At 50.3% G+C, this 144179-nt stretch overlaps 1 long non-coding RNA gene across 1 annotated transcript; it reads left to right on the top strand.

Annotated features, from left to right (window-relative positions):
- The first annotated feature begins 63604 nt into the window (after positions 1–63604).
- On the top strand, positions 63605–111511 carry LOC140407922 (uncharacterized). Its single transcript, XR_011939895.1, has 4 exons — positions 63605–63719; positions 96787–97006; positions 100649–100877; positions 111304–111511. It is a non-coding gene; the product is annotated as an uncharacterized lncRNA (long non-coding RNA).
- The last annotated feature ends 32668 nt before the right edge of the window (positions 111512–144179 follow it).

Genomic DNA, 144179 nt, shown 5'->3' with positions numbered 1-144179 from the left:
CTTTTGCACAGAGGGTGGTGGTGGCCTGGAATGCACTGCCAAGTGAGGTGGTGGGGGCAGATATGTTAGTGACCTTTAAGACTTATCTGGATAGATACATGAACAGACGGGGTGTAGAAGGATACAGGTGATTGGTCTAGATAGGACACGTGGTCGGTGCAGACTTGGAGGGCAGAAGGGCCTGTTCCTGTGCTGTATTATTCTTTGTTCTTTGTCTGAAGGACAGCATCGTTGACAGTGCAGCTCTGTGCAGAAGCTGCCAGCCTAGATTTTGTGCACAAAAAGTGACTTGAAAGCACAGCCTTCTCTCACAGGGGTGAGGGTATCACCAACTGAGGTGCGCTCGAGGCAATGTGTAAGGTGGAGGGGGACTTGGAGGTGATGATACCCCCATCAAATTTTTGCTCAGTCATTCGTGCTTCAAAGGTGGAACCTGAGAGCCACAATGCGGGAGTCAAAAGGTTAGCACTTTCTGGTGGTTGAACAAATAAATAAATAAAGGAACAGACAGGGAATTACTTGATAATCACACTCCAATACAAACCACCATAGGAAAACACTAGAGTTTGAAAAACAAGATTTATTTATTTAAACTAAAATTCAACCGGAATGTAACAGGACTCGGGAGCTTGTCTAGAAATATTCTGAGTTCTTTTGAAAAGTAATTTTCTTATCCTTGTTTATAAAATTATGTAGTTGAAATGAAAAGACTGACCACCAGATAGAACAAGCATATTAATAGAAACTTAACTTTACTTAAATAAATTCGTCCCCTCATTTGTGATTTTGATTCAATCCCTAAGGTTATTTTTGTGCTATTCTGAATTTGAAGACTGCATCAGATTTTGGCTATCGAGGGCGGAGCTTGAGTGGGCATTTTCCTGATTTGCTGGACTCACCTTGGTAAAAGTGCTCTGACGCACACAATGTTTTCTTGGGGGGAATGGGCGGGGCACGGTGAGGGTGGGCATAGAGTTGGGTGTGCTGTACCTGGAAACAGAGTATCAACAGCCAGGGGACAGGTGGGTTCCAAGACCTGCTGATAAGAAGGCCTACTTCAATTCTCTGGGACTTCATCCCATTTGGGCTAGAAGATGTTCGGTCCTCTAGCCTTCATCGCCCCCCTCAACCCACGCTCACCCCCCTCAATGGGCCCTTACTCTCTCCTTGCCGACTCATGGCTTTTTAATGCCCAATCACCTAGTGCGCAAATGTACATAACTAATGAGTCCTATAAACACAATGGCAACTATGGAACAGCTGAGAGAAAGAAAAAACGCCCATTTAAAACTTCTTCTGAAAAAAAACGCTGTTCGTACAACCCAAAAAAGTGTTGAACAGGCAGACCATTAAAGTTTCATAATGGGCAGCACGGTTGCGCAGTGGTTTTCACTGCAGTCTCACGGCACCGAGGTCCTAGGTTCGATCCCGGATCTGGGTCACTGTCCGTGTGGAGTTTGCACATTCTCCCCGTGTTTGCGTGGGTTCACCCCCACAACGCAAAGATGTGCAAGGTAGGTAAGCAATTATTATTATTATTATTAGGTGGATTGAACATGCTAAATTGCTCCTTCATTGGAAAAAATGAATTGGGTACTCTAAATTTTTTTAAAATGTTTTATAACAGAGGCCCCAGGCGCTTCACACCTTTCAATCTTTTCAAATAAACAGTTCAAGTAAACATTGACAAAAGAGATCGCAGAAAGAACAACTTATAACCACTTGAAGGTGTCAGTCAAATTCAACAATTTGCTTCAGTTGTCAAAACAGAACCTCCTTCTCAGCTAGCGCTTTTACTGGTGTGGGCTCATAGTAAACACGCATAATGAGGCTTGCTGTGTCTCATCCAGCTCCAGGAGGTTCCACCCGCAGTGAGCTCAGCACCCATTAAAGCTGAATGCAGGACAATATTGGGACTTATCCTGATCAATTAGGATTCTCAGGCGAAAAAGGCAATTTAAACCTGGTAAATGACTTTTGCAACCTTAGGACCCTGTTTGATCCTGAGCTGAGCTTCCAGCCCTTTGTCGTTTCTTACACCAATGGAATATCACATTCCTCTAAACTTTTGTCAACTGTGCCTGGGTGAACTGTTTTGGGGCATTTTTCTGTAAATTTTGACTTTGGGTAATAATATAAAATTGGTGGTGACTTCCCGCAAACCTGAAAAATAGGCACTTTTCGCCCGAAAAATGCCAGCAAACGATATAAATCATCCCCACACTATTAACAAAACAAACAAAGAAGTAAGGATGCCAAACAACAGCCAGTCAGAGGATGAGTGGAGAGCAGGAGTGGAAAAAGCAAACAACTGAACTGATTGGCGCACAGGCAGCGAAAGTCAGACTTTGCCAGAGTGAGAGAGACCGACCCGCCGCACGACAAGCCCCTCCCACTCAGCAGGGGATGGATGGAGGAAACAAAATCGGACATGCAAGCTGAGGCTCTGACGACCATGCAGGTGGCCCTGGACAAAGCACAAAAACGACTGGAGGCGCAGGAGGCAACAATTAAACATCTGGAGAGGGCTGCAACGGACCAGAGCGACCGGATCGTCGCCCTGGAAAAGGAGGTGGCAAGGCTGGTCGCGACACAAGGCAACCTGAGAGGAAAGATTGAGGACCAGGTGAACCGGTCGATGCGGCAAAACCTACGGATCGAGGGCCTACCAGAGGGGATCAAAGGTAGGAACCCCACAGACTAAATGGCCCAAATGCTGGATAATCTGGTGGGAAAGGTCAGCTTCCCCAACCCACCAGAAATTGACAGAGCGCACTGGTCGCTCCGACCAAAGCCCAAAACCGGGGAACAGCCGAGGGCGATAATTGCAAAGATGCACCGGTACCAGGACCGGGAGAGAATCCTGCATTGGGCCAGGCAGTCCAAAAACTACAGCTGGGAAGTATAATGATATATATAATCTTACGAGAGTTAAGGGTTAACAAGATGATGTTCATGTATTTCAACACTAGATGGCAGTCGTCTTATAAAAGGCAGTGTCCCTAAGCATTCTGGGAGAAGCTGTTAGAGAAGTTGATGAAGAAGGATAGTGTGAGGTTAAGTTAGAGTGTAGGTTGTATTGGAGAGAGATAATGAGTTACTGTAACATAGATTCAATACTATTATTTTGTTAGCTGTTACTCAGTAGAGTGTGCGAACCATTTCAAGGAGTGTAAAGTATGATTCAAACATATAGCTTTATGTTCTTTGTAAACATTATGGGGGCGATTCTCCGATATGGAGGCCAAGTGTTCGCGCCGTCGTGAATACCGGCGCGTTTCACAACGGCATGAACAGGGCCTGGGCACGACCTATTCTGGACCCCACAGGGGGCCAGCACGGCGCTGGAGCGATTCATGCCGCTCCAGCCAAATGGGCGCCACGCCAACCCGCGCATGTGCAGTTGGGGGCAGCCCAATCCTGCGCGTGCGCAGTTGGACCGCGCCATCCTGCGCATGCGCGGGGAACGTTTTACGCACGCCGGCCCCTCACCAACATGGGGCCGGTGTTCTGGGGCCGCGCACGGAAGGAGGTAGGCCCGGGGGGGGTGTGGGGGGGGAGAGGCCGGCCCGCCGATCGGTGGGCCCTGATCGCGGGCCATACCCCATCGGAGGCAACCCCAGTGAAGGAGCCCCCCTCCCTCCCCCACAGGCCACCCCCCCCAGCATTCCCGCAGACTTCCCGCCGGCAGCGACCAGGGGTGGACGGCACCAGCGGGAACCTGTCGTATCGTAGCGGCCGCTCGGCCCATCCGGCCGGAGAATCGCCGCTCGCCGGTTCTCCGAGCGGCCCGGTGCGAATCGCGCGCCGCTGGTTTCCGGGGGGTGGGAGAAACACGTGCGAATTGCGCCACGCCGCCCCGGCGATTCTCCTACCCGGCGTGGGGGGGGGGGGGGGAGAGAATAGCACCCTACGACTTTGGCTATCTTGCAGAACAAAACATGGAACTAGCAGGAAGGTTACAAGATCCGGATCTATCAGGTCATTGGGGCTGACCTGACTAAGCGCCAAGCTGAATTTAACAAAGTGAAGGCCGCGCTGTACAGAAATGGCGTGAGATTCGGAATGCTGTACCCAGCCAAGCTCTGGGTCACATATCAAGGCAGGGAGCACATTTTCACGGTCCCTACAGACGCTGACAAGTTTGTCTCAGAGAACGGACTGGAGAAGCGGCAGCAGGGGCAACGATGAAGAGTCCGCAGAATGAGATTCTTATCACACAATGTTTTAACGAAAAACAGTCTGTACAGCCAACAGTAGACCATCGCCACAGCGACCACTTTACGCAAGGTAACACTGCCTCGTTTTGGAGATGAGAGCGGCAAATGAGGGAAGGATGAGCGAGTGCAGCAAAGCACAGGGGAAGGTGAGGGGAATGGCAGACAGGGAGCTGAGATCAGGCAATGTGAGGAAGTGCAACAACCCCCAGGAGGGTGACCACTACACTAGCGAGGTATCTAGCACCGGGTTTCATGTAGGAGAGAGAGGCTGCGGAGCGTTCCCTGCAAGGGGGAAGGCACCTGGCGGGGGTAGGAGTAGACAACAGGCACGGAGGGATTACTAGAGAAAGGGGAAGGGGAAGTTTAACGGCGGGATGGGGGGGAAGAAGAGGGAGGAGAGAGGATATCAGAAGGGAGAGACAGGTGAAGAAAGATGGAGGGCATTAGGCTGGATACAACAGGCCACACTTGGCGACTTGGGACAAAATGGTGCTGCAAGCAACCACATTGGAGGGTCCCTGGACAAAGGGGACCCTCGGAGTGCAGGGGCCTTATGGGAGAACAGTGATCACGGCTATCTTGGACACCCCTCTGAACAAAGGGAAGCCCAGGAGTGCAGGGGCATGTCCAACAGGTAAGTATGGTTGATCCCGCAAGAATGGGAGGGGACAACAAAAAACCATCAGGGGGCTTAACGACCCAGTGAAAAGATCCAGAGTCTTCGACCACCTGAAAAGCATGAAAGCCGACATAGTCTTCCTCCAAGATTCACACCTGAGGGAGAAGGACCGACTGCAGGTAAGAAAGGGCTCGGTGGGACAGACCTACCTGCTATGGGAAGAGGGCCAGGAGGGTAGCCATTTTATTAACTAAGAGGACAACGTTCATGGTGACAAAGACGGTTACGGACCCAGGGAGACGGTACATTATGGTCAGTGGTGTCCTGGACGGAGCACCAGTAGTCCTGGTGAATATGTTCACTCCCAACTGGGTTGACACAGAGTTTAGAAAGAAGACCATGACAGAAATCCCCAACATAGATACACACTGACTGATCATGGGGGGAGGACTTTCACTGTGTACAGGACCCACGGACGGATAGGTCCTTGTGGTGCACTTGACAAGGGAAGGTTCAGACGTGGAGATAACTTCAACACGTTTATTAAACTATTTACACTTCTATTTCTCGTGTTCGACACTACTGCTAATCTACTATATCTACCCAGATTGACTAACCAGTTGCTGCAATCCACGTGGTGGGTGTAATATTGAATCAACCCTGTGTCTGTTCTCACTGACTGTCTCCACTGGAAAGAGGCAGATCATGTGTGTGGTGTCCTTTATATACGAGTTGGTGTAATGCCCCCCCTATGGTCGTGACACCTCCGTGAGTATCGTGACTGTCCATTGGTCGTCTCCTATCTAACTGATCTATTGGCTGAGTGTGCGTGTGTGTGATGTCTTTGGTGCTTCCTCTAGTGTCTAGCTAGCCTACATGTATTTACATTGATGCACATCACCACATCCCCCCTTTTTTATATGTTCATATTTTCTGTACACTTTCAGAAAATTAAACAAAGAACAGATAGATAAGGTAAGGTATATACAAGTCATGGGAACAGTGATTAAACAATAAGTCTAAATCATTTGTGTGAGTCCATAAACCATCAATCACCATGGTCAAATGTCTCTCTTGGTTATGAACGCCATCAACGTCCCTGTGCCACAGGAACTAAGGAGTGGTCAAATCACTTCGCTGTCTGATTTGGAGTCCCTTTCTTTTTTCGATGTTTGTGATGATGCTGTCGGATGGCATCTTGTAGCTGATAAGGTGTTGACGTTGAAGAGGTACCATCAACAGTATCATTCGAGGTCATGGATGTGCCATATGTTGAAGTTGGATAAGACTGTACATACTGGTTCTGACCACGTGCTGTGCAGGGAGGGTGATTCTGCTGAGAACCGTTGAAGCTTATCGAATTGGAAACAGAATTGCTGCTCGCATAAATACCTGGCGATGGTGTGAAACTAGAACCTTGCATCTGATAGGAATATGCCGTCTGGCCAGGCTGGGGTGTAGCAAATCCTGGGCTGTAACTAAGGCATCCAGTCTGTAGTGCAGATTGCGCTTGCCGTAGTCCTCCTTCGGTCTTGATTCCATTAGTGGGCAATCCGTAGTGCTGGCCTGTTTGAGAATATGCTGCATTGACTGCTGGCTGCTGCATGCCTGAATACTGGGTTTGTCCAGCATGAGCTGTCATTGGCTGCACTGCTGGTGTGGAAAAAATGTGTGGATATAGCTGTGGTGAATATTGGTGTATTCTTCTTGGACTGTAGCCACTGCCTGTTATTACTGACCCAGTGTAATTGTTAAGTGATCCATCACCTGTTGTTGTGGCATCTGCTGTCACCCTGAGCGTGCCATCACTGAGGTTGCGGCACTCCCTGTCTGGAGTAAAGTCCGGCTTACGTGAATCAGAGTCAGAGTTTGGTTGCTCCCCATCTGGAGTCTGGTCTGTTTTAACTGAGTCAGTGTTGGTTTGTTGATGCTCCCCGTCCGGAGTCTTAGCAAGTTCACTGGAGTCAGCTGAGATTTCTTGAGGCTGCATGTCTGGAGTCGGAACATGCAGGAATGCACTGACTTGTGGAAAGGTTTGAGCGAATGAGGGTGGAAGTATCGTGGTGTCACCGGAGTCACCAGTGGTCTCACAGTGATCGTCGAGTGCCTCTGTACACACTAGCTGAAGTCTGTCACTTTGCACATCTTGCATGGGAAATGGGATGCTGTCATCACTCGTCTCACATACCGTGGGTAGAGCCTCAGTAGCTGCTTGTTGTTCACTTGGGTTGGGTAAATTGTCAGAGTCTTCATCTGGTGGTGCAATCAATGTGGGTGGACTGTCATTGTCTTGCTGTTATCCTTCATTTGGGCTTGGACTGTCATCGTCGCTTTGTTCTTCACTGTAGTATGGTCGTCCTGCTGTGCACCGGAGCCTGGTAGACTGTCATAGTCTTTCTGCTGTTTGCTTGAGCATGGCAGAATCGCATCGTCTGCCGCTAGTTGGTCAGAGCAGGTTGCTAGACCCTCATGGTCTTGTTCCTGCAAGGACTGAGTGTCGGAGTCTTGCGTTGCTTCCATCGTGGAGGCTGTCCACGAGCTTGCTGCGGAGGCTTGTGACACTGGAGTCACGTCTTGTGTGTGCAAGTACGTCGCTCTGGAGTCTTGCGTGTCTTCTCTTGTAGAGTCGAGAACCATCAGCGGTGCGTGGACCATGCTCTGTGTGGCAGCAGGCCGCTCTCTGTGGGCTTGTACCGCTTTCTGTCTCTTGGTTTCAGGCTGCAGCATCATCCTGCACTCATGAGTTGGGATGTTAGATCTGCTGGGCTGAAGATCCTCAAATCTGAAGAATGAATCCACGTCTGCGTCAGATTCAACACGGGGGTCGCCAATGTGCAACACATCTTGTTGCGGTTCAGATTTGGTACTGGGTAGCCTCCCAAGGTGAAAGTTTTGTCCCAGTGGTAGTCTTCTAGGACCATATCATCACTGTTTGCGTCGGAGCTGGCTTGGGCTCGCGAGGTCCAGGGAAAATGTACAGGTCGGTATCGAAGTATTCAAGGTCGGAATCATCGGTTTGCGCATAGGTAACTGCTTGTTGCAGGGTTCTTCGGAGGTTAATTTCATTCCCTGGTTCAATTTGAGGCATTGTGCTGTCATTCCAGGTGAAGGAAGGTTGTTTTACAGCTTTAAAAGATTTTTTCTTTGATTTGGGACGTTTCCCCTTCAAGTGGGCGTGGTCCGGGCCCTCTGATGTCATGACGCATGTGACGTAGCACGTAGGAAGTGATTGCGCATGCGCAGATCGCTGTTCCTGTACTTTGGGCCGTTTTCGTGATTGCGCAAGTGCGATTTCTCGCGCATGTGCACACGGACCTTCCCGTTCTGCGCGCTTCTCCCGCAACTGCGCAATTGCAGTGCCTTTAGAAAGATGGCCGCCGATCAAAATTGTTCTCTGCTCCGGGATTTCAGCCTTGAGGTGAGTACTGGCGCTTCTCTTACCTTTTCTTGCTGGTTGGAGTGTGTTTTCCTCACAGTATTTGCCAAATTTGTCCAGGACTGCCTGGAAGTTGCTCCTGTTTTGCCCCGTGGAGAACTTGAATTTAAAAAAAAAAATTCTTCTGCTCTGGCACCGGCGATGGTGAAGAGAAGCTCTGTTTATTCAGGATCGGCCAGATCTTCTCGTTCGGCTGCCACCAGGAAGATTTCAAACTTTTGCCAGAATGCCCGCCAGTTTTCGCGGAGATCGCCGTGGCACTGGAGCTACTGCGGAACCCAGATCTCGAACATCTTGCCTGGGTATCGTTGCTGGTTGTCACTGTACGCTGAGGTATGGCTATCTGGATTGAAACAGTTCACTTCTGGTACCATGATTTGTTAGGTTGTAGGTGTAACAGAAGCAGCTTCCTTGTGGTGCACTTGACAAAGGAAGGTTCAGACGTGGAGATAACTTCAACACGTTTATTAAATTATTTACACTTCTATTTCTCGGTTTCGACACTACTGCTATTCCTACTATAGCTACCCAGATTGACTAACCAGTTGCTGCAATCCACATGGTGGGTGTAATATTGAATCAACCCTGTGTCTGTTCTCACTGACTTTCTCCACTGGAAAGAGGCAGATCATGTGTGTGGTGTCCTTTATATATGGGTTGGTGTAATGCCCCCCTGTGGTCGTGTCACCTCCATGTGTATCGTGAATGTCCATTGGTCGTCTCCTATCTAACTGATCTATGGGCTGAGTGCGTGGGTGTGTGATGTCTTTGGTGCACCCTCTAGTGTCTAGCTAGCTTACATGTATTTACATTGATGCACATCACCGCAGGTCGAACCCCAAAATGGGAAAGATCTCCAATATGGCGAAGGAACTCAGTCTATTCATGGAGCAGATGGAGGCGGTGGACCCATGGAAATTCACCCACCCAGATGAGAAGGAGTTCTCCTTCTTCTCCCCAGTACATGACATCTATTCACGGATCGGCTTCGTGGTAGTGGGGAAATTGGTGCTTCCAGGGATAGTAAGGGCGATACTCCGAGGCCCCGACGATAGAGTTCCTGGTGGAGAGGAAAAAGCTACAGATGGACTTTGACTTGCTCTTCACAAGGAAAGCAGTGCAGCAACTCAGCCAAGCACAGGGGACCCAGTACGATCACAGAGACAAGGCTAGGTCAGCAGCTGAGAAAACAGGCAGCCACAAGGGATATAGCACAAATCAGGGATAGGAGAGGCAAATTAGTAACGGAGCCGTACACAGTCAACAAAGCGTTTGAGACCTTCCTTCTACCAAGGGCTGTACATCTTGGAGCCCCCAGCAGGGGACTTGGGGATTAAGCAGTTCCTTGACGGACTGCACATGCCAGCCGTGTGGGAGGATAGGAAACGGGGCCTGGAAGCACCATTAGGACTGGGACAGGTCATGGAGAGTATTAGCTCCAATCGGGCGGGGAAGGCACCAGGACCAGACGGTTTCCCGGCAGACATCTACAAACGATTTGCGACAGCACTGGCTCCGCAGCTATGGGAGATGTTCACAAACCCACTGGCGAGGGGCACCCTGCTGCCTACGCTAACACAAGCCTCAATCTCGCTTACACCTAAAAAAGACAACAACCCAACAGAATGCAGTTCCTACAGACCCACCTAGCTGCTAAACGTGGATGCGAAAATACTGGCCATGATTCTAGCCAAAAGACTGGGGGACTGCAAACCAAAGGTGGTAGCAGAAGACTAGACAGGCTTTTCAAGGGTAGAGAGCGAACAGCGAACATCAGGCGCCTGCTGAACGTGATCATGGCACCATCTGGGGAGAGAACACCTGAGGTCATCGTCTCCCTGGATGCTAAAAAGACCTTCAACAGAATCGAATGGATGTACCTCATAGAGGTTCTGGAGTGGTACAGACTAGGAACAAGGTTCACCGCCTGGGTGAAACTCCTGTACAACACTCCCACAACGAACATACGGACAAATGCCACCAGGGCTAACTACTTCCCGCTGCATAGAGGTGCAAGGCAGGGATACCCCTTACCATTAGCGATCGTGCTTAGGGCGGCAAGAATTGGAAAGGGATTGGGATAGAAGACAGAGCGCATAGAGACTCACTCAGTGCGGATGATCTGATTCTCTACATATTGGACCCGTGAAGCATCAAGGAAGGAATAATGACGCTCTTGAAAGTGTTTGGAGCCTTCTCAGGCTATACATTTAACCTGAGCAAAAGCGAGATCTTCCTGGTGAACTCGCAAGGCGGAGGGGCAGAGCTGTTTAAATAGGCTGAACACAAATTCCACTACCTGAGGATCCAAATAGCTCACGACTGGACATGGATCCACAAGTGGAACCTGACCAGCCTGACAGAGGAAGTAAAAATGGACCTGCAGAGATGGGACACACTCCCACTTTCCCTGGCGGGGAGGGTGCAAATGATCAAAATATACGTACTGCCCAGGTTCCTCTTCCTGTTTAGACCCATCCCAATCTACATCCCCAAGGCCTTTTTCAACTCACTGGACAAACTGATTATGACATTTGTGTGTGTGTGTGTGTGTTGGGCGGGGGGGGTGGCAGAATGCAAGGATCCCAAGAGCGTACTGCAGAGAATGAGATCCATGGGTGGCCTCGCCCTCCCAAACCTGCAATATTGGGCCACTGTGCCACCATGCTGCCCTTCCCAATTGTTTCTTCGATGTTGCTGGCATTTTAACTGTTGCATGTAAGGTGTGAGGGTGCGGTGCTAGTCCATGTCCATTATTGCCGCAACACCCATGTTTATAGACTACTCGACATCTACCCGATAGACACGTGTCTTCACTGTTGAAACAACAACTTACATTTGCACAAAATGTTTAATGTAGCAAATCATCCCAAGCACTTTGCAATATTTAACACGGGTTCACATAAGGGGATAAAAGGGCAGATGACCAAACGTTTGGACAAAGAAGAAGGGTTTAAGGAGAAGAGAAAGAGAGTGGGGAGGTGGAGGGAGGGAATATCAGAATATAGGGCCCAAGCAGCTCAAAGCATAGCCAAAGGAGGGTGGGTAAATTAAAATCAACAACTGGTAAGAGGCCAGGAATGAAAGAGTCATGAGATTAGGGAGGACTGCTGTAGGCGGACTCATAACTGTATCTGCAACGGGGCTGTACCATCTAACCTGCAGCCAACATGTGGAAGATAGTGGTCTCTTCCCACAGGTTAGCGGCTTACCACAGAATGAGGCATTCCTGATGCTTCACATCCCCCAAAGTGACATATTTTCCAGCGTGAGGCTCTGCAGTGCATACCTGTGACCAACAACTGACAACGTTGAATTGACAAGATGGCAACAGCTTTGTTCGGCTAGACAGGACACACAGCGTTTGACAGGTGGAAAGGTTCCTTTCAATAGAGGTTATTGCTGAGGACCTGGGTTCAAATTCCGGCCCTGGGTCACTGTCCAAGTGGAGTTTGCATATTCTCCCCGTGTCTGTGTGGGTTTCACCCCCACAACCCAAAAATGTGTAGGGTAGGTGGATTGGCCACGCTAAATTTATTTTAAATTGGGTATTTGGGTATCAAATCATATTGGGCCTGTATGAACAGAAAGGGTTTGTGTTCCACTACTTTTCAAGTGGCTCTTGGCCACAGAAAATATTGACATACGTTATAATGACGAGTATCCATGGTGCATTCGTTGTGCGACGTATTTGGAGGAAGAGAAACACTGGCTTTTAAAAGGTCTCCATGGTTGCTGATGTCAATAGAGAAACCTATTAACTGCAGAAGACCACCTTGGCCTGGAGACGTCACTGCCTCTTCGCGGTTCCTTAGTTGTGCAACATGCAGCTTTGACACAATGGAAGAGTGTGGGGACAGGGAGAAAGGTTGTATATAGTATTTGAAATATCCTCGAGGGTGGGTGTTCCTAATTAGGTTTGTGCCGTGTTTAATGAACAACACTGCAGTCTCACGGCGCTGAGGTCCCAGGTTCGATCCCGGCTCTGGGTCACTGTCCGTGTGGAGTTTGCACATTCTCCCCCTGTGTTTGCGTGGGTTTCGCCCCCACAACCCAAAGATGTGCAGGGAAGGTGGATTGGCCACGCCAAATTGCCCCTTAATTGGAAAAATGAATTGGGTACTCTAAATTTGAAAAAAAAATTTAAACAAAAATGTTTCATGAACAAAACAGAGGAGTACAAACATTTTCCCTCCCAATAAGGGGCCATGAATATAAGATGCTCTCCAGTCAATACAAAAGGGCATTCAGGAAAAAATATTTATCCAGAGATTGGTAGGTTGTGAAACTCACTACCACAGGGAACAGTTAAGGTGACTAGGGGAAGCTAGATGTACACATGAGGAGAAAGAAATAAAGGGATATACTTTTAGGGTTAGGGACAGAGTGGTGCAGGATGGTGGCACAGTGGTTAGCACTGCTACCTCACAGCGCCAGGGGCCCACGTTCAATTCCGGCCTTGGGTGACTGCCTGTGTGGAGTTTGCACTTTCTCCCCGTGTCTGTGTGGGTTTCCTGGGTGTGCTCCGGTTTCCTCCCACAGTCCAAAGATGTGCAGGTGAGGTAGATTGGCCATGATAAATTGCCCCTTAGTGTCCAAAAGGTTTGGTGGGGTTACTGGGTTACGGGAATAGGGTGGGGGCATGAGCCAAGGTAGGGTGCACTTTCCAAGGGCCTGTGCAGACTCGATGGGCCAAATGGCCTCCTTCTGCACTGTAGGGATTCTATAATTCTATGAAGAGTGGTGGGAGGAGGTTTTTGTGGAACCCCAACATGGATTTGGTGAGCTGATTGGCCTGTTTCTATGCTGTAAATACTTTGGATTACCATCTGTTTCCTTCTATAAGGTATGTCAGTGATTACACTCAGTCTGTTGGTCTCCATGGAGCAGGCATCTGGGTATTTACCAGAACTTTTCGTCAATACTTGCCAAAATATGGGGCAGGATCCTCTGTTCCTGAGACTAAGTGTTGATGCCGGGTCAGGATTCATGGGCTTGCACAACAGCAAAACTGGCACCTGGGCTGATTCAGCGACCGTACAGGAGCCAGCACCGGCGCCAACGTGTAACACAGTCAATTCCAAGGAGAAATTCGCCGGATTCACGATCGAGACTCGGAGGCCGCATATACACATTTCGTTCCCCATATACCCTCTTCCCAGCCGACAAGATGGACTGGTTATGCTGGAACGTGTCCATCCTGCTGATGCGTCGGCTGGGGCCAGAGGGCAACTAGGGGGGTGGTCTGGGGGTCACCCATATGACGTATGGCATTAGGTTCACAGCGGGCAGTCAGCGACGTGCACCGCTGCATGGCTGCCTTGCAGGCTGCGACAATGGTGTTCCATGCCCATCCATTCTGACCCCACAACCTATCTCCTGGCCACCCCACTACTCCCCCCTGCGCTAGCAGAAGACCCCCGGCCAGTGGCACAACTGTCAGCAAACTATGGCGATGTGGGGCACTTTCCGCACCCCCTCGCTCTCCCTCAGCAGCCACAGCACCTATTTCACGGTTTTTAAAAGCACAAGTGAATCTTGCTGCCGGGAATTCCCCCCAGTGGAGGTGAAGAATCGCGGAGCCGCCGGAGAATACCGGATCAGGCCTGCTGATGAAATGCCAATGACATTTACTGTACGTGTGGAGTGGAACGCATTGACGCCACTGTCGAGGCTCCGGAGAATTGCGATCTGGTGTGAAAATGGCACCCGCCACAATTTTGGAGTCAGAACCGATTCTCCGCCGAAGGAGAATCCCTCCCATGACCTCTGGCATTCTGAGCTCTCAAACCTCCATCAGTGTCCTTAACCTTGTGGTGAACGTATTGCTACTGCAATTCACCACTGTATTGTACTGTACTATGTTGATGCCCCTGTGGGCTCCGCCTGTGGCTCCGCCCCCTCAGGGGTGGTATATAAACCTGCAGCCTGTAGGCGGCACTCAGTACAGAGCAGTCGCAGGCAGGCACAGTTCTAGCTTATTAAAACCACTGTTCACTTCTACTAACCGTCTCATGAGAATTGATGGTCGCATCAATTTAATAAGCTAAGATATCGCAATGGAAGCCGCCCTCAAACCTGATCGACTGGAACACGACCCACAGGCAGCTGAAGCCAAAGGAATCATCTCACATTGGCTCCGCTGCTTTGAGGCCTACCTCACCTCCTCCTCCTCGGCCGCCGTCACCGAAGCACACATACTGAATCTCCTCAACGCCCGGGTGAGCCACAGAATCTTTTTACTAATCGAGGACGCGACCACGTACGCAGATGCGGTCGCGATCCTGAAAAGACATTACGTGAGGCCGGTGAACGAAGTGTTCGCGTGGCATCTCCTCACCACACATCATCAACGCCCCAGGGAATGGCTGGAGGAATATCTATGCGACTTGAGGGTACTCGCTCGGAACTGTAACTACAAGGACGTCACGGCTTCGCAGCACATGGAACTTGCCATGCGGGACACCTATGTGGCTGGAGTCCAGTCCAGCTATGTCAGACAGCGCCTTTTCGAAAAGGGCGCCTTCGACCTAGAAGAGACGTTAAAACTATCCACCTCATTAGAGGTAGCCTTCCAGAGCCTAAATGCTTTCCCCTCCACCCACGCGATTTCCTCGTGGGCGCCGGAGGCGCGGCCATCATCCGACCCGAGGGTGTCCCAGGCCTGTGCCGCACGGCTGCCCACCCAACCCGGGAGGCTGTCTTGCTATTTCTGTGGTCAGAAGCAGCAGCCCAGGCAGCGTTGCCCAGCTCGGAACGCGACCTGCAGCGACTGACGCAAGAAAGGACATTTTGCCAAAGTCTGCTTGGCCCGACCCAAAGTTCCAAAATCGCAGGCCCGACTCACAGGCCCGCAGACCCTGCAGTGTGGCCCCCTTCTCACGCGTCATCCACCTCGTGCTATCCATGGGGGCCGCCATCTTTAACTCCGTCCGACATGTGCGACTCATGGGGGCCACCATCTTGGCCGCCATCTTCAACCCAGACCGCCATGTGCGACTCATGGAGGCTGCCATCTTGGCCGCCATCTTTAACTTCGCCCGACATGTGCGACCGACGAGGGCCGCCATCTTGACTGCCATCTTGGGACCCCCTTGCTACCACCGACCACGCCGGCTACCCACAGGTCGGCGCGGTCACTCTCAACCAGTCACGGCCCAAGCACCTCAAGAACTCCATGATGAACGTCCGGGTCGATGGGCACGAAACGCCCTGTCTGTTTGACTCTGGGAGCACGGAGAGCTTCATCCATCCGGACACAGTAAGGCGCTGCTCCCTCCAGATTTCCCCCATGTTTCAAACAATCTCCCTTGCTTCCGGATCACATTCAGTGCAGATCCGGAGGTACTGTGTCACGAACCTCGCGATACAGGGCGCTGAGTAGGCCAATTTTAAACTCTATGTCCTTACCCATCTCTGCGCTCCTCTCTTGTTAGGACTGGATTTCCAGTGCAACCTCAGAAGCCTGACCCTGAAGTTCGGTAGACCCCCTACCCCCCTCTCACAGTATGTAGCCTCGCAACCCTTAAGGTCGCCCCTCTCTCGCTCTTCACGAACCTCACCTCCGACTGTAAACCCGTCGCAACCAGGAGCAGGTGGTACAGTGCCCAAGTTGGAGGTCCAGCGGCTCTTGAGGGAGGGGATCATCGAGGCCAGTAACAGCCCTGGGAGAGCCCAAGTGGTGGTCGTCAGGACCGGGAAAAGAACTGGATGGTTGTAGACTACAGCTAGATCATAAATCAGTACATGCAACTTGATGTGTACCCCCTTCCCCGCATAGCGGATATGGTTAATCGGATTGCACACTACCGGGTTTTCTCCACTTTAGATCTGAAGTCCAGATACCACCAGCTTCCGATCCGCCCGGAAGACCGCCACTACACGGCCTTTGAGGCAGACGGCCGCCTCTTCCACTTCCTCAGGGTCCCCTTCGGCATCACAAATGGGGTCTCGGTCTTCCAAAGAACAATGGACCGAATGGTTGACCAGCACGGGCCGCGGGCCACGTTCCCGTACTTGGATAATGTCACCATCTGCGGCCATGATCAGCAGGACCATGACGCTAACCTTCAAAAGTTCCTCCAATCCGCTCAATCCCTTAATCTCACCTACAACAAAGAGAAATGCGTTTTCCGCACAACCCGACTCGCCATCCTCGGCTATGTCGTGGAAAACGGAGTCCTAGGGCCCGACCCCGACCGCATGCGCCCCCTCCTGCAACTCCCCCTTCTCCACTGCCCCAAGGCCCTGAAGAGATGCCTGGGGTTCTTCTCATATTATGCCCAGTGGGTCCCCAACTATGCGGACAAAGCCCGCCCACTTATCAAAGCCACCATCTTTCCCCTGACGACTGAGGCCCGCCTGGCCTTCAGCCACATCAAGGCAGACATTACCAAGGCCGCGATGCACTCGGTGGATGAGTCCATCCCCTTCCAGGTGGAGAGCGATGCGTCAGACGTCGCCCTGGCCGCTACCCTTAACCAGGCAGGCAGGCCCGTGGCCTTCTTTTCCCGTTCCCTCAATGCTGTCATAATATCCACTTATGTATATAATGAAGTGCAGACAGGCAGTGATTGACACACAGGATGACCAGTAAGCACACAGCACAGTGCAGCCAATCACCAGACAGGACACTACCACTATAAAACCAGAGGGCACTAGGTTTCCCGCTCTCTCTGGACCCAGCCACTGAGACAGAGTCCACGAGCTAGCACAGTGCAAACACCATGCGGTAGCTAGTAAGTCTGGTCAGGCTAGTACAAGGTCTCCAGTCAGTTCAGTCTAGTGTCGACACACAGTTAAATATGTATGTTAGTTCTGTCATTCAATAAAACCGTGTTGGATCTTCTACAGTGTTAGAGGTCTGTTTCTCGCATCGCTGCATCAAGTGCAGTCCACATCGAACCGATCTGCCTAACGCATCAAACGCCTCCGAGATTCAACACTCCTCTGTCGAAAAGGAAGCTCAAGCCATTGTGGAAGCTGTGCGACATTGGAGGCACTACCTGACCTGTAAGAGGTTCACACTCGTCACCGACCAACGGTCGGTAGTCTTTATGTTCAACAACACACAGCGGGGCAAGATCAAGAATGATAAGATCTTGAGGTGGAGAATCAAACTCTCCACCTATAATTACGATATCGTGTATCGTCCTGGGAAGCTCTATGAGCCCCCAGATGCCCTGTCCCGCGGCACATGCACCAGCGCGTAAGATGACCGACTTCGGGCCATCCACAATTACCTCTGTCACCGGGGGTCACCCGGCTTCTCCACTTCATCAAGGCCCGCAAACTGCCCTACTCCACCGAGGAGGTCAGGGCCATGACCAGGGACTGCCAAGTCTGCTTGGAGTGCAAGCCGCACTTCTATCAGCCAGACAAGGCCCACCTGGTGAAGGCCTCCCACCCCTTTGAGCGCATCAGCATCGATTTCAAAGGGCCCCTTCCCTCCACTGACTGCAACGTGTACTTCCTCAACGCCATTGACGAGTACTCCCGTTTCCCCTTCGCCGTCCCATGTCCCGACCTGACCGCCGCCGCTGTCATTAAGGCCCTACACAGCATCCTCACCCTGTTCGGTTTCCCCACTTACATCCACAGTGACCGGGGGCTCCTCTTTTATGAGTGACGAGCTGCGTCAGTACCGGCTCGGTAAGGGCATTGCCTCAAGCAGGACTACCAGCACCCTCGAGTAAACGGACAGGTGGAGAGGGAGAACGCAACGGTATGGAAGGCCGTCCTTCTGGCCCAATGGTCTAGAAGTAGCAGTCTCCCGGTTTCCCGCTGGCAGGAGGTCCTCCCCGACATGCTCCACTCCATTTGGGCGCTCCTCTGCACAGCCACGAACGAGACCCCTCATGACTGTCTATTTGTCTTCCCCGTGAAGTCCATCTCTGGGGTCTCGCTTCCGTCCTGGCTGACAACACCGGGGCCTGTCCTCCTCCGGAAGCACGTGAGGAGCCATAAGTCCGACCCCCTGGTCGAGAGGGTCCAGCTCCTACATGCCAACCCTCAGTATGGGAAGCTGGCTGCTCAGCAAGTTGTCCGTGAGAGTTTATTCACATGTAAATCAGCTACTGAAATTGAAGATTAGAGGAAGGTGGATAAAGCTGCACGTACCTCAACTAGAGCTTTGCCATTACCTGAAAACCAAGGTGTAAACGTTCTTTTAATGGGGGTTATTTTTTCAATATATGCAAGCATTGACTTGACAAATGTAGAAAAAAAGCTTTGTCCAAATGTTCTGTTCCGGTATATTATGAACATTTACGCAAATCATATGATCTTTGGCGTTCTGAGTTCTGTGTTTCAGGCAAATACCTATTTAAATGTGGACATTGACAGCCAGCTGGGAAATTTACACATCCTTCTGGTTAAGAATGGACTGTCAACAAAATAACCATCGCAATCCAGCCATTCTGTTTCACCTTGGACAAAAGAAACATGGTGACTCAATGTGTGTTCGATGAATCTGTAATCAACACTTTTTGGAAAAAAAGACTTTGAACTTGTACACGTCACATGGTAAGGAACTCATTTTGTGATTTGCTTTTAAAGATACCAGCAATAAATTGATCTTCAGACAGAATTCCGACAGGAGGCCATCAAACCAGCTGTAAGTCAATTAGGAAGCCAAGGTAATAAACAGTAATACTCGGAAAGTGGAAAAAGTACTCTCCCTAACCTGTTCCAACTTCAAGTTTGCTCGAGAACCAACCTTTTGGTCATTCGACTACAAGAAGCCTCGCAGCGTACTGAGAAATTCAGGTGATAACTGTAGCCGTGGCTTAATCTAGCTTCCTGAAATCTGAGGTGGTACTATTGCATTTGGCTCCCTCTTAACTACTTCTATTTTTCATGTTGCTTGCAATTCTGATGTATACACTTGGGGCTGCATTCATCTTCCCGCCACACCGGATTTCTGGTTCAGCACGCCGGCGGGATGCTCCGTTTCGCCGGCTGGTCAACGGGGTTTCCCATTGTGAGGCAGCCCCACGCCATCGGGAAACCACTGGGCTGTCGGCAAAATGGAGCACCCCGACGGCAGAGAATCCAGCCCGTTGAGTTTGCAAATTCTTTGTCAGACATGGGCCCTGACCCAAGGATATTGGAGTAAAATTCAGAAAGAACTTCCATTGACACTCTAGATTCAGACTCCAAATCTAGATTTAAGGCACCAATTTTAGCAAGCATTGCATTTTGGATGGGAAAGTAGTGCAGAGCAGAAGGGAAAGGTCCACAGATTCTGACCTGGCATGGATTATGTCCATTCCTCTGCACTGCCTACCTAGGAACCTAAACAAGAAAGAAACAAGATCCAGATAACACTACCATCCTGGTATTTGCAAAATACAATGATAATGGAGATCCTGACTAACAGTCTTTTGGAGCCATAAGCTGTTCACTATTTTGCTTCCAGGCACTTACCACATGTCACCTCACAAATGACCGATCGACTGTATTCCAAAAAGTTATTTTCTGAAAATCTATTTAATTTGTATTTCACTGATTCAATAGTGACTGCACCGAATTGTCTCCCTGAGCAGCTTTTCCAGAGATTGCTCACTGAAATTTGGGGGGGAAATTTTAACAGCCTTGGATGGGGGGGGGGGGTGGGATTAACATTTCAAAACTGAAACTTGAGCCTTGTATGAAGGCATACCCCACTGATTGCGACAGAAGTGAGTTCGTGAGTTTGGATGGTGGCAGACGAATAACCTGCTCTTGAGTGGCAATTGAATCATTTCGACATTTTAAGAATGATGTATGCCGCAAATTTTACCAGCGTTTTGGATTTCATGGTTCTGGGCTGGATTTCCCAACATCTGCACACTCTGGCAGCCAATGGGAGGTGGGACAGCTGGACCCAACCGCTAGGTGGCTTTTCCAGCACTGCTTGTGGTTCAGAAGGAGCAAACCTGCTTCCCTCGCCGAAAATAAAAATCTGGAATGAAAGGTCTAATGACGACCATTGTCGATTATTGTAAAAACCCACCTGGTTCAGTAATGTCCTTTTGGGAAGGAAATTGTCACCCTTCGCTGCTCTGGCCCACATGTGACTCCAGACCCACAGCAATGCGGTTGACTCTCAATTGCCCTCAGGGATGGGCAGCAAAAGCGGGCCCAGCCAGCGACACCCACATCCCATGAACGAATAAAGAAAAAAAACACGCCACCATGCCTCTGATCTTAATCCCCCTCGACCCCCATTCTGAAGCTGTTCCTACTCATGATATCTCTGGCCCGCCCCTCCCTCCCCGCCCGCTCACCTCCTCTCCACCCCCTGGTTGTAGCTTTGTGTTGCTGGGGTTCTCATCTGCCAGCCAGCCTTACATATTCACTGGTTGCCTGTCAGCCAGCAAACAGTGACAAAACAATGCAACGGTGCCCTGCTACTAAGTTCAGCAAGACCTCTGCACTACCTGAATTCCAAAGTTCCTGGCCACTACAACTACCACCTGAGTCCTCTCCTCCACTTTCCTATAATAGTGAGGCCTTTGTTTTCAGAAATTAACTGTGACTAAACACACACGACCTCCACCCCCCACCCCGCCCTACCCCACAATCATCCTCTAATTCTGGACAAGGAAACATTGTCTGTCATGTTCTGTACTATCCAGTCCATTTATAATCCGAAACACCACAATTACAGCACCTATTATCCATCCATGTAGAGTGAGAACATTGTCAAGTCTGCTTGAAGCTGGCAGACGGTGTGGGTATGGGTAATCAAATAGGAGGTCTGACGTTGCCATGGTACCAAAGGAGACAGTCCTTAGTGAAGTAAGTGAGGAGTACGAGGGGGTCCAGACAGGTTGCCTTCTGGAATAGAGGAAGGAAAACTCAGGCGGAAGAGGCCCAAAGTTTCTTTGTTGAGACAAGAGGTGTGCACTTGCTTGAACAAGTTTATGAAACATTTGTTAAAAACACTCACTAGGGCCTCTTCCGACCCTATCGTGATTATATGTCCAACACCATACGAGACCCCTGATCCTAGGAGTTAAAATTGTGTGGCTGACCCTGGGCTGTCCCCAGGATGCAATTGCACTATTTAAAATAGGCCCCCTGTCCCCTGGCCATGGCTGGCTTCCGCAGGCCTGATTTGTGGGTTTTAAAATATTAATTCTATGGCTCTGGGAGTCATTGACAAGACATTTATTGCCCATCCCTAGCTCCCCTGAGAGGGTGATGTTGGGCCTTCTTTCTTGAAACACCGGAAGTGGCTTTATGCAATTCGGTGAGTTGCTGGACCACTTCAGAAGGCCCCCGCTTACCTCTCCCAATCTCTATTTATGCTGCAGTCAACGGTGGAACAGGGCCTGAAATAGGCTTTTGATCACAGATTTTCATAGGCGATAAGAATAATGCCTGTTACAGGTGGGCACACTGGTGTACTATGTTATGTGAAGCGCGTAATGAGCATCAGCACGCAATATGGAATGTTGGACACTTCATGCTTGGCGCCTGAAAAACAGAGTTTGCACCTTCCGGATTTTAGGCTTAGCTGCTAACTGTAACATCACTCTCTGCAACACATTCCCAGTGGAATGGCATATTGAACCCTCAATCCACCTTGCCACAAAATCGCAGTACAGAGCTCCAGCAAAGCACTCACCAAATATCCTTGAACGCAGTTTCTCCCTCATCCTTTTGCTTACAGTCACAGCCATAGCTTTTCAGGGCAAGACGGAAACAGGAGTGAAAGGGTTAAAGGAACTGGGTTCCTCACTGTCTGTTAGACCATGCACCTGCTGCAAAAGAAAAGGAGCTGAGATAAGAATCTTGATCCTCTGCTCACCCCACGTTCAAACTTTTAAGAAGCATTTGCAAATTGTGCAGAAAATGACACGACTGGCTGCCAATTGGGGAGCGCAAGCCTTCTTATTTCAGCTGATGTACAATCTCCGGGGACTCCAGTCCAGCTGAGGGCAAGTAAATGGGAGACCTTTCCAGATAGGGTGAACTTACCCATGCCTACGAATTCCCTTTCCTTTACATTAATTGTGGGCTGGTTTTAATTATCTAATTCTTTCCAGAAATGCAAGCACTGGTGGGATTTCAATGGGGCTGTTGGGGGGAGGGGGGGGGGGGTGCATCGGGGGGGGGGGGGGGGGGGGGGGGGGGGGGGGGGGGATGCATCGGGGGGGGGGCAGGGCTTGATAGCACACACTTTGGATCCAAGAAAGACAAATCACCAGGGAGCACAATCTCAAAAACAATCACAAAACACCTTTTTGACATTCTAGGTACTGGAAATCAAGAATTCACTCCCCCACAATTCTGTGGATGTTGGAAAATTGAAATATTTAAGACAAAGAGTGATGTCTTATTTTAGTTAGGAAAATATATCAAGGGCTATGGATCAAAAGCAGATAAATAGAGCTGAAGTGGAGAGAGGTAATGATATAAATGAATGGCAGGATAGTTTCGAGGGACTGAATGGCACACTCTTGTCCTTTTGGGGTTGACGTTAGACCATAAGACATAGTGGCAGAAGTAAGCCATTTGGCCCATTAAGTCTGCCACACCATTCAATAAGATCATGACAGTCCAAAGATGTGCAGGTTAGGTGGATTGGCCATGCTAAATTGCCCTTAGTGTCCAAAAAGGTTGGGTGGGGTTACTGGGTACGGGGATAGAGTGATGGTATGGGCTTGGATAGGGTGCTCTGACAAGGGCCGATGCAGACCTGATGGGCCGAATGGCCTACTTCTGCACTGTAAATTCTATGATTCTATGATATAATAATCCTCAAATCCACTTTCCCCGCGTTATCCCCTTGATTTCCTTACTGATTAAAACTCTGTCTATCTCAGCTTTGAACATACCTAACGACCAGCCTTTGCAGCCCTCAGTGGTAAAGAATTCCACAGATTCCCTAACTCTGAAAGAAGAATTCCTCCTCATCTCTGTCTTAAATGGGCGACCTTTCACTCTTTGATTGTGCCCTCTGGTCTAGACTCCCCCACAAAGGGAAACATCCTCTCAGCATCGACACTGTCAACCCGCTTTCGACTCAATATGTCTCACTAAGGTCACCTCTCCTTCTTCTAAACTCCAATGAGTACAGATCCTATATACTCAACCTCTCCTCATAAGAAAATCCCTTCATACGGGGATCAACCTAGTGCACCTTCTCTGGGCTGCTTCCAATGCCAGTATATCTTTCCTTAGATAAGGGGACCAAAACTGTTCACACTATTCGAGGTGAGGTCTAACTAGTGCCTTGAAATGTTTTAGCAGGAATTCCCTATTTTTATGCTCAATTCCCTTTGAACTAAAGGGGCGGGATTCTCCCCTACCCGGCGGGGCGGGGTTCCCGGCGGGACGGAGTGGCGTGAACCATTCCGCCGTCGGGCCGCCCCAAAGGTGTGGAATCCTCCGCACCTTTAGGAGCTAGGCTCGCACCTTTAGGGGCTAGGCCCGCCCCGGAATGGTTGGCACCCCCGCAGGCTGGTGAGGAAGGGCTTTGGTGCCATGCCAGCCAGGGCCGAAGGGACTCCACCGGCTGGCGCCTTTGCGCAGGAGCATCAGCGGCTGCTGACATCATCCCCACGTATGCGCGGGGGGGGGGGGGGGGGTTCACCTACGCGGCAGCCATGGCGGAGGCTGATGGTCGGCGTGTAGGAAAAGAGTGCCCCCACGGCACAGGCCCGCCTGCGGATCGGTGGGCCCCGATTGTAGGCCAGGCCACCGTGGGGGCACCCCCCAGGGGCCAGATCGCCCCACGCCCCCCCAGGACCCCAAAGCCCGCCCGCGCTGCCAGGTCCCGCTAGTAAGGGACCTGGTTCAATTAACGCCTGCGGGACCGGCATAGAAGCAGCGGGGACTTCGGCCCATCGCAGGCCGGAGAATCGCCGGGGGGGGTGGGGGCCTGTCGACCGGCGCGGCGCAATTCCTGCCCATGCCGAATCTCTGGTGCCGGAGAATCCGGCGGCAGGCGGGGGCGGGATTCACGCTTATCCCGGCAATTTTCCGACCCGGCGGCCGGTCGGAGATTCCCGCCAAATATCTACATTCCATTTGCCGCCCCAATTACTTGCTGAACTTGCATGCTAGTTTTTTGTGCACGAGGACCCCAGAATCTCTCTGTGCTCCAGCCTTCTGCAGTCTTTGTCCATTTAAATAATATTCAGCTCTTTTACCAAATTGCATAACTTCACATTTTCCTACGTGATATTCCATCTGCCATGTTCTTTTTCCACTCACCTAACCTGTCCACATCCCTCTGTAGATTCTTTGGGAGCGATTTAACAGGGAAAAAAAAACAGAGCCCCATTTTGGCCGCAAATAACACCAAGAATGATCCTGCAACCACACGGACTTGGGTTTCTTTGGACCTGAGCGAAGAACGCCAGCCGAGGCCGCTTTATATTTGTTACCTGCACTGATGAGCTCAGGTCCCTACCACGGGGAACCTGGCACCCAGGCACCTTGGCACTGCCAGCCTGGCACTTTTGGCAGTGCAATGTCAGCCTGGCACTGCCACCTGGGCACTGCCCTACAGTATAAATACTGTTAGGGGCCTATAGACTACTCTCTCCAGGTGGCACTGCCAGGATGCCAGGTTGGCAATGCCAAGGTTACCATGTGGCATTGGGATGCCAGGAACCACCCTGCCCAGAGCCTGACCACCCAGGGCCTCCAATCGTTTGGGAGACCCCCCTCCCCCCAAAGTGCTGTGACGCCTGCTCCACGTTTGTGAAAAACAGTGCGAAACGCGGCATGGCGAGGTCACCCAGGCGCAGGAGTTCAATCCTGGGTCGTCGGAGACTTCGGCGTAAACATGTTTAACTGCAATCAGTGCTCATTTAAATATGCAAATCTGGACCACGCCCAGTGAGGGTGAGATCCAGTTCGCAACGTCTTGCGACATCCCGTTAGATTTCACAAGACGTCCTGAGCGTCGTAAATCCGGCCTCGTCGCATCACCGAGTCGGGCGCAACATGGCTGTACGATCGCGCCCTGTATGTCATCCTCACCACTTGCCATCCCACTTATCTTTGTGTCATCCATAAACTTGTCAATTGTACATTCACTTTCCTCATCCAAGTCATTGATATATATTGTAAATAATTGTGGCTCCAGCACTTAACTCTTTTGTACTCCACTAGTTACAGGTTGCTATCCTGAAAATGCCCCCCCTTATCCCAACTCTCTATCTGCTATCAGTTCCCCAATCCTGTACCCATGCTAAGATACCATTCCCAACACCATGGGCCCATTTCTTATTAAGTCGCTTTGTGTGCTACTAATTGCCCTTGAGAAGGTGGTAGTGAGCTGCCTTCTTGAACTGCTGCAGCCCATCTGATGTTGGTGCATCTAGAGTGCATGTCATCAACTGAGCGTGAAGTTTGATCACGGTGAGTTAATTCAAATATATCTGCTCTGAAGTGTTCAAAAAAGTAAAGTCTGCATTCTCTCCTGCGAGATTTTCTTCAAATCCAGTGGTGTTGAGTCTTGAAGCAATTCAGACCAACATTTTAAATTTAGCTCCATATCATTGTTGGCCCCTAACTGTGGTAATCGCCTCTTTGTCCTGGCGATTTTAGACTCGATGTTTAGATCATAGGGCGGGAGGGGTCTGGAAAGGTTTGGGGACTTGTTTCTGGAGGGTTGATTTGCCCCTTTTGAGGAGCTGTCAGTAAATTTTCAACTCCTTGGGACTAATTTGTTTCATTGGGTGTGATTTAACGGAAATTAAACAGAGTCTTGTGTCGGGCGCATTTAGCCGGGTGTTTCAGAGTGCTTGCAGCGCCGAGAATGACCTCGCTATTAAATGGGATCCTTTTTCATTTCTGGGCCTCGGCGAGGAACGCCCAATCTCTGAACGCCCCCTCCACAGCCTTATTGAAGGGGATTTTGTCTTTGACCAGGTCTGGTGGGGGAATATTTGGGTATCTATGGCTAGATCCTATCAGCAGAATCGGTTCTGTTGGATGAGGTGAAGGCAAAGTGGGAGGGTGAATTGGGTGATATTCTGGATGAGGAGATATGGAATGGGGCTCTTCGCAGGTCAAACTCCACGTCCTCCTGTGCGCCTCTTTGTTTCCTTCAGTTCAAGGTGGTGCACAGGGCTCATCTGACCAAGTGGATTTTTTTCGGGGGTGGAGGACAGTTGTGAGCGGTGTTCTTGGGGGTCGGCTAATCATACTTATATGTTTTGGCTGTGTCCCAAGTTGTTACGCTTTTGGGTCTCCTTCAGGCGATTTTCACAATAACTTCATTGCAGTGTTAATATAAGCCTACTTGTGACATTAATAAAGATTATTATTATAACACCTTTTCAGAGATTCTTAAAGTTGAACCGGAACCTTGTCCGTTGGTGTCCATTTTCAGGGTATCGGACTCGCCGGTGCTGCAGACGGGGGTGAAGGCAGATGTCCGCTCCTTTGCCTCATTAATAGCCCAGAGGCGAGTCTGCTTGGGTGGAGATCTCCTACTCTGCCCAGCGCCTCAGCCTGGCTGGGAGACCTCATGGATGTTTTACATTCAGAGAAGGTTAAGTGCATCATTAGGGGTTCAGTAGAGGGGTTCTACCTGAGATGGAAGCCATTCATTTCCATTTTGAAAGAGTTAATCACCGTCAGTTGTTAAGGGGGGTTTTAGTTGATTGTTATGGGGTTAGGTTTGGATGTGTTCTCAACTGTTGATGGTCTTCCTTTTACATTGTAACTTGAAGCATCCATTTTATATTATATTGTTATAAATGAAAAAGTTTTCAATAAAATTATTTTAAGGAAACTATGGTCAGCATTAGAATGTGCAAAATGTACTGGAGGAGAGTTTATCAATGAAAAACACTTTGATTTAAATTTTGTTTGGTTTAGCTTGCCTTTAAAGACTTCTGTTCTGGTAAGAAATAAAGTCTTGCATTCATATAGCACCTTTCATGACTTCAGGATTCCCCAAAGCACTTTACAGCCAATTAAGTATTTTTTGTAATGTGATCGCCATTCACAGCAAACCGAAAACAGGCGCCGCCCCCGATTTCGGTGTCAAAAGGGATTCTCTGCCCAATCGCCGATTATGATATCTAGATGTTGGCAATGTTTTTTTTGATCTGAACTTCTTTTGCTGTTATTTCTAAAGGAACAGTAACAAAAGTGGCCAACTTAATCATGTAACCAGGTATAAGTCCCAAGTTGCTTCTTCCAGCGAAGGCGCTGGGTTGGGTTATACACATTCTGTCTTGTAGCTTTTCACATCTTGAGAGCCTTTGACATAATTTGTACTCAAAATGCCCATTCAATTTAAGTTAACCTTTTGAGTATCTTTTGGGGGGAAAAGAGTCAACAGCAATCTGGACACATCCTTTTGTCCTCTGGAGACAGGGGAGTGCTTCACTCCACAAGAGGCGTCAACTGGTCCTCAACAGCCATCATTCTGCAGCATAATTCTTATGGTTAGTTTATTTTTTACCATATAACTTTAACATTTCCATGGATATATTGGACATGACAGGGCAGCACGGTAGCACAGGTGGATAGCACTGTGGCTTCACAGCGCCAGGGTCCCAGGTTTGATTCCCCACTAGGCCACTGTCTATGCAGAGTCTGCATGTTCTCCCTGTGTCGGCGTGGGTTTCCTCAGGGTGCTCCGGTTTCCTCCCACAGTCCAAAGGTTAGGTGGATTGGCCATGCTAAAATTGCCCTTAGTGTCCAAAAAGGTTAGGAGGGGCTATTGGGTTACGGGGATAGGGTGGAGGTGAGGGCTTAAGTGGGTGGTGCAGACTTGATGGGCCGAATGGCTTCCTTCTGCACTGTATGTTCTATGTTCTATGACAGTAGTCTGGACGTCAAAGGTGCATTGGCGACTGAATGTCAGCGGACACAACCCGGTGAATATTGATGAGGCTCTCATCTGCCTGCAGTCGGCTCCGAGCACAGTTCCTGAAGCCCAGAAGTTAAAATGGCTGCCTGCATTGCTCCATTTTAGACACCCTCACACCTGGTTTTCATTGGATGAGGCAGGTGGGTGGGAGGGGCAGGCTGGTGGGAGTCAAAATTGATGCTGATGCATTGAAAAGCCTCCGGTGCAGTCTTCCCGCTAGCTCAATGGTTCAAAATGCAGCTGTTATGACCCCCTTGGGGACCAAGGACTGTGCTCCATTTGATTTCCCCCTGAGCAGAACTCCCCTGTAATTGGGGGTGATGTTTTCCCCTTAACAAGGGGATACTCAGTATAAAAACTGTGATCTGGGTGCTGTCCAGAGAGGTGGCCCTCTGGGGAGAGGAGTAGTAGTTTCATTATTTTGTGTACACCATCATAAACCATTCGTTCATTTATACCCTACCGCGAGCTCCTGTTGTCTCTCCCATTCAGGTTCTACACTGGCGATGAGGGTGAAGTGGAGCAGCCCCAGCCGCAGTGCCTAATACCGTCGACCCATTTCATTCAGGCGCACAGAAGGCTCCACTCCAAATGATGAGATGCCACACATCAGGAAACTAAACAAATTTCATGCGGGTACTGATCACTGGACCCGATACATAGAGCGGGTGCAATATATTTTTTGGTCATACGGAATCGATTATCCTGCTGGCGGTAGTCGGGGGACCCACTTATGTGCTCAGCAAGAGCCTCACACACCCGAACAGACCGGACTCCAACCCTTTTACCACGTTGGTGGCCCTGGTCGAGGCACATCTTAACCCGCAGTCTCCGATAATGGTCCGCCGGTTCCATTCTCACACGGACTCGCAGGCCCAAGGAGAATCAAATAGCAACTTTTTGGCGTGCTGAAGGATGCTTGCCACCTCATGTGGGCCCGGGTCTGCACTGTCCGAATATTTATGGGACCGTTTCATTTGTCGGCTCCAAGACGCCGATACCCAAAAAAGACTTCTTACAGAGGCCAACTTAACACTCCAGAGGGCGGTGGACATCGCCATTTCCTGGGAGAGTGCGGAGTGCAGGGTCCAAGAGATGGAGGCCTTGCAGGTCCTGAACCTCGGTCGCCAGAGTGATCGCTGACTGACTGCTCCCAGGCCCAAACAACGTGAGCTTCTCCGAGGCTGGACTGACCGGAGGACCAAAGGCCGTTGCTATGGCGCACGTGGGCCCAACCGGCAAAATTCCCCCGAAATGGAACACCAAGATGGCATCCACAGGCTGTGGGCTGGATGCTGCGAACAGGACCAGGAAGCTGGATAAGCCCGGGAGGATAAGCCCATTCCGTGCCGAGACCCTAGACGTTACCGCCCCCCTTGAGGCGGAGCATTCTATGTAGAGGACCAGGAGGAAGAATACCAGCAGTTGCATTGCGTAACAGTGAATGGACACCCCATTGAAATGGAGTTTGATACTGGAGCAGCAGTCTCAGTGATCAACCACCAGACATTCACCATGGCCAAGTTCGGTCTCCAGACCTTGGACATTTGGGACACAGATGCCCTATTGATGATGTACACTGGAGAGCCTTTGGACATTGAGGGAACCACCCACGTGACTGTAGCAAACGGGCCACTTGGCATGGTTACCCTTGGTGGTCGTCCACGGAGGAGGACCCAGCCTACTAGGCCACGATTGGCTTCGCCACGTAAAATTGGACTGGCAACATATCTGCCACAAGTACCCCCATGGCCCTGAAGGGGTGTTGGCAAACTTTCCAGGCTTACACGCAGAAAGCCTAGGGGCGATAAAAGGCGCAGTGGCCGAAATCAGTGTGGGCGAGGATGCGCAACCCCGTTATTTCCTCGCCAACCCAGTGCTGCACACGCTGCGGCCCAAGGTTAATGCAGAGCTGGATCATTTGGAAAGCTTCGGCATCAACTGCCCCATCTATTTTGCCAATTGGGCTGCGCCAGTGGTCCCGGTGCTAAAACCCGACGGGTCCACACGTCTGTGCGGGGACTACAAGATGATGGTGAACCGGGTCTCTCACCTTGAATGTTACCCAGTCCAGCGCATTGGGGACCTGTACCCAAAGGGTAGCAGTGGAACAACATTTACGAAGGTCGACATGACCCACACGTACCTGAAATTTAGATCTGGATTCTCACGAGTAAGTAACAGTAAACACCTACAGAGGGCTGTCTGAATACACCCGACTGCCTTTCGGGGTTTATCTGCCCGTGCGATTTTCTAACGTGTATACCTGGGCGACGTACTCATCACTGGGGCCTCGGGAAAAGGGCCTTGGAGCAGCTGGATAAAGTCCTCCGGAGTTTTGAACAGGCCGGCGTCCTCCCCGCAGGGAGAAGTGTGTTTTTAACAACCCCGAAGTCACCTGTTTAGGGTAGCGGGTCGACAGGAGGGGGCTTCACCCGGTGGAAGACAAGGTGCGGGCCATCCCGCAGGCTCCAATCCCTAAAGACCCAACCAAACTTAGTTACTTTTTAGGACTTCTCAACTTCCACGGGAAATTCATCCCCAACTTAGCCATGCTGTTGAGTCCACTCCACCAATTATTTTTAAAAGGGCGCCAGTCCCCCCCCCCCCCCCCCCCCCCCCCCCCACACCAGAAAGCATTCCAAGAGGTAAAAAGGCAGTTGTCATCTGGGAAGCTGTTGATGCACCCAGAGAAACCACTTCTCCTGACATGTGACAACTAATAGCTTTCAAGTCGTGCACACTGGCTGATACCGAACAGAACCATGCCCAATTTGAGAAGGAGGACTTGGCAGTTGTCTTTGGTGTCTGGAAATGTCACCAGTATGTCTATGGCTGCGCATTTACAGTCAATACGACAAACCTTTACTATTCAAGGAGGATTGAGTGATTCCCCCAATCACATCTGCCAGGGTCCACCAGTGTTACTCCGAGCATTGTACGAGCGGTTCACTGCCCGGGCACATGGATCCAATCTGTCAACGCATTGAGCCGCCTGCCCCTCTCCACAAGACCACCAGCTTCCGCCTCGTCCACAGAGGTAGTAGCGGCCCCTCCACTTCATGGATTCCTTACTGATCACGGCGGCTCGCGTAAAAGAATGGATCCAGACCGACTCACAGCCATCGGGGGTCCGACACATGGTCCAGTATGGGGGCCAGCACAGAGCTTTGCCCAACGATCTGCGGGCCTAAGCCCCCTGAACTGAACGTAGAGGACAGAGTCTTATTGTGGGACATGATGGTTGGCCAGAACGCGGTTGGGTGCTCTTGTTACAAGACCTCTACAATGGACACCCGGGGGTATCCACGATGAAGATACTTGCCCGCAGCTTTGTCTGGTGGCCTGGGATAGACTCGGACATCGAGAAGGTGGCCCAGTGCTGCGGCCCGTGCCAGGAGAACCAGAAGGCCCCACCAGCTGTGCCAATGCACCCTTGGGAATGGCCGGGGAAACCGTGGTCCTGTGTCCACATAGACTTCGCCGGCCCATTTAGGGGATTGACATTCCTTGTGATGGTAGACACTGAGTCGAAGTTGCTCGAAGTCCACAAGGTGCAAACCGTGACCACGAAGACGACAGTAGGTAGGCTGAGGCTCACATTCAGCACCCAAAGTGTTGGTGTCGCACAACGGCGCCGCATTCACCAGCTAGGAGTTTGAAGGTTCATGACCTTGAACGGAATTCGGCATGTACGGACCGCACCGTATCACCCAGCCTCGCCAGTTTGGCCGAGGGGGTAGTCCAAACTTTCAAAAGGGCAATGAAGAAACTGACCACAGCGTCTTGGAAGATGTAATGGCCCGTTTTCTATTCAGTTAACATACCACCCCTCATGCCACCACGGGTGTGGCACCAGCAGAGTTGCTGATGGGACGTCGGCTCCGGACCCTCCTCAGCCTGGTCATCCCGGACATTGGTGTTCGGATCCGTCAGCGACAGGATTGCTCCGAGACGGACACAGGTTGGCACTCGCAGCAGCACGAGTTCAAACTGGGGCACAACGTATACGTGCTCAATTTTGGCACGGGCGTCAAATGGATCCTCTTTGTGGTACTCCAGGTCACTGGTCCACTTTTCTATTCGGTCCGGACACAGGGACATGAAGCTAGCTGGCATCTGGACCACATTCACCGCCACACGGGAGTCTCCAGAACAGACTCGGGATACACTAGTCCAGGTCCGCCCATAGTTCCTGTCGGACACAGGTTGGCACTCGCAGCAGCGCGAGTTCAAACTGGGGCACAACGTATACGTGCTCAATTTTGGCATGGGCGTCAAATGGATCCTAGGTTGCCACACCAGTCACTGTCACCTCCACCCATCGAAGCCCAGGGTGCTGAGATGCCAGACACCTCATCAGAAAGCTCCAAGACCGATTCGGACATGGACACAGGCCCGAGGTCCACCAACCACCTTCAACACTGGCACCATTGCCGACCGCACCGCTGCTTCGTCTGAATACGTTGGTCACTGGTATGTTACACACCTCCTGGACCCGCTCTGTCAATGCCAGACCACCGTCCACATGAACAAGTGGGCCAACGATTGTGCTCCATTCGATTTCCCCTTTACACAGCTGAGTTTAACTCCCCCAGTAATTGGAGGCAGGGTTTCCCTTACAAGGGGAAACTACTCAGTATAAAAACCCTGACCTGGCTGCAGGCCAGGGAGGGTGATCCTTCGGGGGAGAAGAGTAGTAGTTTTGTTATCTTCTGTATACCAATCATAAACCAGTCGTTCATTTCTTTCTTTTTAATTTAGTGTACCCACTTCATTTTTTCCAATTAAGGGGCAATTTAGCGTGGCCAATCCACCAACCTTGCACATCTTTTTGGGTTGTGGGGGTGAAACCCACGCAAACATGGGGAGAATGTGCAAACTCCACACAACAGTGACCCAGAGCCGGGGTCGAACCTGGGACCGTGAGGCAACCGTGCTAACCATTTGCGACACCGTGCTGCCCTCAGTTGTTCATTTCTACCCGACCATGTGTTCCTGTTGTCTCTCCCGTTCGGGCTCTACAGCAGCAGGCCAAGGTAATGGATGCTGAAGTAAATGGCAAAGGAGAGTCCGAAGAGTTCATAACAAAGATGTTTATTCAAAAACAACCATGGTGGAGAGGTCAAATAAAAAAAATTGAGGAGAACAAAGAGGGCAAAAAAAAGGTACAACAAAACCGCAAAGGCCAGACGATAACAACAACAACAAAAAGCCTTTTGGGCCCAAAAGGGTGCCACAAAAACGGGGGAACAGGACAGACCTACTCATTAACTCACAACCCAATCAACACGAGGGAACAATCATCGGCAGCTGGAATAGTCCCATGCAGTTATAACAGACATCAATCCATCTAATACCCACCATTAAACTTGTATCCTCTGAGCTACACCCTCTTGGTCCCAAACGTTAGGGCAGGACAGGAGTAGGCCTCAAGCCTATCCCATCACTCAGTCATGATTGATGCATATTAGCTCTATAGCTAATATGGGGAGCTCAAGGGCACAATGCCCTACCCCTGCTCCTCATTTCTATTTACCCACTTTGGTTCCATATCTGTTGACAGCTCTGCCTAACAAAAATCGAGTTAACTCAGTTTTGAACGAATTGACCCAGCCTCATCAGCAATTTTGCAAGGGAGAGAGTTCCAGATTACCGCTGCGGTTTGAGTGACAAAGTGCTTCCTGACGACACCTCTGAATGGCTGAGTTGTAATTTCAAGCTTAAGTCCCCGTGTTCTGGTTTCTCCCCCCAGAGGAAATAGTTTCTCCCTATCCATGCCTATGGGCTGCTTTTGTCATCTTGCACGCCTCACACCTAAATTAGATCATCTCTTATAATCGGGGCTACTCGTGGGAATGCAATCCTAGTCCACAAGGGGGCGGTCTGGGGCAGCACGGTGGTGCAGTGGTTAGCACTGCCATCTCACGGCGCTGAGGTCCCAGGTTCGATCTCGGCCCTGGGTCACTGTCCGTGTGGAGTTTGCACATGCACCCCGTGTTTGCGTGGGTTTCGCCCCCACAACCCAAAGAGGTGCAGGGTAGGTGGATTGGCCACGCTAAATTGCTCCTTAATTGGAAAAAAATGAGTTGGGTACTCTAAAATTTAAAAAAAAACAAGGGGGAGTTCTGGCAAAAGAAAATGGCGCTTGATAATTAGATTCCCCCGCCCTATGATGAATAGGAGAAAATAATTTCCAGCTGGACAGTGAGAGAAGGTTAATTTGATTCTGAAAAAGAAAACAACCTACGATTATAGAAATGACCGGTGTGCACAAATGAGACTGAAATCTGGGGACGGGAAAGGTTTCACTGCAGAGTGTAAGTAACATTCCGCCTGCCTTAATTCTTGCCAACCTGCACCCTCCTGTGGCTCCAATGCATAAGTTGCCCAGCATCTACACCACAAGGGATGAGAGCAAGTATCTCTTATGACCTGCGCAATAGGGTTGAATCAATTTCTCGGGGCTTTTTGAGAGTTCAAACCCCTTGCGGGGGTATGATACTGACAGTGGCTGTAATTTACTCATAATCTTTGTGACGTTTATAATCTGGCATTAAAGATTAATTTCACAGAGGAATTTGCAGAAATATTTATACAGCTGAAACCCATTGGTCGGGAGAGGATTTCCTAGACGTGAACCTGTTCCATATGAGGTTGTTTATCAATTCAGTACATCGAGCACACTGAGGAAATCTTACTCCACAGTTAATAGGGGACAAGTACAGTTTAACAGAGACACACACGCTGGCACACACAAACATATAAACACACATATACACTGGCACACATACATACACACACAAGCATACAGGCACACACAAACACAAACAGAGGCAGACACACATATACAAACGCATATACACACTCACTTTCACACACAGGTACACACACATATGCATACAGACACACACGCACATATACACACACAAATACACATACATACACAGATACTCACACAGATACATACAAACACACTTACACACACACGTTCGCGCACATACATTCACACACACACACGTACATATACAGAAACAAACAAAGACACACACAGTTACACACATTCAAACACAGGTATACACACACACGCACAGTCACAGACATACACTCACACATACATACAGACATATTCACACATGCAGACACTTACACAGACACACGCACAAACATTCAACACACTTACACACAGATATACATAAACATATATACACACACACATGTGCATACACACATTCCCATATACAAACACACAGACATTCACACAGACACAGACAGACACACACAAACATTCATGCACACACACACACTCATACATATGCATACCCACACATTCACACATACAAGCACACACACATTCACACAGACACACACAAACACACATTCACAGACAGACGCAAACATTCACACCCTATATACACACACTCATGCTCACACATACATACACGCAGGCAGACACGCACTCACATGCAGAGACAAACATACACACACACAGTGAGCAAAATGTTCCATGCCCCCCCCCCCCCCGGCAATGTGTCTCGTGGCGTTGTGGTGGCAGAGGGGATTGGATGGCAGGGGGATCTACTGGTGCCTCTGCTGTCAGCGGGATTTTCCAATTTTCACCCCCTCCTCTGCCAGGGGACACACGTTGTGTGTGTGTGTGTGTGGGGGGGGGGGGGGGCGCGTCGGCAGGGCATCCCGTCAGCGGGAACAGCCGAAAAATCCTGCCCAACAACTGTCCTACATATTCACTATGGGGGGGCTGGTGTAGCTCACAGCTAGACAGCTGATCCGTGACAAAGAACGAGGCCAGCAGCGCGGGTTCAATTCCCATTCCTACTGAGGTTATACATGAGGGCCCTGTCTTCTCAACCTTGCCCCTCGCCTGAGGTGTGGTGACTCTCAGGTTAAATCACCACCAGTCAGCTCTCCCCCTCAAAGGGGAAAGCAGCCTCTGGTCATTTGTGATTATAGCGACTTTACCTTATATAAAAATCTGAGTGGAGATCCAGTCGGATTTTTGCTAAGGTACTGAAGACTTTTATTATTGACTGTGTTAACTTTTTAATGCTATTAGCCTTTACTGTAAAGCTGTGCCAAGCATGAATGCAAATTTAGTCAAAGAATTGAGTCAGTCCAAGTATCCTCATCACTCCTCAAAGACTTGAAACACAATTATCCAACCAGAACTTGTAAACTGAATGAGCCATTATTTTTGTGAGCATATTAAATACATCAGTGGCACAATTTAGTTTGTTGCCATCATCTTCCTTCAGTAATAACATAGTAATAATAAGAGCCTTACATAGATGGCAGTGGAATTTATTTCCTTTATAAATACTCTGGAACATATAAGTAACTTGCATTTTAACACATCGGACCATACTGCGGATTAATGTCAATTAATGTAATGTCTCACTTTTCTGACGAGACTTTCTGTGTGTCGTGCATTGGGATTTTAAGCTCGTGGTGTAACTTGCATGGAGTAAACTACCCCATTGGTGCACACTGTGAAAGATTGCTGGAAGGTTAGCTGCAGTATGTTTGATAGTAATACAAGAAGAAATATACAGAATATAATCATATTTCGATTGTGACGGTCACAAAGAGAAACAAACTAAAGCACATGTTACACCCAGATATCTTTAAATCAGAAATTGCAGGTCTGAAGCTCTCCACAATGGCAGGCCAGGTTGGGATTTAACCTGGAATTGAAAACAAGCTAATCCCACAGGATTGCACAATGGCTGACTGTCGTGTTGGGTGTTCCGATACACAAACAAACCAACACGGTTGTAGATGGTACAACTCTGTTTTATTATTCTGTACAATAACAACTGTTAACTTCTGGCTGTGGTTCGTACTTCACCAGTTAACCTGTGGACCCAGCCCTAGCACTAACTTAGAGAGGCACTCAGCACATGGTCTATGTCTGAGTGGCACGCTGAGAGCTCTGTGCTCTGAGCTCTCTCCTAGTGGAATGAATGGGAACTGTGGTGTTCCCTGTTTTATAGTGCGTGTGCTCTCACTGGTGATTGGCTGTGATGTTGTGTGTGTATTGGTTGATCCATCTACCTATCCATCACTGTGTGTGTGTGATTGCACCATGATATGTTAATGTGGATATCATGACATCCCCCCCTTTTCACAAAGATATGTGCCTACATGGTAATAAATATTGGTGTGTACTGAGTGCAGCTGAGTATGTGCGTGCAATATTTACAACATGTACATAAGGCTAAACTATATACATAGGAAGGTGTCAGGTGCAACAGAGCAACGGGGTTGTACCATGAACAAAACAAATGCAATCATCAAATATCGAAAGAGAACTCCTGGAACAACAAGAAAGAAACACGTTAACAGTATTGCACAACATTGCAGTGAGTCCAGTGTGCAAACAGGTTCATAAGTCCAGTCTATTAGGTGGGCAACGAATACAGGTTGACCGTTAGGGTGGCACACCATTCATCGCCCGGATTAATGCTGTGCATTGGCATCGGCTGGTGGGTCCTACTTGGGGACATCCGGTTCCTGTCTATTACCGCAAGGCGGAATGGTTCCCGGTCGTCGGTATCACCGGTCTGCACGTCGTCAGGGTATGACTCGGTGTATGGGGGCTGAATGACCCGCACGTCCCTGCGAGGCTGGCGGAATTGCGGAGAGTTGGCAGGTTGAGCTGCTCGACAGCAGGCAGCGTAGTGGCCCATCCTGCCACAGCGGAGGCATTGTCGCATTTTGGCTGGATATTGCCGCTTTATGTGTGCAGGTCCACAGTTGCCGCATGTCGTGACGTCATGGCGTTCGTTGCGCCACCGCGCATGCACGGTGTGGTCCTGCGTAGAGCGTGCCTGCGCATCACGTTCCTCTGCGTCGATGTCCCCTCTTCTGGCGCGTACAAGCGCGGGAGGCCTCGGAAAGCGCGTGAAATGGCCGCACTCGTCCGGCCCACGGGCCGGGAGGAACTCGATCGACTGGATCCGCTCGGGCTCGTAGGACCCCTGCCATGCCGATTCGGCCAGCTGGAATTGGGAGTACCGGCTGGTCGCGTTTTCGTGGAGGACACAGGTTTCGATGGCGGTGGCTAGGGTGAGGCACTTTATTTTGAGTAGCTGCTGGCGTAGGGTGTCCAAGGTGACCCCAAAAACTATCTGATCTCGAATCATTGAGTTGGAGATGGCCTAATAGCCGCAGGACTGTGCGAGGATACGGAGGTGTGTTAGATAAGATTGGAAAGGCTCATCCTTACCCTGCAGGCGCTGCTGGAAGAGGTACCTCTTGAAGCTCTCATTAACTTCCACGCCGAAGTATTCCTCAAATTTTAGAAGGACCGTCTTGTACTTCGTCTTGTCCTCGCCTTCCGCGAATGTCAGGGAGTTGTAGATGTGGATGGCGTGCTGCCCCGCCGAGGAGAGGAGGAGGGCGATCTTCCTGGTGTATGATGCATTCTCCCTGTCTGTGGCTTCTAGGAAGAGCTGGAAGGGCTGTTTAAACAGGTTTCCAGCGATTTGGAGCACCTGTGGCGGGCTGATGGTGTCCGTGGCGCAGGATGGCGGATCTCTGAAGAGGTGCAGGTAAGTCTCACAGTCGCTGGCGAGTTTCCAGTCCTGGTATCATGTCGTGTTGGGTGTTGCGATACACAAACGAACCAACACGGTTGTAGATGGTACAACTCTGTTTTATTATTCTGTACAATAACAACTGTTAACTTCTGGCTGTGGTTCGTACTTCACCAGTTAACCTGTTAAAAGTTCATCTATTCCCCTCATTTCTCCCCTTCAGGGACTGACCCAAAGAGTCTAGTTGTTCCATGGGTGCCAGCCACTTTTCCCCCGAGGGCTCATTGACATCTACGTGTCCTTGGGAAGGGCTCCTCAATCCTGGTGAGCATTACCATAGAGCTTATTCCGATCCTAAGGTGCACTCATATCCAGTTTCCAGTAAGTTGCATTGGACCATGAGCATGAACTTTCACTCACTAAATTGCTTCTTAGTGTTGAAAATGGTTAGGTGGGGTTACTGGGTTACGGGGATAGGGTGGGATTGTGGGCTTGATAGGGTGCTCTTTCAGATGGTCGGTGCAGATGAATGGCCTCCTTCTGCACTGCAGTGATTCTTTTTGTTTAATAAATTTAGAGTACCTAATTTTCTTTTTCCAATTCAGGGGCAATTTAGCGTGGCCAATCCACCTACTCTGCACATCTTTGGTTTGTGGGGGTGAGATCCACGGAGACACGGGGTGAACGTGCAAACTGCACCCGGGCAGTGACCCAGAGCCGGGAACGAACCCGGGTCTTCAGTGCCGTGAGGCAGCAAAGCTAACCCCTGCAGCACCGTGTCGCCCCACTGCAGTGATTCTATGATTATCCTCTTTCCAAGGAGAACGTTTTATTTAATTTCATTCTTGGGTTATGGGCTTCTCCGCCGGCATTGGCATCTATTGCCCAGTCCGATAATGCCCTGACAGGTTGGTACAACCGAGTGGCTTGCCAGGTTGTCAAGAGTCAAGCAAATTGGTATGGGACTGGAGTCACATATAGAACAGGCAATGCTGAGTGCAACATAGTTTCTTCCGAAAACACCATCAGTGAAATTATGTGGGTTTTTTTTAGGACAATCCAACAGTTTCATAGTCATGCCAAGTTTTTTATTCATTTTTTAAAAACATTTTCAAATTCTCAAATTGCTGAGGTGGCATTTGTACTCATTTTTCGGCTATCAGCTGCAGTCTCTCGGTTACTAATCCAGTAACATTATCACTACAGTGTGTTACTGTGGTAGGCTATATTAGGGGTATCGTGGTACCTATGTGGGATATACCATATACTGTAGTATGAATGGTGCAACCTGCCTGCTGGTTCCGCCCAGCAGGTGGAGCATAAGAGTCTGTGTTTCACCCACAGCAGTCATTCTGTGCCGGAGCTGCTGGGGTAACTACTTGTTCATTAAAGCCTTCAATTGGACTGCAATCGTGCTTCAATAATGATTGATCGTGCATCAGTTACCTATTAAACTGATTGATCAGCATCAGGCTTAATCTGGTACATGTGGTTAGTCGATTTGGATACTCTGGGACAAGTGTATTCATGATGCAAATGAGAAAATAACCATGACAAGCAACAGAAACTTGCTGATTGTCCATAATGCCCGAATAAATAACATTCTAAATTAGGCACCTTCAATTTGTGACTGTTGAACTCCCCAGTGCTTTTTATGAAAGCCCAAATTAGAAATCAGCAAGTTAGAAATTTAGTAAAATAGCAAGAGGGGTTGTCAGAAGGTTAGGTTATAGTCGTGGTTAGTTATTTAGGTGGAGTTTCAGTAGGGTCATTCAAAAATTCTGTGTTCTCAGTCAGAAGCCGTGTTCCCAGCGAGTCAGAAACATCCGGGTAAAAATGTTGTCCATCTTCAGCCCATGCCTGTTGCTGAGATTGTGGAGTTACAGTACATTTCTTTTGAGCATGTGCAGATTAGCACAGTTGGTTGGACGGCTGGATTGTGATTCTGACTGTGAGCAGCATGGGTTCAATTCCTGTACCAGCTGAGGTGATTCCTGAAGGCCCCGCCTTCTCAAACTTGACCCTTTATGGAGATCCTCAGGTTAAATCACCACCCATCAGCTCTCTCCCCTCAAAGGGCAAAGCTGCCTATGGGTCATCTGGGACTTTGGCGACTTCACTTTTACTTTGATCAGCAAACCAGGCGGTAACTTTCAGTGGTTAAATGGAGCTCCCTGAGCCCTGCGCTGAATTTTATCAGGGGATAATTTTCAATGATGTATCATTGATTCGGGGGCACCGCAGCTGCAGTCCAGGTTTCCAGTGAGGCCCCACTTGTGCCAATTTGCTGCACAAAAGCCTTGACCTGTGAGGAAACAGTTGAGGAGTGCCCATTGTTGGGGTTGTAGGTGAAAGCTAGGTGGGTGAGCTGTGCATGATGACAGTACATGATTCTGGTAAACAACTGAACCTATAAGCCTTGCACATTTAAAACACATCGCATAAAATGTGATAATTGACTTGCATGGCCTACTCTGCTGCAGAGACGTGAATATAAAGTTTATTTATTGTGTCATCTGCCCCTCCGCAATTGGGTGATGTGCAGGATATAGAATCATCAAATCGTAGAATCCCTATAGTGCAGAGGAGACTATTTGGCCCATCGAGTCTGCACCGACCCTCCAAAAGAGCACCCGACCTAGGTCCAATCCCCCGCCCTATCCCCATAAACCTAACTAACCTTTGGACACTAAAGGGCAAATTAGCGTGGTCAATCCACCTAACCTGCACATCTTTGAACTGTGAGAGGAAACCGGAGCACCCGGAGGAAACCCACGCGGACACAGGGAGAAAGTGCAAACTCCACACTGCCAGTCACCCGAGGTCGGAATCAAACCCGAGTCCCTTGCGCTGTGAGGCAGCAGTGCTCACCACCGTGTCACCTTGCCGCCCACAATGATATCATTCATTATCTAAAATATCCCAGTAAACACATCACAGGCAGCTACATAATTTGAGTCTCCACTTCATAAAAATATATAATCTATGAACTACTATATCATAGTTCCTGAAATTATCTGCCATCAATGTTATTATGACAATTGAAAATGCAGCTAACTCTTGTTTATGACATACATTGAAATATAAAACCTACTTTCCATGAAAATTTCTCCATATAATAAATAATATCAGGTAGCAGTCAGTTAATACAAGACAATAATACATTGTGACATTGTGGAACATGAATGTTACAGCAAGGACATTGTGTTGGGGGCAGTTTATCAAATTATCTGTACCCCTTGATTGGAGTGATGTCTTACAATTCATTGAGTGGCACCCAGTAACCTTTTTGTAATTGCTCGCAGGTATGCATTGTCTCCTATACAATACTCCTGTCTATATTACAGTGACACTGGGAGATAAATAATTAGAGAGGGCGGGGGATGGGAATTTAGACGGGGCAGAAAATATTGCAATAAAATGTGGCCGTAAAATAAATTAGAGATTTCAAACTCCATTGAAACCGAAGTTGTTTTCGAAACGGCACAAAAAAAAATGGCAGCAAACTGCAGACCCATGCGTGGAGGGAAGGAATAGAAATCAGGACTGAGCAGATTTAGGTGCCTACTTGTAAATAAAAGTAATGTAGAACGTTTGCTGATGAATCATTCAAGACCTTCTGTATTTACTGAGCTGTAATAGCATTCATCATTCTTGCTAGAGTCAAGCACGTTGAGTAGCCTTTCATCTCCCTTTGAACGAACACTAATACCCTCTCCTTCCACCAGCTTCTCCATCGAACAGATTTCCACTTAATCAATCTAACGGCACCATTGTCCGACACAAACGAGCGCGAAAAATAAACCCAAGCCTTTTTTCTCTCTCTCTTCCCCGCCCCCCGAAACTCTTTTTTCCCCCCCTCTTCATCTCCCCTTAATTGTTTTCACCTCTGAGGGATTAGTTTGGCCAGAGAGAGAGAGAGATGTCTCCAGCTCTGGGCCTTTTTGACATGTATTGCGAGGCTGCAAGTGAGCAAGCAGGGGCTGAGATCTGACAAATTTGCATCTCTTTGAATGTGACGCTTGAGAAGCCGAGCCGTTAGATTAAATTTTGCCTGCTGGAAAATGAGCAAGCCACTATCGTAGGTCTACTGGGAAGATCTTTATTCAGATTCTTGTTAGACTTGTTTATCAAGCTGACAGACTAGTCTTCTATGAGATAAAGGGCTTCTCCATCACTGGCCCTGACAGTGGTAAGACATGCAGGGAAATGAAAGAAGCAGGGAAAATATTATTAATAGATGCTGAGTTGATTTTCTTCTATTGCACGTCAAGAAGGAGCTGAGGCTTGATTGCAGCCTATGAAGTTCTGTCCAAAAAGAAGCTATTTTTCATTAAGTGATAGAAGGTCTTTCATGTTCTTGCTGAGTAGCTGAGATAAGTAATGCAGTCCTTTTTTTTAAAAGCCACTGATTTGCTATCAGTAAAGTACTGAAAGGGGGGGGGGAAGGAGAGGTGTGGAGAGAGACACACATCTTTCCTTCTCCAAGCTGCAGCAACCCCTTTTCCCATAATTTATTTGCCCATTCCAGGCCAGTCCTGTATATTCACAAACAAAAAAAAATATTTTGCTCCTCTTGGTGTGTGTGTGTACGCAGGCTGATTTCAAAGTCAAAGTGTCTGTAAATATATTACTGAGGTAAAATGTTGATAGCAAGTATAAGAGAAATGATTTAATACATTTCGGAGAGAAATATCAACGGCGGACTATATTCCTTTACTAATCTCACTCAGAGAAAGGAAGGCTTGAATACTCACTGAGGATTAATGCATCGTTATTGACTATGTACCAGAACTGTTTGTAATTTTAATCAAGATGTGCTGGGGTTATAATATCGTCTCTGTTCTGCCGTTAGTCTTAAGTCTGAATTACAGGACTTTTAAGAGTGCAGAAAAATGGGCATGACTGTTACTCAGTCCAATCTGTTCTAAAGTAATACAGATATGAACTACAGGCTATAAATTAGTACAGAAACAATGCACGCATATTACCATCTTAAATGCATGTACTCTGTCTAATATACTACCAAGTACCCAGCGATACAGATACTAAATGCAATATTACTCGGTATGAAGCTGGGTTAGGACTGCGTGTAATGTTAGAATCATAAAATGACACAGCACGGAATTGAGCCATTCGGCCCATCGTGCCTGAGTTAGCCTTTCAGCTATCCAATTAGTTTCACTCCTCTGCCTTGTAAATTTTTCCTCTGCCAGTGTTTACCCAATTTGTTTTTGAAATTCATCATTGCATCAGCATCCATTACTCTTTCAGGCAGTGACTTCCAAATCATAATATCTCGCTGTGTAAAAATATATGATTCTTCGTGTTGTCTCTGGTTCGTCCGTCAATTATCTTAAATCGGTGTCCTCTGGTCGCCACCCCTTCTGCCACTGGGAACAGGTTGTCCTTATTTATTCTATCGAAGTACCTCAAGTTTTGGACACCCCATCAAACTCCCCTTTCATCTTCTTCACCCAAAGAGGACTAACCCCATCAAACTCCCCTTTCATCTTCTTCACCTGAAGAGGATTAACCAGTTTCTCCAGACTTGGATGATCAGAGTTTATGGGGAGTTGAGAGCGCTTGAATGATTCTGGAGTTGACAAAAGGCATGAACAAGCCTATTTGCAGCAATTGGGTTGAGGCAAAAGGTGGAGGTGGGCTCTGTTCCAGAGGTGAAAGTAGTCCTCCTGGTGGTAGAGCAGATGTGATATCAGGAGCTCCCTTCAGGGCCAAAGAGGAGAACAACCAGGTTAGAAGAAAATCTGGCTCAAACTGAGGCAATAAATCAAAGGTGTTGGAGGAAGATGGTGTGACTGACTGTACTGTAAGTTGCTGAAAGGTTAAGGAAGGTGAGGAACGATAGCTTGCCACAATCACACCACCACTCTCTGGAATTCCTTTCCTAAACGTCTCTGCCTTGTTACTTCTCCGCCTTCAAAAGCCACCTCAAACATGCCTTCAGTTACCTCTCCTACCCCATTTCCCGCGCTGCCTGATGCCCTTGGCGGATACTTCAGGACATCCTGCTACATTTGCAGGCACTGTGTGAGCGCAAGTTGCTTTTGTCAAGTTGCTGTCAGGGCAAAATGAATGTTAATCTTCCAGAGATACTTTAAAGTAACACTGCTGTCACAAAAATAGTATTCCTTCTACTTCTGAGAAAAACCTGTCAGAGCGATAAAAAGCCACCATTAAACAACTCGCTCCTTAAAGGGACAAATTAATCCTGATCAGTCCACTCATTGTTGTTAAATTTGCTGGGACAATTTTTGGAGATGTTCCCTTAAACGTCATGCAGAAGATGAAAAGCAGAATTCCTTTGGGACCGGCATTTTTTTTCATCATTATAGGAAATGTTAGAACCATAAAATGCTCCATTTACTGATAATGCACCATTTTTACCTATTTTGCATAAATGCACTTTTAACAAATTGTCCAAACTGCAAAGAGGAATGTGAGTCACACTTTCTCTACAATTGTTTTGTCTAGGGAATTCAACCTGCCATGATGTGAATGCAAAGCTTTAACTGAAAAGTTACTTTGTGAAGGCGAGTTCCACCCTAATTATAGTCAACCTATTCTCAGTGCCATTGACTAACTGATTGATTAGTCACACCTGCTTGAACACAGTGGGGTTGATTTTAACCCTGGACAGACTGGGGCAGGCAGGAGTACAGCAAGTGTGAAATGCTTTTGTTGCAGAAAATATTGGGCCTGGGGAATTTTACCAGCGAGTCGTCACGGAAAGAGAAACATGCGCACTTTATCAGCGCATTGTTCAATGGGTCTCAAAGGCCGACCTAAAGCCTGAAGTGAGGCAGCACTGCCTTCTGCCTGACAACCTACAAATGATCTGAATGCCTGTAGCCGAGGGCCGCTTTACCTGGAGCTGCCAGCCAAATCAAGTCAGCTTGTGAAGGCAATCCTGCATGGTTTTACTCAGCAGGTTGGCCTCAGTTTGGATGTGGCTTCTGTTCTGCCCAGTTAAAATCATGTCAAAGTGTTTAGTACACCACACGACCCATTTGTATTGTGTGCAGTTTTGGTGGCCTTAGCTGAGGAAGGATGTTCTTGCTATGAAGGGAATGCAGCGAAGGTTTGCCAGGCTCATTCCTGGGATGACGGGACTGTCATATGAGGAGAGACTAAGTCGGTTTGAATTACATTCATTGGAGTTTAGAAGAGTGAGAGGGGATCTCATAGAAACTTGTAAAATTCTAACAGGATTAGACAGGGTAGATTCAGAAAGAATGTTCCCGATGGTGGGGGGAGTCCAGAACTAGGGGTCATAATTTGAGGATAAGGGGTAAACCTTTTAGGACTGAGGTGAGGAGAAATTTCTTCACCCAACGAGTGCTGAATCTGGAATTCGCTACCACAAAATGTAATTGTGACCAAAACGTGTGATTTCAAGAAGGAATTGGATATAGCTCTTGGGGCTAATGCAATCAAGGGATATGTGGGGTGTCATGATATCCAGATCAGCATATCATGGTGCAATCACACACACACTGATGGACAGGCATTTGGACCAACCAGCACACACACAACATCGCAGCCAATCACCAGTAAGAGCACACGCACTATCAAAGGGGGAACACAAGAGTTCCCTCTCATTCTGGTAGGAGACAGCTCGGGACACAGAGATTGCAGTGTGACACTCAGACATAGACCATGTGCTGAGTGCCTCACCAACATTAGTGATAGGGCTAGGTCCATAGGTTAGCTGGTAGCGAACGTACCCAAGTCTATAGTTAGTTGCATCTGTTAGTTAACATAATAAAATCAAGTTGTACCATCTACAGCCGTGTTGGCTCATTTGTGTATCAGGACACCCAACACGACATGATACCACGAGTGGACACAGACCAGCGACTGTGAGACCTACCTGCACCATTTCAGCCATCCGCCATCCTGATCCATGGAAAGCATCAGCCCGCCGCAGCCGCTCCGGATTGCTGGCAATCTAGGTGTAAACTGGAAGGTTTTCAAACAGCGCTTCCAGCTGTTCCTCGAGGCCACAGACAGGGAAAATGCATCGGACACCAGGAAGGTAGCCCTTCTCCTCTCCACGGCAGGGCAACACGCCATCCACGTCTTTAACTCCCTGGAATTCACGGAAGGCGAGGACAAAAAAAAATACAAAACGGTGCTGCTCAAGTTCGAAGAACACTTCAGCGTGGAAGTAAATGAGAGCTTCGAACGGTACCTATTTCAGCAGCGCCTGCAGGGTAAGGACGAACCTTTCCAATCATACCTAACACACCTCCGCATCCTTGCGCAATCCTGCGGCTACGGGGCACCTCCGACTCCATAATAAGGGATCAGATAGTTTTTGGGGTTGTGTCAGACACCCTACGCCAGCAGCTCCTTAAAGTGAAACAACGCACCCGGCCCGGACGAGGGCGGCCATTTTGCGCACTTTCCAAGGCCTCCCGTGCTTGTACGTGCCAAAAGAGGGGACGCTGAGGCAGAGGAACACGATGCGCAGAACCACACCACGCATGCGCGGTGGCACAACGAACGTTACGAACGTAATGACGTCACGACGTGCAGCAACTGTGGATCTGCACATTTAAAGCGGCAATGTCCTGCTAGAACCCAACAGTGCCTACGCTGTGGCAGGTTAGGCCACTATGCTGCCTGTTGTCGAGCACCTCAACCTGCCAACTCGCAACAATTCCGCCAGTCTCGCAGGACCGTGCGGGCCATTCAGCCTACATTCACTGGCTCACCTCCAGACACCTTGCAGACTGGCGACACTGACGACAGCAAGCCCTTCCACATTGCGGTCATCCATAAGAACAGGCTGTCCCCAAGTAGTCACCACCAGCAGCTGCCAGTCCACATCATTGATCCGGACGAGGAGTGGTGTGCCACCCTGACGGTCAACCGATCCCAAGTCACATTTCGCCTGGACACTGGTGCCTCTGCTAATCTGCTCGCATGGCCAGCTTTCCAGGCATTATAGGTCAAACCATCCATTCTACCTTCCCACTGTCAATTGGTGGATTACAATGGGAACGTCATCCCAGCCACGGGGTCCTGCCAGCTGGATGTCACCCACAACTCGCGCACGGCCAAGCTGTCATTTGAGATCGTAGGATACTCAAAGGACTCTTTGTTAGGCGCACAGGCGTGCAAGATTCTTCACCTCGTTCGGCGAGTCCACACTTTGTCTACTGACGGCACATCGGACTTTCCAGATATAGACTTTAGGGCGCAGCTCCACTCACTCCTTGCGCACAATCAAGAGGTTTTCGGGGGCATGGGCACACTGCCCTACACGTACAAAATACGGCTCAAACCGGATGCCACCCCAGTCATTCACGTCCCTCGTAGGGTCCCAGCACCCCTCAAGGACCACCTCAAGCAACAGCTGCAGGACTTCCAGAACCAAGGAGTGCTTTCCCGGGTCACGGAACCAACGCCATGGGTCAGCTCCATGGTGTGTGTGAAGAAGCCATCCGGCGAGCTCGGGATCTGTATTGACCCGAAAGACTTGAATTCCAACATCATGAGGGAGCTTACTACCCTATACCTAAGCGGGAAGAGATCATGAGCGAAATGGCTCGGGCAAAAATATTTACCAAGCTTGATGCCTCAAAGGGCTTTTGGCAGATTCAACTGGATCCGCCCAGCCGGAAGCTCTGCACTTTCAACACTCCATTTGGCAGGTTCTGCTATAACAGAATGCCATTCAGCATCATTTCTGCTTTTGAAGTGTTCCATCGCATCGTGGAACAGATGATGGAGGGCATCGAAGGGGTACACGTCTACGTAGATGATATTATCATCTGGTCAATAACACCACAGGAGCACATCAGTCGTCTCCAGCGTGTCTTTGCACGTATCCGAGATCAGGGCCTGCGCCTTAACCGAGGTAAATGCTCTTTTGGCCAGACTGAACTGAAGTTTTTGGGGGACCACATCTCCCGGTTGGGTGTCCGGCCGGATGCCGACAAGGTGGCAGCCATCACGGCCATGCAGCGGCCGTCAGACAAGAAGGCAGTGCTACGCTTTCTCGGGATGGTCAACTTCCTGGGGAAGTTCATTCCCAACCTTGCTTCACACACGACTGCTCTTCGCCACCTGGTCAAGAAGACCATGGAGTTCCAGTGGCTGCCTGCACACCAGTGTGAATGGGAGGAGCTCAAGGTCAAGCTCACCACCGCCCCGGTATTGGCGTTTTTCGACACCACACGGGAGACAAAGATCTGCACGGATGCCAGCCAATCGGGTATTGGTGCGGTCCTCCTGCAACGGGACGACACCTCATCATGGGCTCTGGTCTATGCCTCGCGGGCCATGACCCCCACAGAACAGCGCTATGCGCCGATCGAGAAGGAGTGCCTAGGATTGTTGACGGGCATTGACAGGTTTCATGACTATGTCTATGGTCTTCCGCAGTTCACTGTAAAGACCGACCATCGCCCACTGGTCGGCATTATCCAGAAGGATCTAAACGACATGACCCCTCGCCTCCAGCGCATTCTGCTCAAGCTCCGGAGGTATGACTTTCAGCTTGTCTACACCCCGGGGAAGGAGCTTATCATCGCAGATCCTCTGTCTAGGGCGGTCAACACACAGTCCGACCCCAAGGAGCTCGTGTGCCAGGTCGAGGCACAGATAGCCTTCACATTGGCCAATCTGCCGGCCACTGATGCATGTCTGGCCCACGTTCGACGTGAGACTGCGGCTGACCCCCTGCTACAACGTGTGATGTGCCACATGTCAGAAGGGTGGCTAAAGGGGCGGTGCCCACAATTTTACAATGACCGGGACGACCTGGCCATCGTTGATGGCATCCTCTTAAAATTGGATCGGATTGCGATACCACACAGTATGCACCAGCTTGTCCTCGAGCAACTGCATGAAGGCCATCTCGGAGTCGAGAAGTGCAGACGGATGGCCCGAGAGGCTGTGTACTGGCCGGGCATCAGCGACGACATCATCAACATGGTGCTCAACTGCCCTACCTGCCAGAGGTTTCAGCCAGCGCAACCCCCTGAGACACTTCAGTCCCACGAGTTGGTCACTTCCCCCTGGTCGAAGGTCGGTGTCGACATCTTTCACGCACTCGGCAGGGACTACGTTATTATCATTGACTATTTCTCGAGTTACCCGGAGGTCATACGCCTGCACGACACTTCATCATCTGCTGTCATCCGGGCATGCAAGGAGACCTTCGCTCGCCATGGCATTCCGCTCACCGTCATGTCTGACAACGGACCTTGCTTTGCGAGTCAGGAATGGTCTTCCTTTGCCACTGCCTACAACTTCACGCATGTGACGTCCAGTCCGTTGTATCCTCAATTGAATGGCAAGGCAGAGAAGGGCGTCCATATTGTTAAGAGGCTTCTCTGCAAGGCTGCTGATGCCAGGTCTGACTTCTGTCTAGCCTTGCTGGCTTATCGCTCGGCCCCACTGTCCACGGGCCTGTCGCCGGCTCAGCTCTTGATGGGTCGCACCATCAGGACAACTGTTCCGTCCATTCATGTCCCTGACCTCGATCATGCCCCGGTCTGGCGGAAGATGCAGCAACAGCGCGATCAGCAGAAGGTGGCACATGATGCTCGGGCGACTGATCTTCCTGCCCTGGAGCCTGGCGACAATGTCAGCATACACCTTCCGGATAGTGGCTGGTCAGCAACGGCCGAGGTTCTCCGCCAGGTGGCTCCCCGATCATTCGTTGTTCGCATGCCTGATGACTCTGTTCGCCGCCACATTTGGCGGGCCCTTCGTTTGACTCCGTGCTCGCTACGACACTCTGCACCGGTGCCATGCCCTCCTGTTGCCTCTGATGTCGACTTTGTTGAGCTTCCTGCCATGATGCATTTTCCTCTCTCGCCCGTCGATAGGCCCATTCCTCAGTCGGTGGCTCCTGACCCACCCTTGTGGTGGTCAACCCGAATTCGTCGCCCACCTGAGAGATTGAACTTATGAGTCTGTTTCGGTTTCTTTTGTTCCATTGGACTTACTGAACTGGTTTACAGTACTGTTGACATGTTTCTATTATCGTTCTGTGTTTGAGAGTTTGCATTTGTTCCGTTCTTGGTACACTTTTGTTCTTATGTTGCACCTGACATCTTCCTATGTATATAGTTAGCCTCATGTACATTTTGTAGTTAATCTCTCACACACATAATTTAGTTGCACCCAGTACACAATCTTATTTATTTATCATGCAGGCACATATTTCTTGTGAAAAGGGGGGATGTCATGATATCCAGATCAGCATATCATGGTGCAATCACACACACACTGATGGACAAGCATTTGGACCAACCAGCACACACACAACATCGCAGCCAATCACTAGTAAGAGCACACGCACTATAACAGGGGGAACACGAGAGTTCCCGCTCATTCTGGTAGGAGACAGCTCAGGACACAGAGCTTGCAGCGTGACACTCAGACATAGACCATGTGCTGAGTGCCTCACCAACATTAGTGATAGGGCTAGGTCCATAGGTTAGCTGGTAGCGAACGTACCCAAGTCTATAGTTAGTTGCATCTGTTAGTTAAATAAATAATAAAATCAAGTTGTACCATCTACAGCCGTGTTGGCTCATTTGTGTATCAGGACACCCAACACGACATGGGGAAGGCGGGATCAGGGTATTGAACTTGATAATCAGCCATGATCATAGTGAATGGTGGAACAGGTTCGAAGGGCAGAATGGCTTCCTCCTGCTTATATTTTCTATATATGTTTGTATGAATTTGCATAATGACGCGTCAGCTAATTTCCATCTGACACCCCCCCCCCCAAATCAGTGCACAATTGGAAGGATTTTCAGCAGAGATTTGAAGCTGGTTATGTGTTGAATCGCTTGTTTATTTCTTACAGTCTCTCCCCAGACCAGTTCAACACCATTTACTGAGTGAACGTGTCTTCCATTCCCCCCCTCAATGTGTTATATTTTGCATTTATCTGTTCGAATTTTGCAAACATGAAAATTTAGTTTCAGTCCTTGTGATATTTCTTGGTTGCTTCACTTGTGTTACTTGACCAACTCTCGTTACATTTCAGAATCCAGATTAAGAGTGCACTTGGGGCTATCGGCATAATGTACCAGGCCCAACTGATTCCTCCATTACAGCCAATTTGTTGTCTACTTGCAAACCATTACCCATGATACCCATTGCTTTCAACTTGTGTGGTAACCTTTCAAGTTGGGACCTTTCAAAAATTTTCCAGAAGCTTAGGTGTGCGATGCAATTGAGATGTCACTTTCTCATAATAGTCAAGAAACATTATTGGGCAGTATTGAGACTATGGGAGGACTTCGGCAGGCAGGATTGGCATCAGGAGCAGTAAAACCCAAAATACGATTTATGCTGGAGGGTTTCCCCACTGTGGTTGTCCCTGCCCAGCGCCAATAATATTCATCATCGGGATTCCCATTCGAACATATCAGCATCTGACGATCAGGCCTTTATTCAGGTCGGTTTAAGGGCACGCTGACGTGATTCACGACAGGCCTCCCATGGCGTGCACCTAGCAAGGTTCAAGGGTTCAGGTGAGTGTATCGCTCAGGGGGGAGAGGGACATGCCCAGATATTGCCCTGTGGTGCTGCCTGGGCATTGCCCCCAGCATTGCCTGGGTACTGCCACCTGGCTTTGTCCGGGCAGTGCCTTGGGGCAGTGTCAGGGGCCGCACGAGGGGGCAGTGCTGGGATGGTGCAGGGTGGGGGTAGGAGGAGTGGGGTGAGGGCTGGTTGTGGTCTGCAGTCTGTGGGGAGGGGCGTTTCATGAGGGTGTATTCCATGGGGTGGTTGTTCTGTGGGGGAGGGTGCCGTGTGGGGGTGTTCTGTGGGGGGGGGGGGGGGAGGAGATTGTTCCATTGGACGTTGGGGGGGGAGGGATTTTTCCGTGGGGGAGGGCATTGCATGTGGGATGTTCTGTGTGGGTGGGGGGTTGTTCCATTGGGGGCGGGGGTGTAAGGGTATGTGGTGTGTCCTGGTGGTGACAGGGTGTACCGTGGCACCCTCTGAAAAAGGGTGTCCCGATCTTTTGAAACCTAAGTTGCTGCAGGACGGGCTCTGTCAACTTTATGTCGTGGGACCTATCCCTTCATTTTCTTATCAATTATGACCCGAACGAAATGGTGGAGAAAGCCGTCATTGGGGCTGGTGGCCTGAATGCCATCCACCTGCTGCGCCACTCTGCCAAAGTATGGGAAAACCTTGCCTTATATTGAGAGTTTATTAGGTATGTTTGAATATGGAGTGTCCCAGGTTCCCCACAACAATCAATTCCATTTGTCCATTTCTTGACACAAGGTTAATTGCAACCTCACTGATTGTTTGTATCCGAGTGGGACTTCCCTGATTGAATCATCCCCACTTCAAGAAAAGTGCGTACGGTGGACTTTAGGTAAGGGGTAGGTTGGGCATTCTTGTAACATTCATCATGTTTTGTCTGTTTTCATGCTGCAATCTTTGACAGGGCTAAGGATTAATGGCAGGATGGACTAGAGATCTGGGAAGATGCAAATTCCATTCAAAATCCTTAGCAGACCATTTGGAATTTGAGAGCTGTTGTATTGGGAGGGCAGGAGGTGTCGGGTGACTGAGGGCATGGGATGGACAGGGGGTTTGGAGTGACTGGGGTAGCGGGTGGGGGGGGGGGGGGGGGGGATACGCGGTGAGAAAGAGGAATAACCACCCGTAGGCACAAAGGCACAAACAATGCTTCTTTTCCATGTTCCACACTGATGCATATACTTACTGTGGGCACATTCAGTTCTCTGTATAAGCCCTACTGTTTTGTGCTATTAGTTTCATGCCTGTGGGATTTTCAATTGTGTGATGTTAAAGGGTAGGCTGTGTACTGTTTAGTTATTCAAATGGATGCCATTGCCAAAGTGGAACAGGTAATTCTGCTTGTACCTTCATCAGCATTCTTTCTCCAAATAATGTGACTGTAAAACAAATGCATCCTCATTGTTGTTTATGGGATGTTACTGGCACAGGATGGCTCACGTGTGCGAAGTACCACACTCCAAAAAAAAGGTTAATTGATTGTCTGAAGTGCTTCGAAACGTAATAAGGTTCCATCCGAGTGCAAATTGGTAAGTATTATTGTTTATTATTGTCGCATCAGGCAGGCATAAAAAAGAACAATCAAGAAAATCTCTTCTTGGGGAACACAGTGGCACAGTGGTTAGCACTGCTGCCTCACGCCGCCGAGGTCCCAGAATCCATCCCAGGTCCGTGTGGAGTTTGCACATTCTCCCCGTGTTTGCGTGGGTTTCGCCCCCAAAACCCAAAGCTGTGCAGGGTAGACGGGTTGGCCATGCTAAAAGTGCCCCTCAATTGGGAAAAAAAAGATTGGGTACACTAAATTTATAAAAGAAAGAAAAACTCTTCTTTCCCCCCCCAACCCGCAAAGGAGCATTTTTGTCATTTATGCCACCATTCAAATTCCATTGCTTAGTTAGACTCTGCAACACTCCTGGGGTTTTGACCACCCTACGTGTCTCACACAAGGCAGGGGCATTCACATTCTCACTTTCCCCATGTGAAACACCCTGTAACAGCTGAGCGAGCAGCTGAAAACCAACCTAATTAAGTAAATGTAACACGAGTGACAGGAAGCATTTGGACATTGTACACCCGGCTTTTTGGATGGGAGTATCACAGAGAAGCACTTTGCCTATCAGTCCTTCATTATGACTGTTCCGTTTCAGGAAACAAAGTTACGATGCAGCCTTTTAATTGTGGAGTGGAGAAATGGGGAGGGGGGGGCTCATTTTTTCGCTTCCAGATGGCTGTCAATCCATCTATATTCACTTGTACTTCGCTGTCTTAGCCCTTACCTCCCACTAAAAGCGGCCAACCCAAGAACTTCTCCAAACAAAGCTCATTAAGGGTTAACCCTTTTACTGGGTCATATTGCTTCTGGGCCGACTTGAAGGCGCAAAGCTGGCAGATTGGCTGCTTCCTAATACATGAAAAACTGACACTTTCCATCACTGAGGGAGATAGAGACACTGCAGGTGTGTGAGGCTGAACTCACACAGTGCCCCAGTGGAGAAATAACACTATGATAATTCATGCTAACATCTCACAGCACAGGTTGACTCGAGGTTTTTTTTTGCTGGCGAGCGTCTCATGCTGTTTTCCCTGATTCCTGCTTCCTCGTTAACCTGAGCCTGGTCCATGCAACATCTGCGGGATCTGTACTATTAGCTTACACAGATTGAGGTGCCAGCCTAGGGATTTGGGGGGCAATAGCATATGCAGATTGGGCCGCGGAGCAGCAAGGTAGGAGAGAGAGAGGGGGGAAAAAAAGGGCTCTCTCATTTAGCTTCGGCCTACTACCTTCTGTTTGAATTCGATTAGATCGCAGAGCTATAAAGTCACAGGGTGGGGAGTTCTGTGTCATTACATTTCATGGCTCCTGTTTAAGGCCATTTGATTACAATATGGAAGCACTTACAAGCAGACGTTTGCAGATGTGTAAGGGAGCCCGCTGGCATTACTCTAAAATTGATTTGCTTAATACAGAACAAGACATTAACCTCTTCAGTGCTGCAGTACATTTCGTATTTGTGGGGGTTTGGGGTGGGGGGGGGGAAGTAAATAAGATGGGAATTATTTTTAACAATCTTTAACAGGATCTTTCTGGAATTTACCAATTGAAAATAACACCACAGGTCCTGTCATGTATTCCTAGGTACATTTTAATTCTTTACGCTGTGCTTCATATCGCTGCTTTCAAATTTAGTTGCGATTAGAAACCACTCTGTGAACATACTTTTTAAATCTATGAAATGGCTGCCTGAATTATATGTAGAAGTATTTCAAACCTTAACTCTGCATTGTGGTACGTGTTAGATATATCTAAGTGGAGGTCAGATGATGATTGTAAACTGCTAGAGCTCATTCACGCCACCTTTCGATTGAATGGCTCGCTTATTATTCATTTCTAGGTCATTGTTTCCTCTGTGTGAGTGAATGGTGACTGTAGCCTAGAACAATAAAGTGAGCACTATGCCTGCCAAACATACTCTCATTGTGCAGTGTACGGGTTTATATTGTCCAGGCTTTCCATCTTTGTTGGTCACATGGAGTACACATCAGTCCAGGGCACATACATAAAATACGCACTCATGTTCCCATCAACTTACAGATGTTTCAATTTGCTAATGCTAAAATATCTTCTTGTGTTGATTAAGGATGCGTCAATCTGTGACGATGTTTGACCCAGGCGCAGCGCAGTGAGGAAAATTTGTAATTTTTTTAAAATACCTGTGAAGTTCTGTTTTTAAGGGACTTTCATGAGCGCATCAATTGTAAGGGAATTGTGGTAAACCACTGTTAGTGTATTATATGTATTGTGGTAAACTGTTACTGTACTACATGTATTGTGGTAAACCACTGCCTGATGGCTCCGCCTCCCCTCGGGCTCAGTATAAAGGTGGTTGACCTCCGGTTCTGCCCCAGTTTGGGTGCAGTGGCCAGGTGGCTTTCTGTTTAGCTTATTAAAGCCACAGTTTCGTTCACTACTCGTCTTGTGTTAATTGATGGCACATCAATTTAATAAGCTAAACTTTTAAGATGAATTCATCACTCAAGCCTGATCGCCTGGAGCTGGACCCACAAGCCGCCGACGCCACTGCGACATTCGAGCACTGGCTAAGCTGCTTCGAAGCTTACCTCGGATCCTCCACCAATGACGTCACTGACCTCCAAAAGCTTCAAATACTCAACCCACGGGTGAGCCCGCAAGTTTTCCTTCTTATCAGAGACGCCCCCTCGTACACGGAGGTGATAATGCTGCTGAAGGGACAGTACGTAAAGGCAGTAAACGAGGTGTACGCCAGGCACCTCCTTGCCACGAGGCGACAACGCCCCGGAGAATCACAAGCCAAATTCCTGCGTGCCTTGCTGGTACTCGGCCGGAACTGTGCTTGCCAGGCGGCATCGGCTGTGCAACACATGCAGCTGCTGGTCAGGGACGCCTATGTCGTGGGCATTAAATCCAATTACATCCGCCAGCGCTTGCTAGAAGGGGGTACACCCGGCCTCCCAGAGACAGTGCAGCTCTCAAACCCGCTGGAAGTGGCTTTCCAGAACATGGAGGCCTACACCTCCAACCACGTGGCACCCTTGTGGACGTCGTGGGCACTGCCATCACTGGACTCGAGTGCGGCGCAAGCCTGTGCCGCGCAGCAGCCCGCCAACGGCGGAAGCCCGAAATGCTACTTTTGCGGCCAGGGTAAGCACCCCAGACAACGCTGCCCTGCACGGAACGCGATTTGCAACGGGTGTGGGAGGAATGGCCACTTCGCCAAAGTCTGCCAGGCCCGACCTGTCCCTAAAGTTCCTAGGCCCAGCAGCGCTGCCTGTTGTCTGTCGGGACCGCCCCCATCTGCCGCATCACCTGCCATGTGTGACCTGTGGGCGCTGCTATCTTCGCTGCCGCCGATGTGCGATCGCCGCCATCGATGTGGGGCCGCCATCTTCGCCGCCATCTTTGATTCCACCTGCCACGCACGGCCCATGGGGGCCGCCATCTCTGACGCCACCTTCGATGCTACCCGCCATGCGCGACCCATGGGGGCCGCCATTTTGGAACCACTCCGCCGCCTCCCGGTACCCCTGCTCACCCGGTCGTACGCTGGCCACTGCTATATCCGACCATCCTACCCACCACCTTCCAAAGCTCGCCTCCATCACACTCGACCAGTCTCGACCTCATCATCTCACGAAATTCACGATGGCCGTCTGGATCAACGGGCACGAGACGGCCTGCCTCTTCGACTCCGGGAGCACAGACAGCTTTATCCACCCAGATACGGTAAGGCGCTGCTCCTTCCCAATTTTGCCCGCAACCCAGAAAATCTCCCTGGCGTCCGGATCACATTCCATAAAAATCCAGGGGTACTGTGTCACGGCCTTTTCGGTACAAGGGGTAGAGCACGCTAACTTTACGCTCTACATCCTCCCCCATCTCTGCGCTGCCCTATTACTGGGGCTCGACTTTCACCTTCAAAGCCTCACCTTAAAGTTCGGTGGACCCCTGCCCCCCCTCACCGTCTGTAGCCTCGCGACCCTTAAGGTCGCCCCACCCTCGCTCTTCGCTAACCTCACCCTGGACTGTAAGCCCGTCGCCACTAGGAGCAGACGATACTGTGCCAGGGACAGGGCCTTTATCAGGTCGGAGGTCCAACGACTCCTACGAGAGGGGATCATTGAGGCTAGTACCGGCTCCTGGAGAGCCCAAGTGGTGGTCGTCAAGACTGGGGCGAAGCACTGGATGATCATCGACTACAGTCAGACGATCAACCGGTACCCGCAGCTCGATGCGTACCCCCTCCCCCGAATATCTGACATGGTCAACCAGATTGCGCAGTATCGAGTCTTCTCCACTGATGACTTGAAGTCCGCGTACCACCAGCTCCCTATCTGCCCGGAGGACCGCCAATACACTGCCTTCGAGGCAGATGGCCCCTCTACCACTTCCTCAGGGTTCCCTTCGGCGTCACCAATGGGGTCTCGGACTTCCAGCGAGAAATAGACCAAATGGTTGACCAGTACGGTGTGCAGGCCACATTCCCGTACCTAGATAATGTCACCATCTGCGGCCATGACCAGCAGGACCATGACGCAAACCTCCAGCATTTCCTCCACACTGCTAAGCTCCTTAACCTCACATACAATAAGGAGAAATGTGTTTTCCGCACAACCCGCCGAGCCATCCTTGGCTACGTTGTGGAAAATGGAGTCCTAGGGCCCGACCCCGACCACATGCGCCCCCTTCTGGAACTTCCCCTCCCCCACTGCCCCAAGGCCCTGAAGAGATGCATGGGGTTCTTCTCTTATTATGCCCAGTGGGTCCCCAATTATGCGGACAAGGCCCGTCCACTCATTAAATCCCCCATTTTTCCCCTGACGGCTGAAGCCCGCCTGGCATTCAACATCAAGGCAGATATTGCCAAAGCCGCGATACACGCTGTGGACGAGTCCATTCCGTTCCAGGTGGAGAGCGAGGCATCGGACTTTGCCCTGGCCGCTGCCCTCAACCAGGCGGGCAGACCCGTGGCTTTCTTCTCCCGTACCCTCCATGCCTCCGAAATTCAACACTCCTCCGTCGAAAAGGAAGCCCAAGCCATTGTAGAGGCTGTGCGACATTGGAGGCATTATCTGGCCGGCAGGCGATTCACTCTCCTCACTGACCAACGGTCGGTTGCCTTCATGTTTAACAATACACAGCGGGGCAACATCAAGAACGACAAGATTCTGAGGTGGAGGATCGAGCTCTCCACCTACAACTACGATATCTTGTACCGACCTGGGATGCTCAATGAGCCCCCAGATGCCCTATCCCGCGGTACATGTGCCAGCGCACAAGTAGACCGACTTCGGGCCCTCCACAATGACCTCTATCACCCGGGGTCACCCTTTTCTTTTCACTTTATCAAGGCTCGCACCTGCCTTACTCCATCGAGGAGGTCAGGACCATGACCAGGGACTGCCAGGTCTGTGCGGGCTACAAACCGCAGTCCTATCGGCCCGACAGAGCACACCTGGTAAAGGCCTCCCGCCCCTTTGAGCGCATCAGCATTGACTTCAAAGGGCCCCGCCCCTCCACTGACCGTAACGTGTACTTCCTCAACGTTGTTGACGAGTACTCACGATTCCCCTTTGCCATCCCATGCCCTGACATGACCTCTGCCACCATCCTCAAGGCCCTGCACAGTCTCTTCACCTTGTTCGGTTTCCCCACCTACATTCACAGCGATCAGGGTTCCTCCTTCATGAGCGACGAGTTGCGTCAGTTCCTGCTTAGCAATGGCATCGCCTCAAGCAGGACGACCAGCTACAACCCCCGGGGAAACGGACAGGTGGAGAGGGAGAACGCGACGGTCTGGAAGGCCGTCCTTCTGGCTCTACGGTCTAGAAGTCTCCCAGTCTCCCGCTGGCAGGAGGTCCTTCCCGATGCGTACCACTCCATCCGGTCGCTCCTGTGTACTGCCACCAATGAGACCCCTCACGAACATATGTTTGCCTTCCCTAGGAAGTCCGCCTCAGGGGTCTCGCTCCCGTCCTGGCTGACAGTCCCAGGGCCTGTCCTCCTCCGGAAGCATGCGAGGAGTCATAAATCGGATCCCCCTCGTCGAGAAGGTCCTGCTCCTCCATGCCAATCCACAATATGCCTACGTGGCACATCATGACGGGCGGCAGGACACAGTCTCCCTCCTGGATTTGGCACCTGCAGGTTCCCCAGTGACCATCACCATCACCCCCGACCCTACAACGTCTCCCTCCGCCACCACCCGGCTACTTCAAGATTTGGCACCCACAGGCCCACCAGCGACCATCATCACCTACACCGCTCCCCCCTCCACCGACACAACTACTGGGCGAAGAAGAAGACAACATGCTCCCGGACGCGCAGGTCTCGACACCAGTGCACACACCACAGCCGGGACTGAGGCGATCACGGCAAAAGGTCAAAGCCCCCGACAGACTTGACCTTTAAGTCCACTTCACCCCCGCTGGACTCTTTTTTAACAGGGGGTGAATGTTATAAACCACTGTTAGTGTATTACATGTATTGTGGTAAACATGTATTGTTTATAAATTTAGTGTACCCATTTCATTTTTTTCCAATTAAGGGGCAATTTAGCGTGTTCAATCCACCTACCTTGCGCATCTTGGAGTTGTGGGGGCGAAATTCACGCAAACACGGGGAGAATGTGCCAACTCCACACGGACAGTGACCCAGAGCCGGGATCGAACCTGGGACCTCGGCGCCATGAGACAACAGAGCTAACCCACTGCGCCACCGTGCTGCCCAGGACTATCAGTTTAACATCAGTGGTGGGTAACGTTTGCGAAACAATAATCAGGGGATAAATTGACAGGCACTTGGAGAGTTTTGAGTAAATTAGGAGAGCCAGCGTGGATTTATAAAAGGGAAATACTGGGCAGCACGGTGGCGCAGTGGGTAGCATTGCTGTCTCACGGCGTCAAGGTCCCAGGTTCGATCCCAGCTCTGGGTCACTGTACATGTGGAGTTTGCACATTCTCCATGTGTTTGCGTGGGTTTCACCCCCACAACCGAAAGATGTGCAGGGTAGGTGGATTGGCCACGCTAAATTGCCCCTTAATTGAAAAAAATGAATTGGATTCTCCAAATTTTTTTTTTTTAAAAGGGAATTTCTATTTGGCTAATCTAATTGAGTTATTTTGATAAAGTAACAGGGGCATGTTGACAAAGGGAATGCAGTGGATGTGGGTGAGGTTCTCCGCCTCGGGGCGTCGCAAACCGCGCTTGTGCAGAGAATGGGGTGTCCAGCCAATATCGAGGTCCACGTGCGACACCGATTCAGGCTCAGTTCCCTTGCTGGTGGGGATAATGAGGTTTGCACCCCACGCTGGCGATGGCATGCAAAACTGGCATTTGCATGCATTTAAATGTCATTAGCGTGTTTGACCCAGTATGCTCCAGGCCTCCGCAATGCTCCGCCCCTCTCAGGTGGAAGCCCCATGGGCATGGTATATTACAGGTCTTTACAAACGAGGACACCATAGCTGCTGAGCGGGAGAGAGAATGTAAGCAAAGTTTTTAAAACGGTTAAAAATTGTAACGCCTGCTGGGGGGTCGCTGCCAGGACTGGGGGCGGGGATGTAGCGGAGAGTGACTTGCTGATAGTTCCGTTGATTCGGGGTGTCCTCTTTGGGATCGGGGTGGCCTAGCTCAGACAGCCATTGCTGCAGTGTTTGTTTTAAATTCACCCATTTGGTATAAGTTACAGGCCCCTGGCTTCTCATCCTGCTGACTGCTCATTGTGTACTGTAAATGTTAACAGAGCCGCTGGTCATGTGGGAACCCACCCAGGCCACCCCTCTGGAAACCCTCAGACAGCAGCTGACCCATCAGCGGGATGGGCGTGGCCACGTTCAATCAGTTGTACGCCAGGTGCTGCCACTCCTCAGTGAGCCCCACTTCCGGGGGAGCAGGGCAATAGCAGAGCTCACCCCAAACAAAGGACACATTGCACCATGGCCTTTGGTACCCTCCCTGGCACACTGCCCCTCTCAGGGCAGAGGCCTCACCAGTCACACTGCCACCTAGTCCACTCCGCAGGACCACGAGCTGTCTCCAAGCCCTGCCTGCCCACTGCGTCACTTTTCCCATCCATCCTGCCCCCGGATAGGTTGTCACAACCAGCGTGTCACACCCAGGACCCACATCACACTGCAGCTACACTCCCAGCAGGCACACACTTCCCTGCCTCACCCTCATCTGTACGAACTGTCCACACACAAGCCTCGAAGAATGAAGGTGATTGGTGGCACATCGTGACCCTCTCCACTGGCCATCCAGGTGTCAGCCTGCTGGCGGGATAACACACGGCCCACCCAATGATAACACCCAGAGTAGATCCCACAGGGGAGACAGGACAGGGGCGCAGAGCTTATTGCTGACTTGTGCTGTGGCAGCCACCGGTACCCCTGTTGACAGGGTAGGGTGGTGAAGGTGGAGTAAAGTAAAAGTGGGCCTTTTTTTCAGTCTCAGGGTGTTTATCTCTGCTGAGGCCACACTTAGAGTGATTTCCTGCTGGCGAGCTGATTTCGCCTGCTGGAATGGCTATTCAAAGATTGAGCTGCCATTTTGATTGGCAGCCCTGATCTCCACCACCCCTCCTCTGCCGTTTCAGGCCCCCCCCCCCCTCCACCGCTTTATCAATTCCTCCCCCTTACCCCCCAACATTGGTGTGGCCTCTGGAATCTCCCCTCAACCCATTCTAGTTGGCAAGACACCACCCCACCCCCCCTCGGGCCCGAACCCTGGAAGTGCCAAGCTGGCCTGCGAGACCCCCTGAGGTGCCGTTACGCCTGGTCCACGATTGTGTAGACCAGTACTAAATGGCGCCCTGACGAGGTTTCGCCGGTACTGCCATTAGATCCCGGGCACCGGGCGAATCTAGCATCCAGGTATTTAAATGAGCGTCTCGGCTGATTTAAATATGCAAATCTGGATCTCAGCTAATGAGGGCAAGTACAGATCGTGCCGGTGGAGCGAGTCGGGTGACTCACGGCTGCACAGCGCTCGACGTGGGAGTCCGATTTGGAGCTCTTGCGCGAATCACCTATTGCACCCAGATTCATGCCGAAAGCAATGGGGTCGCTGAATCGCTCCCTTCAATTTTGGGGAAAAATGTACAGAGGGGATGTGAGGGGAAAACCTTTTTTACATAGCAGGTTGCAATGAGCTAGAACTCGCTGCGCATAGGGGTGGTGGAAATGCACGCAACTCGAGAACTGGAGATGCACTTGAGAAAAATAAACTTGAAGAGCTATGGGGGTAAAGTGGGGGCAGGGGCCTGAAATTGAAGATTAATCTCTCGGACAATTCTGAGAGCAACTCGGCAGAATAATCGTACAGACTTTGAAAAAAAGTACTGAGATGGTTTTGGGGGGAATAAAAGACTGTTTTATTGGGTGGGACAAGTTGAAGGTGGATGAGGGTTCAACAATGGAACCTCCAGTAAAACATCGGGGCCAGAATCCTCCGGTCGTCGGGATTCGTGGATTCTGCGACGGCGTGGGGTGGTTTCAATGGGGAATCTCATTGACAAGCGGCGGGAGGAGAGAATACCACTGCCAGCGAATGGTGCGCTGCCAGAGAAACACGCGGTTGACGGACCGGGGAACCACCCCCTTCTGAAAATGGGTAACTCCAGCCCAGACGTGTAGTGCAATGTGTTTGGGAAGCATGGAGAGTAGTGTTGTTTATAGTGCAGCAGTTAATCTGTGCACTTTGACTCCTGTGCTTCCTAATTTAAAAGCTCAAACTGATTCGAAATAGATTGGGGATTTCTACAACCCAGCAATCTGTGAGAGAAAACATATGCGCCGTTTCATTGGTCAGTTTAATAGATACTGAAAGTGCTCTATTTATTACAGGTGGAAAGTAAAACCTTCAGATTGTGTTTGCTATGTGTGCTGCCTTTCACAAATGCTGCCTGTCATGTCAAAAGCAGCCCAGTGTTGAGACCTCGGACACTGTCGTCAACAGCAGGTAAAAGACATCAGATTGTATTTACTCGCATGTTCATTCTTCCACCTCGCAGAGTGACAGTTAGCAAGAAATGGCATCAACGAAGCTTTGGCTCCAGCGGGGACACAGTTTTCCTCCGGGAGACATTCAGGATGAACCATCGCGCAATAAAACCACCCTCGAATAATTCAGTCACACAGTGACTGCTGGCTGCAGATTTTGCGCAGTTTTTGATTACATGGTCCATTTAGAGAAAGCTAGCACCTGACTCGTGTGACAAGAAGATGACAATTAAGTGTAGATCTGCATGAAAATTGTGTGGAACAGGGAAATGTGCAATAGGCAGGCACTGACAGTAAAAGGGACAGTTTCAGATCGAGAATGAATTGCAAAGAATCAGTCCTTAATTAGAAAAAGGTGACAGTAAGCAAGAAGTGACAATAAAAGGGATGACAGTAGGTTGAATCAAATATACATTATTCAATGACTGAATCCAATTTTTCCCCCCCTATAACTGATGATTGAGTTCAATCTGCTGGAGGTGTAAAGCTATGACTTAGTGAAAATTAATTGACTCCCATGAAAAGATGTAGCCAGAGTTTCATAATGACAGCGTGTGTTTCCACTCCAAGACACTTTGCATTGCGCTTTCGCTTCAGGGGCTTCCCCAAAAGTTCCCAATCTCAGTCTTGTGAACGTAAGGTGCATGCTCGGTCCATGTGGGAAGCTGGCGAATTGACCTGCCATCCACTCTGCATGGGCTCCTCAATACAGCTCCTAAAGGCAGCATGGTAGCATTGTGGTTAGCACAATTGCTTCACAGCTCCAGGGTCCCAGGTTCGATTCCCGGCTTGGTTCACTGAATGTGCGGAGTCTGCACGTTCTCCCCGTGTGTGCGTGGGTTTCCTCCGGGTGCTCCGGTTTCCTCCCACAGTCCAAAGATGTGCAGGTTAGGTGGATGTTCCATGACAAATTGCCCTTAGTGTCCAAAATTGCCCTTAGTGTTAGGTGGGGTTACTGGGTTATGGGGATAGGGTGGAGATGTGGGCTTGGGTAGGGTGCTCTTTCAAAGAGTCGGTGCAGACTCGATGGACCGAATGGCCTCCTTCTGCACTGTAAATTCTATGAAATCTATAAAGAGTTCATCAAAAACATTATCGCCATCAGGTCTTCGACCATTCCGTTGGTTTTCTGCCCTCATGGTACGTGGATGAGATAAATGGTGCGTGTTTTCCCTTCCTCAATTTGTGAATGTTAGTGAACAGAAAAAGATTACATGAGGATAAAGCAGAGAAGCATTAGCAAAAACCTGAAAGAGGATTTTTTTTTTAACTTTAAAAGTGGAGCATAGAAAAGCTCCAAGACTTGCGCGCGCACACACACACACACAAACAGACTAACACTTGCCCTGTCGACTTCAATTAGTTTGTCACCTTGAGGAGATTAGAAGAATTGTATCCCACAACTAAACTGATTATTGGCTTTGTTCAAGGGCTTAAAACAAAAAGTAAGAATTTTGCTTAGTGTAATATAGATTAAGTTCATTCACCTGAATTTCCTGTAAATCCTGCAAAAAAGACCCCATGGTGCCAGATCCAGTTGGCATCATAAATGAAGAAGTGTACTTCTCATGCCGGCATTCGCAAAGCCTTGGAGCGAGCAGCTCAGAAAGGAAGTCTGCACAAAATTTTCTGCCTGATTTAAGCCACCATTTTCAAAGCAGAAGACATGGCTCCTGGGGTAGATTCAGAGAATAGCAGTAAGGTGTATCTATTTATTGTATTTGCCATTATGGTGCAATCAATTGTTTCCCTTTGAGATATCACTTCATTACATTCCTTTACACAGGTTTCACCCACATTAACACTGCATGAGGTAAATAAGAAAGATACTATACACTGTTTATGTCGTTCAAAGTACAAAAGGATATGCTCATCAATCAAGAACCATAAAACAGCACAGTAATCTGCTGGTTACTGGTAATCAATAGAATATTACCAGTCCAGTGATCGAGAGGTCCAGGATAATGCCCTGGAGACATGAGTTCAAATCCCACCACAGTTGGAGGTGGAATTCATAATTAATAAATCTGTGATAAAATGATAGGCTGATCTTGGAAGTGACTGGATTGTCATAAACACACATCTCTCGTTCACTGCTCGTCAAGGTAGAAAATCTGCCATTCTTGCCGGGACTGATCTGGAGAAGATTTCAGGCGACTCCAAACCCAGGCTGAGCAAGTCATTTTGTTGTATTCAAACTGCTAGAGGAGCAAAGATCACTGTGGGTGGACCTACATCACGTGGGCTGCAGCAGTTCAAGGAGATGGTTCATCACCATTTTCTCAAGGGCAATTAGGATGGACAATAAATGCTAACCTTGGCAGCAATGCTCTCATCCCAAGAACAATTCTATTTTCTAATTTGTACTGGAGAAGTGTGACCATATGGAGGTCAGAGGAGTTCGGCTTTGATGCCCTTTATGTGATGGGCACTTTGCCCACACTCGCCAATGTTCACTCACAAACGATGGCCACATCAGTCAGGTGCTGGAGGGTGACTGATTGCATATGGACAGGACATCTAGCAAAGAGTCAGATCTTCGGAAAAGGGGAGGGAGGAAATGTTGGCAAGGACTCAAAAATGAATAAAAGCAAAGAGATTGTGTTTTCTTAATGGGCGCACTTGTCCCTCCCATATCCCGTAAACCAGGGCAGTTTTCTAATCTGGGCTAAAATCAGGTTTAGCTGGAGTACGGCGCACACCTCAGGACGCCCTCCCCCGATGGGCCGAGTTCCCCACCATGTGGGACATGTGTGCTCTCAGTTTTCGTGAACCCGGCATGGCGGCTGCAGACTGTGTCCAGGATAGGGGCTGGTTTAGCACAGTGGGCTAAACAGCTCCCGTACCAAACTCCCTGAACAGGCGCCGGAATGTGGCGACTAGGGGCTTTTCACATAAACTTCATTGAAGCCTACTTGAGACAATAAGCGATTATTATTATTATTATTGGGTAGTCAAAACCCCAAAATGCACATTCATCTTTTAGAATAAGATACCCTTCTCAAACTACAAAGAATCCAGCATGGATTTGTTTGAGTGAATCCTTAGGCTCCAGGAAAGTTCTTTCAAACAGAATGAAAAGTGTTTGAAAAAAACACTTTCATCATATTTCAGAGAAGAGAGAGGTGGGTGCCTCTGTGGGGGCGGGCAGGGTGTGGGAAAGGGGCATGTTGCACTAGAGTCACCCAGAAGAATCAAGCATGAGTCTGAATATCAAAAACTTCTTAAAGGTATTAGTCTTAATTCTATTTTGTAATCTTCATAATTCTGTACTAATGCCCATAGGACACCACTAAAATGCCAACTGCTTACTGACATTTGAAACATGTGTCATCTTTAACTACGTTTTGTTCTGCACAAATGAGTGAGAGTCCAGTAACAATGATGTGTTAATTTAGTCCGGATCTCTTTGAATAGAGGCATCGACCTTCCTCCAAATCAATTTCCACCCATTAGGGTCCACTGATTTTTCAAGATCTACCTCCTTGTCCTTTTTAAGGTACAAGAGATCTGGATTAAAGGCAGTTAGCACTTATTACTGTTTCAGTGCCAACTGATTCAAGTCAAGATATGAAAGGTCGTTAACAGAGAAGGCACTCACCAAAGTGATGCCCAGCACCATAATCAAAAAGCTGGCTAAAGGGCAAATCTAGCTCAATAGTAAACTGAGTAATCAAAGCAGTCCGATCCTCTCCTGACAAAATATTAAGAAGGAGCATTTTTTCTCTCTCCCTCCTTTTTTAGCCACTGGATTCTTTTAGCTGTTGATCTGAGTCAGATGTTCCTGTAATGGGGCCTTGGGGAATTTATGAAATGTACAATGGGTAATAATTGATTCCAAACTGCAGAATAGATACATGTCACCTCAATCATTGGGTGTGGGCTCAATCCTCAGGGAGACTGGTGAGTCAACATCCTCTCTCCATCTGCCACTAGGACGTGTGTGAAGAAGAATCATGATTAGAGCATGGTACGGTAATACGGAAAGCCAAGATTAGGAATTTTAGGAAGATTAGGAAGTAAATTTCAGCTGGGTCAATTGGACTATGAAAGTATTTGTAGACTCTACCTGAGATTGACAAGTAATCTGCATCACAAAAATTCTTCTAAACAATATTCAAAGAGCTTTTTAAACTTCATAAACAACAAATAAAAACATGAAGGGCGGGATTCTCGGTCATGAGGCCATAATTGTGGCCAACGCCAGGCGCCGCAGAATGTCATACTCTGGATAATGGTGGTGTCAATGCATTCTACTCCGCACGTACAGTAAACACCGTTGGCATATTATTAGCCGGCCTGACCCGGTGTTCTCCGGGGCCTCCGCGATCCTCCGCCATGAGGAAATACCGACGGCGAGATTCACTTGTGGTTTCAAAAATCATTCAAACAGGTTGCCGTGGTTGCTAAGGGAGATAGAGGGAGTGGGAAAGTGTCCAATGTCGCCATAGTGTGCTGGCAGTTGTACCGCTGGCAGGGATGCTTCTGCCAGGACCGGGGGGGGTAGCAAGGGGGCGGCCAGGAGGTGGACTGTGGGGTCGGGGTGGATGGGCACGGAACACCATTGCCGCAGCCGGTCGGGCAGCCGTGCGGCTGCGCATGCCGCTGACCACCCATTGCGAACTAAGTGCCACGGGTCGTATGGGTGTCCCTCGGGCCACCCCCTCCAAGTACCATCTGGCCCCAGCTAACCAATCAACAGGATGGGCCCACTCCAGCGCGACCAGTGCCACCTTGTTGGCTGGGATGAGTGTATGTGGGGAGTAACGTACTAATATGCGGCTGCAGCTTGTCAGTCTCTCGAGCCAATTCCAACCCCGGCGAATCCGACACCGTTCTTCATTAGAATTGATTGGGTTCCTCATGGAGCCGGTGCTAGCCAATTAAGACTCCTGAATCGCTCCGAGAGCGGCGCTAATGTTTCTGCCGCAGAAGTCCACCGATCTGTCTCAGTGTCAACACTCAGGGCGGGATTCTCCATTGCCCGCCGACCATATCGTAATCGGCGATTGGGCGTGGAATCCCTGTTTATGACCGAATCGGGGGCGGTCCCTGTTTTTGGATGCTCCGCCCCCTCCAAAAACAACATCATTGAGGAGTACGCCGCACGCCTCAGGAAGCCCTCCCCCGATACGCTGCCCCCGGTGGGCTGATGCGGGGAAATGTGCTCTGAGCTTTCGTGAACCCGGCGTGGTTGCTGCAGACTGTGCCCAGGGGCGCCAGGATCGGGTGGGAGCCGTGCTGCTGTCCGGGGGGGGCTTCGGCGAAGGCTGGGGGGACTGGTGGGGGTGGCGAGGGGGTGTCCAGGGAGCACTATCTGGCAGGTCGGGTCTGCGCATGGCCGGCACCATGTTGCACAGCACAACTTCTCCGGTCTCTTCAGCGAGCGTAAAACTCCACATCCTGTGATTGCTGAAGCCAATCAGGCACGACTGTTTGAAAACCAGCTGTCCCTACCAGAAAAATAGCTTAATAGCAGCCACGGACCCGGCAATTCGCCAGGCATGTACATCGGGAAGGCCTTGCGTATTACATGGCGCAACTCTACCCCTCACCGGTCGAAGGATTGGTGGGGGGGCGGCAGCATCTTTCTTGTCATAATACCAGACACATCCTCTTGACATAACCTTAAAATCGAAAAAACCAGCCCTTCGTCTCTGATGTTGAGAATTACGCTGGTAATATTTGAATAGCACTGAATCCAGCTGGGGATGTTTACTGCATGAACTAAGCAGGTATAAACCATCCCTGCCTTTGTTGATTGCCCTGTTACAGACAGGGGAGAGAGGAGTTGAAAGTTTCGAATAGGCCGTGGAGTATTTCCCCAAACACACGGGGCGCGATTCTCCACTCCCACGCCGGTTGGGAGAATTGCCTGGGCCGCCAAAATTTCCGGGGACGCCGGTCCGACACCCTCCCGCGATTCTCCCAAGTGGCGGGAACGGCCCGGTCAGGTTTCGCGGGCCGCAGGCCGGAGAATCGCCAGAGACACCCAAAATGGCGATTCTCCGGCACCCCCGCTATTCTGAGGCCCGGATGGGCCGAGCGGCCAGGCCAAAACGGCGGGTTCCCCCCGGCGCCGTCCACACCTGGTCGCTGCCGTCGGGAACAGCGCGCGAAAGCTGGGGGGGGGGGGCGGCCTGCGGGGGGCGAGGGGGGATCCTGCAGCGGGCTTCCGATCGTCGGGCCGTCCTCTCTGAAGGAGGACCTCCTTCCTTCCACGGCCCCGCAAGATCCGTCCCCCATCTTCTTGCGGGGCGGGTTTAGAGAGGACGACAACCACGCATGCGCGGATGACGCCCGTTATGCGGCGCCGGCCACGTCATCTATGCAGCGCCGCTTTTACGCGGGCTACAAGGCCTGGCGCGTGCAGATGACGCGGCCCCGATCCTGGCCCATTGTCAGGGCCTGAATCGGTCGGGACCGGGGCCGTTCCGCACCGTCGTGAACCTCGACGGCGTTCACGTCGGCGTGGGAGTGGAGAATCCCGCCCACGGTTTGTGAAGTCAATTCTTAAAGTGACTCAAAGCAAACTCTCTTCAGAATTAAATCAAAAGTACCGTACCGGCCTCCCCGAACAGGCACCGGAATGTGGCGACTAAGGGCTTTTCACAGTAACTTCATTGAAGCCTACTTGTGACAATAAGCTATTATTATTATTATTGTTATTATTATTTTTTGAAGTATTGTTTATATATGCATTCAAACCCAGGGAATGGCTGCAACTTCACACACACACATACAAGCGCACAATTAGATGGTAAAAAATAAGAGATTTTACAATTATAAGACCATAAGACATAGGAGCAGAATTTGGCCATTTGGTCCATCGGGTTTACTCCACCATTCAATCATGGCTGGTGTGTTTTCATTGAATCATAGAGTTTACAGTGCAGAAGGAGCCCATTCGGCCCATTGAGTCTGCACCTGCCTTTGGGAAGAGCACCCTACTTAAGCCCATCCCCGTAACCCAGTAACCCCGCCTAACTTTTCTTTGGACACTAAGGAGCAATTTAGCATGGCCAATCCACCTAACCTGCACATCTTTGGACTGTGGGAGGAAACGGGAGCATCCGGAGGGAACCCACGCAGACACGGGTTGAAAGTGCAAACTCCACTCACATTCATACAAGGCCAGAATTGAACCTGGGACCCTGGAGCTGTGAGGCAGCAGTGCTAACCACTGTGCCACTGTGCCGCCCCATTCTCCATTCACCCCATTCTCCTGCCTTCTCCTCATAACCCCTGATCCCTTTTGTCATCAATTATGAATAATTTAAAAAGAAACACAATCACAGATAGAAACATCAGTTCACTTGACTGCCAGAATCCAGAAAGTCAGAGTCCAGTGAGGGCTCCTTCATGGAGGAGTTACCTTTTAGGCAGGTTCAGGAGCTCAAGGAGGAATTGCAGAATTCCTTTAAAGTTGATGGTGAGGCAGCAAGATCAGGTTGCCACGGAGCCACCTGGCCTGTTCAGTAGGCGATGGGGGATATGGGGGAGGGGGGATATGGTGGACGGGGGATATGGGGGTTATGGGGAAGGGGGATATGGCGATGGCAGAAATCTTCCAGAGGAACTGGCTTTGAGGAGGTTCAGCCTGCAGTCCTGCTGTGATGTTTGCAAGCTAGAGGTTGAATATCAGATTGAGTCAAGAGTCTATAAATATGTTATTAAATCTTTCCAAAGCCCAGAAGCTTCCATTATCTGATGTTGCCATTAATGAGCTAGTCGCTAACAAATAAGCAGTTTCCATGTCTCTGGTCAAAATCCATATTCACACATCTGCAGGTGTAACGAGTTTCAATCGCTTTCGCCTTGTTGTACGACCAGGTTGGGGGAACAAATCATCCGTTGGTTCCTGGTTTCAATGATTGTAATGTGACTTCACAATGAGAGGTGTGAGATTCCACAAAGATGAGGATAGAGCTTTTGTCCTTTAACTGCTGTTGGAAATTTCCAGAAACTGTAGCCAACTTGTGAATCATGGGACCTGTAGTAGCCATCTTTTGGTTCAGCAAAATGCACTTTTCACATGAGCAAAAAAGTAAGGGATGATTTGAACAGTTATTATCTCTTTCACGTCTGAGGAACATGGGACGAAATTCTCCGTTATCGGCGCAAAGTCCGCCGATCGGTGCCGAAAACGGCGCAAATCCGACCTTCATCACGCCGCCCCAAACGTCGCAAAGTCTCCGGCCCGGAATGGGCTAGCAGCCCACGTGCTTCACGCCGTGCGGCGTCATACACGCCACACGGCGTGACGGCTCATCAGGACGCGATGCTCCCCCCCACCCGACCGGAACACCCGACCGGAACATCCGACCGGATGGCCGCCTGCCGCTCAGCCCCGAGGTTCCAGTCACAGGATGTGGAGGCACTCATGGACGCAGTGGAGCAGAGGAGGGAGGCCCTGTATCCCGGACACGGCCGCAGAGTTGCCCCACGCCACAGCCGGCGTCTGTGGAGGGAGGTGGCAGAGGCCGTCACCGCTGTGGCCCTGACACCATGGACAGGCACCCAGTGCCACAAGAAGGTGAACGACCTCGTCAGAGCAGCCAGGGTGAGCCTCCCCTCCCTGCCCGATATCCATATCCCCCATATCCCCCCTCCCCCATATCCCCCCTCCCCATATCCCCCTCCCCCATATCACCCATATCCCCCCTCCCCATATCCCCCATATCCCCCCTCCCCCATATCCCCATATCCCCCCTCCCCCATATCACCCCTCCCCATATCCTCCCTCCCCCATATCCCCCCTCCCCCATATCCCCATATCCCCCTTCCCCATAACTCCCATATCCCCCCTCCCCCATATCCCCCCTCCCCCATATCCCCCCTCCCCCGTATCCCCCCTCCCCATATTCCCCCTCCCCCATATCCCCCTCCCCCATATCCCCCATATCCCCCCTCCCCCATATCCGCCTTTATCCATTTCCCCAAGTGAATCCAGCCCTAACCTTAACCTCTGCAATACACGCGCGACCGATGGCGTGCATTCATATACCTGTCTAACACTGTTGCCTTTTACCCCTGCCACCACCCCCTCCCCAACAGGAGAAACGCGCGCACAACACCAGGTAGCATGTGAGGACTGGAGGAGGCCCCGCTGATGAGAGGCCACTGACCGAACACAAGGAAAGGGCCCTGGAACTGGCTGGCGGACCTGAGGACCGGGAGGTTGCTGATGCAGAGGTCGGGGGCCCACCAGCAAGTGAGCCACCGACAGCCCGTCCCCATATCCCCCCTCCCCCATATCACCTGATCACTGCCTGCGTGTCTAACCATGCATGCTTCATTGTGTATCGCAGGAGCAAACGTCGAGGCACCCATCCCCGCAGATGCAGACTGCCCGCATGATGCCCCTCGGAGGCCACGGGAGACGGAGAGACCCGGACCCTCCGGCATGCGACGCCCGCAGGATGTCCCTTGGAGACCACTGGAAACGGAGAGACCCGGACCCTCCGGCATGCGATGCCCGCAGGATGTCCCTTGGAGACCACTGGAGACAGCGAGACCTGGAGCAACAGGGAGACGACGCCCCCGTCTCGTGCGGGTGCGACGACGCAGGCGTGTGCCACCCAGCCACGAGAGGGGCAGCCACAGGCCTCCGTCACAGCCGAGCCAGGACACCACTACCCAGGACACCACTACCCAGGACACCCCTACCCAGCACACCACTACCCAGGACACCCCTACCCAGGGCACCCCTACCCGGGACAGCACTACCCAGGAAAACGAAATACCGGACAGTGACACAGATTGGATGGGTGGAGACGAACCGCCACCCCAAAGTGCCATGGACTCAGAGTGGGGCGAAGAGCACGACACAACGCCACTGCTGTCACCAACACCCTCCACCATCGCAGAAACACTCACCTCGGTTGGGCACTTTAGTGATGAGGCATCTGGTACACTCACTGGTGCGCACAACACAGCCGTCCCGGTACAGCAGGCGGAGGAGGTAGGAGCAGCAGAGGGGCCGGGCGGTCGGAGGGCAGCCCAGCCCAAGCGAACATCTGCCGCCCAAATGGGTCCCGTGTTCCTGGAGTTACCACACCCACCCATAGATCCGATGCAACCACCGAACCGGAGACGAGCGAAGAGGGTGACGGCCGGCTTGCGGCGGCTGCAGTCGCAGGTGGAGGAGTCCACCCGCGTCCAGGAGCTGGGAGTGGTGCCGGTCATACGTGCCACCCAGGCCGACACCGCACGGGTGGCGTCCGCAGTGGAGGCAATGGGTGCGACGGTGTCAGACATGGGGAACGGTTTGCGAGGCCTGGGGCTTTCCGTGCAGGCGGCGTCTGTGGCCCAGGACATGGCTGCCCTCTCACAGGAGGCCATGAGCCAGCGCCAGCGGCAGATGGCAGAGGCGTTCAACGCCATAGCCCAGTCTCTGCAGGCCATGGCCCAATCTCATCAGGCCATGGCCCAGTCTGAGCAGGCCATGGCCCAGTCTCTGCAGGCCATCGCTGAGGGCATCGGCGCCATTGCCCATGTGCGAGCCGGCGTCGCACAGTCACAGACAGGGTTTGCCAATCCCCTGAGCTCCATGGCTGCAAACCTGCAGACCCCTGTCGATACCAGCACAGGCCTCCAGGACTGGCAGCGCCAGATGTCGGGGGGCGTTGGATGGCCAGTCCGTTCACATCCCCCACCCATGTAGAGGCCTGGGTGCCATCGGGCACCCCGAGGGAGGAGGAGGTGCTGTGGTCCGTCCCAGGCCCCCCTGTAGGGGAGGTCCCGGAACACCGCGACACCTCGGACTCCCCCCCTTCCGTCCCAGGTGCATCGGGTGGGCAACGGGCAGGACAGGCTGGCAGCTCGCCATCCCAGTCGCCCGGGCCGCAGCCTGGCCCATCTAGGCCAGGACGCCCCAGGAAACGGCCGCCAAAGGGATCCCGTGTCAGAGGGGAGGAATCACAGGAGCCCACCTCCAGTTCTGCTGTACCGTCTGGGGAACCACGTAGACGTAGTCATAGGGTCCGTCAGGCTAAACAACTAGACACTGAGTAAGTTGGCACGGGTGCAGGGCACAGATGAGTTTTAGGGGCTTGGGCACGTGCATGAACTCCGTTCGTTATTAAAGTCAATGTTACACCTACAGAAGCTGCCTTTGTGCTCTGTCCAAAGCGTGCGGGGGTGTCATGTACGTTGAGCGCAAGTGTGTGTGTGAGGGGTGGTCTTACCTCAGCCCCAGGTGAGTCTGCCCCCTTCCCCCAGGGCCGCCATCAACATCCCCCCGGGCAGAGGACGGGACCGTGCGCTGCAGTGTCACAGCCGCATGCAGGGATGGTCCGGGTGGATGGTGGTACTGTGGCCATGGTTCAGACATAGTCCAACGATGTGGAGCCAGGAGCTCATCGCAGGGCGGGTTGTCATCATCCTCCATGGCCTGCAATAGACATGCGTCCACCGGCAACTGTGTGAGCCCGGCCGTTGTGCCGCAGGTGGATCGGCAATGGGGGGGTGGTGTGCATGCGGGTGGGGTGGGTGGGGTTGGGGAGGGGGGTGAGGGTGCTGGGTGGGTGGATGGGTGTGGGGTGTGGGTGGTCGGCTGTTGCCATGGTGTGCGGTCTGTGGCCATACTACCCGATTCCCACGCCCATCTAGTCAGTGAAGCGGGCGACTATCAGCCTGTCCCGTGCCCGCTGGCCCAGCCGGTAACGGTGGACAGGCACCCGCCCGTGTCTAGCCCGTCTGCCCTGACCATTGCCCCCATCCCCCTCATCTGGGGAGGACTGCGCCTCTTCCTGCTGCTCCTCCACTCCGCCCTCCTCTGCCTGCGGCACATCGCCCCTCTGTTGGGATATGTTGTGCAGGACGCAGCACACCACAATGATGAGGCCGACCCTATCTGACCAATACTGGAGGGCGCCCCCAGAGAGGTCCAGGCACCTGAAACGCATCTTCAGCACGCCAAAGCACCTCTCTATCACTCCCCTTGTCACTACATGGGCATCATTGTAGCGGTTCTCCACCTCATTGCGTGGCCTCCGTACAGGCGTCATCAGCCACGATCGCAATGGGTAGCCCCTGTCGCCCAGCAACCAGCCCCTCAGCCGGGGATGGCGTCCCTCGTACATGCCGGGGATGGATGACCGCGACAACACGTATGAGTCGTGTACACTGCCCGGGTAACGGGCGCAGACGTGCAGGATCATCATGCGGTGGTCGCAGACCACCTGTATGTTCATCGAATAGGTCCCCTTCCTATTGGTGAACAGGGCCCTGTTATCTGCAGGTGGCCGCACGGCGACGTGCATCCCATCGATCGCGCCCTGGACCATGGGGAACCCGGCCACAGCAGAGAAGCCCACGGCCCGGGCATCTTGGCTGGCCCGGTCCACAGGGAAGCGGATGTAGTGATGCGCCATGGCATATAGGGCGTCTGTCACTGCCCGGATGCACCGGTGCACCGATGTCTGCGATATGCCGGACAGGTCCCCACTCGGTGCCTGGAATGACCCCGTTGCATAAAAGTTCAGGGCCACCGTAACCTTGACGGACACGGGGAGAGGGTGTCCCCCGCCAGTGCCACACGGTGACAGGTGTGCCAGCAGGTGGCAGATGTGTGCCACGGTTTCCCGCCTCATCCGGAGTCTCCTCCTGCATTCCCGGTCCGTGAGGTCCTGGTATGACTGCCGGGGCCGGTACACACGGGGCGCCCTCAGGTGCCTCCGTTGCCGTGGGGCCGCGACGTCCTCCTCCCCCTCCTCGTCCTGTCGGTCAGGTGTCCCTCCAGCCTGGGCGGCTGCCGCCTGCCCCTCTGCGGCAGCCTGCGCCGCCTCTCTGACACGCTCCTCCTCCTCCTCCTCCTCATCCAGGGCAACATAGACATTAGCGGCTGCCGCCACGGCGGCCAACATCGCTGGATGATCGGAAAACATGACGGCCTGGTAGGGGGGGGGGAATGACGACATGTCATCATTGCCCATACCCCCTCCTCTCCCCAGCCAGGTGGCATGGACCGCATGGGTCCAACTGCTGGAGGCTGGCACCTGGCCAGGTGGACCAACTCACTTGCCCTCGCACCTCCCCTCCCCGGCTCGGACACCCCCATCCTCCTCCCCGGCACGGCCCCGTCCCCCCATCCCCCTCCCCGGCACGGACCCCGTCCCCCTCCCCGGCACGGACCCCCCCATCCTCCCTCCCCGGCACGGACCCCGTCCCCCCATCCCCCTCCCCGGCACGGACACCACCCCCCGTCCCCGTCCCCCTCCCCGGCACGGACCCCCCATCCTCCCTCCCTGGCATGGACCCCATCCCCCCATCCTCCCTCCCCGGCACGGACCCCGTCCCCCCATCCTCCCTCCCCGGCACGGACCCCGTCCCCCCATCCCCCTCCCCGGCACGGACCCCCCCATCCTCCCTCCCCGGCACGGACCCCGTCCCCCCATCCCCCTCCCCGGCACGGACACCCCCCCGTCCCCCGTCCCCCTCCCCGGCACGGACCCCCCCATCCTCCCTCCCCAGCACGGACCCCCCCATCCTCCCTCCCCGGCACGGACCCCCCATCCTCCCTCCCCGGCACGGACCCCATCCCCCATCCTCCCTCCACGGCATGGACCCCGTCCCCCCATCCCCCTACCCGGCACGCAACCCCCCTCCCGGCACTCCCCCGGAGCCTAGCCCACTCTAACCACACCCCCCCCCCCGCCGCACACACACACACAAATCCCTACACACACCTCTCCCCCACACATTCAGACTGCGGGCACGCCATCGCCTGTCCAGCGGCCAACCCCCTCAGGCCGTCACCCACCTCCACGCTGGTCGGCATAAACCTCGAGCACAGGTTGACGCTGATTAAAAGGAGGTTTGATTTACGCCGACGTGACCCGTCATCACGTCGACGGGACTTCGGCCCATCCGGACGGGAGAATATCGGCAGGCCCAAAATCGATTGCCTTGCGCCCACCCGTGCCATTCTCCGAGGTCTGCGGCGCCATTGACGCCCCGCCGACTTTTCTCCCTTCGGAGACTTCGGCGGGCGGCGGGGGCGGAATTCACGGCGGCCAACAGCCATTCTCCGACCCGCTGGGGGATCGGAGAATGACGCCCATGATGCTTGTAAAGGCTGTATGCCGAAGGAAATATGGCTACATTAAATTGACTGGGTCCTTTTTTTTTTCATCTATTTTTCAACCCGAAGCCCCAGGGAAATATTTGGGCCTGAATTTGATGTTTGGAATGCACACAATTCACTGGCCAGAGTATTATGGGCCTGGGTTTAGAGAACACCAAAGTGTATGATGGAGTTCACCTGACCCACAATTTTTACTAGAATTTGGTTATGGGAGCACAAGGGCCCACTCTACAGGTGTGATGCAACAAAGATCTAAAGTACTTTTAAAACAAAACAATGTTTATTCTATGAATCCAGTTAACTTTTTATAAACACACAGTAAACAGTAAACATCTTAGCAACTATCAACTCAAATACTCCCCCCAAAGAATACAGTACTCTATAAGTAACCCTTAATCTTTCCTAGCAACATCCACAAGAGAAAGACAGCAGATTTAAATTCTCTACGGAGAGCAGTTATCACTTTTAAATTAACAAGTGAGCTGAAGACATTCTTTTCATGCAGAGCGAAATTACACCTTGTTTGGCTGGATGCAGCTCCAACTCTGAAAACGAAACCAAACACACACTGTAGCTGCCAGCTCAAAACCGAAAGTAAAAGCAGACAGACAGCTCAGCTCCACCCACACTCTGACATCACTGCAGCTATTTGATAAACACCCATTTCTTAAAGGTACATCCACTACAGCTATTTGATAAACACCCATTTCTTAAAGGTACATACACAACAGTTATTTGATAAACACCCATTTCTTAAAGGTACTCTCACATGACAAGAGGCTGATGTGAAACCCACTCCTGGCCAAGATGGTGTTGTTCATGTGATATTACGTTGGGTGGCCAATTAAGGCGCCCCCAGCATTAAACGCAACTGCCAGTGGGCTTTTCAGTGCGGGCAGTGTTGGGACGCTTCAGGTGCTGGATCCAATGGGGACCCAGTGGGGGTTTTGAAAGTGCAGAGGCAGCACCCTGAAGGCTGCCAAGAGTTGTGGGGGAGGCTGAAGGAGCTGCCTGGAAGCAATGCAATAACTGATCTGGTGTTTTGTCATGGCCTCAGCACCTGGTGGTCATGGAAGGTGGGAGGGAAAGTCAGGTGGGCACTTTGTCTCCCCATTTCTCCGATAAGTGCCTGGCAGTCCTGATGGAGGAGGTCAGTGCCCAGAGCCGGCAAGGGAAGGCTGTCCCACCGTACCAAAAAGGCCTGGGCAAAGGTTGCTGCCCAGGTCAGTGGGCATGACAAGCTTTAAATGATCTTCTGCAGCCGGCAAGGGTAAATGGAGAGATGGCATGTAACTGTGCGGTGGGGTGTAGCCGGGTGCCGTTCCTCAAGGCACTCAGGGGTGTAAGAGTGTGAATATAAACCGACCCTGAAGTCTGCCCTGCTAAGGCTGGTGTTATGATCGGTTCTTGGGTGAGGTCCCTCAATTTTGACTTGCTCCAGCACTCAGCGAGAGACTTTTTACCTTCAGGCATCAGAGATGGCTAGTCGAATTTCTTCAGCTATGATTCTCACAGCACACACTAGCCAAGTGGGACTGGAACAGCAGACTAGCCGCCGAGATCAGACATGCAGTTGGTTGTTAGCCCCTTGTATACCTGGAAAGAGGAAACCACAGACATGTCTGGGGTATTAACCACAGGAAATGGAAGGCCACCGGCCAGCTCGCTCCTCTAGTTGTAGTGAGGTGGGGCTCTTGGGCGAATGTAAGAGTGCAATGCACAGAAGCTTGTGCGGCAGGTACAGCAAACATGGGGTCCTCTCATCTGAAATGGAATGTTGCAGCCAGAGTGCCCATTGAAACTCCAATGCAGATGGCACCATATCTCAGATCTCCTCAGCCCACTTAGAATGGAGTGTGACTATGATGATTGAATGCACTGATATGATGTCTTCCTTCTGCAGATAAGTAATCCTCAGGAACCGCAGGTGACCCGAAGGTCCCCCCCTCCTGTGAAGCTCCAAGGAAGCCACCTGCACCACCATCACACCTTCTATCAGAGCCAGACACCAGAGCAGAAAGTCACATAGAACATAGAACATAGAACAATACAGCGCAGTACAGGCCCTTCGGCCCACGATGTTGCACCGAAACAAAAGCCATCTAACCTACACTATGCCATTATCATCCATATGTTTATCCAATAAACTTTTAAATGCCCTCAATGTTGGCGAGTTCACTACTGTAGCAGGTAGGGCATTCCACGGCCTCACTACTCTTTGCGTAAAGAACCTACCTCTGAACTCTGTCCTATATCTATTACCCCTCAGTTTAAAGTTATGTCCCCTCGTGCCAGCCATATCCATCCGCGGGAGAAGGCTCTCACTGTCCACCCTATCCAACCCCCTGATCATTTTGTATGCCTCTATTAAGTCTCCTCTTAACCTTCTTCTCTCCAACGAAAACAACCTCAAGTCCGTCAGCCTTTCCTCATAAGATTTTCCCTCCATACCAGGCAACATCCTGGTAAATCTCCTCTGCACCCGCTCCAAAGCCTCCACGTCCTTCCTATAATGCGGTGACCAGAACTGTACGCAATACTCCAAATGCGGCCGGACCAGAGTTCTGTACAGCTGCAACATGACCTCCCGACTCCGGAACTCAATCCCTCTACCATGTTGGTGGACATTAGATCATGAGCTCCACAGGTACTGCACAGTGTTGAGGGCACATCTCACTCATGTGAGAGCTGGCAGAAGCAGAGAGGACCCACTGGGAGCACAGTTGGAGGCCAGGAGCTTGCTGAATCCGAGGCAAATGATGAACCTCTCGGTTCCCGGCTTGGGTCACTGTCTGTGCGGAGTCTGCACGTTTTCCCCGTGCCTGCGTGGGTTTCCTCCGGGTGCTCCGATTTCCTCCCACAGTCCAAAGATGTGCAGGTTAGGTGGATTGGCCATGCAAAATTGCCATTCCTGTCCAAGAAAGGTTAGGTGGGTTACCGGGATAGGGTGGAGGTGGTGGCTTAGATAAGGTGCTCTTTCCAAGGTCCGGTGCAGACTCGATGGGCCGAATCGCCTCCTTCTACACTGTAAATTCTATGATTCTATCATTTTGGATTTTGTTTATTGTCACGTGTACCAAGGTACAGTGAAAAGTATTTTTCTCAAGCAGCTCAACAGATCATTAAGTACATGAAAAGTAAAGGAAATAAAAGAAAATACATAATAGGGCAACACAAAGTACACAATGTAACTAGATAACACCAGCATCAGGTGAAGCATACTGGGGTGTAGTGTTAATGAGGTCAGTCCATAAGAGGGTCGTTTACGAGTCTGTTAACAACGGGGAAGAATCTGTTTTTGAGTCTGTTCTCAGGCTTTTGTATCTCCTGCCCGATGGACGAAGTTGGAAGCGTGAGTAAGCCGGGTGGGAGGGGTCTTTGATGATGCTCCCCGCTTTCCCCAGGCAGCGGGAAGTGTAAGTGGAGTCAATGGATGGGAGGCAGGTTCGTGTGATGGACTGGGCGGTGTTCACGACTCTCTGAAGTTTATTGCGGTCTTGGGCCGAACAGTTGCCAAACCAGACTGTGATGCAGCCAGATAGGATACTTTCTATGGTGCATCTGTAAAAGTCTGTAAGAGTTAATATGGACATGCCAAATTTCCTTAATTTCCTGAGGAAGTATAGGCGCTGTTATACTTTCTTGGTGGGACCGTCGACGTGGGTGGACCAGGACAGATTTTTGGAGATGTGTATCCCCAGGAATTTAAAACTGCTAACCATCTCCACCTCGATCCCGTTGATGCTGACAGGGCTGTGTACAGTACTGTCATCCATCAGGTGGCAGATACTGGATGTCCAAAGCGATGCACGGGGAGATCTGGCGGAGATCCATGAAAGATGAGAGCCATGACCTCTGCTATGGAGGAATCCATGTGAAGTTCTGCATTGACCCTTAGCACCAAGTACACAGCCTCCTCCTTGGAGAGAGTTGTGACTCGTGGAGAGGCTGCTTCAGGAACAAAGAACAGAGAACAAAAAACAAAGAAAAGTACAGCACAGGAACAGGCCCTTTGGCCCTCCTAGCCTGCACCGAGCATGCTGCCCATCTCTATGTGGGCAGCACGGTAGCATTGTGGATAGCACAATTGCTTCACAGCTCCAGGTTCGATTCTGGCTTGGGTCGCTGTCTGTGTGGAGTCTGCAGGTCCTCCCCGTGTGTGCGTGGGTTTCCTCCGGGTGCTCCGGTTTCCTCCTACAGTCCAAAGGTGTGCAGGTTAGGTGGATTGGCCATGATAAATTGCCCTTAATGTCCAAAATTGCCCTTAGTGTTGGGTGGGGTTACTGGGTTATGGGGATAGGGTGGAGATGTTGACCTTGGGTAGGATGCTCTTTCCAAGAGCCGGTGCAGATTTGATGGGCTGAATGGCCTCCTTCTGCACTGTAAATTCTATGATAATCTAAACTAAAATCTTCGACACTTCCGGGGTCTCTGTCCCTCTATTCCCATCATATTCATCTATTTGTCAAGATGCTCCTTAAATGTCAGTATCGTCCCTGCTTCCACCACCTCCTCCGGCAGCGAGTTCCAGGCACCCACTACCCTCAGGTGTTCCAAGGATTGCACTCGGACCTGCAATACAACACACCAGCTGTGTGACAGCTGTTGAAGGCACCTTGAACACAACAGGAGATCAGGGTGACATTATTTGTGTTCATTACTTTGACATTTGTGTTCTGTTTGAATGTTTTGCGCGTTCCTTGCTTATTCATTTGCAATAACTGAAACACAAATTTTGCTTTAATTTGGTTTAGCATGTGGCGATAATTTGTAAAGGAGGCACAGCCATTGGCTTGAGGAAGCCTGGTTATCTTAGATACCTAACTGATGTTTCGCAAGATCAAAGTGTCCCTGGCGTCCCTGCCTCCATGAAGGTTCTTGTCATCTGCCTCTGGTCCTCACCATGCACCTCCCCAGGCTCTTCCTCAGACCCATCACTGGAGTCATCCTCCCTGGCCTGAGGAGCAGCCTCACTTTCCTCAAAATTCACTGGGTCCCCCCTTGCCAGAGCCAGGTGATGCAGGGTGCAGCATTCAATGATTATGAGAGAGACGCACTCTGGCGGATACTGCAATGCTCCACCAATCAGTCCATGCGTCTGAAGCACATCTGGAGCAGCCTGATGGTCCTCTCCACCACCGCCCTTGTGGAGGTGTGACTCCTGTTGTATCTCTCCTCGGTCACAGTTCTTAGGTGACGGAGTGGGACTATGACCCATTTCTGCAAAGTCAGTCGAGTGCCATCCCTCCACTCCACAGGAGGCACAGACAGCCTTGGTACCTGTGAGTGCAGCAAGAGGTGAGCATTGTGTGAGCTGCCAGGGAAATGGGCACAATGTCCTGTGGTGGCAGACCATCTTCACATTCATTGAGTGGAAACCCTTACAGTTCTTCTGCTCACCTACTGCCGTATTGCTGGCCACATGAGTGGATGCTGTGGGGGTGATCCTAACCATTGCGGTGTAACCTCTGGATCTCTTTGCCTGGAGGGACTCATCTGTCTGGTAGTGGCTAAACGTGTAGACATGCCTGAAGATGTCATCAGTCTTGAGCTTGGCGGAACGGTGTGCAGCTGGTTGAGAGACACCGTACAGATCCTCACTGAGCCCTGGAAAGAACTGAATGAGTAGAATTTGAGGACCAATGTGACATTCAAAGCCACCGACGTGGGGTGTCCACCCACGCAGTTGGAATCGATTTCTGGTCCATTCATGGTCCAGGCCATAAGCACGGTTCATTTCCTGTACCAGCCTCCCCGAACAGGCGCCGGAATGTGGCGACTAGGGACTTTTCGCAGTACCTTCATTTGAAGCCTACTTGTGACAATAGGCGATTTTCATTTCATTTCATACTGCTGTCGCTCTGTCCCTCGGGCGTTGGAGCCTCTTTCGACATTGGACCTCGGACATTTGGAGGTGGTTAGAGCACTGTCTGTAGACTCCAGCTGCTGGGTAATGGCATCTTCAGTGGCTCCGACCGCCTTGGCCCCATTGGCCCTGCACTGCGCCCGTGCATCATCTCTCAAATGTCTCTCCCTGGAACACTCCCTAGCACCCCCCTTCCCCCCCCCCCCCCCCCCCCCCCCCCCGGCCCTCTTTGCATCTTCAGAGGAGGTCCCACCAGCAGAATACACTATCCCCATCAGATGAGATGCAGGGAAACTGTGCCTTGTAAATAAGGGATCATTGTGCTGCAATCCTGGAGGAAACATTCCAGGGAAGATGAGGTCCTGAAATCCAGCAAGGTTGGCTTAATATGCTGCTGAATGCAAAAGAAATTCTGGACAACTCTTTAAAAAAAAAAATTTCGAGTACCCAATTCATTTTTTCCAATTAAGGGGCAATTTAGTGTGTTCAATCCACCTACCCTGCACATCTTTGGGTTGTGGGGGCGAAACCCATGCAAACACGGGGAAAATGTGCAAACTCCACACGGGCAGTGACCCAGAGCCGGGATCGAACCTGGGACCTCGGCGCCGTGAGACTGCAGTGCTACCACTACGCCATATTCTGGACAACTCTGCCGTCACCTGGTGACGAACTCGCAATGAGTGGAAGAGCTTGTGCTCTGTTGGCCTTTTATCCCGCCCAAGGAGGATTTGATAAAAACGTGTGTTGTCCTGGCGATGAGCTGAAAAATGACAAGGGTAGCACAAAATTGCTGATGATTGCCTTGTTAATATTCTTAATTTGGCATTTGATTGTCAGTAGGCACGCATTTGACTTGTGTACACACATGCCCGCCGACCTTAATATTGCACGTGTGCACAATGACATCAGGTAGCATGTCCAATGTCATTTGGCACTACTTTACGTTCAGTTTGATTGAGCGTGCACCCGTCCTCCGAACCTAAAATTCAGACCTTGGTGGCTGCAGCTCAGCTGATCAAGGGACATAACTTTGGAGTAGAAAAGACTCTGCAAATGTATTTATTTTGAGTCCGGTAGGGGCAGCACGGTGGCGTAGTGGTTAGCACTGTCGCCTCACGGCGCTGAGATCCCAGATTCGATCCCGACTCAGGGTCACTGTCCGTGTGGAGTTTGCACATTCTCCCCATGTTTGCGTGGGTTTCTCCCCCACAACCCAAAGAGGTGCAGGCTAGGTGGATTGGCCACACTAAATTGCCCCTTAATTGGAAAAAATGAATTGGGTACTCTAAATTTATTTTTAAAATATTTTGAGTCTTGTAGAATGTTGTCTCCTCTGTGTGCAACAGGCAGCTGAGGCTTACATACTAGGGAGGCCCCAGCCCTGGCCCTGACAGAGTTAACTAACTACAGCCCGAACAAAGATAGTCATATTGCTGGGTTAGTAATCGATTCAGGCGACAACAACTTGTACAGTATAGCGCCTTCTACAAGGTAAAAAAAAGTACCATTGCATTTCGTAGGAGCTACTTTACAGACAAATTTTGACACTGAACCGCATGAGGAGATATTCGGACAGGTAATCAAAAACTTGGCCAAAGTGATTGGCTTTGGAAAGCATCCTGAAGGATGTGTGTGTGAGAGAGAGAGAGGGGTAGTGAGACAGAGGTTTAGAGAGGATGTTCTAGAACTTATGGTGCAGGCAGCCTGAAGGGACAGCCACCACTGCAGGAGTGGTTAAAATTAGGGATGCGCAAGAGGTTAGTGTTGGAAGAGCAGAGATTTCTCATGGAAGATCTTCATTTCATCGCGCTCAACGGTCGACAGTATTTCCTCGGTACATTACAAGTATCCTAACACCCTGAATTAGTGAGAGGAAACTGGTCTTAGATTCCCAATTTTTCTAACAATATATCACTTTGAATAACAAGACGTGTTCCTTAATAACAGTAAGTGGGTTGCGAATGTACCAATTTAAATCTGGCCCCCAGGATAAAGTTTAGAAATTACCAGGACATCTTCATTGCTGTTAAATCGTTTGAAAATGTAATGAACCAATCCTTCATTAATCAAAGATCTTAATGAAGCCTTAAACAAGTTCAACAAAAGAATAATATGATTGCAATTCAGTAGTCCTTGGATGTTGGGTGCAGGTAGTATTAGGCAAGGGGTGATGGCCCCTGACGTGTGAAGTAAGTTAGTTCAACGTTGACTGCAACTAGATGCAGTGAAACTAGAAACAGGCTTCTGACACAGGAGATGGTCCAACACTGTTTTATTGAACTTCCTGATTGCTGTACATAGTCTGCTGTGAGTTGACACTCTATCAATCTAACTGATAACCTCCTACTGGCTTGACCAGACTAACTTTCTACCTCATGGTGATAGTGCTCACTGGCTTGTGCACTCTTACTATCTCAGTAGCTGTGTCCTGTAGAGAGAGGGAGAGTCTTAATGCCCTGTGTGCTTTATAGTGGTGGTGTCCTGTCTGGTGATTGGTTGTTATGTGTCGTGTGTGTTCATTGGTTATCCTGTGTGTCAATCACGGCCTGTCTGCATCTTATTATATACATGAGTGGCTATTATGACATCTCCCCTTTTTGAAGTAAATTTTGGAACGTGGCGATTTATATAAATGCATGATAATATACAAGTGGTGAGTGAATGAACATATATACATGGGAAGGTGTCTATCGTGCAGATACAGAGCAAACTGAACAAAATTTGCAAGATTTAAGTCTATAGATTCAGTCTTTGTGGCGGGCAACAAATTCTTGTCGATCGCCTCAGAGGTGGAGGGGGGGGATGCCGGCACTTGGACAGGCGGGATTGCTGCCATGTTGGTGGCCTCATGGAGAGGCGGGATCGCTGCCAGATCGGTGGCCTCGTGTTGCGAGATATCCGGAGGAGGTATGATGACATGCGGAGAAGTGCGGCCAGGCGGTGGGCAGGGAACGTTTCGTAGCACCCTCCTGTTGCGTCATAGAATGGAACCATCAGCCATTTGGACAACAAAGGACCTGGGGGCAGCCTGTCTGATGACAATAGCTGGGGCTGACCAAGCTCAGGCAACTGGATGTGAACAACATCATCTGGAGCCAGCGCACGTAGATCCTTGGAATGAGCATCATATGTGATCTTCTGCTGGTCCCTGGATCGCTGCACTTTCTGCAGCACCATGAGGCGGTCAAGGTCTGGAACATGGATGGCTGGAACAGTCGCCCTCAGGTTGCAGTTCATGAACAGCTGCACCGCAGACAAACCAGTCGACAGAGGGGTTGCCCTGTGTGCCAACAGCGCCAGGTTGAAGTCCAAGGCTGAGTCTGCAGCCTTGCACAGCAACCGCTTGACAATATGGACCCCTTTTTCGGCCTTCCAGTTTGATTGTTGGTAATGGGGACTGGATGTGATGTGACTGAAGTGGTAGGATCGTGCAAAGTCGGACCACTCTTGGCTGTAGAAACATGGATCGTTGTCACTCATTACTGTGAGTGGTATGCCGTGCCTGGCAAACATCTCTTTGCAGGCTTTAATCACTGACTTGGATGTGAGGTCCGACAGTTTCACCACTTCTGGGTAGCTGGAGAAGTAGTCGACCAAGAGCATGTAATCACGCCCATTTGCGTGAAAGAGGTCTATCCCCACCTTGGACCACGGAGAAGTCACAATCTCGTGCTGTTGCAGTGTTTCCTTGGGCTGAGCTGGTTGAAACTTCTGGCATGTTGTGCAGTTGAGGACTGTGTTGGCAATGTCCTGGCTGATGCCAGGCCAGTAGAAGGCCTGCCGAGCTCTGCGTTGACATTTTTGAACCCCGAGGTGACCCTCATGGATCTGTCTGAGCACCATGGCTTGCATGCTTTGGGGAATGACGATTCTATCTAGTTTAAGAAGGATCCCCTCGACAACCGTTAACTCGTCCTTAACGTTGAAGAACAAGGGGCACTGCCCCTTTTGCCAGCCATGGGCAAGGTGTTGCATCACGCGCTGCAGTAGAGGATCTTTGGCAGTTTCTTCGTGTATCTGGACAACTCGTTCATCAGCGGCTGGGAGGTTGCTGGTACACAACTGCATCTGTGCCTCGATGTGGCGAATGAAGTCGCCCGGTTCACACGGCATGGTGATGGATCGGGATAGGGCATCCGCGACGATCAGCTCCTTGCCCGGTGTATAGACGAGTTCGAAGTCATATCGGCGGAGACGAAGAAGAATTTGCTGCAGCTGATGTGTCATGTAATTTAAATTCTTCTGGATTATGTGGACTAAAGGCCTGTGGTCTGTTTCCACCGTGAACTTCGGCAGACCGTATACGTAGTCATGAAACTTGACTATTCCTGTCAGGAGACCCAGACACTCATAGAACATAGAACATAGAAAAATACAGCACAGAACAGGCCCTTCGGCCCACGATGTTGTGCCGAACCTTTGTCCTAGTTTGTCCTTCGCATTGGGCGAGGCCGCCGCCAGTGTCGAGGACATGGCATGAACTCGCTGTACCAGATTTAGGAGTTTGCATGCGCGAGCAGCGAGCAGGGATGCCTTGTCAGGCCGGACGATCTCGAATCTCAATGTCGCCTTGATTTCCTTGTGAGAGACACCTAGCTGACACAACCCACTGGCAGCTATGGCATTACCATTGTAGTCAAGGAGCTGGCAGGCTGGTGGAAGAATGCTAGGTTGGTGTCGGATGCTGTCGAGGTCTGACTGTGATATGAGGTTTGCAGACGCGCCAGTGTCCAATTTAAATCGGATGCGAGACTGGTTGACCGTGATGACGGCACACCACTCGTCGTCAGGATCCACAGTGAGGATCGAAAGGCAGTTGGCAGGCATGGTAGAGACCAACTTGCGTGTGGTGATGATGCCCACCCGTTATGGAGACTCGAGGCAGTCAGCATCGGGGTCCGTTGGGCTGTCTGGATCAGAATCCTGCATGCCTTGTTGTACGCAGTGGACACATCTGCGCTGCAGCCGGGATCGCTGGCTGTTGTTTGGTGGAGCGGACCTGCAGAAGGCCGCGTAGTGGCCAGGCTTTCCACACTGTAGACATCGCCTGCCTTTGGCTGGACATTGCCGCTTTAAATGGGCAGAGCCAAATTTCGGACATGTCATGACGCTGACGTCAGCACGTTCTATGCGCCATCGCGCATGCACAGTGCGGTCGGCCGACGTTCGTCCACCCGGTCGTGGCGCGCATGCGTGGGGACCCGAGAAAAGCTCGCGAAGCGGCCACTCTCCTCGATGCTCAGGCCTTGTATTTTTGCGATGGCCTGCACCCTTCCTGCCTCGTGGGAGGCCAGTTTTGCAGTTTCTGCCGCCCTGATGCGGGAGTAGCGATTTCTGGCATGCTCATGGATAACGCACGTTTCGATGGCGACGGAGGGGGTCAACTGTTTGATTTTGAGTAGCTGCTCCCGCAGGGAGTCGGACTGGACCCCGAAAACGATCTGATCCTGGATCATGGAATCAGCCGTCGAGTCATAATTACATGACTGCGTTAGGATGCGGAGATGGGTCAAGAAGTACGGAAAAGGTTCAGCCTTACCCTGAAGCCTCTGTTGGAAGATGTACCGTTCAAAGCTCTCATTCACCTCAATGTCGCAGTGGCTGTCAAATTTCAGCAGAACTGTCTTGAACTTTGTCTTGTCTTCGCCATCGGCAAACGTAAGCGAGTTATAGATGTGGATGGCGTGATCCCCCGCAGTCAACAGGAACAGCGTGATCTTTCTGGCATCCGATGCTGCCTTTTAAAAAAATATATATTTATTCAAATTTTTCAACAGATTTTCAACAAACCCCCCCCCCCCAACAAAAAGAAAGAAACAAGAACACAACAATCAAAAATTATACAGAAAGCATACATTGGATTTCCCCCATATACAATAACCCCCCATATGACATTTAAAAGCATCAATAGGGAAGCCCCCCCCCCCACCCACCCAAACGCCCCCCCAAAAGAAACACCCCCCCCCCCCCCTCCCCCCCCCCCCCGCCCCTGGGCTGCTGCTGCTGCTGACCTCCTCCTAACGCTCCGCGAGATAGTCTAGGAACGGTTGCCTCCGCCTGAGGAACCCCTGCACAGACCCTCGCAAGGCAAACTTTATCCTCTCCAGCTTGATGAACCCTGCCATGTCATTGATCCAAGCTTCCACACTAGGGGGCTTCGCATCTTTCCATAATAGCAAAATCCTCCGCCGGGCTACCAGGGATGCAAAGGCCAGAATACCGGCCTCTTTCGCCTCCTGCACTCCCGGCTCGTCCGTTACCCCAAATAATGCCAATCCCCAGCTCGGCTTGACCCGGGCTTTCACCACCTTGGACATAGTCCTCGCAAAACCCCTCCAAAACCCATCCAGTGCCGGGCACGACCTGAACATATGGATGTGATTTGCCGGGCTTCCCGAGCACCTCCCACACCTGTCCTCCAACCCAAAGAACCTATTCAACCTCGCCCCTGTCATATGCGTCTGTGAGTAACTTTGAACTGTATTAGGCTGAGCCTGGCGCAAGAGGAAGAATTAACCCTACTCAGGGCATCAGTCCACAGACCCTCATCTATCTCCTCCCCCAGCTCCTCCTCCCACTTGCCCTTTAACTCCTCCACCGAGGCCTCCTCCTCTTCCTTCAGCTCCTGGTAAATCGCCAAAACTTTGCCTTCTCCAACCCATACACCCGAAATCACCCTGTCCTGAATCCTCTGTGCCGGGAGCAGCGGGAATTCCTTCACCTGCCGCCTCACAAACGCCCTCACTTGCATGTACCTGAAAGCGTTTCCCGGGGGTAGCCCAAACTTCTCCACCAGCGCCCCTAGGCTCGCAAACGTCCCATCGATGAACAGGTGCCCCATTCTTCTAATCCCTGCCCGATGCCAGCTCCGAAAGCCCCCATCCATCCTTCCCGGCACGAACCGATGATTCTCCCGAATCGGGGATCAAACCGAGGCTCCCACCTCGCCCCTACATCGCCTCCACTGCCCCCAGATCTTCAACATCGCCGCCACCACCGGACTCGTGGTGTACATTGTCGGCGAGAGCGGCAGCGGTGCCGTCGCCAGCGCCCTCAGGCTCGTGCCCACACAGGACGCCATCTCTAGCCTCTTCCATGCTGCCCCCTCTCCCTCCATTACCCACTTACAGATCATCGCCACATTGGCTGTCCAATAATAGCCACACAAATTCGGCAGTGCCAGTCCCCCCCTGTCCCTGCTACTCTCCAGAAACACTCTCTTCACCCTCGGGGCCTTATTCGCCCACACAAAACCCATGATGCTCCTACTTACCCGTTTGAAAAAGGCCTTGGGGATCATAATGGGAAGGCACTGGAACACAAAGAGAAACCTCGGGAGGACCGTCATTTTGACCGACTGCACCCTACCCGCTAGTGAGAGTGGCAGCATGTCCCATCTTTTAAAGTCCTCCTCCATCTGCTCCACCAACTGCGTCAAATTGAGCTTGTGCAGGGCCCCCCAACTCCTAGCTACTTGGATCCCTAGGTACCGAAAGCTCCTTTCCGCCCTCTTCAGCGGTAGCTCGTCTATCCCCCTTCCCTGGTCCCCTGAATGCACCACAAAGAGCTCACTCTACCCTACGTTGAGTTTATACCCCGAAAAGTCCCCAAACTCCCTGAGGATCCGCATGACCTCCGCCATCCCCTCCACTGGATCTGCCACATACAGCAACAGGTCGTCAGCATACAGCGACACCCGATGTTCCTCTCCCCCTCAAACCAACCCCCTCCATTTCCTGGACTCCCTTAGTGCCATGGCCAGAGGCTCAATTGCCAGTGCAAACAACAAGGGGGAAAGGGGGCACCCCTGCCTCGTCCACCGGTACAGCCGAAAGTACTCCGACCTCCGCCGATTCGTAGCCACACTCGCCACCGGGGTTCTGACCCATCTGATGAACCCCTCCCCGAACCCAAACCTCCGCAACACTTCCCAAAGATACTCCCACTCCACCCGGTCAAAGGCCTTCTCCGCATCCATAGCTGCCACTACCTCCGCTTCCCCCTCCCCCGGGGGCATCATAATCACATTGAGGAGCCTCCGCACATTTGTATTTAATTGCCTACCCTTCACAAATCCCGTCTGGTCCTCATGAATCACCCCCGGGACACAGTCCTCAATTCTCGTAGCCAGCACCTTTGCCAGCAACTTAGCATCAACACTGAGGAGCGAGATCGGTCTATACGACCCACATTGCAGTGGATCCTTGTCCCGCTACAGGATCAAAGAAATCAGCGCCCTAGACATTGTCGGAGGCAAGGTCCCCCCCTCCCTCACCTTATTGAAAGTCCTCACTAGCAACGGGCCCAGCAGGTCCACGGATTTCCTGTAGAATTCAACCGGGAACCCATCCGGCCCCGGGGCCTTCCCCGCCTGCATGCTCCCCAATCCTTTAACCAGCTCCTCCAGCCCAATCGGCGCCCTCAAACCAGCACCTCCTCCTCCTCCAGCCTCGGGAACCTCAGCTGATCTAAGAATTGTCGCATCCCCTCCTCCCCCGCTGGGGGCTCAGACCTGTACAGATCCCATAGAAGTCCCTAAATACCTCGTTTATTCTCACCGCACTCCGCACCGTATTCCCCCCTCTATCCTTAACTCCACCAATCTCCCTCGCTGCCTCCCTCTTACGAAGCTGGTGTGCCAGCATCCGACTCGCCTTCTCTCCATACTCATACATCGCCCCCTGCACTTTCCTCCACTGTGCCCCTGCTTTCCCTGTGGTCAACAGGTCGAACTCCGTCTGGAGGTTCCGTCGCTCCCTGAGTAGCCCCTCATCAGGGGCCTCTGCATATCTCCTGTCCACCCTTAAGATCTCCCCCACCAACCTCTCCCTCTCCCTCCCCTCTCTCTTCTCCCTGTGGGCCCTAATGGAGATTAGCTCTCCCCTGACCACCGCCTTCAGCGCCTCCCAGACTACCCCCACCTGCACCTCCCCATTGTCGTTGGCCTCCAAATATCTTTCAATGCACCCCCGCACCCGCCCGCACACCTCCTCATCCGCCAATAGTCCCACATCAAGGCGCCACAGCGGGCGCTGGTCCCTCTCCTCCCCCAACTCCAGCTCCACCCAATGCGGGGCGTGGTCCGAGGTGGCTATGGCCGAATATTCCGTTCCCTCCACTTTCGAGATTAGCGCCCTACTCAAAATGAAAAAATCTATCCGGGAGTAGGCTCTATGGACGTGGGAAAAGAAAGAAAATTCCCTGGGCAGCAGCCTGACAAACCTCCATGGATCCACTCCCCCCATCTGGTCCATAAACCCCCTGAGCACCTTGGCCGCAGCCGGCCTCTTACCCGTCCTGGACCTAGACCGGTCCAGTGCTGGGTCCAGCACCGTGTTGAAGTCCCCCCCATTATCAAACTTCCTACCTCCAGATCCGGAATCCGACCCAGCATGCGTTTCATAAATCCGGCATCATCCCAATTCGGGGCATATACATTCACCAGTACCACCCGCACCCCCTGCAACCTACCGCTCACCATCACATATCGACCTCCATTATCCACCACAATATTCATTGCCTCAAACGGCACCCGCTTCCCCACCAGTCTTGCAACCCCTCTGTTCTTCGCATCCAGCCCTGAATGAAAGACCTGCCCTGCCCATCCCTTTCTCAGCCTAACCTGATCTGCCACCTTCAGATGTGTCTCCTGCAGCATAACCACATCTGCCTTCAGTCCCTTTAAGTGCGCGAACACCCGGGCCCTCTTGACCGGCCCGTTCAGGTCCCTCACATTCCACGTCATCAGCCGGATTGGGGGGCTACTCGCAGCCCCCCCTGCCGACTAGCCATCTCCTTTTCTAGGCCAGCCACGTGCCCGCGCCTCCCGCACCCTCCAGTCCCCCAGGCGGCGGACCCCCGCCCCGACTATCTCTCCTACTTCCAGCTCCCTTTTGGCCAATGCAGCAGCAACCCTGTTCCCCCTTCGCCTCCCCCCGCTAGATCCACATCTAGCCATTTTGCTCCCCCCATGACATTCCCGTACGTCAGCAGACTCCTGCTGACCCCGTCCTCTCCCGCCATTCCATCGACCCCCCAATGTGAGAATCCCCCCATCCCTTGGCAGTCAGTGTGCGCTCCTCTCCAGCACCGCCCTGCCCCCCCCCCCCCCAACCCGGCCCCACCCCCATCCTTCCCTACCGCGGGAAAAAGCCCACGCTTTCCTGAGCTGGCCCCGCCCCCTCTAGCGCAGCTCCTTTTTGCGGCCTTACCCCAACTCTCCATCCCCGGGCCTCCACTCCCCCTCTTCCTCCGCGGGACCCTGCCCCTCCAACACCGACGCCCACACTCTCCCACAGCCCCCACATTAAATCCATTCACCCATCCCCACCCAGCACTCGAACCCAGAGAACATTCCCCAAATGCAATAAACACAGTAAACATCCCCCCACGACCAACCCTCAATTTGAGTCCAACTTTTCAGTTTGTATAAAGTTCCATGCCTCATCGGGCGTTTCAAAATAGTGGTGCCGATCTTGGAACGTGACCCACAATTGCGCTGGCTGCAGCATCCTGAACTTCACCCCCTTCCGATGGAGCACCGCCTTAGCCCGGTTAAAACCAGCCCTCTTCTTAGCCACCTCCGCACTCCAGTCCTGGTAAATTTGAATCTCCGTGTTCTCCCACCTGCTGCTCCGCTCTTTTTTGGCCCATCTCAGGACACACTCTCTGTCCATAAAGCGGTGGAACCTCACCACTACAGCCCTTGGCGGCTCGTTGGCTTTGGGTCTCCTTGCCAGGACCCGATCTGCCCCATCTAGCTCCAGGGACCTCGGGAAAGCTCCCGCGCCCATCAGCGAATTGACTCATATATGCCCCGGCATCGGGGCCCTCCACTCCTTCAGGGAGACCCAGAATCCGAAGATTCTTCCTCCTCGACCTATTCTCCAGGTCCTCGAATTCTTCCGCCCACCTCTTGTGCACCGCCTCGTGCGTCTCCACCTTCATCGCCAGGCCCAAGATCTGATCCTCGTTCTCCGAGGCTTTTTGCCGCACCTCCCGGATCGCCGCCCCTTGGGCCTTCTGGGTCTCCACAAGCTTCTCAATCATCGCCTTCATTGGCGCCAGCATTTCTGTCTTCAGCTCCTCAAAGCAGTATTTAAGAAACTCCTGCTGCTCCTGCGACCACTGCGCCCATGCTGTTTGGTCTCCGCCCGCCGCCATCTTGCTTTTCCTCCCTTGCACATTTTGCTGCCCCACGATCACTTTTTTAACCGCTCCACTCCTGGTCCAATCCATATAATGTCGGGAGGACCTTGCTGTCACCTTCCCACACTGGAAGCCGTCGAACAATTGCCGTTGGGGCCCCACTGGAGAGCCCAAAAGTCCGTTCCCGGCGGGAGCTGCCGAATGTGCGACCTACCTCGGCATAGCCGCACCCGGAAGTCCCTCCGATGCTGCCTTGAGGTCGGAGGCCTCGATGTACAGGAGGAACTTCTGTTTGAAGACTTTCCAGTTGGCGCCGAGGTTGCCGGAGATCCGGAGTTGCGAAGGAGGCTGGATCCTTTCCATGCCGCTGGATGGCTGCTTGCTGGTCGTTACAGATGCACTCGAGGTAGGTTCGTTTGGATTAATAGCACTCTGGTACCATGAGGTGTTAAGTAAGTTGGTTCAACGTTGACAGCAACTGGATGCAGTGAAACTAGAAACAGGCTTCTGACACAGGTGATGGTCCAACATTGTTTTATTGAACTTCCTGATTGCTGTACATAGTCTGCTGTGAGTTGACACTCTATCAATCTAACTGATAACCTCCTACTGGCTTGACCAGACTAACTCTCTACCTCATGGTGATAGTGCTCACTGGCTTGTGCACTCTTACTATCTCAGTAGCTGTGTCCTGTAGAGAGAGAGAAAATTTTAATGCCCTGTGTGCTTTATAGTGGTGGTGTCCTGTCTGGTGGTTGGCTGTTATGTGTCGTGTGTGTTCATTGGTTATCCTGTGTGTCAATCACTGCCTATTTGCATCTCATTATATTCATGAATGGATATTATGACAGCCCCCAGAGTCCAATGGCCAGCATACATTTAATGTCTATACCCAAACATGTCGAGTTATTGGTGGGTGACTGTAACACAGTGAGGAGTCTTAAATCAAAGAAGCCCTGCCGTGCAGAAGGAGGCCATTCGGCCCATCAAGTCTGCACCGATCCTCCGAAAGAGCATCCAACCTCGGCCCATTCTCCTTCAACATGGTGGCACAGTGGTTAGCACTGCTGCCTCACAGCTCCAGGAACCTGGGTTCAATTCCGGGCTCGGATAACCGTCTGTGTGGAGTTTGCACTTTCTCCCCGTGTCTGCGTGGGTTTCCTCCGGGTGTTTCGGTTTCCTCCCACAGTCCAAAGATGTGTAGGCTAGGTGGATTGGCCATGCTAAATTGCCCCTTAGTGTCCAAAAGGTCAGGTGGGTTACAGGGATAGGGTGGAGGCAAGGACTTAAGGAGGGTGCTCTTTCCAAGGGCCGGTGCAGACTCAATGGTCCAACTGCCTCCTTCTGCCCTGTAAATTCTATGATTCTATGATCCATGTTACTCCAACTAACCATTGGACACCGAGGGACAATTTTAGCATGGCCAATTCACCTAACCTGGCATCTTTGGACTGTGGGAGGAAACTGGAGCACCCGGAGGAAACCCATGCAGACACGGGGAGAATGTGCAAAGGTTGGAATCAAACTTGGTTCCCTGGCACTGTGAGGCAGCAGTGCTAACCACTAAGCCACTGTGCTGCCCTGTTGATAAAAGGGAGAACATTGGGGTAAAAGGAAACTAAAAATCTATACATATATAAATCTGTGTCGAATTTTATTTCCATTAACACATATTAAAATATAAAAATTTGGGCAATTAGCCAATTTGAAGTTGCCAGCAATATTTGGCTGCCTGGAATTGACTTATAATTTTAAGGTGGAAGACATTTTGGCAGCCACATGGTGTATGAGGATTAAAGTGAATCAAGTGTTTTTTTTTAACAAGAGTCAATTGTTACTCAATCTCTTACAGAAGGTGGTAGATCAAACTGAGATGAGACGGCGAATAGTAACTCCTTTTGTTTCTTTTCTTCCCCATAGCTCGAAGCCAGAAACCAGACCCAAATGCCTCATCTCTGGGTTCATCACTAAATGGTGCTTCAAGCAGAACATTTGCGCTAAGCCGCACTTGAATGTAGAGATGGGCATTTTGCCAAGGTGTCCTAAGGTGGAGGAACCGCACTAAATTACCCATAAAAGCAAGAAGTCACAACGGAATGCTGTCTTTCAATTTCAGACAAAGCAAAAAGACCGCTGGAAGGTGAGGCTCATAAGGCCCGAATTCCCTGTGTTTATCCTAAATCGGATTTTAAACTCTCTATACCTAAGAGGGATTTCATTTTTTTGTTTAATCATTGTTCTGTCTTTGGTAGTATTCAAGCATTTACAATTTTCAGATTTTATCCCTGTCATTTCCTCTGTATTTAAGCAAAACCCCAGCAGCCATCATTTGTGAATAAGCTTAAACCGGGCGTGAAGATAGAACTTGCTAGCAACAGGGAAGAGAGCTGTCAGAATACCTGAACCCTCAGCAAAACTAAATGAGTAAAGCTCCCTGCTGCTGTTATACAATCTGCACTTTTGGTCTCAGCAGCAGTCCAATGGGAAGCACCTCTTGCCTCTAAGCCAGAGGTCTTGGGTTCACAGTTAACACTTGCATCCCATTGCAGTGCTGAGAGAGGAGCTGTCGATCTGATGATACATTAAATAAACAAAGGCCCCACCGACCATCTGAGGGGGTCCCAAAGCACGATTGAGAAGAATCATAGCATACCCGACAGTGCAGAGGAAGGCCATTCGTCCCATCGAGTCTGCACCGACCCTCTGAAAGAGCATCTTAAACTAGGCCCACTCGCCGCAATCCAGTAACCCCACCTAACCTTTGGACACTTAAGGGGCAATTTTTGCATCCCCAAATACACCAAACCTGCACATCTTTGGACTGTGGGAGGAAACAGGAGCACCCGGGGGGGGAACCCACGCAGACACAAAATGTGTAAACTCCATGCAGTCACCCAAGGTTGGAGTTGAACCCAGGCCCCTGGTATTGTGCTAATCACCGTACCATCCTGCTGCCCTTTCTGCCACCTTGCCATCCAGAAGAAGAACCAGGGAGATCTCCCTGGAGTCCTGGCCAATGTTTATCCCTCAATTAACATTACTAGACAGGTTATCTCGTCATTATTATATTGCTATGTGCAGGTTCTGACATGTATCCTACATTAAAATTGCGATTACTCTTCAAAAAGCACTTCAATGGCTGTAAAACCCTTTGCAGTGGTCTCAGGATGTGAAAGGCACCATATAAATGTAGGTCGTTCTTGCTTTATTTTACCACAGCCTAGCGCCAAACTGATTAAATTGCATATCCTAAATTAAAGAATTGGGAACTTTAAATTAAAACCACAGTCCGCTCCAGCAAGACGCCTGCAGAATATCCGACTTGAACCCGAAAATCCAAATATGCAGAACTCGGACAGGCTGCTGGGGCATGTCTGGAGCAGCCCCTGATAACCCATCAAGTGATTATCGCTCCTACTTGAGATGCATTGGCCTATTGTCCACAGTTCCTGATAACCCATCAAGCAATCATCGCTCCTCCCAGGGCGGGCTCAGGTGCCCTGTCAACAGGTCATCAACCAGACCATTGGGCACTGAGACCCTGCCTCCTGAGATCCAATGACTAAAGGCCAAGGGCAGGTGGAAAAGGAGGTGTGTGGCGACAGGGGGATAAAAATAGGCTCTCTGGATATCTAGGGAGCGAAGCCTCGAAGCAGAGACTCGAGAAGGGGGGGCGACTGAGAGCAGACCAGACAGGAAGGAAGGAAGGAAGCAAGCAAGCAAGGAAGAAATAACCAGCGAGAATCACCTTTGCAAAGCGGAAACAGAGGAACTCAGGGATCGGATCTACAGCATACCAATTCACCTTTGCGGGTAGTATAGTCGAATCCTGGGTGTTTCTTGTATATATAGTCGGTAATTTACGGGTTAACTGTATTTAATAAAGTGTATCACATTATATCTGTGTCCGTACTTTGTTCTCCTCATAACCAAAGATACCCGGGTAAACTTTGATTAAGGAGCTGGTTGAAGTTTCTGACTTGGACCGATACAACAAGCCTACAAAATTGCACCATAAACTGACACCTGTCTGACAATCAAAGTGCATAGCCTCTGAGACAAGACGTTGTGAGATTCAAGTACAATCCAGAGACTTGTGCACGGTAACTTGGATAGGCGCTCCAGTACTGCACTGTCAGAAGTGTCACCTTTTGGATGAGAGATTAAACCGCAGCCCCGTCTGCCCTCTCAGGTGGACATAGAATCCATAGAACCCCCGCAGTGCAGAAGGAGGCCATTCGGCCCACCGAGTCTGCACCGACTCTCCCAAAGGACATGAACCTAGGCCCACTCCCCCGTCCTATCCCCGTAATCCATTGATCAGGGCCAATCTACTTAACCTGCGCATCTTGTGGACTGTGGGAGGAAACCGACGCAGACATGGGGAGAAAGTGAAAACTCGACACATTCACCCGAGGCCAGAATTGAACCCGGGTCCCTGGCACAATGAGGCAGCGGTGCTAACCACTGTGACACGGTGCTATTTTGAAGAGAAAGCAGCCCTCCCTGGTGCCCTGGCTAATATTTTCCTCGGGCAATATCACTTAAAACGCAAAGCTGATAATCTTGTCAATATCCCACTGTTGCTAGTGGGAGTTTGCTGTGGGCAAATTGGCTGCTGTGTTATTTGTATTACAACAGTGACAGAACGTCAGTAGTTTTTGGATGGCCTGTGAAAGAATCTTAATGAATGCAAGCCTTACTTTATTTCAATTGTTTATACCCCCCTACCACCACCACCACCCCCCCACCCACTCACCACTACACGTCTACACGTGCATTACGAGTTCAATGATGTCCATTCACTGGCGTTTTCCCTGCCCCTTTAAATGGAATACGGCAATAGCCCTTTGATGTTGAGTCACTGACAGCAGGCACACAAATTCAAGGCTGCTATATCAGAAGCGTTATGGCCAACCCTGGAACGTGATCACAAGGAGCTTTGCGGTTTCTTTTCTCCCTGTCATACTTTGTTCTCCCAGGAGCTGGAAACCAACTTTACGATTCTTTACATTTCCTTGTGTTAATATAGTTTCTAAGTAATAATAATAATAATCGCTTATTGTCACAAGTAGGCTTCAATGAAGTTAGTGCGAAATGCCCCTAGTTGCCACATTCCGGCCCCTGTTCGGGGAGGCTGGTACGAGAATTGAACCCAGCGCTGCTGGCCTTGTTCTGCATTACAATGCCAGCTGTTTAGCTCACTGTGCTAAACCAGCCCCTCCATTGTCTCCATTGTCAGTAAAGAAAAATAGAGACAAAAGTGGCCTCCATTTTTTTGAAGGGGCACAACTCATAAAGAGTGGGATGATAGATTAGGGGCAATGTCGCTGGAATGGTAATCTAGTGGGCCGGACTCATTCTCCAGAGACGTGAGCTCATCTCGGCAGCTGGGGGAATTTAATATTCCCTTCATTGATAAATCGGGAACAAAATACTAGTCTCATTAATAATCATCATGAAATTGCTACATTGATATCAAAATCCATCTGCTTCACTCATGCCCTTCAAGGGAGAAAGTCTGGCCTACATGTGACAAAATCAGAGCAATGTGGGTGACACTTAACTATCCCCCAATGGCCTAACAAACCAATCAGTGGAAGACTAATTTGCGTTGGCCAAAAATGCAGGCCTGGCCAGCAAAGTGTTCTGCCCCAAGGACCAATAAAAAAAAGAACTTGCACCGAGTCCTGTGCGCACTGCAGCCATTTTGAATGCTGATCTGCATTGATCCCCAGTCTGGCGATGACTTGATTTTAAATTTCTTATCTTTGTTTTCCAGTCCTTCTACAGGCGGGATTCTCCGACCTCTCGCCGGGTCGGAGAATCCCCGGGGGGTATTCCGGCACAGTTTTTCGGACGGGGACGGGATTCACGCCACCCTGGTCGGGGGCCGTTGGCAGCAGCCCCCCCGGCGATTCTCCGGACCCCGATGGGCCGAGCGGCCGTCCGTTTTTGGCCAGTCCCGCCAACGTGAACCACTCAACGCACGTACCGGCGGGACCTGACAGGTAAGTCAGCAGGGGGGGTCCTCGGGAGGGGCGCGGGGGGGATTCGACCCCAGGGGGGAGGGGCCCACGGTGGCCTGGCCCGCAATCGGGGCCCACCGATCTGCGGCCGGGCTTGTTCCATGGGGGCACTTCTTCCTTCCACGCTGACCCCTGTAGGACTCCGCCATGGCCAAAGAGAACTCCGCCATGCACCAAAATATGCTGGCCAGTCTGCGCATGCGCGGAACCACGCCGGCGGTTACACGCATGCGCGAGAGCACGCCGGCCCTTCGCCACATGCGCGAACTCACGCCGTCCCTTCGCTGACGGCTGGAGCCGCCAACCCCTCCGGCGTTCACCTTGCCCCCAAAAGTGCGGAGAAACTGCACTTTCAGGGGCTGTTGATCCGGAGGGATTGGCGCCGGTTCTCCCGCCACCGTGGGGACTTAGTCCCCAGAAGGGGGAATCCCGGCCCATATCTCTCTGACCTCCTCCATCGCTGTAAGTCCTCGTGATCCAGCTCTCCTCTAATTCTCCACCTCTAGGGCACGAGCCAGGAGCGTGTTAGAATACTCTCCGCTTATCTGAATGCAGCTCCAACAACACTCAAGAAGCTCGACACCATCCAATTTCCAGCCCTAACCCTCTCCATCTCACCACCGCCTTCTCCTCTCTTTAGATGTTCCTTTGTGTCAACTTTTTTGACCCAAGTATTTGGTCATCAGTCCTACGCCCTCCTCATGTGGCTCAGTGTCAAATTTTGTTTGTAATTTGCTCCTGCGAATCACCTGGGGTTGGTTTCCTATGCTAAAGGCACTTACAAATGCAACTTTTTGTTATTATTATACCATTGAAAGACAAAAAAGAAACTGGTGAATTTAAATAAGAATCTTTACGGTGGTATCCAATGTGCCTTCCAGTCCCTGCAATCATAGAAGGCTTGTTAAGTAAAGATATTAAGGGATATGGGCCAAAGACAAGTATAGGGGGCGAGATTCTCCATTCGCTGATGCTGAAATCGCGAGAATAGGTTCCAAGGCCAAAATCACGGCGGGCGGCGCTTTGACGCCAAATCGCAATTCTCCATCACCTCGACACCTCCGTCAATGTGGTCTGGAATGCATGTACAGTAAACACCGTTTGCATATCATTAGCGGGCCTGACTCAGTATTCTCCGGGGTCTCCGCGATTCTCTGCTTCCGATGAGCCAAGTTCCCAACAGCAGGGTTCACTTGTGCTTTTAAAAATCGTTAAACTGCCGTTGTGGCTGCTAAGGGAGCGAGAGGGGATATGGAAAGTGTCCAACATCGCCATAGTGTGCTGACAGTTGTGCCGCTGGCCGGGGGCTTCTTCCAGGGCCGGAGGGTGTAGCGAGGAGGGGGGGGGGGAGGGGGGCGGGGCGGGGAGGTGGCCAGGAGGTGGGCTATGGGGGTCAGAGTGGACAGGCATGGAACACCATTGCAGCATCTGGAAAGGCAGCCATGCAGCTGCGCACGCCACTGACAGCCCACGTTGAACCTAGTGCTACAGGTTGTACAGGTCCCTCCCCAGGCAACCCCCCCTAGGTGCCCTCTGACCCCAGTTGACCCATCAGCTGTATGGGCACGCTCCAGCACAACTAGAGCCATCTTGTTGCTGGGATGAATGTGTGTAGAGATTGTAATATGTATGTGTGGCTGCAGTAAATCAGCCTCCTGAGTGTCTGAGAACAAAGAACAAAGAAAAGTACAGCACAGGGACAGGCCCTTCGGCCCTCCAAGCCTGCACCGACCAAGCTGCCCATCTGACCTAAACCCTTCTACACTTCCCTCTTGTGGTAGTATGTATTGGGGGTCATGTGGGACTGGAAGCCCTAATGTCATTGGCTGACAGATCCCGGGTCCTGGTTGGCCGTTGACCTCTAGCTCCGCCCTGAAGGCGGAGTATAAGAAGCCGGAGTCCTCCCCCGCAGGCCATTCTACTATCGAGCTGCGGGGGAACAGACACGCTTAATAAAGCCTCATCGACTTCACTCTATTCGTCTCACGGAGTCTTTGTGCGCTACACCTCTATTCCGTATCCCTCTATTCTCATGTATTTTTCAAGACGCCCCTTAAACAGTCGCAGACCCGATGAATCCCGCACCGTTTTTCATTGGAATCGATTGTGTTCCACGTGGCTTCGGTGCTAGCCCCTCCACGGTCGCTGAATCAGCCCAGGTTCGGCGCCAGCTTTGCTGTCGTGGAAGTCCACTAATCCTCCGCCGGCGTCAACACTGTAGTCTCAGGAGCGGAGAATCTCGGGCAGGGAGTTAGCTCACAGATCAGCCAAGATCTCATTGAATGGCGGGGCGGCACAGGCTCGAGGGGTTGAATGGCCTACTCCTGTTACTATGTGTACCATTAGAAACTGTGCGCTCCTTATCCAGGACCATCCTGGCATGGGCAAGATTGAGAGAGAGTGGCAAGCAGCCAGTGGCTATGGTCTGCACCACCCTGGACCAGTGAGTCACCACTTTGGCCAGGCCCCCAAGAGCGGGCCCATGAGGTCCTCCAGCTTGCCTGCAGTGTAATAAAACAGATGGTTAGGTTTCAGGGCCATGTTGCCGCGCAGATTCTGCAGTAAAACAAAGACATCGAGAGAGACAAAAAGAAACCCTGTGAATCTGAACAGCTTATTGCTCAAATAAAACCTGGTGCCAAGAGCTCTGTACAGCTGTGTTATGGAGGATTCCAGCATCTGCAACTGCAGTTTTTCACCACAGTCATGGGTGGGTGATGAGAGAAGGCATCATTCCTTCTCCTTCCTGGAGTGTAACAAGGCTCTGGGCAGTTACCCGGAACAGCCATGAACTAAAATATCGCCTTGGCTACCATTTGATCTTCAGATCGGAGAAAGTTTGTTTTTATACATTTAAAATACCTATCTCTTCTTTTTTCCAATTAAGGGGCAATTTAGCATGGCTAATTCACCTACTCTACACATCTTTTTGGGTTGTGGGGGTAAGACTCACACAGACACGGGGAGAATGTGCAAACTCCACACAAACAGTGACCCAGGGCCAGGGTCGAACCTGGGTCCTCAGCGGCATGAGGCAGCAGTACTCACCACTGTGCCACCGTGCTGCCCCGTGGATTGTCTGAAAGAACCGGGATTGAGATCCTCCTCTGCCAGGGTCCATTGTCTACAATAATCATATTAAATGGTTGAGAGAACTCCCTGTTAGCTGGAGTCCATTGACTAAAATGATGGGTTTACCTAATCGATACACAACCACCTGAACAGACAGATTATGCCTGGATATCCAGGAGTAGCTCAGGGTGTGGGCCATTCACACTTGTTTAAGCTGATCGTTTTGGTGGTTCACTTTGACAGAGCCAGACCTAATTTTGGATAGCTTTGTAATTTGCAAGATGAAAGTCATGTATATCATATAGAGTCCCTGCAGTGCAGAAGGAGGCTATTCGGGCCCTCAGTGCCGTGAGGCAGCAGTGCTAACCACTGCGCCATTTTGCCGCCCCAGATCGGAGAAAGTAAACAGGAAAATAACCACATTTCTTTTGGTATCAAAGGCAAAGGTGCTGGAAATGCTGGTGTCATCACAAGGTGCTTCAATAGTGTGGGAGCCTCGGCAACCTTACCATTTGGCTCCATGCCTGTTGCCCGCGACCTACGCTTTGCAAATTCCCTGGCAGCAGCACAGTCGAAAAAAGTGCATAACTGACCTCGTCTCCAACTGTCTGGGGCCGAAGTTCTGGAATTCCATCCCAAACCTTTCTGTCTCTGCATCTGGCTGTCTCTCTCTCCCCTCCTTTGAAACAAATTCTTAAAACCTACCTCTTTGACCAAACACCCCAATAACTCCTGGTCTGGCCCTGGGTCAAATGTCATCTAAACACATCTGCGAAGTGCCTCAGGACATTTTATTACTTTGACGGTGCTTTCGAGGTAGATTTAATGGAGTGTCTCAAGATGGAGAGAAAGGCAGAGAGGTTTAAGGAGAGCATTCCAGTGTTTGGGTCCTGAGCAGCCCAAGGCATGCGCACACATGGCCGAGTGGAGAAAATCGCGGATGGTAAAAAAAAAGGCCAGAACTAGGGAAGTGCAAAGATCTTGGAGAGTTGTAGGGCCAAAGGTTACAGAGATCGGCAGCGATGAGGCCATGGAGTGACTGGAAAAAGGAAGATAAGAATTTTCTTGGGCACAAATGAATCTTCTGCTTTTCATTTTGGAGCCCCTTCCTCCTCAGGCCTTTTCAAATGCCTGATGAAAGAGCTTTTTTTTATAACCAGCAATACTGTATTCCTTCTTCGATTTAAAAGAAAATATAGTTAATTAACCCCATTAGCTGAAGTAAAATAATACAGAAATAAAAACAGAAAATGCTGGAAAAGCTCAGCAGGTCTGGCAGCATCTGTGGAGAGAGAAGCCGAGTTTGTATACCGTATACGCAGGGGGGGGCGAGCTGGAGCAGAGGAGAAGGTCGCTAGGTGAGATTGCAACAAAGATGTGTAGGGCATGAGACAGAGGAAGCGGTAACGGCAGTGTGAAGGGCTGTACAAGGTGATGATAGTGGCATAAAGGTACGGTAGGTTTGCTAGTGTCACACGGGAGGGTTTAAACGAGTATGGCAGGGGGGTGGGCACGGGAGCAATAGGTCAGAAGGTGAGAGCATTGAGGGAGAACTAGGGAATAGGGACAGTGTGGCTCTGAGGCAGAGCAGACGGGGAGAAGTTGCTGAACACAGCGGGTCTGGTGGCCTGAAGTGCATATGTTTTAATGCAAGGAGCATTACGGGTAAGGCAGATGAACTTAGAGCTTGGATTACTACTTGGAACTATGATGTTGTTGCCATTACAGAGACCTGGTTGAGGGAAGGGCAGGATTGGCAGCTAAACGTTCCAGGATTTAGATGTTTCAGGCGGGATAGAGGGGGATGTAAAAGGGGAGGCGGAGTTGCGCTACTTGTTCGGGAGAATATCACAGCTATACTGCGAGAGGACACCTCAGAGGGCAGTGAGGCTATATGGGTAGAGATCAGGAATAAGAAGGGTGCAGTCACAATGTTGGGGGTATACTACAGGCCTCCCAACAGCCAGCGGGAGATAGAGGAGCAGATAGGTAGACAGATTTTGGAAAAGAGTAAAAACAACAGGGTTGTGGTGATGGGAGACTTCAACTTCCCCAATATTGACTGGGACTCACTTAGTGCCAGGGGCTTAGACGGGGCGGAGTTTGTAAGGAGCATCCAGGAGGGCTTCTTAAAACAATATGTAAACAGTCCAACTAGGGAAGGGGCAGTACTGGACCTGGTATTGGGGAATGAGCCCGGCCAGGTGGTAGATGTTTCAGTAGGGGAGCATTTCGGTAACAGTGACCACAATTCAGTAAGTTTTAAAGTACTGGTGGACAAGGATAAGAGTGGTCCGAGGATGAATGTGCTAAATTGGGGGAAGGCTAATTATAACAATATTAGGCGGGAACTGAAGAACATAGATTGGGGGCGGATGTTTGAGGGCAAATCAACATCTGACATGTGGGAGGCTTTCAAGTGGCAGTTGAAAGGAATACAGGACCGGCATGTTCCTGTGAGGAAGAAAGATAAATACGGCAATTTTCGGGAACCTTGGATGACGAGTGATATTGTAGGCCTCGTCAAAAAGAAAAAGGAGGCATTTGTCAGGGCTAAAAGGCTGGGAACAGACGAAGCCTGTGTGGCATATAAGGAAAGTAGGAAGGAACTTAAGCAAGGAGTCAGGAGGGCTAGAAGGGGTCACGAAAAGTCATTGGCAAATAGGGTTAAGGAAAATCCCAAGGCTTTTTACACGTACATAAAAAGCAAGAGGGTAGCCAGGGAAAGGGTTGGCCCACTGAAGGATAGGCAAGGGAATCTATGTGTGGAGCCAGAGGAAATGGGCGAGGTACTAAATGAATACTTTGCATCAGTATTCACCAAAGAGAAGGAATTGGTAGATGTTGAGTCTGGAGAAGGGGGTGTAGATAGCCTGGGTCACATTGTGATCCAAAAAGACGAGGTGTTGGGTGTCTTAAAAAATATTAAGGTAGATAAGTCCCCAGGGCTTGTTGGGATCTACCCCAGAATACTGAAGGTGGCTGGAAAGGAAATTGCTGAGGCCTTGACAGAAATCTTTGGATCCTCGCTGTCTTCAGGGGATGTCCCGGAGGACTGGAGAATAGCCAATGTTGTTCCTCTGTTTAAGAAGGGTAGCAAGGATAATCCCGGGAACTACAGGCCGGTGAGCCTTACTTCAGTGGTAGGGAAATTACTGGAGAGAATTCTTTGAGACAGGATCTACTCCCATTTGGAAGCAAATGGACGTATTAGTGAGAGGCAGCAGAGTTTTGTGAAGGGGAGGTCGTGTCTCACTAACTTGATAGAGTTTTTCGAGGAGGTCACTAAGATGATTGATGCAGGTAGGGCAGTAGATGTTGTCTATATGGACTTCAGTAAGGCCTTTGACAAGGTCCCTCGTGGTAGACTAGTACAAAAGGTGAAGTCACACGGGATCAGGGGTGAACTGGCAAGGTGGATACAGAACTGGCTAGGCCATAGAAGGCAGAGGGTAGCAATGGAGGGATGCTTTTCTAATTGGAGGGCTGTGACCAGTGGTGTTCCACAGGGATCAGTGCTGGGACCTTTGCTCTTTGTAGTATATATAAATGATTTGGAGGAAAATGTAACTGGTCTGATTAGTAAGTTTGCAGACGACACAAAGGTTGGTGGAATTGCGGATAGCGATGAGGACTGTCTGAGGATACAGCAGGATTTAGATTGTCTGGAGACTTGGGCGGAGAGATGGCAGATGGAGTTTAATCCGGACAAATGTGAGGTAATGCATTTTGGAAGGGTTAATGCAGGTAGGGAATATACAGTGAATGGTAGAACCCTCAAGAGTATTGAAAGTCAAAGAGATCTAGGAGTACAGGTCCACAGGTCATTGAAAGGGGCAACACAGGTGGAGAAGGTAGTCAAGAAGGCATACGGCATGCTTGCCTTCATTGGCCGGGGCATTGAGTATAAGAATTGGCAAGTCATGTTGCAGCTGTATAGAACCTTAGTTAGGCCACACTTGGAGTATAGTGTTCAATTCTGGTCGCCACACTACCAGAAGGATGTGGAGGCTTTAGAGAGGGTGCAGAAGAGATTTACCAGAATGTTGCCTGGTATGGAGGGCATAAGCTATAAGGAGCGATTGAATAAACTCGGTTTGTTCTCACTGGAACGAAGGAGGTTGAGGGGCGACCTGATAGGGGTATACAAAATTATGAGGGGCATAGACAGAGTGGATAGTCAGAGGCTTTTCCCCAGGGTAGAGGGGTCAATTACTAGGGGGCATAGGTTTAAGGTGAGAGGGGCAAGGTTTAGAGTAGATGTACGAGGCAAGTTTTTTACGCAGAGGGTAGTGGGTGCCTGGAACTCACTACCGGAGGAGGTAGTGGAAGCAGGGACGATAGGGACATTTAAGGGGCATCTTGACAAATATATGAATAGGATGGGAATAGAAGGATACGGACCCAGGAAGTGTAGAAGATTGTAGTTTAGTCGGGCAGTATGGTCGGCACGGGCTTGGAGGGCCGAAGGGCCTGTTCCTGTGCTGTACATTTCTTTGTTCTTTGGCAGCAGAGTGTGTTACCGGGAGAACAAAAGCCAGTGTTGAATGAAAGCAAAACTTAACAAGTGACAGGTGGCCCAGTGGGGGAGGGGGGCTTACGTTGGGACAAAAAAATGTTTGGGATTTTAAAAAAGGGGGCCAAAATGGAGGAGAAAGGTCGCAGTCAAAAGTTGTCGAACACAATGTGGAGACCCGAGGGCTCGAATGTGCGTAATCGGAAGCCAAGGTGCTGCTCCTCCATTTTGTGTTGGGCTTCACTGGAACATTGCAGCAGGCCAAGGGTGGATATGTGGGCATGAGCGTGAAAGATGCCAAGTTGAAAAGACAAGTGACAGGAAGTTTGCTTGTAGGCTGAGCAAAGGTGTTCTGCAAAATGTTCACCCAGTTTGCTCCTGCTGCTCCATTCCCTCTTACACAGGATGAAATCCCACTTCCTTTAGCTCTGAAGAAGAGCCATACGGACGCAAAACTTTAATCCTGTTTCTCTCTCCACAGATGCTTCCAGGCCTGCTGAGTTTGTCCAGCCTTTTCTGTTTTTATTTCATGCTTCCAGCATCCACTGTATTTTGCCTTTAAAATAACACACATGCTGGAAATCAGAATTACAAACGGAAAATGCTGGAAACATTCGACAAACGTTCGGATGGCAGATCAGTACCCTGAAATGTTGACTGCTTTTCCCCTGCAGCTGCTGCCTGACCTGTTGGTTTTTTGCTGCTTTTAACCCTATTACCAATTTATTTTTTGTAAGTCGTTAGCATTCCCGAAACCTTGATCTCCATCTGTCCTCCCTCATCTCGCCTGCAGATAGCTTCCTTCAGATCGTTATATGATCAATGGCTGCATTTGAAGCGTTAAGCTGCCCTTATCTTTCAGATGCTAACCCACAGGCTGTTCATTCCCCATATTTCCCGTTGTAACTTCACAATGGTGCCATTTTACCCAGAACACGGGAGTTGCAATATCTGTCATAATGTGGAAGCAGGTAAGGGTGACACAGTGGTTAGCACTGCTGCCTCACATCGCCGAGGACCCAGGTTCGATCCCGGCCCCGGGTCACTGCCTATGTGGAGCTCGCACATTCTCCCTGTGCCTGCATGGGCCTCATCCCCACAACCCGAAAAACATGTGCAAGGTAGATGATTTGGCTCTGCCAAATTGCCCCTAAATTGGAAAAAAGAATTGGACGCTATAAATCTTTTTTAAAAACAAATAATGCAGAAGCAGATCAACAAAAAAGCTCAATTATAGTTTTATCTCTCAAAATTATTAAACTGTCTAATTAATTGTATGAACTGGTAGAGATGTTTTCTTTGCATTCACCAATGCGTCGTCTCTAGTTGATTTAGTCTGGTTCACATTTAGGTAGTTTTAGAAAGACGCATTTTGAAATTTGCACTATTAGACCAGCTCAGTGAATTAAGGATTGTTAGGGGCAGCACGGTAGCGCGGTGGTTAGCACTGCTACCTCACGGCACCGAGGACCTGGGTTCAACCCCGGGTCACTTTCCCTGTGTACTTTGCACATTCTCCCTGTGCCTCTGTGGGTCGAACAACCCAAAAAGATGTGCAGGAGGATTGTCCATGCTAAATTGCCCCTTAAGTGGAAAAAAAACTGAATTGGGTATTCTAAATTTATTTCTTTTCAAATAATTAAGGATTGTTACACATTGCTCTGGTCGATCGCTTCTTGGCCTTTGGCGTAGGATCAAGCTTGAGATCTAAATATGTCTCTCTTGCGGGGACCATGAATTGGATTTGATTTGAATTTGAATTGTTTTTTGGAGCAAGCAAGGAGATGGATTAAGGGCTTGCTCTGTCCACTCTGCATATTGGTTTTGTAAGTCTGAGAAAGGAATAAAATCTATTTTTAAAAAGGTTTGCGACCAGAGTGTTAAAGTGACCTGCTTCCATCAGCAGGTGAAGGATTACTATCTGCATGGGTGACAATGGTCGCATTAATCCACTGGCAGCTTGGCCATTGTATCCATGGATCTAAAGCTTTATGCTCAGGTAAAAATAAACTGGTACAATGTACATTCAGTGGTTGTTCCCTCATGCAGGTGAAATCCGAGCCGTTTTCACCTGGCAGAAGGGAGAGAACAGCAGTACCGACCACTCATAGCCAATGTCAGTTGATGCATTATTTTAATCCCGGTCGCCACACCCTCCACCCCACCTCTAACTCCAATGCCCCCCAATCACTGCAAACTAGGATTGCCAAATTTCCCAAATTGTTCTGGAATCATTTTTTAAATATAAATTTAGAGTACCCAATTCTTTTATCTCTTCCAATTAATGGTCATTTTAGCGAGGCCAATTCACCTATCCTGCACATTTTCGGGTTGTGGGGGTGTGACCTACGCAGACACGGGGAGAATGTGCAAACTCCACACGGACAGCGACCCGGGGCCGTGATCGAACCCAGGTCCTCGGCGCTGTGAGGCAGCAGTGCTAACTGCTGCGCCACCGTGCTGCCCACCCACCCCCCCCCCCCCCCCCCCCCCCCCCCCCCAGGAATTAATGATGAGTGGCCCGGACGCTGCTTTCGGGAATCTTTGAGAGAGGTTATAAGATTTCTTTTGAAAAAACAGAATGATACAGCATAGATGGAGGTCATTCATCACTAAAGTTGTGTGTTTTTTTTCATTCTTTTTGTACTTTTTTTGAGTTGTTGGACTTTCTGAGGACAGAAATTCTGGAGGATAGGCATATCTGCAGTTGAATGTGACTGCTGAATCACAGCCACTGTTTACCATCATGACGCACATAGGTCTGTTTTGTTACTGAAAACTTCCTTTTGGAATAACATCTGCATTTACTCTTCTTCAAAGATCCATGGAGCAAATTCTAAGTGGGTTGAATGGAGTGCAAAGTTATTTAGATACTATACTCATCACCGGTTCGAGTGAACAGGAACTTGGAATTCAGCGAATTTGGAAGCTATCCTGAAGCGCTTACAAAGCCACAACGTGAGGGTTAAGAAGGAAAAGTGTAACTTTTTAAAGTCATCCATAAATTACCTTGCTCATATCATCAATAAAGACGGTTTATGCAAAGAACCAAAGAAAATGTCAGCAATCTTAGCAGCACCATGTCCTCAAAATGCGACACAACTAAGGTTGTTTTTAGGATTGAGCAATCATTATGGTAAATATGTGCCAAACAGCATCACGATTGAAGCATTGACACACATTGCTATGTGTCAAACAGGCATGACACTGGTCAGAAGAATGTGAAATGTATACAATGAGGTGAAAGAAACTTTGCTGAAGTCAGAGCTGTTGGTTCATTATAATCTAAAAATTGAGTTGCAATTAGCTTGCGATGCCTCACCCTATGGGGTTGGTGCAGTCGTCTCGCACATTATGCCTTCAGGAAAGGAATGTCTGATAATATTTGTCTCTCTCACTCTTACTGGCACAGAAATGAATTATGCTCAGCTAGAAAAAGAAGCTTTTAGCATTATTTTCTGTGTCAGAAGATTCCGCCATTACCTTTGAAGGTGTCAATTTATTCATTTCACGGATCATTGACGCTTGACCAGTCTTTGACCGTATAAAGGTATACCTTCTTTGGCAGAAAAGATGGTCATTGATATTGTCGGCACACACTTATGACACCCAGCATCGAGAGTCAGTGCAGCATGCAAATGTTGATGCTTTGTCATGATTGCCATTACAAGTCGAGCATGACCCAGAGGAAACGTTTGTCAATATTTTGGTTTATTTTGCTTGTGGTAGTGTACCTGTGACTTCATCGCAAGTTCAAAGATATACAAGAACATATCTAGTGTTGGGGAAGCTGATGAACTTGGTGCAAAAAGGAACGCTGTCAGACATTCGTCGGAAAAATCCAGCCTCAAGCCCTTCATCACACCAAGACTTGGGTTGACAGTCCAGAATGGAGTTCTATTATGGGGAATCCATGTGATCATATGCTTGCATAGTAGAATCCTTGAACCACTGCACGAGGGACATCCTGGTGTCGTAAGGATTAAGAAATTAGCACGCAGTTATTTTTGGTGGCCAGGATTAGATGCTCAAATTGAAAAGAAAGTTGGGAAATGTCAATCCTGTGCAAAACTAAGGAACACTCCACCATTACGGCCATTAACTCCGTGGGAATGGCTGACTCAGCCATGGCAGAGCATATATATCAATTATGCTGGTCCACTGGAGGGTCACATCTTGATACTGATTGTGAGCATGCACTCAAAATGGCCACAAGTCGTAATGATGAAGTCACTGACGACTGAGCAGACCATTGAAAAACTAGACAAAATATTTACAATATTCAGCACATCAGAGCAGATTGTCAGTGATAATGGTACGCAGTTTACTTCAAAGGAGTTTGAGGACTACTTGAAAGGGACAGTATGCACCATTTCAGTCAGCTCCATATCATCCAGTAACAAATGGATTAGCTGAATGTTTTGCACAATCATTAAAGCTTCTATCAAAGCATCGAAGGACCAGCGAACATTATCAAGGAGAGTAAACAAATTTCTAATATCTTATCGGAACACTGTACATGCCACCACGCAAAGTTAGAATCATAGAATCATACAGTACAGAAGAAGACCTTTGACCCATCAAGCCTACACGGACAAACAAATACTACCCTAACCTACACTAATCCCACTTCCCAGCACTTGGCCCATAGCCTTGAATGTTATGACATTTCAAGTGCTCATCCAAGTACTTTTAAAAAAATATATATATTTATTAAAGTTTTTTAACACAAATTTTCTCCCTTACAAACAATAACCCCCCCTCCCCTGTAACAAAAACAAAACGAGAAATCGCGCAGAGCAAGATATATACATGGCAAAATGATATATTTACTCAGCTTTGTACACTGGCCCTCACCCGTACATGCCAGTTTCCCCAACCCCCCAATCTCTTGCTCATCCACCCTCCCAGGCAGTCCCCCCTCTCCCCACCCCCCCCCCCTCCCCCAGGACATTCCCCCCCCCCCCCCAAGGTTGCTGCTGCTGCTGACCGACCTTCCTCTAACGCTCCGCGAGATAGTCTAGGAACGGTTGCCACCGCCTGTAAAACCCCTGCGCAGACCCTCTCAAGGCGAACTTAATCCTCTCCAACTTTATGAACCCAGCCATATCATTTATCCAGGCCTCCAGGCTGGGGGGCTTCGCCTCCTTCCACATTAGCAAGATCCTTCGCCGGGCTACTAGGGACGCAAAGGCCAGACTGCCGGCCTCTTTCGCCTCCTGCACTCCCGGTTCGTCCACTACTCCAAATATTGCTAGTCCCCAGCTTGGCTTGACCCGGACTTTTACCACCTGAGATATTGCTCCCGCCACTCCTCTCCAGAACTCCTCCAGTGCCGGGCATGACCAAAACATATGGACATGGTTTGCTGGGCTCCCTGAGCACCTTCCACATCTGTCCTCTACCCCAAAGAACCTACTCAACCTCGCCCCCGTCAAGTGCGCTCTGTGGACCACCTTAAATTGTATCAGGCTGAGCCTGGCACACGAGGAGGAGGAATTAACCCTACCTAGGGCATCAGCCCACAGACCTTCCTCGATCTCCTCCCCCAGCTCCTCCTCCCATTTACCCTTCAACTCTTCTACCAGCGCTTCCCCCTCTTCTTTCAACTCCTGGTGTATTTCCGACACCTTGCCCTCCCCGACCCATACACCCGAGATCACCCTATCTTGAACTTCTTGTGCCGGGAGCAACGGGAATTCCCTCACCTGTCGCCTCACAAAAGCCCTCACCTGCAAAGATCTAAAGGCATTTCCCGGGGGTAACTCGAACTTCTCCTCCAGTGCCCCTAGGCTTGCAAACGTCCCGTCGATGAACAGGTCCCCCATTCTTCCAATCCCCGCCCGATGCCAGCTCTGGAACCCCCCGTCCATCTTCCACGGGACAAACCGGTGGTTACCCCTGATCGGGGACCACACCGATGCTCCCAATGCACCCCGGTGCCGTCTCCACTGGCCCCAGATCCTTAGCGTTGCGGCCACCACCGGGCTCGTGGTATACTTTGTCGGTGAGAGCGGCAGCGGTGCCGTCACCAACGCCCCAGGCTCGTTCCTTCACAGGACGCCATCTCCATCCTCTTCCATGCTGCCCCCTCTCCCTCCATAACCCACTTGCAGATCATCGCCACATTTGCTGCCTAGTAGTAGCTCCCCAGGTTTGGCAGCGCCAACCCTCCTCGGTCCCTACTGCGTTCCAGGAACCCGCTCCTTACTCTCGGGGTCTTATTCGCCCACACAAACCCCATAATACTCCTGCCTACTCTCTTAAAAAAGGCCTTAGCGATCACGATGGGAAGGCACTGAAACACAAACAGAAACCTCGGAAGGACCACCATTTTGACCGACTGCACTCTACCCGCCAGCGAGAGTGGTAACATGTCCTATCTTTTGAAACCCTCCTCCATTTGCTCCACCAACCTCATCAGATTCAGTTTATGTAGGGTCCCCCAACTCCTGGCTATCTGGATCCCCAGATACCGAAAGCTCCCCTCCGCCCTCCTCAGCGGTAGGTCCCCTATCCCTCTTTCTTGGTCCCCCGCCTGTAACACAAAGAGCTCACTCTTCCCTACATTGAGCTTATAGCCCGAAAAGTCCCCAAACTCCCTTAGAGTCTGCATGACCGCCACCATCCCCTCCATTGGATCTGCCACGTACAGCAACAGGTCATCCGTATGTAGCGACACCCGATGCTCTTCTCCCCCTCGGACCACCCTCTTCCATTTATTAGACTCCCTCAATGACATGGCCAATGGTTCGATCGCCAATGCGAACAACAGGGGGGACAGGGGGCACCCCTGCCTCGTCCCTCGGTACAGTCGAAAGTACTCCGACCTCCGCCGGTTCGTCACTACACTTGCCATCGGGGCTCTGTAAAGGAGCTTAACCCAATTGATAAACCCTACCCCGAACCCAAACCTGCGCAGCACCTCCCAGAGGTACTCCCACTCTACTCGGTCAAAGGCCTTCTCCGCGTCCATAGCTGCCACTATCTCCGCCTCTCCCTCCTCCGATGGCATCATTATCATGTTTAAGAGCCGCCGCACATTGGTGTTTAGTTGCCTGCCCTTTACAAATCCCGTCTGGTCCTCGTGGATTACCCCCGGGACACAGTCCTCGATCCTCGTGGCCAGCACTTTTGCCAGCAACTTTGCATCCACATTGAGGAGCGAGATCGGCCTGTACGATCCACATTGCAGTGGGTCCTTGTCCCGCTTTAGGATCAAAGAAATTTTCGCTTCCGACATTGTCGGGGCAGGGTCCCCTCCTCTCTTGCCTCATTAAAGGTCCTCACCAGTAGCAGGGCCAACAGGTCTGCGTACTTCCTGTAGAACTCCACCGGGAATCCATCCAGTCCCGGGGCCTTCCCCGCCTGCATGCTCCCCAAACCCTTGCTCAGCTCCTCCAACCCAATTGGTGCTCCCAAACCAGCCACCTCTTGCTCCTCCACCCTCGGGAATCTCAGCTGATCTAGGAATCGTCTCATTCCCTCTTCCCCCGCTGGGGGCTGGGATCTGTACAGCTCTTCATAAAAGGCCTTGAATACCTCGTTTATTTTCGTCGCACTCCGAACCGTGGCTCCCCTTCCATCTTTGACTCCCCCTATTTCCCTCGCTGCCATCCTCTTACGGAGCTGGTGTGCCAGCATCCGACTAGCCTTTTCCCCATACTCGTAGGTCGCCCCCTGTGCTTTCCTCCACTGTGCCTCCGCCTTCCCTGTGGTCAACAGGTCAAACTCCGTCTGGAGCCGTCGTCTTTCCCCAAGTAATCTTTCCTCCGGGGCCTCTGGGTATCTCCTGTCCACTCTCAAAATCTCCCCCACTAACCTCTCCCTTTCCATACCCTCTGTCTTCTCCCTATGAGCCCTAATGGAAATGTGCTCTCCCCTGATCACCGCCTTCAACGCCTCCCATACCACCCCCACCCACACCTCCCCGTTGTCGTTGGCCTCCAAGTACCTTTCGATACGCCCCCTCACCTTCCCACACACCACCTCGTCCGCCAGCAGTCCCACATCCAGCCGCCACAACGGCCATTGGTCCCTCTCCTCTCCCAGCTCCAGTTCCACCCAGTGTGGGGCATGATCCGAAATGACTATAGCCGAATACTCCGTCCCCTCCACCCTCGGGATGAGCTCCCTACCCAGAACAAAGAAATCTATCCGGGAGTAGGCTTTGTGTACATTGCAAACCGCCATGGGTCCACTCTCCCCATCTGATCCATAAACCCCCTAAGTACCTTGGCCGCCGCCGGCCTCTTTCCAATCCTTGATTTGGAGCGGTCTAGTGCTGGATCCAACACTGTATTGAAGTCCCCTCCCATTATCAGGCCTCCTATCTCCAGGTCCGGAATGCGCCCCAACATGCGCTCCATGAATCCTGCATCATCCCAGTTCGGGGCGTATACGTTTACCAACACCACCCACATCCCTTGCAGCCTACCACTCACCATTACATATCGCCCTCCATTGTCCGCTACAATAGTCTTGGCCTCAAATGACACCCGCTTTCCCACCAATATTGCCACCCCTCTATTCTTCGCGTCCAGTCCCGAGTGGAATACCTGTCCTACCCATCCCTTTCTTAGCCTGATCTGGTCCGCCACCTTCAGGTGTGTCTCTTGGAGCATGGCCACGTCTGCCTTCAGTCCCTTTAAGTGCGCGAACACTCGAGCCCTCTTCACCGGCCCATTCAGGATTGGAGGGGCTCTCACCAGCCCTCCCCCCCGCCCCCCACCACCCCCGCCCCCCCACCACGCACCGCCGACTAGCCATCTCCTTTTCTGGGCCAGTCCCGTGCCCACGCCTCCCTCACCCTCCAGTCCCCCAGAGGGGGGATCCCCGTCCCGACCACCTGTTCTGTGTCCCATTCCCTTTCGGCCAGTGCAGCAGCAACCCTTTCCCCCCCCCCTTCCCCCCTCCCCTCCACCCCGCTAGACCTCTGTTTAGCTTTTTTGCTCCCCCCGTAAGTCAGCTGACGCCTGCTGACCCCGGCTTCCCCCGCTGTCCCATTGACCTCCCCGCGTGGGAGTCTCCCAATCCATATGCATTCCTTCGTTCCCCTTCCCGCCTTTCTTCCCGCGCGCGGGAAAACACCCCGCGCTTTCCAAAGCCCGCTCCGCCCCCTCTGGCGCAGCTCCTGTCGCAGCTTTGTCTCTCTCCCCCAGCCCATGTAACATTTCCTGCGCGTGATTGACCCCCTATATACAACAACCATCACACATCAAACCTCAAACATCCCCCCCAACCCTCACAAACCCTCAGTTAGAGTCTAACTTTTCGGCTTGTACAAAGGTCCACGCCTCTTCGGGCGTTTCGAAGTAATAGTGTTGGCCCTTGTATGTGACCCACATACTGGCTGCAGCATTCCGAATTTCACTTCTTTCCGGTACAATGCCGCTTTGGCCCGGTTGAAACCCGCTCTCCGCTTTGCAACCTCCGTGCTCCAGTCCGGGTATATTCGGATCTCTGCATTGTCCCACTTACTGCTCCGTTCCTTCTTGGCCCATCTCAGGACCCACTCTCTGTCCGTGAACTGGTGGAACCTCACCACCATCGCCCTTGGCGGCTCATTTGCCTGGGGCTTCTTCGCCAGCACCCGATGTGCCCCATCCAACTCCAGCAGCCTCGAAGGGGCCTTCGTGCCCATCATCGCCTCGAGCATTGTGCTCGCGTATGCCCCGGCATCAGCCCCCTCCACTCCCTCAGGGAGACTCAGGATTCGCAGATTCTTTAGAACATAGAACATAGAATACAGCGCAGTAGAGGCCCTTCGGCCCACGATGTTGCACCGAAACAAAAGCCATCTAACCTACACTATGCCATTATCATCCATATGTTTATCCAATAAACTTTTAAATGCCCTCAATGTTGGCGAGTTCACTACTGTAGCAGGTAGGGCATTCCACGGCCTCACTACTCTTTGCGTAAAGAACCTACCTCTGACCTCTGTCCTATATCTATTACCCCTCAGTTTAAAGTTATGTCCCCTCGTGCCAGCCATATCCATCCGCGGGAGAAGGCTCTCACTGTCCACCCTATCCAACCCCCTGATCATTTTGTATGCCTCTATTAAGTCTCCTCTTAACCTTCTTCTCTCCAACGAAAACAACCTCAAGTCCATCAGCCTTTCCTCATAAGATTTTCCCTCCATACCAGGCAACATCCTGGTAAATCTCCTCTGCACCCGCTCCAAAGCCTCCACGTCCTTCCTATAATGCGGTGACCAGAACTGTACGCAATACTCCAAATGCGGCCGTACCAGAGTTCTGTACAGCTGCAACATGACCTCCTGACTCCGGAACTCAATCCCTCTACCAATAAAGGCCAACACTCCATAGGCCTTCTTCACAACCCTATCAACCTGGGTGGCAACTTTCAGGGATCTATGTACATGGACACCTAGATCCCTCTGCTCATCCACACTTTCAAGAACTTTACCATTAGCCAAATATTCCGCATTCCTGTTATTCCTTCCAAAGTGAATCACCTCACACTTCTCGACATTAAACACCATTTGCCACCTCTCAGCCCAGCTCTGCAGCTTATCTATATCCCTCTGTAACCTGCTACATCCTTCCACACTATCGACAACACCACCGACTTTAGTATCGTCTGCAAATTTACTCACCCACCCTTCTGCGCCTTCCTCTAGGTCATTGATAAAAATGACAAACAGCAACGGCCCCAGAACAGATCCTTGTGGTACTCCACTTGTGACTGTACTCCATTCTGAACATTTCCCATCAACCACCACCCTCTGTCTTCTTTCAGCTAGCCAATTTCTGATCCACATCTCTAAATCACCCTCAATCCCCAGCCTCCGTATTTTTTGCAATAGCCTACCGTGGGGAACCTTATCAAACGCAATCCTCGACCTGTTCTCCAGGTCTTCGAGTCTTCCCGCCCACCTCTTGTGTAGCGCCTCGTTCTGCTCCACACTCACCGCCAGGCCCACGAGCTCGTCCTCGTTCTGACTGACTCTTTTCTGTACCTCCTGGATCTTAGCTTTGTGGACCTTCTGGGTGATCCCGAGTCCTTCAATTGCCGAAAGCATAGGCGCCAACATCTCCTTGCGCATCTCCTCGCGCTGCTCCTCGAAGCAGCGCTTGATGAACTCCTGCAGCTCCCCTTTGTCCCTATCCACCGCCATTTTGTTTTCTTTCCCTCGCTTCTCCCGTTGCTCCAGTGCCGCTCCTTTGGCCGTTACACTTCTGGTCCGTTTAAAAAGTCTATGGAAAGTCCTGAAAAAGGTCTGAGAATCAGTTCCAGATGGGAGCTGCCGAATGCGCGACCTACTCCTCCATGGCCGCCACCAGAAGCCTCGTCCCTGCTTCTTCAATGGCCCTGGTAGATCTTTTCACAGTTGTTCCCTCTGCTGCTAGAATTCACCTTTGATAGAGTCAAGTCAGATTGAAGCTTTAAGCTTGCCCTTCCCCCGCCTGCGTGCTGGAAGAGGCTTTTGTCTAAACCTGCAGCCAAAGCCAAATCTTTTACTGTTTCTGCCGGGTCTGGTAGCCAAAAGACCGAACATTCCTGGGGGACACAGTCAGGGGAATGCTGCAGTCTTCTTGCCACACCGGGAAATGTCAAACAAATGCCGTGGGGGCCCTGTAAAAGAGCCCAAAAGTCCGTTCCAAGCGGGAGCTACCGAATATGCGACCTAGCTCTGCATAGCCGCACCCGGAAGTCCATCCAAGTACTTTTAATGATTGTGAGGTTTTCTGCTTCAAGTTCCCTCGCAAGGAGTGCATTCCAGATTCACATCACCCTCTGGATGAAAAATTGTTTCCTCTAATCCCCTCTAAATCTCCTGCCTTGCACCGTAAAATGGTGCCCCCTTGTCTTTGACCCTTGAACTAAGGGGAACAGATGTTTTTGATCCACCCTGTCCATGCCCCTCATAATCTTATGCACCTCAATCAGGTCCCCTCTCAATCTTCTCTGCTCCAAAGAAAATAACCCAAGCTTTTCCATCCTCTCTCATAGCTCAAATACTCCACCCCAGGTAACACCCTGGCGAATCTCCTCTGTGCCCTCTCGAGTGCATGTTCCTAGCTGTGGATAACCAAAGCCTCCAACATAACCTCCCTGTTCTTATAATCTATATGCCGTGACTGCTAAAGGCAAATGTTCTTCCTTCTTAACTACCCTATTAACGTGCCCTGCTGCCTTTCTTCCAATGTCAGCCTGGCAGCATCAGCCTGTGCCAGGGGGTAGGAACAGGGAATTTCCTGGGCATATCCCTCCCCCACAGCTCCCTGAGTTTATACTTACCTCTACGCTCCTGGATGGATCCCCTTAAGTCCAGTCAAACCTGTCACAAACCCTGTTGACATGACATCACGCTGGCGAGGTATGAATATTTAGTGAGAAGGGATCAGGCGGCGGGTGTTCTGCTAATAAGATGGAAATTGATGGAAATCCAGTCAAATGGGGACATTGCCGGCGAGGGGGGGCGGGGAAATTCGGGAGACGCGGTCACTGGTGAGAATCGGGTTTCCGATTCTCGCGGGATTTTTGACCTGCACTGTCAATCAAGCGGATGGCTGGTGCGTGCTCCAAATCACCAACAATATCTCTGAGTCAGAGAGGGAACACAAAACTGCATACTGCTACTCTCACTGTTGTCTTCAACTGTTGCCAGTTCTAAGGGGCAGGGTGCAGAAATCATTAAACGGTATAAAAAATATTGCCATACTATTACTAACCTTGATTTCACCACAGCATTGGGGAAAATCGTGAAGTAGGACCGTGTGAATCTCTCACGCTTAGATCTTTACCCACAGTATGTCTTAAAACTGCTGGACCCTTATTTTATGTCATTCTTTGTGATTAAGTCTGATGCTTTTCCTCAATTTATACAAATGCTCATTCTTGGTGCTGAGGAAAGTATACAGCGATGGCGAATGGGCAGTTGATGCAACAGACTTTCCCCCCCTTTGGCCTTCCCCACTCCAAACCTGACTTGAAAACACAGTTTCGTTTTTTTTCCTCGCCATTGGATCTTAATCATAAATACGGACTTTGTGCCCACAAATTCATCACAAACAAACCTTAATCATACCTTGAGTGCTCATCTTACAGCCATGCCTGCGATCAGCAACACTTCTGGAATCTAACCCAAATTGCGTGATTGTCTCCGAATGCTGATCATGTTTAATTGTTCGTTAATTATTTCGCCATCTCCTAAAATTATCATCTTATATTCCTCATACATCTTGTGCATGTTCTTTCCAGATTGGAATACAGCTGTGAAATTTATATTGACTAAAAAATAAACGAATGGAATCAGCAAGTCCAAACCTAAATATAGGTTATTGCCATCCAGGGCACAGTTAATTCAAACTTAAATACAGGGTTGTGTTGGTAAACAGATTAAACTGAAATCTTATGAAGTGTCAGTGTTTGTGTTATCATTATCATTATTGGTATTATTAATATGTCTACACCAAAGAAACACATTTTACATGTTATTATTTAGTTCATTTTCAATATAACCTGAGAATCTACAGTTTGTTCATGACTGATAATGATTCTTTTTCACATATTTTATTCTAGGGGACACGAAGATAAGGGTTAAACCAAATTTATTTGAACTCAGAAGTAAAGCTAGAGGCAGCACGGTGGCGCAGTGGTTAGCACTGCTGCCTCACGGCGGCGAGGAGGCGGGCTCGGTCCCAGGTCACTGTCCTTGTGGAGTTTGTACATTCTCCTCGAGTTTGCGTTAGTCACGCCCCCACGAACCAAAGATGTGCAGGGTAAGTGGATTGGTCACTCTAAATTGCTCCACAATTGGGAAAAAATTTAATCGGTACTTCAAATTTATAAAATTTATTTTAAAAAAAGAAGTAAAGCTGCACCCATGTCATTCAACACTAGTGTCCCAGCCTGAGGCTGACAGGAACTCCCAGTCTGGGTCTGGAACAGTGTTTAAAAGGCTCGATAATGAGTCCAACAGCCTCAGCCTGTTACCATAAAAACTCATACTCCACGAGCCCCACTGGGAGATCAATGAGTGATTTCCTGTGGTCCTCCTGAGGGTTATGTCGCATCTCTCCCCAACCTTGCCCTTCCCCTTCACTCCTGCCACCATGAGGCCTCCTTTGGCGGTTTCCAAATGGCCTTGAGTCCATCATCAGTGCAGTTGGATCTGGGGGCATAAAGCGAATGCGGAAACATTGCTTCCTCGCTTAGCGTTGAAGGGCCACTGATACCCCAATGTCGCAATCCAGCTGTGAGTCTGTCACCTCAGTCTCCAAGTTGGAGCCTGAGTCTTCATCCTCCTGAGGGATGACTCTTGGGTGTACTATAGGTTTAGTCCCGTGCCCAGTGGGAGGTTCCAAGGACATTAAGGAAGTCGTCCCGCCTGGAGTCATCTCTGCAGTCTAGGGTTCCCTGCTCCAAAGACGGTCCACGTGCTTTTTTCTCTCTGATCTTGACTTTGTATGTCACAGGGTCAATCTTCTCAACTACCAGCCCCGGAATCCAAGGCGATCTGTCTCCGAAATTGTGAACATAGCCTGAGTATGGTCTGGAGGCTTTGGCCCAGCAGCAAATTTGGTTGGCTCCACTCCCATCATCACATGTGGCGTGGTCCTGTAGGTCAAAAGTAACCGATCCAGTTCGGTTTTGAGCTAGCTGGTGGTCTGTTTCGTCATACTGTTTTCAAACGTTTGGACCACCCGCTCGGCCAAACTATTAGAAGATGGGTGGGAGAGGGTGGCAAAGGGCTGCAGTGGTTAGCACTGCTGCCTCAGAGCACCAAGGAACCGGGTTCTATGTTCAAATTTGCAGGGCTTTGGGGAAAGGGTTGAGATTAAATGCCTAGTTCCTTCAAAGAGCTAGCACCGGCACGATGATTCTATGACATTAGATGTTTACACCTCAAATAGATTTGCCATACTTTATATCAACATGTCTCCCATTGTTTAGTTATACTATGACCTGGATTTTCATCCACAGGAGTTGGGTAAATGTCCAGCTCCATGAACCGAACCTCTGAGGGTGGCTGCTGCACGTCAGTTTTTCAATTCCAGGGGTTGGGATGGGAGGCACACCAGATAAAGAGTCGTTCCAGGCCACATCAGAAGAATAAAGGAAGCTGATGAGTGTGCCGTAGGGCTGGGTGGAACACTGGTCTCGGGGCTCCATCACTGTGATCAAAACTTTAAAGGAACAGTAAAACGTGAAACATCGTGGCACGGTAGCACAGTGGTTAGCACTGTTGTTTCACAGCTCCATGGTCCCAGGTTCGATTCCCTGCTTGGGTCACTGTCTGTGTGGAATCTGCATGTTCTCCCCATGTCTGCATAGGTTTCCTCCGAGTGCTCCGGTTTCCTCCTATAGTCCAAAGATGTGCAGGTTAGGTGGATTGGCCATACTAAATTGCCCTTAGTGTCCAAAAAAAGTTAGGTAGGGTTACTGGGTTATGGGGATAAGGTGGATGTGTGGGCTTAAGTAGGGTGCTCTTTCCAAGGGCCGATGCAGACTAGATGGACCAAATAGCCTCGTTTTGCACTGTACATTCTATGCACTATGTCTATCCCTCCAGTCCTTACCCCTCTTACCCCTCCTTCACCCTCACCCTCAATCGACACACTCCGCATGCCCCATCCATGTGAACCCATGCCCTGTACCCCACCACCATAACCTCTCATCCTCTTCAAGCCAACCTGCCCCTCGCCTTGCCCACCACCGCACTTTAAAGCCCCATGCCCCTGCACCCATCCCCATAGCCCTTTACAGTGCCTATGCCAACTTAGAGCCAACACACACCAACGCATGCTCCTCACCCCATACCCTTTGCCTTTACATCCACCATACCAACTCACCCAATATCCACCATGGGCAGACTTCATGCCTTGTGCATAGAACATAGAACATTACAGCACAGTACAGGCCCTAGGCCCTCGATGTTGCGCCGACCTGTGAAACCACTCTAAAGCCCATCTACACTATTCCATTATCATCCATATGTCTATCCAATGACCATTTGAATGCCCTTAGTGTTGGCGAGTCCACTACTGTTGCAGGCAGGGCATTCCACGCCCTTACAACGCTCTGAGTAAAGAACCTACCTCTGACATCTGTCCGATATCTATCTCCCCTCAATTTAAAGCTATGTCCCCTCGTGCTAGACATCACCATCTGAGGAAAAAGGCTCTCACTGTCCACTCTATCTAATCCTCTGATCATCTTGTATGCCTCAATTAAGTCACCTCTTAACCTTCTTCTCTCTAACGAAAACAGCCTCAAGTCCCTCAGCCTTCCCTCATAAGATCTTCCCTCCATACCAGGCAACATTCTGGTAAATCTCCTCTGCACCCTTTCCAATGCTTCCACATCCTTCCTATAATGCGGCGACCAGAATTGCACGCAATACTCCAAATGCGGCCGCACCAGAGTTTTGTACAGCTGCAACATGACCTCATGGCTCCGAAACTCAATCCCTCTACCAATAAAAGCTAACACACCGCACGCCTTCTTAACAACCCTCTCAACCTGGGTGGCAACTTTCAGGGATCTATGTACATGGACACCGAGATCTCTCTGCTCATTCCACACTACCAAGAATCTTACCATTAGCCCAGTACTCTGTCTTCCTGTTATTCCTTCCAAAATGAATCACCTCACACTTTTCTGCATTAAACTCCATTTGCCACCTCTCAGCCCAGCGCTGCAGCTTATCTATGTCCCTCTGTAACTTGTAACATCCTTCCGCACTGTCCACAACTCCACCGACTTTAAGTGTCATCTGCAAATTTACTCACCCATCCTTCTACGCCCTCCTCCAGGTCATTTATAAAAATGATAAACAGCAGTGGCCCCAAAACAGATCCTTGTGGTACACCACTAGTAACTGGACTCCAGTCTGAACATTTCCCATCAACCACCACCCTTTTTCCAGCTAGCCGAGTTTCTGATCCAAACTACCACATCACCCTGAATCCCATGCCTCCGTATTTTCTGCAGTAACCTACCGTGGGGAACCTTATCAAATGCTTTACTGAAATCCATATACACCACATCAACTGCTTTACGCTCATCCACCTGTTTGGTCACCTTCTCAAAGAACTCAATAAGGTTTGTGAGGCACGACCTACTCTTCACAAAACCGTGTTGACTATCTCTAATCAAATTATTCCTTTTCCAGATGATTATACATCCTATCTCTTATAAACCTTTCCAAGACTTTGCCCACAACAGAAGTAAGGCTCACTGGTCTATACCCCCCTTCTTGAACAAGGGGACAACATTTGCTATCCTCCAGTCTTCTGGCACTATTCCTGTAGACAGAGATGACTTAAAGATCAAAGCCAAAGGCTCAGCAATCTCCCCCCTAGCTTCCCAGAGAATCCTAGGATAAATCCCATCCGGCCCAGAGGACTTCTCTATTTTCACACTTTCCAGAATTGCTAACACCTCCTCCTTATGAACCTCAAGCCCTTCTATTCTAGTAGCCTGTATCTCAGTATTCTCCTCGACAACATTGTCTTTTTCCTGTGTGAATACTGACGAAAAATATTCATTTAGCACCTTTCCTATCTCTTCGGACTCCACGTATAACTTCCCACTACTGTCCTTGACTGGCCCTACTCTTACCCTAGTCATTCTTTTATTCCTGACATATCTATAGAAAGCTTTAGGGTTATCCTTGATTCTATCTGCCAAAGACTTCTCACGTCCCCTCCTGGCTCTTCTTAGCTCTCTCTTTAGGGCCTTCCTAGCTAACTTGTAACTCTCGACTGAACCTTTATGTCTCATCTTTACATAAGCCTCCTTCTTCCTCTTGACAAGTGTTTTGACTGCTTTAGTAAACCACGGTTTCCTAGCTCGACCACTTCCTCCCTGCCTGACAGGTACATACTTATCAAGGACACGCAGTAGCTGTTCCTTGAACAAGCTCCACATTTCCCTTGTGCCCAACCCCTGCAGTTTTCCTCTCCATCCGATGCATCCTAAGTCTTGCCTCATCGCGTCATAATTGCCTTTCCCCCAGATATAACTCTTGCCCTGCGGTATATACCTAATCCCTTTCCATCACTAAAGGAAACTATCACCAAAGTGCTCACCTACCTCCAAATCTAACACCTGTCCTGGGTCATTACCCAGTACCAAATCCAATATTGCCTCGCCTCTCGTTGGCCTAGCTACATATTGTGTCAGGAAACCCTCCTGCACACATTGGAACTTTTCGGAGTCCTATAGAAAACCCCTAACAGGGTGACCTCTCCTTTCCTGTTTCTAACCTCAGCCCATACTACCTCAGTAGATGAGTCCTCATCAAAAGTCCTTTCTGCCACCGTAATACTGTCGTTGACTAACAATGCCACCCCTCCCCCTCTTTTACCACCTTTACTGAGCTTACTGAAATATCTAAACCCCTGCAACAACCATTCCTGTCCCTGCTCTATCCATGTCTCCGAAATGACAACATCGAACTCCCAGGTACCAACCCATGCCGCAAGTGCACCCACCTTATTCCGGATGCTCCTGGCATTGAAGAAGACACACTTTAAACCACCTTCCTGCCTGCCGGTACACTCCTGCAACTTTGAAACTTACTCATGACCTCACTACTCTCAACCTCCTGTGTACTGGAGCTACAATTCAGGTTCCCAATCCCCTGCTGAACTAGTTTAAACCCTCCCGAAGAGATGAGATTTTTAAAGAATTCGACAAAGTAAAGTTCTAAGCGTCTTTTGCAGACTTTAATGTATTGAAAAAAAACACTTATTCATAAAACTCCATTTACTACATTTACTTTCTTCAACTACATAAAGCCTCATAACAACAAATAATTAATTCAAATGTGTAATCCCTTATAACAACAAGCATTGGAGTTCATAGTCCCACCTCAAGAATAACCACTTGCAGCTGTCAATCAAACAGTGAAATTGTAGGCATCCTGTTCCGAAAATGGATGTTTGTGAAATCAGTCATGCAGCATTAATCAAGTAATGGAAACCCTTAGGCTTCGGTCGACAGATGGAGTGAAATAATAAGCATTTAAAAAAAACATTCCATACCTTTTTTCAAATATTAAAAGGGCATACCTTTTAAAAGGTATGACAGCTTGATAGCTCCCTTTGACAGCTCCCTTTGACAGCTCCCTTTGACAGCTCCCATTGACAGCTCCCTTTGACAGGTCCTCTTGGCACTTTTGACAGGTCCTTTTACCCTGTGCTCTTGACATTTCTGACAGTTGATTTTGAGAGGTCTGTTGACAGTTCCAATGAACTTGACAATTAATGTGTTTATGCATTTTCTACACACATTCATGCCTACTTTTAACAAGTCTAAAGGGCACCTTACCTCCCCAAAGGTGCCTGACCTCACTCAAAGCTGTCCTCATTCCAGAGACAAAGAGGCACTTACCCAGGCTATCTAAACAATCCACCATGATCAGACCTGTTCTTATCCAGTCTAATCTATACATTTTGGGTTTGACACTCCTGCGCTATCAAAATCCGACTTCAGTGGAGGCAACCAAATGGTTAGCTGCCTCAATAAACCGCACATGTGCGAAGCGCGAACCTCCCTCATTGTCACCATTGCATAAATGGAAAATGCTGTGTGTGAGGACAGGGTTTCAGACATTTTGGTGGCGGAGTTGTTCAAACTTGGGGTGTTATGGGGAAGGCACCAGTTTGGTCAGGCCTCGGGGCGGAGGGGTGAGAGTTGGGCCTTTTGGGGAGGGAGAACAGCCCCTATGGGTGTAGGTGGATACCCGTGGGGCGGGGACAGTCGGACGAGAGGAGAGAGACCTGGGGGTTGCGGGGGGGGCGAGGTTTGTTGGTTGTGTGGGAGGGTGTTCTTTAAGGGGGGGCTGAGGGCAGTCTCTTGGGCTCTTGAGAGGTTTAGTTGTGAAGGGAGTCTCCATGGTGAGGATGGGGCGGGTGGAGGGGGCTGGGGGGCTGGTGGTGTCGGTATGCATCTGTGTAACTGAGGTTTTACTTCTAACTTTTTCAGAGTAACTACTGGCATAACCCAGTCGGAACTACCCGATGTTTGCGATTTAAATTGCATTTTCGGATGGGGTCCAGTGCAGGGCAATCGCCAGAGGAAGTTTCCACTGCCAGGCAATTGCCATGTAAACCTAATCTGGGGACTTCTGAAGGGGATTCCCCAGCGCATCCATTCAGATGCATTAAAAAAAGCAAGTCCAGCTATAACAATACTTTTCAAATTCTCAAGTTAGTTGATATCGATTTACAGTCGATGAAGTGCTTTTGAAATGCAGTCATGTTAAAAGTGCCCTCCCAGCTGAGGTAAATTGACACCTCTCCCTAATCTTGCAGATTTATCAAGGAGTGCCACAGCTGACCAATGAGTAGGTCCTGGAAATTACCCTGGAATTAAAAACTGTATGGTTTTATAGTGCTACATGTCACTCAAGCATCTAGCATGCATCTCATGGCCTGTGTTATTAAGGCCCTAATGCATCGCACGGATTTATTGTACTGTGTGTAAAGCTTTGAATGGACAGCAGTCTGCATCCACAATAAGGGCAACTACTTGGCACATGAAGCTATTGCACAACCTTACAGCAACAATATCTTCTTACTAATATCGCACCTTCACTGCAATAAAATAGCCCAAGGTGCTTCTTTGGAATAATGATAGCTTTCTTCAGATTTGCCTTTCACTTCCATATTTGGAGCTGGGTGCTCCAGGTAATGCTAAAAGCTAGGGGCTTTTCACAGTAACTTCATTTGAAGCTTACTTGTGACAATAAGCGATTTTCATTTCATTTTTCATTTCAACCCTATCAACTACCTCATGCACCAGCCTTTTCTATTCCAATAGCGCTGGAATAACAGTCCTGCTTTCCTTCACTTCAACAAGAATGAGGTCCCATACAGCATCAGTGAAGTCTCCATTGTGATGGAAATTTCAAACTCAACTTCACTCCCTTGTTTTTCAGATGGGAGCGCAGCTATTTACATGTCCACTAGCCTTGTGGTAATAGTTGTGGTAATATCTCCTCTTCAAGTAGAAGCTCATGTGGAATAGGCAGGATACATTTTTTTTTTCATTTCATTTCACATAAATATTGAATATTGGGAGTAAATGGTCAGTGAGTGCTGGCAACAGAAGGGCTTGAATTACACCCTTCATCCCTGATTTGCGCACCGTTAGGATATATAAAAACTATAGCGAGAAACCACAGCAAAGACAGGGAGTGAGGCATTGACGGAAAAAGAGACTAAAAGGAAATAGAGAGGCAGAGAAAGTAAAGCACATGGAGGAAGCTCATGAAGGGATATTTTTACCCAGTTTTCTTGAGCTAATGTCCTACCTCAGAGCACATTCCTTTGTGGCAAATGGATTTCAATCTTAGCAGTGCATTTAGCTAATTTGGATATACACTGAATAGAATATATACTCTGAGTAATCTATTGCAACCTACAATAATGACCTTGCATAGTAGTTTATTTGCCTACATAGCAATAGTGACTGCACTTCAAGTCAAAATCCATTGATTGCAAAGCGTTTTGGAACTTGAAACAAAGACACTTATAGATAAATAGAAGTTTTTTCTTTCTTCTTCCTTCTTCCTCAACCGTGATTTCCCAACTACAGTTTTTAGCTATGAGGAGAGGTTGAATAAACTTGGTTTGTTCTCACTGGAATGAAGGAGGTTGAGGGGCGACCTGATAGAGGTCTACAAAATTATGAGGGACATAGACAGAGTAGATAGTCAGAGTCTTTTTCCCAGGTTAGAGCCGTCAATTACTAGGGGGCATAGGTTTAAGGTGCGAGGGGCAAGGTTTAGAGGAGATGTACGAGGTAAGTTTTTTACACAGAGGGTGGTGTGTGCCTGGAACTCGCTGCCGGAGGAGGTGGTGGAACTAGGGACAATAGTGATGTTTAAGGGGCATCTCGACAAATACATGAATAGGATGGGAATAGAGGGATACGGACCCCAGAAGATTTTAGTTTAGAAGGGCAGCATGGTTGGCGCAGGCTTAGAGGGCCGAAGGGCCTGTTCCTGTGCTATACTTTTCTTTGTTCTTTGTTCCTTTTGTAGTTGTTGACAGGGCCCTCAACAGTGTGCGGTCCATCCCCCGCGCCACTACCCTCGCCCCCTCCCCTCCCTCCCAGAACAAGGATAGAGTCCCCCTCGTTCTCACATTTCATCCCACCAGCCTCCGTATGCAAAGCATAATCCTCCGCCATGTTTGCCAACTCCAGCGTGATGCCACCACCAAACACATCTTCCCTTCACTCCCTCTGTCAGCATTCCACAGAGGCCGTTCCCTCCGAGACAATCTAGTCCACTCCTCCACCATACCCAGTACCTCTCCACATCACCCATGGCGTCTTCCCATGCAATCGCAGAGGGTGTAACACCTGCCCCTTTACCTCTTCCATGCTTAACATCCCAGGCCTAAAACACTCATTCCAGGTTAAGCAGCATTTCACTTGCATCTCTTCCAATCTGGTCTACTGCATTCGCTGCCCCCATGTGGTCTCCTCTATATCAGAGAGACCAAATGCAGACTCGGTGATCGCTTTGCTGAGCATCTTCGGTCTGTGCGCATTCAGGACCCTGACGTTCCCGTTGCTTACCATTTTAACAAAAGACCCTGCTCCCATGCCCACATGTATGTTCTTGGCCTGCTGCAATGTTCCAGTGAAGCTCAATGCAAACTGGAGGAACAACATCTCATCTTCCGGTTAGGCACGCTGCAGCCTTCCGCTCTCAACATCGAATTCAACAACTTCAGATGATCAACTCTACCCCATCTCTATCCATTTGTTTTCATCCCATTTCATTTTAACTTTTACCATTTCTTTCTTTCTTAATATATATTTAACTCCCACCCCCAATCTTATCCACCTTTCCGTAACCTTTCTCCTCTTTGCTTCCCCCTTCCCCTCCCCCCACATCTACAGTTCATCCTCTGATGTTAGTTTCTCTGTTTGGCCTTTCACATCTTTTGTTCTCTCTGGGGACTGCCATTAGTACTCTTTTCCCTTGGTTTCTGTGGCCATTAGCATCCGGTTTCCCTGGGTTTCTGTGGCTATGACTCATCTTTCATTCTCAGTCCACAGTATAAATATTTCCCACTTTCTCTGTCTGTTAGCTTTGACTCAAAACGTTAGCTCTTTTCTCTCCCTACAGATGCTGCCAGACCTGCTGAGATTTTTCAGCATGTTCTCTTTCAGTTCTTTCTCTCTTCTGCATTGTCCAGTTATAAAGATCATTAGATAATGCTCCGATGAGCTGCAATATGGGTTGGACGTTCAAAATCCAGCTGTCCGGAAATCAGAATTGCCCGAAAATTGGACATTTTTGGAAAAATTCAATTTGATATCCAGTTAAATGAAATGTGGACCTATTGTTCAAATATTGGGACAATTCGGCTGGGTGCAAGTTCTTGTTGACATGCAGGACTAGTTATCGGCGTCCCCGCTTGTTTACAGGGTTTTGTTGTCCAATGTCTGGGAAAATCTGAAACTCGGTGTTTGTCCCCAGGTGCCCGATTTTGGACATCCAACCTGTACTTCCAAAATGTTGACAAACACCCAAAGCTTTATGAACGTAGTACAAACTCTCTGGCTATAGCTGGCTCATTACAGGCTACACAACAATTCAATTTTGATGATGTTACAAACTGCAAGGGCACTGAATTAATGGCTGGAGCTCACTGCCTGCTGTTAGTGTTTAGGTCATAAGGTCAGGGTTTGTTTCTAAATGAATGATCCTGGTCCTTGAGTTTTTATACCATTATACCCAGAAAACATTGCCAATTGCGCCTGAAATGATGGACTGAGAGCTGCCTACAGGCAAGAAGCACTAAAACCTTCCCTTGGAGCTCAAGCCATCAACTCAGGAGAAGTTCCCAGGTTTCTCCAACAGCAGTAGTATTTTATATTTACACTGAATTGCTGCTAAAGATAGGGATGATATCAGCAAATAGAAGATGTAATGCGGAGGCTTTTGTGACAACCTGAAATTTCTACCCTCCGATCAAAGATTTCAAGACCTTGGAGGGCGGCACGGGGCGCAGTGGTTAACACAGGGACTGCGACGCTGAGGACAAGGGTTCGAATCCCGGCCCTGGGTCACTGTCCGTGTGGAGTTTGCACATTCTCCCCATGTCTGTGTGGGGTTTGTCGTGTTGTGTTCTCTGCTCCATAGACGAACCAACACGGTCACAGAAGGTACAACTCAGTTTTATTACTAACAATATTTACAATGATAAACTGGTTACTGTGGTTCGTTCATTACCCTCTAACCTGTGGACCTAGCCCTAACACTATCTTGTAGAAGCACTCAGCACATGGTGAATGTCTGAGTGGCTTACTGTGAGCTCTGTGCCCTGAGCTGTCTCCTGCTGGAATGGCCCGGAAGTGTTGTGTTCCCCCTTTTTATAGTGTGTCTGCTTTTGCCTGTGATTGGCTGTGGTGTTGTGTGTGTATTGATTGGTCCGTTGATCTGTCCATCAGTATGTATGTTTGTTTGCACCATGATGTTTATCTGAATATCATGACATCCCCCTTTTTTACAAGAACATGTGCCTATGTGGTTATAAATAGAGATGTGTACTGAGTGCAGCTGAATGTGTGTGTGTGCAATATCTACAGCATGTACATGAGGCTAAACTATATACAAGGGGCGCTGTCAGGTGCGACATAGCAACGAGGTTGTACCATAAACAAAAGACGGGGAAATGTTGAACGTCAAAACGCACTCCTGTAACGACAAGGAAAAATAGGAACATATTAACACAGTGGTATTATGCATCAGTGAGTTCAATGTTCAAACAGGATCATAAGTCCAGTCTAGTAGGTGGGCGACAAATTCAGGTTGACCGCCTTAAGGGTGGGTCAGGATCCACCGGCTGAGGAATGGGCCTGGCCATGGGCGACGATGGAATAGGCATGGTGGCAGGAAGCTCCACGAAGTCGACATCAGGAACAACAGGAGGGCGTGGTACCGGTGTAAGTTCCCGTAGCGAGCGTGGAAGCAGGCGAAGAGCCCGGCGATTGCGCCTGCGAATGGAGCCATCAGGCATGCGAACCAGGAACGAGCGGGGAGCCACGTGTCGGAGAACTTCGGCAGGTGCTGACCAGCCACCTTCTAGTAGGTGGATGCGGACGTTGTCTCCAGGCGCCAGGGTGGGAAGATCAGTTGCCCGTGTGTCATATGCCATCTTCTGGCGAACGCGCTGCTGATGCATCCTGTGCAGTACCGGAGCATGGTTGGTTGTGGGGACCAGAATGGATGGCACATTGGTCCTGAGGGCGTGACAGCTGGGCTGGTGAGAGGCCAGTGGCGAGTGAGGCTGAGCGATAGGCTAGCAGGGCTAGGCAGAAATCCGATCTGGCAGCCACAGCCTTGCAGAGGAGCCGCTTGACAATGTGAACGCCCTTCTCCGCCTTTCCATTGGACTGGGGATGCAGAGGGCTGGACGTCACGTGTGTGAAGCCATACGAAGCAGCAAAGGATGACCATTCCTGGCTGGCAAAACAGGGCCCATTGTCCGACATGACAGTAATCGGAATGCCGTGGCGAGCGAAGGTGTCTTTGCAGGCCCTTATGATCTTAAATCGTGCAGGCGTATGATCTCTGGATAGTTTGAAAAGTAATCAATGACGATGACATAGTCCCTGCCGAGCGCGTGAAAAAGGTCCACACCCACCTTTGCCCAGGGAGACGTCACCAGCTCATGGGGCTCAGGAGGTTGCGCCGGCTGAAACCTTTGGCAGGTGGGGCAGTTGAGCACCATATTGGCAATGTCATCACTGATGCCCGGCCAGTATACCGCCTCTCGGGCCCTCCGTCTGCACTTCTCGACCCCCAGATGGCCTTCGTATAGTTGGTCGAGGACCAGCTTGTGCATGCTGTGCGGAATCACAATCCGGTCCAGCTTTAGGAGGACACCATCAATGACGGCCAAGTTGTCCCGAACATTGTAGAACTGCGGGCACTGTCCTTTGAGCCACCCTCCCGTCATGTGGTGCATCACACGTTGTAGAAGGGGGTCAGCCGCAGTCTCCCGGCAAATATGGGCCAGACTGGAGTCGTCGGCTGGCAGATTTGCCGACGTGAAGGCCACCTGCGCTTCGACCTGACAGACGAACCCCTCCCAGTCGGGCGGTGTGCTCACTGCTCTAGATAGGGCATCTGCAATGATAAGGTCCTTTCCCGGGGTGTAGACCAGTTGGAAATCGTACCTCCTGAGTTTGAGTAGGATGCGCTGGAGGCGAGGGGTCATTTTGTTCAGGTCCTTATGTATGATGCTGACCAGGGGTCGATGGTCAGTCTCAACGGTAAACTGGGGGAGACCATACACGTAGTCATGGAACTTGTCCATTCCGGTTAGCAACCTAGGCACTCCTTTTCGATCTGCGCGTAGCGCTGTTCTGTGGGGGTCATGGCCCGCGAGGCATAGGCGACCGGGGCCCATGACGCAGTGTCATCCCGCTGTAGGAATACCGCCCCAATGCCGGACTGGCTGGCATCAGTCGAAATCTTTGTGTCATGAGATGTGTCGAAAAACGCCAATACTGTGGTGAGCTGTGGTGAGCTTAATTTTGAGCTCCTCCCATTCCTTCTGGTGTGCGGGCAGCCACTGGAACTCTGTGGACTTCTTGACTAGGTGGTGAAGAGTCGTCGCGTGGGAGGCAAGGTTGGGAATGAACTTCCCCAGGAAGTTGACCATGCCTAGGAAGCGTAGCACTCCTTTCTTGTCTGCCGGCTGCGGCATGGCTGTAATGGCGCTCACCTTGTCTGCATCCGGACGGACCCCTGACCGGGATATGTGGTCCCCCAGAAACTTCAGCTCGGTTTGGCTGAAAGAACACTTGGCTCGGTTGAGGCGCAGGCCGTTTTCCCGTATCCGCGCAAAGACGCGCTGGAGACGATTGATGTGCTCCTGTGGTGTGGTGGACCAGATGATGACGTCGTCAACTTCGATGCCCTCCATCATCTGTTCCATGATCCTGTGAAAGACCTCGGATGCCGAGATGATGCCAAATGGCATTCTGTTATAGCAGAACCTGCCGAAAGGGATGTTGAAAGTGCACAGCTTTTGGCTGGACTGATCCAGTTGGATCTGCCAAAAACCCTTCAAGGCATCCAGTTTCATGAAGATTTTAGCCCGGGCCATTTCGCTCGTGATCTCTTCCCGTTTGGGTATGGGGTAGTGTTCCCTCATTATGTTATTGTTGAGGTCTTTTGGATCAATGCAGATCCGGAGCTCCCCAGAGGGCTTCTAAAACACACCATGGAGCTGACCCATGGCGTGGGCTCTGTGACCCGGGATAGCACCCCTTGGTCCTGGAGATCCTGCAGCTGCTGCTTGAGGCGGCCTTTGAGTGGCGCTGGGACCCTGCGAGGTGCGTGAATGACCGGGGTGGCGTCCGGTTTGAGTCGTATTCTGTAGGTATAGGGCAGTGTGCCCATGTCCTCGAATGCCTCCTGGTTGTGGGCGAGGAGCGATTGAAGCTGTGCCCTAAATTCTGCATCCGGGAAGTCTGATGTGCCTTCTAGAGACAGAGCGTGGACCCGCTGCACGAGGTGGAGAATCTTGCATGCCTGTGCGCCTAGCAGGGAGTCCTTTGATGATCCGACTATTTCGAATGACAGTGTGGCCGTGTATGTGTTGTGTGTCACCTGGAGCTGGCAGGATCCCATGGCCGGAATAACGTTTCCATTGTAGTCGACCATCTTGCAACGGGATGGCCGAATTGTTGGTCTGACCTTCATGGTGTAGAAGGCTGACCATCCTATGAGGTTGGCGGAGGCGCCAGTGTCCAGACGGAATGTTATCGGTGATCGGTTGACGGTTAGGGTGGCACACCATTCATCACCCGGATTGACAGTGTTCACTTGCAACGGCTGGTGGGTCCTGCCTGGAGACATCTGGCTCCTATCAATGGCCGCAACACGGAAGGCGTCCCGGTCGTCTGTGTCACTGGTCTGGATATCGTCTGGGCACGACTCGTAGTAAGGAGGCTGAATGTTCCGCACGTCCCTGCGAGGTTGTCGGAATCGGGGAGCATTGGAAGGTTGAGCTGCTCGACAGCAGGCAGCGTAGTGGCCCATCTTGCCACAGCGGAGGCATTGTCTTTTTTTGCCGGACATTGACGCTTTAAATGTGCGGCTCCACAATTGCCGCATGTCGTGACGTCATGGCGTTCGTTGCGCCATCGGGCATGCGCAGTTCGGTCTTGCGCCGAGCGCGCCTGCGCATCACGTCCCTCTGCGTCGACGTCTTTTTTGGCGCGCACAAACGCGGGAGGCTGCGGAAAGCGTGCAAAATGGCTGCCCTCGTCCAGGCCACGGGCCGGGAGGAACTCGATCGCCTGGACCCGTTCGGCCTCGCAGGACGCCTGCCCTGCAGATCCGGCCGCGTAGGACCCCTGCCGCGCCGATTCAGCCGCTTGAAATTGGGAGTAGCGGTCAGTCACGTTTTCATGAAGGACGCAGTCTTCGATTGCGGAGGTTAGGGTGAGGCCTTTCATTTTGAGGAGCTAGGGTGAAATACATTTTGAAATACATTTGGCGTAGGGTGCCCGAGGCGACCCCAAAAACAATCTGGTCCCGAATCATTGAATCAGAGGTGGCGTCGCAACCGCAGGACTGCGCGAGGACACGGTGGTGTGCAAGGAAAGACCGAAAAGGCTCAACCCTACTCTGCAGGCGTGTAAACAGCTTCCAGTGGACGCCGAGGTTTCCAGCGATCTACAGCGGCTGCGGCGTGCTGACGGCGTCCATGGCGCGTAGGTGGGTCTCACAGATACTGTGGTATCCACTCATGGTATCATGTCGTGTTGTGTTCTCTGCTCCATTGACGAACCAACAAGGTTGCGGAAGGTACAACTCAGTTTTATCACTAATAATATTTACAATGATAAACTGGTTACTGGGGTTCGTTCATTACCCTCTAACCTGTGGATCCAGCCCTAACACTATCTTGTAGAAGCACTCAGCACATGGTGAATGTCTGAGTCGCTTGCTGTGAGCTCTGTGTCCTGAGCTGTCTCCTGCTAGAATTGCCCGGAAGTGTCGTGTTCCCCCTTTTTATAGTGTGTCTGCTTTTGCCGGTGATTGGCTGTGGTGTTGTGTGTGTATTGATTGGTCCATTGGTCTGTCCATCAGTATGTATGTATGTTTGCACCATGATGTTTATCTGAATATCATGACAGGGTTCACCCCCACAACCCACAGATATGCAGGTTAAGTGGATTGACCACGCTAAATTGCCCCTTAATCTGAAAAAAAAAATAATTGGGTACTCTAAATTTATAAAATAAAAGGATTTCAAGGCCTTGGAGAGGATGCTCAGGGGATTTACTAGCAGGAGGCCTTCAGTTATATAGCAAAACTAGAGAAGCTGGGATTGTTCCTCTCACAGCAGAGAAGGTGATTCAATAGTCGTCTTCCAAATTCTAATTAGTTTTGCAAGGGTAGATGGGGAGAGACTATTTCTACTAGCAGAAAGATAACAAAAGGGAACAGATTTAAGACAATTTGCAAAAGTAACAGGTGGCACAACGGTTAGCACTGCTGCCTCACGGCGCCAAAGTCCCAGGTTCGATCCCGGCTCTGGGTCACTGTCCGTGTGGAGTTTGCACATTCTCCCCATGTTTGCATGGGTTTCACCCCCACAACCCAAAGATGTGCAGGGTAGGTGGGTTGGCCACACTAAATTGCCTCTTCATTGGAAAAAATGAATTGGGTGCTCTAAATTTATTTTTTTTAATGTAACAGGGCACGATTGGTAGACGGGGTTGGGGGGGGGGGGTGCAGCAGGAGGGTGCTGTGTGTGGGAAGATGAGGAGAATTTTTTTTACACAGGAAGTCATTGCGTTTTGAAATACACTGTCTGAAAGAGTGGTGAGAGTAGATGTGATCGTAATTTTCCAAATACTCTTCCCGCACCTAGTGGTGCACAAAGGCAGACTTTTGTCTCTTTCCATAGCTAGTAATTCCTGGAAGCAGTCACTAGACTATTGCCAGAGGCTTATAGCACCACTCCACATCAAGCGCTGCTGACCAGGAGTCTCCCCCGCCCTTACAGCCAGCCATTGGCCTACAGGAAGGCTTGACACATTCAATCTACTTGACCACACGATGAATGTACTTTCCTTGGCCATTAAGTCCTGGGGTGAGATTCGAACCCAGAGCTCCTAGCTCTGAGGCAGACACTACCGACTGCGCCACAAGAACTCCAACTTTCAAAAAGGAATCAGATAACCATATGAAAAGTAAAAGCAATATAAGGCAATGGGCAAAGTGTGGCAAATGGAGAGGCGGCATGCGGCGCAGTGGTTAGCACTGGGACTGCGGCGCTGAGGACCCGGGTTCAAATCCCAGCCCTGGGTCAGGTTTCGATCCCGGCTCTGGGTCACTGTCCGTGTGGAGTTTGCACATTCTCCCCATGTCTGCATGGGTTTCACCCCCAAAACCCAAAAATCTGCTGGTTAGGTGGATTGGCCACGCTAAATTGCCCCTTAATTGGAAAAGAAAAATAATTGGCTACTCTAAAAAAATTTTAAGAGTGGCAAATGGGATTAATTGAATCATTCTTTGAAGAATAATACAGGTGCAAGGGGATGAATGGCCCACTTCTGTGTTGTATCATTCTATGGGTAGTAACTCACTGCTTACCAGAATTAGCTCTTGCCCTATATACCGTATCAAAAAAAGAGCATAATTTTGAAACCCTCTAACAAATCTCCTAACGTTCTTGGGCCTAATCTCCCCACAGGTCCTTTGAGAAATAATCAGGAGTTTATTACCAAAAATCTTTGGTCATTATACATAAAACCATCACACCAACCCCATTGTTGTGGCCGAGCAGGGAGATTGCTTATGTTAAGGATGCCTGGCTTAAGGCCAGAAATTTGTAACAGCAATATTATTTAAAATATTAATTGAAATTTGAATAATGGATGAAACCATAAGGCATTTGCCATGTCCGTCCCCATGTTTCCAATCATTTGTTCCTCTTCAAATCGATTCTGGTACAACATACATACCATTCTCATCAGGAAAGGAATGACACGGCAGCTTGCTTTTGGGACCCAATCCATAAACCGGTTACCCAGGAGATACATGAAAGCGACAATGGTTTCAGTTTCCCTATTATTGCTCCCTTTAGTGAAGTTAGATGCCATGCAATGTGACCTCCCTGGACTCCCCAGATGAGGAAATGCTCACAGGGAGAGACCATGGCAAGAGGAGAAAGAATCTTACAGTTCATGAATGCACAAATAATGAATAACATTTATCTACCAATTTACCTTCTTTGCCCCTTTATGTTCGTTCCAGAATTGCCTGATTTCATGGAACCGTTCCAGAGCCATATCAGCCTGGTTTCTATCAGTAATGTTTTGTGATCATCCAAAAGGAAGTGTGTGTTTGCAGCAAAGAGCAGATGGTGTCACTTACTCCCAGAAGAACCCTTCCCCCATGGTAGAACACTCCAGCACGTATGGATTGGTGTTCCATCTGGTGGCCTTACCGAGTACTGACAAACACCTAAATGTCTGTGGCATTCTGCGTAAATGTAGAAAATTCCAATTTCTTCCCCTCCTTCAATGTTGGGTCAGAGCAACATTATACCATCGCTGAAAAGGGACAAAGGCAAAACAGCAGGAACTCAAAATAAATCTGATGGAACAATGCGGAAATATCAACCCTTCCTCACGCTTGGACGTGAGAATGCTCCGCGCAGACTGATAAATCCCCTTCTGCCCTGAATGGGTTAGGAGAATGCAAAAAAGCAAGCGGGAGCAATGTCTGTGGCCTGCATTCCTTGTTAGGGTTTCCATTCAGACAAGGGGAAAGTCATCTTGGTGCAAAAAGAAAGAGGCACAAATGATGTGGAAGGTCTATCAGAGTACTGGGAGTAAGTAACAAACAAATTAGATTTCCAGTTTACCTGGAATACTCTGCTGCAAAAACTAAGGCTGGATTGTTGCAAATTGATTGCACCATGTTCCTCATACAGATTGGTGCTTGAGGGCTTGAGACAAGCGCCCCTTTGCAGCAAAACTAAGAATGATTTCATCCCAAATCCAGGCTAATTCTCCAGTGACACAATGGAAACTTTAATTTCCAAGTTTGCATTTTGTCTTTCAAGATCTAAAAAAAAGTAATAAGATTCACGTTTCAACAATACCAGCAAAGCTCCGATGAACTTTTGCTCAATACACCTTTAAGAAGGTAATATTGAGGGCAGCACGGTGGCACAGTGGTTAGCACTGCTGCCTACGGCACTGATGACCAAAGTTCGAATCCCAGCCCTGGGTCACTCTCCGTGTGGAGTTTGCCCATTCTCCCCGTGTCTGCGTGGGTTTCATCCCCACAACTCAAAGATGTGCAGGGTAGGTGGATTGGCCAGTGACCCTGGGGCCGGGATCGAACCCGGGTCCTCAGCGCCGTACGCAGCAGTGCTAACCACTGCCCCAATGTGCTGCCCGGGTGGAGTATTTCTCAATGGAGCACAGGATTGGCATAGCCCCACCTTCTCCTCAATTTGGGCTTCTCATCCCAGCCACCAGAAGTAGCTGCGTGCCAACAACATCAGCCTAACCACACCAGGATGTAGCTGTTCAAGGATTCTATTTCATAGACACGGTGGAATGATCACTCGAATACCCCACAGCAGAACTGCACTCTAAACTGCCAACTCAAGACGTCTAGGGATGTAGGGCTTCTGGATTCTTTTGGTGCGCATTTTTTAATGTGCCTTTTTGGACCACATCCATCGCCTTCCCCATCACTTGATCGATTCTTTTGTACCTTTGTACTTGAGATTAAGTTACTGGTATGTTTGTAAAATGAGAGAGATATAGGATACTGCCACAACTTTCATCAGATTCTTCCTGATCTTGTTTGACTTGAGGTGGCAGTCTAGATAAAGCATCCACATTTGATCCATGGATCTCTGAAAAAGAGCAGGGGCAAAATTCTCCCGAAATGGCGCGATGTCCGCCGACTGGCGCCCAAAACGGCGCCAATCAGACGGGCATCGCGCCGCTCCAAAGGTGCGGAATGCTCCGCACCTTTGGGGGCCGAGGGGCTAGGCCGACGCCGGAGGAATTTCCGCCCCGCTAGCTGGCGGAAACGGCCTTTGTTGCCCCGCCAGCTGGCGCGGAAATGACATCCCCGGGCGGCGCATGCGCGGGAGCGTCAGCAGCCGCTGACAGTTTCCCACGCATGCACAGTGGAGGGAGTCTCTTCCGCCTCCGCCATGGTGGAGACCGTGGCGGAGGCGGAAGGGAAAGAGTGCCCCCACGGCACAGGCCCGCCCGCGGATCGGTGGGCCCCGATCGCGGGCCAGGCCACCGTGGGGGCACCCCCCGGGGCCAGATCGCCCCGCGCCCCCCCCCCTGGACCCCGGAGCCCGCCCACGCCGCCTTGTCCCGCCGTTCAAAAGGTGGTTTAATCCACGCCGGCGGGACAGGCAATTTATCGGCGGGACTTAGGCCCATCCGGGCCGGAGAATCGAGCGGGGGGGCCCGCCAACCGGAGCGGCCCGATTCCCGCCCCCACCGAATATCCGGTACCGGAGACTTCGGCAACCGGCGGGGGCGGGATTCACGGCAGCCCCCGGCGATTCTCCTACTCGGCGGGGGGTCGGAGAATGATGCCCCAGGTGTCAAAGTTGTCCCAATTCTCTGATAACAAAAAATACCTTTGTGTGTCACTATGGTAAGTAATGGTTGTGCCTTTGCAGCCACATTCATCTGTAGAAATGCTTGAGAAAGATCTACTTTGCTAAATTTGTGGCCTCCTGAGAATCCAGCGAATAAATCTTCGATAAGCAGCAGAGGATAATGGTCAGCACACAATACTGAGGTTAATTGTGGTTTTGAAATGCCCACACATTCTTATTGAACCATACATCTTTAGCACCAGAATGATTTGTGTCACCCAATCACTGGTGGTGACAGACACACTGACTCTGTCTCAATTAACCTCTCAAGTCCTTCTTCCACTTTTGGCCAGATAGCATAAGGTACAGTTGGCTCTTTAAGGCACTTAGGCACACTGTCTGCCTTGATCTTGAGTTTCACTTCCACTCCAGTCATGTAACTGTCATAATATACACCAGTATATCATGGTGCAGATACACACACACTGATGGACACACAGCGGGACCAATTAACACACACAACACCGCAGCCAATCACCAGTTAGAGCACATGCACTATAAAGACAGAGGGCATCAGAGTTCCCGCTCATTCGAGCTGCAGCCTCCTAGTAGGACAGAGCTCACAGCCTGCAGCACAGATCTTCACCATGTGCTGAGTGCATAGACTGGTTAGGACAAGGCATAGGTCTTTAGTTCAATCTAATATCGTGTTAACCCACAGTGAAAGTATGTTCAACAGTTTCTGACTTAATAAAATAGTGTTGCACTATTTTAAGTGTTGGTGGCCTGTATGTGTTCCACGGATCCAGAGCACCCAACAAATCAGTATCCAAGTGACTTTTCAAATACCTTAGCATTCTTAATCAGAAGTGCACGTAGATGGTTGGTAAAATTGATGAGTTGGTTCATGATGGCCCAGTTGAGCTTTATCTTCCTTAGCCATGATCTCCCAAACAATATTGGAAAGTTTCCTTGCACAATGTGGAAAGGCAACTCCGCTTTTTGACCTTTAGCTTCCACCTTTACCTTGATGCACCCCTTCAGTAGCATGACTTCTTCGGCGTATATCCTCAGGATAACATCTGATGGTTGTGAAGGTAGATGTTTTAGCTTTTGACTGTATATTGTCTCAGCTGTAAGTGATACTGCAGCGCCCATATCCACTTCCATGTTTAAAGTCTTTCCATTAAGTTTTGGATAAACCCAAAAATGTTGCTGATCTCCTTTAACTGATAAGACACCAAGCTTGAATTTTTTAAGCTGACTTGACATATTGTCCCCTTGAGAATTTTTATTTCCGTCATTTAACTGGCAAACTCAACCGGCAGACTTGGATGAGTTTTTCCTGGTACCCTTTCTTTGCATGGATGAAGGTTGGCGTGACATGCCTTGGCGATGTGGTCCACTTTACCACAATTTTTGCATTTATTCTCCTTAATCCTGCTGAATATCTCACTTGAGTACAGCGATGACATAGTAGATTTTTCACAGATCTGCTTCTAACAATCACCATCTTATGGGGCTGGATTCTCCGGTCGCCGACGCCGAAACATTCGGTTATCGGCCAGAGAACCAAAGTTCCCGACCAAATTGGGGATGGCGTTGCTTTCGCAATGCTCTGCCCCCTCCAAAGCGGTGAACTCGGAGAGTACGCTGCATGTCGTATCGACGGCCTCAGGATGTTGCCTGAGGTCGCCCCCCTCCCCCCCCCCCCACCCCACCCCCCCGCCCCCCCCGATGCTCCACCACAGTCGGGGGAGGGCCGATCCGTGGGCAGAAGTGACTTTATCAGGGGCTGGTGGCACTGTTGGGGTTGGTCCGGGCAACACGAGCCGGCCAAAGGGGGTGCGCTATTTTGCAGGCCGGGCCTGCGAGCGGCCGGCGCCATTCTGCACGAAGCAGCCGCTGCAGGCTGCCGCCGTGCACATGAGCACAGACCCCGGCAATTCTCTGGGCCATATTGGCAGTTAGAGCTGGGTGCTCTACGCTGCCGGCATGCTGGACCCCAGCTACAGGGAGAATCGGTGGCCATTTTGCGTCGAATTGTCGGGCGTAAAATGCCACCGTTCCCAC

Source organism: Scyliorhinus torazame, chromosome 2 (assembly GCF_047496885.1).
Source record: "Scyliorhinus torazame isolate Kashiwa2021f chromosome 2, sScyTor2.1, whole genome shotgun sequence".
Lineage (NCBI taxonomy): Eukaryota > Metazoa > Chordata > Chondrichthyes > Carcharhiniformes > Scyliorhinidae > Scyliorhinus > Scyliorhinus torazame.
Note: the sequence above shows the minus strand (reverse complement) of the source record. Positions and strands in the feature narration are given on the sequence as shown.